We start from the raw sequence: 144179 nt of genomic DNA, 5'->3' as shown, positions 1-144179 counted from the left end.
CTTAACATATTCAATAACAAAACATGACCTTTACTCATTTTATTGGTTATATTAATACGTCTGCTTGATTTCATTAATTTTTTGGACATGCAGTGGTAATTTTCAGTCCTCTTTTAGTTCTACTCCTATATTTAGTTGTCATTCTTACTCTATCCTGGAGCAACAGAGCTCAGCACAAAATCTTTTGTTGACTTTAAAGAATGTTGAACTGGGTATTATAAATGAAACAGCCTAGCTAGATATTTATTTTGTTTTCCAGGCCATAAGTATTCCTTGCAACATACAGATATATTTTTAAGGATGAATCAAAGATCATAATTCTTGCTCAGCAGCTGTTATCATAAGAATTTTTCACTCAAAAGAGATAAAGAAAACATGATAACACTTTGAAGAACCAAGAAATTGAGAAATTGCCTTTCTGAATTGCACTTAGAGGCAACTTGGGCAAAATTATGAACATTAACCCACACAGAGGAGACTATGCAATGAAAATCTAAAGGCAGAAATTGCTTCTGACCTGGCACTAACTACAAAGATGAGATCTACAAAATGAAGTAACATATTATCATCACCTGTCTTCATTTTCTGTTCCTTTGTTTCTCCTTAAAAATATCCTAGCAGTATTTAGGCATGCAACCAGATAGCCTCAGGTAGCCCTGCGCCTCTGACCCTGTAAGACAGCATTGGTGCTCTGTTCCATCCTCTAAATAACATGAGTAGCCACTCCAGGTCTCAGAGCTCTGTTGACATTGTTGCCAGATGAAGAATTGCTTGTACAATGCAAGTTTGTTAATGCAATTATCATTTTGTAAAACCATTAGGCTAGAAATATTACCCAAGGAATAGAATAAGAAACAACTCTTCATTGATTTAAAGACTCACAAATTAGGTCAATTGCTCCAACTTTACTCCTTCTTTGGAAAGTAGCACCAGATCCTTGGGCAGTCACTCATGACTGTGGGGTTGACAACCACCGGAGACCACCAAAGAGACCCCCAGGACAGAAGAATGCTCACACAATGAGAGGGAATATATCTGTAAAAGACTTGGGGGGAAATGATTATCATATTTATGTTTCTCCTGGGGAAACCACCAATGTGTGTGTAAAATATAGCATATAAACAGGAGCTTCTTCTGTACTCATCATGTTCAATAGGTGAAGCTATTCCCCATATATCCAGCGCCATAATAAGAATGCCCATTCCCTAATACTAAAACTGTCGTGTGAGTGTGTCTACTTTCTTGCTGGTTTTGGTAAAAACATCACTTTATTAACGACTACATCCAATATCAGGAATGGTGTGCCTTTGGGTAGCTTTTAGACAACAATGGAACATAGAAGGGTCTGGGTTGAAAGAGACCTTACAGATCATCCAGTTCCAGCCCCTCTGCCATGGGCTGGGACACCTTTCGCTAGACCAGTTTGTTCCAAGCCCCATCCAGCCTGGCTTTGAGGACTTCCTGGGAGAGGCTATGCATGTCTCTGGGCAACTTGTTCCAGTTCCTCACCAGCTTCACAGTATAGAATTTTTTTCCTAATAACCAGACCAAATGTACTCTGTTTCAGTTTAAAACCATTCCTCTTTTTGCTATCTCTACATGCCCTTATAAAAAGACTCTCTTTCCTGATTTCATAATAGTTATATCATAAGAGAACATTCTCTACTGAAAAGAAATTATTTTAATGATGGACAAAGCATTACTAGTATAGAAATATCTCTGACATGAATACTATAATGCCAGTCATAATGGATCAGAAGTACCTCCAAGAAAAAATTACATCCGTAAGATTATGAGTTTGGGGTTGGTGGATTATGAGTTAATTTGAGAGTTTATTTTCTGAAACGCTTTTTGACCTAGAACATGCAACCATAAATATCTAACTACTTGTCATGATAGTAGCTTCCAATCCACCAAAATGCTCTGAGATTAAGAACAGCCTGTTGTTTTAAAGGACATTGTACAGTTCAAGAAAAATTAAGTGTACTTCACAAATGTAAATTATTCTGAAAAATTGTTATCTTTCCTACTTGGAAAAATTTGCTATATTCCATTCAACAGAATATGGATGCTATTAATTTTTGCTTAATTGCAGGAGGGAATAGAACACATCAAACTCCTCATCAAACACATTTGAGGAATTCTGATTTAGTCACAGTATTATACAACCATTAGTTCAACTTGAGGAATTATGAACTAGCTGAGCAGAAAACAGAGCCTTTTCTGGGCTGAGCCAGAGTACAGGAAACATTTTGAGCAGAAGAGTCTCTAGTACTTCAGTTAGCCCTTCCTCTGATACCACAGTTTCATACCTAATGCCACAGAAGATCAAACATTTACTAAATAATTAAATGACTGGCTTATAATATATCAAAAATATCTGAAAAGAAGGTGTTGATAGTGAAGCCAGTCATGTGCAGTGAAGTGTTTTGAGAGTTATACATTTAACAAGGACATCTGAAAGAATGTGCCTTGAATTTGCCATATATATAAATTTAAGAGGGGAAGAAAGAGCCATGCAGTGCAATGATTCAAGACCCATCCAAAACAAACCTGAGGAAGAAGGTGGAGAACTAAGCACAGAACTCTACTGTGTGGGTAATCTCTGTGCCTTTAAAAGGAGTTGAATGTGTTGATTCATATGAATTGCATCAGAACATCAATTAAAGTTTGGAAGCAGGTTTGGTGGGGGGTTTCTTGACATTTTCATGGTGTTATACTTCATGAATAATCTGAAAGGTCAGAAAAGTCGCTGCAGTGTGTTAAATGTGTCTAAACTGGAAAAGAACTGCAAATGTAAAGTGAAAGCTTTAGACAAAAATTCACTGTGATTCAAAAGCCAATATAATATCAGGTAATTATATTAATTTGACTAGGCTATGTTCTGGACTCTGAATTCCGGAGTTTTCAGGTCTTGTAACAGGGTATTTAGCTTAAAAGAGTGTTTAGTTATTACAATCTGTTTCATTAAATCAATTCTTGTGAATTCATACTCAGCTTTTGGCTGCAAATTACCACAATTTTTAAAACACTCTTTTTCATGTGGCCAAAATTCAAGTTTTTCAGTCTAAGAGAGTAAATTAAAGTTTTTCTTTCTTCTTTACATTTGGGTAATGTTTAATTATAAATATGGTAATAAAAAGCAGGGCAGAAAGAACTGAGTGTAATAAGATTAATCACTAAAGCATTCTGACCTTAAAGAGACTTTGCTTTTTGGAAAATATCTTCTGGGAAAACCAGATGCCTCTACTTAAAAATGTAGCATTTATGAATCCTAAGTTCAGAAAAAAAGACCACTTTTTATCAGGGAAGAAAATGGGGAACTTATGAAGCTGATTGCATCTAGATATCACAAAAATTCTCCAAACTGTCCATTATTTCCCCTTCATCCTTTCACCAAATCTATTCTGTTTCTAGCTAATAAGTTTAGTAATGACTAAGAATACTGTTACTTAAGCTATTTCAGTGATTAAAAAAAAGCAGAGTATTTTTCTGAATTAATATTGAGTATAAAGGTTAAATTTACAACTGTACTTTAATTACTTTAAAATTATATCTCTGCATTAAAAAGAACTTATTGTCCTTCCAGTAAAAATATTTAATAAAGTCTTCAGTGCTACTACAATGGAACAGATTTCTCTGAAATCCCATGCCAAAATTACAGAGTGGAAAAAGCTCAGGAAGGTTTCATAAATGGGAGTTTTAGCTACTTTCTCCTGGATGGTGTGGAAGACCAGTCCTGTTAATAGATTGTTTGATCTCTGGCAATTGAAATATTCATTTTAAAATTTGGGAATCCATATGCCTCAGCTTGTAAAATTAGAAATGCAGAGTTAAAATTTTCATCAAACTTGGAACAAACAGAAGGGTTCAGTCTTCTTTAGCAGAGTATAGCTCATTTTAAGAAAAGCAAGCAAAGCAAAATAGTTTATTATTCTGTGAGGTAATTCTCCAACTGTTTACAGTACTACAGAAGTGTATTCAGCACATCTGCTCCCCTCATCACAACCATTCCATAATTATTTTTACATTTATGTCAAAAATTCTGTACTTTTCACAAATGTTTTTCCTTACCATCATATTTGACTTGTTTAATAGTTGATCTCATGCTTGCACACACACAAGCACAAAATCTGGAACATCACAGAAATAATACTCTTCTTGACAAGGGTCTTATATGATATAACTAAACTGATTCAAAGTAAATTTGACTGGTACTGGGAAGCACACCTATAGTACTGAGTGGCTTTTTGTGCAACCTCAACATTTGTAAGATAAAGTGTGGCTTGAGTGCCTGCTTAATAAATGCTAAATAATTTACTTATTGCAATATTGAGTGTGGTTTTCCTATAGTGTACCCAAAAAGTTACTTATGAAATGTGTGAGTGCTTCATTTTTCTTTCAGTCTCTGGATCACAATAACCATATTGTTACATTGTTTCTAAGAGCCTAACTATTCCAATATTTTCAAAAATTTATATAATTCTTCTGTACTTGAATTGTTTCCTCACTAAACCTATCTCAGCTTTCAGTGGGATTTTTCTCCTTAAATTTTAAAATAACTTTCAGACTGATGTGCTGCTGACCCTAACAGAACTCCATAAAGCTGAGAAAACAATGCTGAATCAAAGAAGAGAAGAGCTAATAGATCTTTTCAAATATTTCCTTAAAGATAGAAAGGCGTGTAGCTAAATGGGCAGAAAGAGCACTCTACCAAAATTTATTTACTGTTTCTTGTCAGTTTACTCCTCATTCTGTCAAAATGCTCAGTTTCTTATATTAGAATATATACTGAATGTAAGTCATGACCCTTTGGTGATCACTAAACATTCTTCTAGTACTTGCTTGTGAATCTGAGCGTTTCAGCCCAGTGTATATGTCTTACTTCCAGTCTATGATTTGGCTCATTTTTATAATTCCATCTCTTCATTCATTGTCTACACTTGCACTTTTCAAGTGTCAGGAAGGTATAAGTGAGCAAATGCAACTGAAGATGTATTGTTCAAGATGTTCTTGCTTAAATGTTTATATGTGTGTTTATAAAACATAGTTATAAGGTAACTGACATCTGGTGTCCATGTGGGATGAAGTCTAGTTCTCCATTCCCTTGGCAATCTTAGGAGACAGACTTTTTGTGCAGACATGATTCATTTTGACTCTTCCAGGCAGGTTCCTTCACCAGGAACTGCTGAATTTTTTTTTAACTTTGCCAAGAGGTCTTTTTGTGTGACTTCTCTTTATATATGTCCCCATTGAAATGTTCTATCTGAAATGTTTTCATTCCCCAAAAGCCTTCCTAAGATCCAGATGGGAAATAAAAGTCTTGTCTATTTCTTTAAGTTAATGCCTTGTTTATAAACAAGAGACAGTTTGGTTTTTTCAAGTGTGTTAGGACTAAAACAAACCCTATCTGTTCTTACACAATATTATTGTAAAATTTGTGCAGTGAATAGATCAAACTATCAAGTTCTGTTATCGCTATTAGATGTTTGTGAAAGACAACTTCTCTATAGGAACTTTGATAACACCTACAAAAGAACTCATTGCACTGATATTTGCATTAATTTTTTTTTTAACTTTGCAATATCTGTAAAATCATCAACAAATTGCCTTAATTGTTCAAATAATGCTGTAATGTTTGGCCAGACATTCAAGGTCTTGCAGATTCCAATTTTATTACATTACACACCAGAAAGAATGTTTACACAAAATTTCATACAGCAGTTTTGAGGAAGGACAAGTTTAGAGGAAGGACAAGTTCTCTGATCAGAGAACTTTTGTTTTTTGTTTTCAAGATAAATCAGTTAATTTACAGCTTGGTTTGTTTGCTTGCATTTAGCTCAAGCACCCATTGTTTGAATGGTGTATTGCAGTACTTTTCCTCTAACAATTAATCTTTTTCAGCAAATAAGTGTAATTTAACATGATATGCTTCATTTTGATTTTAAATGTAACTGCAGAGAGAGAGATTGACTGAGGTTCACCTCAGTTCTTTTGATCTAAACCCAGGTTTGTAAATATCTTCATGAATCCAGGTCCTAACTGATATAATAGAGCACTGATATAATAAGAAACTGATATAAGAAACTTCTTCTCAATTCAAGTCTGAGGATATCTTCCATTCACACCATGTTCTTACTACCAGATCCACAGAAATACTGCTTTTTCATCTCCACTCTGGGATTAATGGGTGATGAAGCAATTATAAAACATCTTTCCAGCTTTTAAAGGTTGCAGGAAATAAAACATCATGGATGCAGACTTAGACCTATAAAGTATCACAGCTCACACAGCCTAGGCAAGCCAGCTTTTTGGTTCTGTAGTAAAAAAAAAAAAGAGATACTAGCTTTTTTCAATCTCCTAGAGTTGTCAGGTATGCATATGTACCTCCTGTTTTTAACCAGCAAACAGCAATTGTGTTCTTTTGCTGACAAGACTAATTTAAGGAAAATATATGGGCAGAGCAATAGAGAGAGCATTGTACTGTCCAGCACTGATAATCCAAAGGTTTTAGTGGACTGCTAAATCACTAGAGGTGGGAGTCTACATCAGGGTCATAGGTCATCAAAAAGAGAATCACTAAACATGGAAAGCTTACATCACTTGTGATTCTGAATTTGCATTTGTTTCCACGCCTCCCTTAAAGAGAGGTTGGACAGCTTTATAAGACCAGGAAGTTGCATCATCTCTTAAAACTTTGTGCTGCCCCTGGAGCTAAATGAGGCTATACTCATTTCATTTTTCTGTCTCCTCTGCTCTGTTAATACTGAATGGAAGCAGAGTATGATACATACTCCAGATTCATCTATTTTATTTCAAGTATAAATTTTATTTTCCAACTATGCTTGGATTTTGTTTATAATACCCAAGTTTTGAAGCATAAAAATCGATTTATACTTCCTCTGTGCTGCTTGATTTGGTAGTGAAGTATAGTTGTTGCATACTTGAATTAGCTAATAGAAAAAAATGGGTTTGTGCAGTTAGTCTCACCAGTACCACCTGCCAATGCATCTCCTGCAGTGTAAATCAGATATGCTAAGTGCTCATGCAAGTGATTTCTCCCTGCATGTATAAACTTACAACATTGCATTCCTAATAAAACTGCTGGCCAGTGCCATGTGGCATGAATGGCAGATAAATTGATGGTGGTTTACAAGACTATAGAGTGCTGTTTTCTAAAAACTGTCTGTAAAGCAGCAAGGCTTTGCTTTTGCAATTCTTTATTACAGACTCTGTACATCTGCAGGGGTTTCTTTTCTGTGCAGCGAGCAGAAAGGAAGGCAAACAGTCTCTGGATCACCAGCACTGGGTCATCAGCTGCTCATCTGACTGAGGAAATAAAAAGGCAGGGTGCTCTAAAGTGAAAAGAAATAGCTTTTGACAATCCACTGTTGTGGAACACCAAAAATCTGTCATTCATATGACTCCTATAAGCTGACTCAAAAAGCTAATTAAATGCTCAAATGAGCCTTGGGTATTATATGGCTGATCTTGAAACACATTTATACTTCTGCTACATACTCCTGAAGTGCAAGACAAATAGATGGAAGTAGTGCCTACCCTTGCTGAAAACAGATTTTCACCTTCTATTGTAGGTCCTCCAGTCATACAATTTTGTCCCATTGCTTTGCAGCATTATGAATTGCTCATCATTTTTAAAAGATCAGTTGATGCAGCCATTGTGCTCTTTGCACTCAGAAATGGCAATCATTTTCTGTTGCTTCCCTGAGAGAGTCAATACTGACTTAGTTGGCGGTATCTTTTAATTCTATTCTATTTTAAAATCGTGTAATTTAAACTTTTAACTAGCAGAAACAAAAGGTTTTTTCATGTTTTTAAACCCACTAGCTAACACCAGAAAGGTAAGATTGTTTACAGTGCATTTATTGATATAGCCATTAGATGACTATAGTACTGTGAAGAAGAGAATTCACCTGCATTAATTGTAGCTCAATTTTCCTTTATTTCATGTTATTCAACAATGATAAAGGTTAGAAATACATTTTAGTAATACATTTAACTAAAATTTAATATTTTTGACAGTAAAAAAAAGAAGAGAGAACATGAACTTAATTTGGAAATGGACCATGAGAGAACTCACAGTTTCCCTATTGCTATGTATAATTTTGTAATGTATTGCTTAAATTTTCCTATTTTATACTTGCCTCTTCTTTTTATCATTCACATACAGTAAATTAAAACTGCAAAATTTGGAGTATTAAAACCCAATTATAAAACTTCCCTATACTGTAAAACAGTTTGCAGAAACAGAATTCCATGGTGGAAGAATGAGTAGGCAGCAGCCAATACCTGTGCTGTTCTTAAAAAGACTTGGGTACACTCAGAGAAGAAAATTATCTGCCAAATGATTTTGCATATTCCTTTTCCTGTTTCTTTAACAGTTCACTGCTTCACATCTAGCCAGAGTCTCTGCAGAAAGCTTTTGAAAGCATTTTGAATTGTGAAGTGCTTTCAGTAATATTGAAACCTTGGAACGTCCTGGACAGTAGCTTTGTCAGATTGGAAACTGAAAATGCCATCATGCTGCTAAAACATTTCATTATATTTGAATTGTTATGGCTTTTGAATGAAAGTCACAATGCTACCTATAAAGGTCTGATCTTGTGAGAGATGGCAGCTCTTATTTTCATTGTCTGATTCTGCTGATTTTAACTCACTTGTGTTAGCTGCAAATTATAAGTTGAAAACAAAACAAAAAACATCCAAACAACGAACAACAAAACCAAAATAGAAAAAAACAAGTGCATTTCAGATATTCACCTTGTCACATTTGGTAATCTTGTGAGTTAGTGAATTCATGCCATTGTTGAAGTGATTTTTGTTTTTAGTTTAACAGGGTACTGCTGTTAAATTCTTATGTTAGAGAACTGGGTCTGGTCATCTGCCCGGAATAAAAAAAATAAAATTTTTGTCATTAGAACAGTCTATGTTGGACTCTGCTTAATGATTATGCTTTAAAATCCCCAATGAGTTTATTTTCAGTAAATAAATTCAGATACTGATTCTTGTATATACTTTTGATCTGATTTCTTAATTTATATTTTTTTTCATGTAGGTCATGCAAAGTAAGGTGACCAACAATCCAATTTATTTTTTAGTATTTTTATATTTATGTCAACACAAGGATCCACAATTGTATCCTGACAGAGTTTCTGAAACTTTTATGTCTATCTAATGGGTACAGCAGAGAACTGCATCTAAAATGATAAAGAATCTTTGAAAATGGCCCCAGGCAGAGTTTACTGCAGTCACCGAATTCTGGAGGATCATGTACATGGTAGGATACAAAGTTCTATTGACTGCTATTTTTTGACATGTTTGAACAGAAACATTGCAGAACATGACATATACCAGAAAAATAAGTAGTATGCCTACATGGATTCAGACTAACAATGAAAGCAAATGAGACATAAATGTAGCGATCATTCCCTTTTTATGATCTCCCAGCTCCCAGCAAGTTGTAAACCAAGTGTTTCATGAATTGGATGTCATCTCTTTGTATTGAATAGCTCACAATAGTTACTTTTTAACAATTGGTTTTCTTATTTTCTGAATTCATGCACATTTTTGTCACCATATACCTCTCTGGTACCACCTAGTTATATGTTAAAGGAAATACACCTTTTTATTTTTAATGTGAGTCCTGTTACCTTGTTTTGATGCCCACTTTCCTTGTACTCTGGGGGGCAATCTGTTATCAACTCTTCTTCAGCTTATTGTCCTGTCTATAATGACTTTAAAATCAATTATTGCATTTCTTTTATCACCTTTTTAGTTGGTAAACATCCCTTCAGGAGCTGTTTGGAGAAAGAGCTTTAATAGGAACCTTAGTTTTTCCTTGTTGTCCTTTTGTGCAGTTTTTCTTTTTCTTCTCTTGAGGATGGGAAGTTTTAAAGTGTGACTGAAAAATTTTGTTTTGGTTTACCAAGAGTTGTTAATATTCTACATTTTCTTACTCTTTTTCATTATAAGAGGAAGATAGAAAGGTGATAATTTAAACTTCACAGGGCAGATAAACAAGAAGACAATTTATCATCCTGAGCATCCTATTTGATGCGTGTTAGTCACAGTGGTGAGAGATTATTCAGGTTTTATATCACACTTGGTGGGAATTAATACAAACAATTTACTAGATGCATGTTAAAGGAGCTTTTGAGTTAGTGCAATCAGTACATGCAAATATTTATGTTGCATGCTAGTGTTTCCTCATTGTGATCCAGCAGTTTGCTAAATGCTTGTGGCTGGTCGATGCTCAGTATTTGCCATTAATTTTTCAGGCAGGGTTAGCACACAGATAGACTGAAATTTATATTCACATTAGTGAGTAACTGCAGATGCTAAGGTACATGCAAAACCCAAGACTGTTTGGAGAATTGTAGATAAAACAGGCCAATTTACACTGATTGAGACAGCAGCATTTCTGATGCTAAGTCTGAGGCCTAGGATGATGGTCAGAGATAAAAGCTTTAATATAATTTTGAATACAAACCCTATTAAATTTGATAAGTACACTGTTCAAATCCCAAATTTCTTATGGGTTTGGAATTTTTGATTGTTTGGCCCCACTGGAAGATTTACATTTTGCCTGAAGTATGAGTCAGATCATCTGACCTCCCTTGGAAATTCATATAACTCTGGAGAAGACTGATGTTCAAAGAGAAGAATTTATCTTGATGTTTTTCTTTCCTTTTCTCTGATTGATGGTGCTTTTTTAAATATTCAAAAATTGGGTGCAGAAAGGAAAAAAAATATATATTTTCTCTCCAATGGGTTCAAAATGGCCTTACTGTTGATGCTACTACCCAGTCCAAACAAACTGAAAATTAAAGGAAAGCTTCATTTTTGGGAGGCAGCACAAAGCCTGTTACAGAGCTATAGACAATTCAGGAAAAAAAGTCAAATATAAAGTTTTCTGTTATGTCTTCTTCTTAGCATGCTAAACAAAAGAATATTTGTCTAAGCTTTTAAGATTAGAAATCCTAACCTAAAAAATGTATTAACTTCCTAGAGAAGATTTACAATCATGTTCATGTCACTCCTTCGTTAAAAGTAATCACAGTAAAGTAACAAGCTTTGAATATTTCAAAACCAGGACAATTCATTCTAGATTAACTTGTCCTTCAATTGGTCTTAATGTCACCTGTATTTATTTTTTTTTAACCTGAGCTCAAGTATTTGAAGTACTAAAAGACATACAAGCAGATTAGAAGAATTTGCCTTCATATTAATCATTATTTCTAAGATAGACATGTATTCACTCATGTACAGCAACTATTTCTAACTATCATGAAGTAAATGCTACAATTTTTTAAATTGTATTATGCCCTTGAAAACTTTCTGTAGGTAAATAGTTTTCTACAATTAACAACATATATTTTAGACACAGAATGTTTCTTGTTTTTTTAATTACCTGTATCTAGTTTGTTTAAGAAAAAAAAAAAACCCTTAAAACTACAAAGGAACTGTTGTGACATCATCCTGTGGTATCCTAAGTTTTGGAATCTCTATTTTCTCAGAGTTTTGGAAGACAGTGGTGGAGATTGTTTGGAGCCATTTCAGAATAAAAATCAGATGCAAAAATCTGCAGCTTTCATCTTTCTCTTATCTTGAGTAGTTTGTAAACTCAGTTTTTAATCCTCTCTTTAGCATTAGCTATCTTTGAAAAAAAAGGTCTCTTTTTGTATTTGAGCACATATCTTCTCCCTTAATTCTACACCAACTTGTGGAGAAGTAAAGGCTGCTTCAAACTGCCTATCTCCAACCACTCGTGAATGTGGCAAACCAATGAAATAATGAAGAATGCACTGCTAGGCTGAGAGCATGTATCATTTTCTCACATATATATATCTTAAATTCAGGATCTCTTTTAAAAAGAGGGTGAAAATGTACTAAAATCAGTCAGTGCTGGATTGACAATACAGATGATACCAAACCACCTAAAAAGGCAAGTGAATAAGGAATTCTGCCCTCTGTGAAGTAAAAACTCTCTGGTGTGGGAGAAAGCCCTGAAACATTCAGCCTGCAGACTAAGATACTTCAGCTGATAGAGCATGAAATTATCTCAGTGTGGAGGAAAAAAACATTGTTACATTGTTCTTGTATTGTGAGGTTTAATTAACATTTGATTAATTTGTTTGACCATTAAATTGATCTACCTTAAATAATAACAACTTCAACTTAAATTTATGTGTTTACTTCACATGAATATATTCCAGCTGCAAAATTTCTAAAGGAAACATTAGAGATTTTAATGTTTAAAAATTTCTGCCATAATTAAGTTGCATGCACACACACACATACAAATTTTTAAATAATTCCCCTTTATCATAGCTTAAACATTTTCTTTAAGAAAGAAATAAAGTTTATAGCATATTTAATCAGAGGAAAGAGTATTATTTGAAGTCTGATGGATATCAGCCTGTAAAGATTTTGAATGTATTAAATTCTATATTTGTGTTGGAGTGTTGCAAAACACTTAGTGGGAAAATTAACTACTGAAATAAATTAAGAATTCTGCATGATACAAAAAACATTCAGTTTGCTAATGTTTTCCACAGAGTTATACTTTCAGCAATTTTTAGGACTAAAAATGAACAGATGTTGTCTTTCCAATCTCTTATTTTCAATAACGAAGAATTAAATAATAATCAAAAAAAGAAAGATTGCAGTGAAGCAGGAAGGAGGATAAGTTAAAGCTATTTTTGGATACTTTTTATTGCACAAATTAAAAGTACTTGCACAAATTAAAAGAATTTATAGGATTTCTTTCCTCCCCTGTAAGGGATAAGTTACTGAGATAAGGGAAATAATGTGTGTGTGTTAAAGCTATTTTTGGATACTTTTTATTGATTAATTTTGCTGAGATGTGAAGTACTTGCACAAATTAAAAGAATTTGTAGGATTTCTTTCCTCCCTTGTAAGGGATAAGTTACTGAGACAAGGGAAATAATGTGTGTGTGTAGAAGAGAAGCATTTATTGGTGAGTGCCTCACAAATCTGAGTGACCTCACAGGTTTGAGAAATTTACTTGCACTTGGTAAAAAAAATAAAGAAGTGTGTTGATACTCTCTTCTTCTGTAGGAGGATAGGTAAAGACTGATAGCAGAAGGTTTTTCACTAACTCACCATTTCACTTACAAGCAAAGAAATTAATCAAAAATTGTAGGAGAAAAGGAAAGTTTTAAACCAAAGGAGTCTTCTTCGCTGTCCTATTTTTATCTAGACATGAAGAGTTTTTCTGGAGATAGTATTTCTGAGGAAAAAGACTATTGCATGAAATTACTTGGCTATCTATTATTCCATCATCTAAATGGAACAAGACTTTTTATCATCTTTATAAAAATGGTCTCTTAGGTTTAGCTGTGACAAATTGAGCACCACAGCCAGATTCCAGAGACAGTTTTCTTAAAGAAAACTGCACACTGCTCTCCTGGGGACAGAATGTGTTCTTCCCCTAGCTGATGCAAGGGCTGTGCCTTGGTGGTTTCTCTTTTCCTCTCAGAAGGTATGGAAAATGTCTGAGAGGTTCTTCTTTGCTCTCTCATTTAACAAGTTTATACAATATCTAATCAAAATCAACCTATGTAGTTTTACCAGGGTAATGATATTTTGTTTCATGCAAAATGCATACAAGATACAAGAAAAATCTGAGAAAATATCAGTAAGTGTTCAGTATTTGCTTCCCCTATGCTAAATGCAGTCTTTTTGGATTTTAACAAGAGGATTTAATCTTCCCCCACCATCAAATTTCATTTGTCTATTTTTTTTCTTAATATGGTATCATGTTTCCTTCATTTATGTAGTCCCATTAGTATTACTAATTTCTCAAATTTACTGTGCTCTTTATCTTTGCATATTTTTTATGCAAGATATTCAGAAGTTTTGCCTTATTAACTATTGCTGCTAGCTGTGCCTTGTTCATGAGAATTAAACTACTTTCTTCTACATTTTGTCATTTTGCTTCTCTTTTCTGTCTTGACAGAGAACTTTTCATATTTACTCTTTCAACTGTCATTGCTGAAGACTTTTATACTCTTTATTTTTCTCTTCTACTGAAGACGAAAAGCTGGCATGTAATTTGCATGAACTGCTTTCAAAATCTGCTTCTGAACATGACAGTCTGCTGAGCTGCTGTCACAGGTAGAGTGTTAATACCCCTTCCCATTACAGGCATAAACTGTGGAGGAAGCAGAAGAGGAGTGATGGCTCAGACTGGTGGTAAAGCTGTTCCCCCTATACTCCAAAAAACAGGAGAATACTTTGTCACAGCTGTTGCCATGACTGGGTTTCTGGAAAATAAACGTTCAAAACAGGAAAATAATATTTTCTTCCAAAATTTGACGTCATCTGAGAGAATAAAAAATTAGAAAACAGATTTTCTAGATAAGTGATTAGCTTCTGGATATCAGGTTGCCCCTGCACTCAAGCAGTGCTTGTGACATGGGGTCTTCAGAGTCAGTTATTGTGTCTGAGGTAATTGTGACTCATGAAAAGCTATTTTGGCTACCAGTTCTACAAAGGAATAAGCTGTCATCATGTAGCAGTAGACAATTCAGCTAACCACATTATTTTGCGGTTTTTTGTAATAGTAAAATCTGCAGTTGAACTAAGTATGTTGCGTGGAGAATGTTGAATAGAGATTTTTCTTTCACCTAATTATGAGCCAGTCTAAAGCTTTTGTTGCATTTTATCCCTTCAGTGAAGAAGACAACCCCAAGAGCTTTTGTGGGAAGAAGATGGAATAATATGTTTGGACTCAGAAACTACCTTCTCTGATTTTTGCTTCTCTTATGGTTGTGATGACCAAGGCAAGCCTACATTTTGTTTCATTTTGGTCCTTTAAACACAGATACACACATAATATCATGTCTGGGTTAAGCAGGTAACACCCATGCTCATCACAATGTGCTGTTCTCTGCTGGTTTAACCAGTCGGTTACTGTGATCTTACCATGTCCTTAATCCCAGTTCAGAAGGAATATACAAAATATATTTCCTTTTTTCACCTAGTACTCTTTCTATTGTGTGGTAATCTTTTCCTGTGCAGATTCTACAATGTGTTTACATTCCCCAAGGTGTTTTACTTAAGTCTCTTTTAAAATTAAAGATGTCTTTTTGTCTGTTACTTTGAAATGCACTGTTATCTCCATTTTTGTTGAGTAAAAAACTGTTAGAAGACACTGAAAGCAGTGGGGTGGGAAAAGAATAAGGAAAAACCCCCTACAACTCATGAGTTGAGACAGAAGCAGTTTAATAATTGAAAACTTGTAATTGAAACTAATAATTGAAAAATTGTAAAAGTACAAATTATAGAAATAAATACAAATACAAATTATAGTAATAAAAAAGTGAGGTGAAGACTGATTTCTTCTGCCATGCCCACAGCGACAAGAGCAAAATGGCCTTAAACAGTGCACGGGAGATTAGATATTAGGAAGAAAATCACATTAGATATTAGGATTTTTTTTTTCACTGTTAGGGTGGTCAGGGACTAAAATAATTTGTCTGAGGAAGTAGTGGAGTCACCATCCCTTGACGAGTTCAAGAGGCATCTGAACCTGGCACTGGGTCATGTGGTTTAGTGGTTTATGGTATACAGTACTGGTGAACTGTTGGACTGGATCATCTTGAGGACTTCTTCCAACCCTGATTCTAGGAATCAGTTCTGTGGTTCTACGACAAGAAGTAGGCCAATAGGAATCATACTAAATCCAAACCAGCACTCTACAATGTACTATGGGGAAAACTTACTCTATTCCAGCCATAACCAGCTGGGATAGCACGCACAAATCTGTATAAGGAGAGATGAGGTGGTTAGGAACAATTTCAATTACTAAAATGTTGTAGAATTCTTCTGAAATTTCACCATGCCTGACTCAATGTAAAGATAAAAATTATAATCTGTATAAATAATTCTCTTGCTATGTAGTTTACATTAATGAGAGTCATAATTTTGATCACTCAAGGAACTTACTCTTTATTGCACAATACCTGGCATGTAAGACAGAAAATACTCCAAAGCTTCTTTCTCTCTGTAAGTGAGCATAACATTTATAGAAAGATTGTGGGTTGAGAATTTTGAGGAGCAGTTGTCTTGGATTCAAAGTGATAGCACTGTGTGTAAGAGCAAAATTAATTCCATTATAGAGCAGAGCCTCAGTAAAAAACACAAAGCAGGATTTCATAAGGAAAGGACTGCAGACTAAGATAAAAGCATATAAATGCCAAATTATTCCTACAAACAATGCACTGCTGGCAGTCTATTGAACAGAGAAAGCAGTAAACCTGATGGTAATTTCTGTTGCAGATGAATAGAGCTAGAAATTCCTACCTATTCTCTATAGTAAACAATGTGATTTGAAAAACATACTTTTCTATAGTAAGATCCTAATACTGTTTTTTCAACTTTTTATAGGTCAGAATAGCCAGATGACAGATAGATACAGAAGTGAGTACTAACATGGAAAGCAAAAAAATTGTCCTTTCTTTCCTACTCTGGATTCTTTTTTTCTATACACAGTGAGTTTTGCTGACAATGACTGTCTCTAGATTTGTGTCTACAGTTCAGTTTGTACCTCATATTCCTCTGTGGACAAGTTCTGAAATGGGTATTTAATGTTTCTCTTTACTATAGTTGCCACCAAGATACCTGCTAGAAGACTGTTCTCACTTTTTTGAGAGCCAGCCATGTTCTGGGGTATATCAGGAGCAGGATCACCAGCTGGTCAATGGAGGGGTTTGTCCTGCTCTATTCTGGGCTGGCATGGCCTCACCTGAAGTCCTGTGTACAGTTTTGTGTACACAAAACTTTAGGATATAAATGACATTAAGCTCTTGGACTGCATCAAATAAGAGCCGTGGGGATGGTGAAGGGCCTTGAGGGGGAGCTGCACAAGGACTGTATGAGGTTACTTGGTCTGTTCAGCCTGGAGAAGGCTGATGGGATGCCTCATTTGCAGTCACTATTTCTGTGTGAGGGGAAGTGGAGACACAGACACTGATATCTTCTCTGTGGAGACCAGTGACAAGACCCAAAGGAATGGCATAAAGAAAAGTCAGGGGAGATTTAGGTTAGATACTGGGAAAATGTTCTTCTCCTAGAGGGTGTCTGGGCATCGGAACAGGCTCCCCAGGGCAGTGGACTCAAGAAGCATTTAGACAACACTTTTAGTCACATGGTGTGACTCTTGGGATTGTGCTGTGCAGGGCCAGGGTCCTTTGCTGCTCAGGATATTCTGATTGTATGACTCATTACTTACAGGTATTATATTTGGAAAACAGAAAGGTGTTGTTTTAAAGTAAATTTTTGCATTTCTTTTCTGATTTTTGTTTGAAATACTTATTTCCCTTCACTGGACTCGTGAATCTCTGCTTCTAAAATCTATTGTAATTCAGGTTCTTTTTATTATTTCTAAAGTATGGTATTTTATGAACATACAGTGTTTCAGGATCTTAGTTGGTATGGTTATGTGGATCATTGATGCCAGTTTGGAAAATGATGAAAAAGGTGTCACTTCACTAAATTGAATTACAGATCAAAGCTAAAAGTTTGATTTAAATGTATCAGAGTACATGACATAAATCCAACATCAGGGGTTTCTGTGTTAGCATTACTGATCATATTTAAGTGCAGGGGATAACACTTTTCTTTTTTGGGAAATGCTTAAGGGAAAGAGGGTCATTCACCTAGTTACCTAGCAGGCTTTATTTCTGTTGCTTTTCCCAAATTCCCAGTCAAAACTGGAACTCAAATTTTCATATATTTTTGCCGTGCTGATGTTTGCAGTTATAGATCTATTATGGTAACTCCTATGCAATTAGTTTTCATAGGGCTTTCTGCAGCCATTAAGCATCTTGACATCCACTGCCTGGAGACATCATCACCCTTAAAAAGATTTGCACTTATATAAAGGAATCAGAGCATACAGGATGAAATAATACAATGCACTAGATCAACTATTCCATTGTAAAAGATGTTTTAGCTTTAGGTTCAGTCATGTGTCACGAGGGTTCTCAGACAATCTCAACATTGTGTAAGACTGCATAAAAATACCACCCCATGCACACACAAACTAATGCATATATAATTCAAATATCATTTCAGCCTTATGGAGAGAAAGGCATGTAGCACATGACACATGAGATTAATCTACACTTCTACCAATTTAATCAGATAATTTGTCTACTTTAAATGGGAATTGATGCAAAATGGGCAGAAGATTTGCTTGGATTAGATTTTATACGGCATAACTATGTGACTTGTGATTTCCCTACCTGCTATCTTTGTGTGTCTCTGTAATAAAAAAGCATGAAAGTCCTAAATTTGCTTAGAATCAAACCAAGGGAAGATCTGATTTCTCACTCAGACCATCCAGAGCTGATATAGTTCTTTCTCTTACGAAAAGGATTTCTATGGTTTTGAGAGCAGGGAGAGATCAGCCTGCTTTTGAGTGACTGGTTTGTGAGACAGTAAAAGAAAGAAGAAAAAAAATCTGTAAAGGAAAAGATGTTCTCAGATCAATCCACTAGTGGAGCAGATATAAGGACAGGCCAACATTCAGTAAAAGCGTTTTGAGAATAATCAGCCACAGGAATATTCAGAATACCTGAAACTCCAGTGAATTCCATTTTCAAGGTCAGAACATTGTGTTTTAATTTTATAAAACCACATATCTTAGCAATAAAACACCATTACAATTTTCATCTTGAGATGGTAGAAGTTATAAAAAAAGAAGTTAATTTCATCAAGTCTGACATGTAAAGCATGATAAGAAGCTATTTAAATGCAAATTCCAGGGACACACGTACAAATTTCTTAGAGGTGAAAACACGCTATGTTATTATGTTGAAATTTGAAACAAATATATATATATACATATATATATATATATATATATATCCACTTATCAATGGAGTGATATTTCTTTATACTACAAAACATTAACTGCATAACAATTGCAAACATCTTAAACCACAAGCAAACAATATATAAAGTAGTGTGTTCTTTTCCTGTGAGTAGAGAGCTGTAATTCAGTTGACAAATTGACAAACTTTAGAAAGGGATATTTAAAACCAGTTTTAATTGTTTTCAAATTATCAGAATGTGTTAAAATGGAAACTATCAAAACAACCTTGTAAAAATTCAGTGATTATTAGAATGTTTATTGTGCTTGCTTTTGTTCACCTGCTAAATGATAACACCATCATATTTCAGCACAGATAGGACAAACATTTTTTTTGGAAGTCCAGAGCTTAATTTATATTCATTTTTATTTAAATAATTACAATCACTTAGATCTGCAGTATTTACGGTAACTGTCAAAGACAAGGCAAAATAAAAGCATCAATGTTCAGGAATAAGATAGCTAGATTTTGAACCGGAGATGACAGTTGGGTCATAAATTATTCAAAAAGATAACTTCACTTTCTATTTTAAATATAATTATTGGAAAAAAACCATAAGAATGGATATTTATTTGTATTTTTAATTCAACTCCTGCTTGCACTGCACAGATATCCTAAAGATACAAAAAAATGTCATAAGCTAATGTTCTCCATCTTGCATGCTTTTAATACCCAACTTTGTGCAGTGCTATTTAGGAGTTCTTAGGTAGACTGCAGTATTAGTGTAGGGTCTTTCATATATGATGCATGACATGGAGAAACTGACTGTTCTGCTACTGCTGTGCAAGTTCTCCTGCTTGCAAGTTAGGACAGGTTCTGTCCCCTAATACTGAAGGCCTATGGGTAGCACTCCTGGGCTTCTTTTGTAATGTTATGATTTCTTCACACCATGGTCCCAAGGCTGATGCTAGCATCTCAGACTGCCCCCTTTAGATACGCTGCAAAAGAAAAAGAATCAAGGCAGCCTATGCAGTGTAGTGTCTGGTGAACACGTAATGCAGTGCACTTCTCCCACACACATCTTTTTCACAGGCATCACAAGATGACAGCTTTCAGAGCAGGTGGGATGGCAACTCATTCTTTTGAGGGCCATATCCCTGGAGGACTGAGAAGATAGCATGACTTCCAAAATGCTGGCAGGTGTCCCTTATGTTGGTGTGCATGACAATGACCTGGGACAACCGGCAAAAGTTGCACACCCACAGCAATCTCCTGCCAAGTCTATGTATGGCATCAGTTTTGAAAGTAGTTCATGTCCTTTTTTCATGTAGAAAAGCAAATTTACATGCATAAATGTACTTAGTTGTCATAAACATTCTTTACTGAGACCAGCACCTCTCTTCTTTGTGGCGATTTGCTGCTATTTACTGACAACAATTGCCATGCAATCGTATTTCAGCCCCATTGTCAGACTGTGCTATAAAACAGGAATAAGAGCATATTTGGTGAAGGGCTTATTTTTCGCTGCAATGCCTGTTTCCTCCACAGCAACAGATATCTAATCTCATGCAACATACTTTCTGAGGTAATATTCTTTCCATCTCTTTCTTAGGTCTCTCTTCCTTAAAAAAAAAGCATAAAAATTTCCTTATTGTCGCCAGAGCTGTATTTCTCTTCTATTGATGATTGTGAAGTGAGGAGAGGCACTGAAGAGAATAGTTGCTCTCTATAATTACTCATTATCAGAAGAGTCATATAGTCACCCTCCATAGCTTCTGTGCATCTACTTCTCTGGTTTCACAGAAGTCCCAGTTTCAAACCAGCATTTCAACAACTAGAATGTACTTCCCAAATCTATTTTTATTTGTAATAAGTTAAATTATTTTTCCCCAAATCTAGAAAGGGTGTTTTTCCAAAGATAGGGAATTGGTAAGTGATTTCCCTGTCTTTATCTCAACCCAGGAGGTTTTTCATCCTACTTTCTCCTTCTGTCTTGTTAAGGAAGGGGAATGAGAGAGTATCTGAATGGGAATTCAAACCTTAGCCAAGGTCAACAATACTAATTCGAGTTTATTAAAAATCTAGCTGCATATTCTTCCGGCAGCATATGCATAGATTAACCTGAGACATCTGGTCTCAGGGCATTCGTAAGTATAAAATAAACCACTGAATCACTCCTATAGCAGCAAAATCTTCCCTTGGCTTCTGCATTTTACTGACACATTTCAAGTTATTTAAATAATGGGTGTCTTTGGGAATGACAACTGCTCAAGACAAAATTCCTTGTCAACAAAGCAATTCATCCAACACAAGGTAAGGAAATAGTTCAGAAAGATGGAAGTCAGCTGTACTGTTTGTTCCAATGGTAGGTAGCTCTTGACTTTTCCCAGCAGGAGGTAGCTTGTTGGAAAAATGCCCAAGTGTGACCAGTATTCCAAGAATGTACATGCAGAGATCACACGGTACATATTCTTCAAGATGCATGCTTGTAAATGTTCATTTGTTTTTCTGAACCCTGGCACTTACTTCAGAGGTGCAATGCATTCAAATATGTTGCCAGAAAGAGTTGTTTTAGAGAGTTGGAGATTTTTTCATTTGCTCAGGGAAATTAAGTGCTTTTATTGGTTGAACAGAGGCAGCTTAAGCAGTAGTAGACCCTATTATTTGAGCTCTACTTGATCTGATCACAGTTGAGCAACTAAAGAAATTTTCCAGCTCATAATGGGCTGTACTTAAAAATCACCTTAATATGTGTAGAATAATCAACTAGAAAAAACCCTATGACTTGTTCCAGAAAGCCATATTAGGATATTTGGGGAAACCACATTCTGAAAAAAAATACCCAAAAACCACACAACAAATTAGACCAAATTTCTTACTTTCCCATTCTTTTGAAAAGACAATGAAATTTCTCTTTAAAAAGTGTGGGTTTTGACTCTGATGTTCTATCAGACAACTGTTTTGAAACTTCCCTCTTTGTTGTATCTAATAAAAATTAAACTCTTCCTGAGGCTTTTGTTTTGTTTTTTTTTTGCTATGAGAAAACTATTTTAAAAATTCCAAGATTCCCTAGAATGCATTTTTTAAAGTTTTATAGGGTCATGAGTGTTTTCTCTGCCTTTTCTCGGTATGAACAATCTAGGGTATAGACAGTTTTATTTACATAGCATCACAATGTCACCATGATATTTTATGAAAAATCCTTTGCTAGGATTTTCCCCTCCTGAGGAGCTGAAGGCCTCAGGAAAGAAATGTAAACAATAACTATCTGCTGCTGTGGAATGCAACAGGTGCATCTTCCATTGGTCCATGTGGATTGTTTTCACTTGATGACCAGTCACAGCCACCTGTGTTGAGGCTGTGAGCAGTCACAGGATTTTGTTATGCATGCTATTCTATTTCTGTACTTTCAAGACTTCTGATGATCTTTTCTCTTTATTCTTTTAGTGTAGTTTTAATGTAGTATTTTAATATAATATATGATAAGATAATAAATCAGCCTTCTGAAAATGGAGTCAAGCCTCGTGTCTCCACACATGAAGTGTTCACTGCAACTTCACAACATAGTTTCTATTCCCAATCTGGAAAGAGAGCTTGCTTATAAATGCCTATGAAATACCAGATAAGTACTTGTTCCCGTAATAACCAACTCTTTCTTCCTATCATTCTGATAGGTCTCTTCTACATCTGTTGCACATAAAATTCCTTTTTTCCCAGACTGTGCAATTACAGAGTTCTTGTTCTAACAATTTCTCTGAACATCAAGACTACTGAAGTGTTTTGCATATCAGTTTAGTTACAAAGAAGGCATACCTCAGAGAATGAAATTGTAAAGCCTGAACCTCAACAGTCTAATTGAATATATGTCTTAAAAAATCTGACTTCAGAGAATCATATTAAATCACAGAAAGGGGGTAGCCGATAAAATAATCTTACCATACCATCACACCTTTCTTCACCTTCCTCCTGCTTTTGCCCTAGTGAAATACTGGCATTCTGTTTCTGGTTTGTTGTTGGATTTTTTTTTTTTTTTTTTTTTTTTTTTACCTGGTAAACTAAAGTTAATATCTAAGTAAACTGTGCTTCATAATTTTAATATCCACTTTTCTTCTTTAGCTGGTAGTTCCAAACTTTTAAAACTCTCTGTTGCAATTTCTTTTCTTATAATTAGATTATTTTAATAGATGGTGACTTGGGTTGCATAATCAACTTTATTCCATTTTTTACCACACAATTGTTAAGAAAAAAAGGAGGGGGAAAGCTCTAAGTCACTACAGCATTCATTATTTGTTTTCCACATACAGCCTGGGAATGTCAGTACTACTGGGAGTGAACTGAAAGGTTATTCAAGATGCCTTACCATGCTAACCTTTATTTATGACTGGAGCAGACAAGCCAGTGAGACAATACACAGTTTGGGGTTTCTGACTCTGTATTTGTGACCTGTCCATAGGAAATTTCCTAGGGAGAGTTATTGTCTTGTAAAAAGCACTAATTAGCTGTTGAACTGATTCTAACATATGGTGCAGCAGAACCTTCACAAAGCTGGCTTGAATAGAATGGTGCCATCTGTCTGGGTTGAGTTCAGCTAACAGTCTGTCAGATTTGTTGTTTTAACCTCTTCAGTAATTAAAGAGAAGCTAGCATGGACTGCTAAGAAAATGGAACTCCCAAAAAACTACCAAACCTTCAGTTCTGTGTAATCAAGGCTCCTTGTGAATCATAAGCAACCATTAGGGTTAATATCAGTCAAAATAAGCTAATGCCATTTTCTCTCACATCCTGGAACCTGGAATTCTGATTAAAGCACACTGGGGCGATAGAAGATCGCTTGGTTTCTGTGTTCTGGAACAATGACTAAAGTTATAAATACCATTTTATTTAATCTCCTTTATTATGATACCTTATAATTTCCATTAGTGGTAGCTATGTGCTGATGAGAAATATGACAAGTGAAACTGAAATTTAAAATTTAAAAGTATCCTGAATATTTGTCTGTCAGTAAACAAAACATACAGAAGATATTTAATTTTTTACATTGGTAATATCTATCATAGACATAATATAAATTCTTTCTTTCTTTAGGCCTAAACCTGAGTTTGATTCAGCCGAATTACATTATTTCAGAATGAATATAACAAGCTTGAATTTCCATGAATAGTTTTAGACCATTGTCGTTAACTGAAGCAGAGTACTATTATTACTGAGCCTTTTAAAAACATGAAATTTATTTTATAAAGCAGCTACTACAGCAAAGAAAGAGTTCTTTACTTTAGCAGGGTAAGGTAGAATTCTTCTCAAAAATGAGAACAAGAAACTAGAAATGACAATTCATTGATATTTTTTCCTTCAAAAATCAGCTTCAGTAATACCTGTTTACATTTCTAGAGCAGCCAATGAATTTTCTAAAATAGCTTACTAAGAGGAATAATTTTTAAAATTATGTCTTTAGATAAGAAGCTCACACTCAGAAAATATGTCTTTCAACCTCCTTGAAGCATAGTCCTTTCCTAATGATTTCATAATCCTACATAGCCCTTCTTCTTGATGCAGAACTAGCAGTCTTGATCTGTCACTTTCTTTTGCATCAGAGCATGATGCTCATTCTGTATGATGAGATTTTACAAATGCAGCCATTCTAAAATTTGTGACATTATACACCCATTCATCTTAAATGTCCAGCAAATCCTGCACACAGCAAACTGAATAAAAATCGTGCAGAGACCAGAGAGGAGAATGTTTTGCTCCAGATCTCCTTCTCGAGTGTATCTGATAAGGCAGAAAGGCAGGGGCCTGGCCACACTGCTGGCCAGGTAGGCAGGTGCACACTGAGGCTTCTGCTCTCTTGCAGAAACATCCATTTTCAAGCTTCAGAGAAGCTGGATTTTTATGTAAACTAATAAAGTGTGAATAGACACGCCTCTCTGCACCCCATTTATTTAATCTCTGGTCACAGAATCATAGAATTAATAATAGAATTATAGAATGGTTTGGGTTGGAAGGGGACCTTGAAGATCATCTGCTTCCTACACTGTGCAACAAGAAGGTCTTCACCCTAATATTTCAACAGTTTTAATTCAGCTGCATCTGCCTATGTTGTCTCTAGGCTGAAGTAAACTGATTTTAACTATCAATCTACTAAGACCAGTTTTATACTACTCTTTTTAGAGTTCTTTCAAATATATTTTTTCAACTGAATTAATGTGCTCCCATTCTGGAATTATAAGTAGCCATAATGGATTTATTGTTTATGCTTTCCAGTAGTGGTCAGTTTTCTTTTTCAGAAATAATAACAATAAAGATTAACAAGCCCTAGCACTGTAGACATTCAGCCTTTCATAAAATTCCATTAAATAGAGTGTACTAATAGTGTACTTTTTCTAAAGCACACACATTTTTAAACTGAAAATTTTAGGAATTTTTTTTGAGCTAACAAATGGTCATTTTAATTTCTTGTTAATACAGTAAAATACTTGAAACAATGGGATATCTTTTGTAGTTACAGCTAGTGAAATATTCAAATCCATATAGGTAGCAAACTGTTTTCAGAACCTGATTTATTTAAAATAAAATCTACTAAATACTAGTTTCTGAGAAATATATCAAAGAGTTGTCTAAAATTTGCATTGGCAGTTTAAAAATTATATATAACACTTCTCTCAGAGAAACATACTATATGAAGAAATGATACAGAGTAAGATAATCAGAGGAAAGTACCAACAGCAAAACAGTGCTATCCACTTTGAATTAATGAAAATAATGTTGCTGAGCTAGTTAAATCAATAAATTGAATTAGAGGATAGAAGGGTTCATTATTATTTTGTTAAAAATTTCAAAAATAAGAGTTACAGAAAGGCAATGGAAATTTTCAAAGTGAAATGTGAATATTTCCTCCCTCCCAAAAATTGAAGGCTAAGACTAAATGGGCTTTTGCTACTTCATTGTATACCTTGGAGCTGTTATGTGAATACCCATATTTGATTTCAATTTTCTCCCACAGCATTTTCTTACAGCAGTGAAAATGAAATTGAAAAGAAGATGAAGTTTCTTACAAAACTCAGTTAAAAACTGTGACAGATCTTAAATGGGATACTACCAAACTATTTAAATCTACATAAAACAGGCTTTAATCTTCACTACTGGAAAACTCTCTAATCTCAATCACTGTCTCGAATGCTGAATCATTTTATGCAATACAGAACAAGAGCTATGATACTTGAATGCTTCTTAGAATCCCTCTACCTTAACAAAGAGCCTAAAAACTGATAGGCTATCTCCATCTTTACTTGAGAACTTTCAATATTGCCTTATGGCAAGTTTTGAGATATGGGTTTACTGCCTCTATTCAGCTGCTGCTTGAATTCTTATAACTGAAATAGTGCCAGACCCAGCTGTCTCAAGAGCATTTTCTGACTACACTTCATTTCTTGGCGTGTGTTGCACTGTTACTTGTGTAGCTCCACCTGTGTAGTAACCCCTGTAGTGCTGGATATTGCCCACTACTGAAAAGAGCTGGCAAGACACATAATAAGTTGGAACCCCTGCCAAAAAAACCCTGATTTTAGCCAGATAAAATGCAGATAATTCAAGAAAACATTGATAAGAAACTTGTGTGTTGGATGTTGTTGCACTAGCATCAATGCTAAAAACAGGAAAAGGAAAGTTTGGGACTTGGAGAAAAGTTGCTATTTGAATCGGTCTGTAGAATTCCTTAATTAAAACTTATATGTAATATATCCTTAGATGGCAGATAAGCTAAACCTTATTCACACTCCAGCTATTTTGGAACCACAAATTCCTCCTCAGAATTATGAACCTGAAGAATGAATGCTCAACTATTGATCAGTGCAGGACCACTGAGAAATGGAAGCTGCTTCATTGGTGTTTTTATGTTGTCTACATAGTGACAAGCAAGAACTTCCAATTTAGATAATTAATTAAATGATAATGAACAAGAAGTTGTTTATGTAAGTTGATAGACTTTGCATCCACATGAAGAAAAATCCATTTTTGAACTTTTGAAGGTTACTAAAATTCCGGGATGCAAAAAACAGTCTTCCCTTTATTTTTCTTTTGAGAAAACTGCCTCTGGGAATGGATGTTAAAATTTTTAAAAGTGGCTATCTACTTTGAAATGCTGGTGATAACTTACAGGACATTTACTACTTTATTTTCAACTGTATATTTCCAAATATAAGTATACTAATTTAAAATACACAATTCAAAATCTTTTGAATTGTTTTTACTTTTGTAGCTTACAGCTTGACTCATAGTAATTTTTTTTTTGTAAAATCACTTATTTATATGCAAATTTAAAACACTTACGGAAGAGGAGAGACGTCAGACTCATAAGATTCAAACTCTATAAAAATAATATGGAGATAACCTTGCTGATTCTGTGGTGACTTAGAACTAACGAATTTTTCCCAGATCCTAAAAAAGGATGAAAATTCTGTTGTTTGTGTGTGGTGGAAATATAATATTCCAGGAGAAATTGAGAAAGAGTGTTAGCTTCTCAGCATTGTCTGTTTGCTTGCACAAGGGAGCTTCTGCATATATCATCAATTATTAGAAACCACTACACTTCTTTGAACCTGATAGAAAACTGTGCAAGAGTCCTATGCAAACCACTCAGGCTTCTTTTATATTAATGGGACCAAAAAGAATAAGTCTCTTATAACACCTAAGCTCAATATTCCCTTTGAGATCTGCCATGATTTTTTACATCTTTTAAAGCGAGTAAGTTTTTTTAGATGCACCCCACCCCCCACTTTTTTCTCCTTTTTTTTTAATTGCAGAGAAATCCCTTTATAGACCACAATTAAATTAACTATGAGATGTTGAAGAAATATAATGCACACAGTTAAGTATTTATTATGTGCACTTATGGTGCCTGTAAAATCAATATTCCTGTACAAGTGAATTTGGTTTTCTTTGATTTCATGCTGCAGTTCTGCTTCACATTAAAGTTTTCAAATAGTCCCTCCCACCTCAAAGCAAACACAGTCTGGTTCAGTGAAAGCAGTAAAATTAGGCATGCAATAATCAAATCTAATGGATTTTTGGTCACTAATGAACCTTCACATAAAACAATTTCCTCCTTTTTTCCATAAGCACAATTCCTACATAAGGATAGGCTTTTTCTGGTTTTGCACAATATAGCAAAAATAATGAAAATAACTTCATTTACATTTCCCTACATGCATTTTGATTGAATCCATACCACAGTTCAAGAAATGGGGAAAAAGTTTAAAAATTGGAATTTTTTCACTATGAACTCTCAGCATAATATCTAAGGAAAAGAGGTTCAATTATTCTGACTTAGTAGACACTAAAACTAATTCTATATTGAAATAAACCATGAAAAGTTAAGACAAATATAGAAGTTGCATGGGCTTTTAAATACTTCCAAAATATTTTCCATTTTTTACCAAGCACTTAATATGTGAAATTATGAAAGACTATTTTTAATTTTGTTCATAAATCTGATACTATGTTTACTTCATTTCAAATATCTAATATTTAAATAAATGTTACATGAACTTCATAAAATATAGTACCTTGGAGAAAGAATATGAGTTATAGCAACTTATATGTTAGACTGACTAAACCTCTTTGTAAAACACTACAGATCATACTCAGTAAAGAAATATAATCCTCAAAGATCAGCCATACTTTCTTGAAAGTTTCACTAAACTCTTACTGGAAATCTCATTATATTCATTGGTTAGTAACACCAATTAAAAAAAAACTGTTTTAAATCTTCTTGCTGGGCTATAGTGACACTGGGTTTATTTGCAGTGAACACAGATCGAACCAGACATAAAGACAAATTTTGGTACTCTGTGTCTTTTGGAGCTATATTCTTTGATTGTCACCAGTGGCTTCTAAATGTTTTATCTGAAGATTACTTATGGATAAATTCCTTAGGGATTTTGGTTTCCTACCGTGATCCCACAAACCAAAAAGTTATAGAAACGAAACTAGAAAAATATATAATCTACAGTTTACATGTGAGAAAATGTTTACTAATGTGTTTTAATTGTTTATTACCACCTAGGCAACAGGTTACTGTTTCTGCTGGTGTTTTTTCATGACCTAATACTATTACTATTAACCCAGAGTTGAGGTTTATCTGACTACTTTCCTCACCTTAAGCATCACAGAAGAAGCCAAAAACTTTTTTCCAAGTAAAACAGCATGACTTGGAATCCAAACTAGGATATTTTGGGATTCTAAATAGGGAAATCTTGAATAAACTGTGCCAGATGAATACCAGTAAGATAAAGCTTATAAACATTTCTTCAAGTGTGCCCTTGCATTCAGACTGTCAGAGATCTCAGTGGTTTACTGAGTTGCAGCAAACTCTATAAGAGCTTCCCAAAGTGCAGGGGTGACTCCTCTGTACTGGTTCTCAATTGTTTTTTCTTTGACTTCCTGACCCCTTTTTTTCTGTTTGACCCCTCCTGACATATCTCTGAACTTTCTTCTCTTAAGCTGTCTCAGGAAAAGAGCAATTACGAGCTTCTAGAGGAACACTCTCAAATATTTACTACAGCCCATGAATATAGAAAAAATAAAGGAAATGTTGTCCACAATTATTTTCATAATCCATTCCTCAATGATTTAAATGAGTCTTCAGAATTTCTCTACTAGGTTCACCCATCTTGGACTACACTTATCTGTTATGACTAAAATCAAATATCCAGCTCACATATACTACCTTTCTATGCAAAAGCTCAAGTTTAATTATTACTATGGCAAATTTATTCCCTTTTTTTGGGTTTTCAGTAGCAGGACATTAATGGGAGTGATCATCTTCATGACAAGATTTTTCTTTAGGGTGATGATTGCAAATAATTTTTTTTCCCATTTCTTTGGCAAATTAGTAAATGAGAAGGTTGTCCAGAGTGTCAGGCTAATCAAGACAATAATGAGAGACATCTCCCTTTTTACTCCAAATGCAAAGGTTGAGCAAAGCTTAAAAAATGTAGAAAAAAGTAGGTCTCTCTAGTAAGAGTATACCAGATTAACTACAAGTTAATTGGACATGGGGCAAAAAATAAGGTTTTGACACTTCCATTGTCATTCTTTTCATTAAGCTGCAACTACTTACCATAAAGAAAATTTCTTATAATTGAACTTTATATTGATATTTTTTTAATTTTTTTTTTCCATTGTGGCACTATGCCATTCTCTGACACACTAAAAAGTTCTCATTTACATGTTAAGTGCTGAAAGCTCTGCACAGGACACAGAAATATTTGAATGCCAGGTTATCAGTTAGAGCTCTGAGCTTTTTAGTGGACCAATGATATTACAGGTGGTCATGTAAGAGCTGAGGGGGGCTTTCTTGTGTAGTAGTTTCTGCTGTGCTGGGAGAGTTTTGTCTTTGCTGTAGTGTTTTTGTAAGAGTGTGACTGATTGTTAGTAAAGTTTTCCTTCACTATAACTGAGACTGAAAAAGAAACAAAAGGATAATTTATATCACCGGGAAAACGCAGGGGAGCTGAGTGGAACTCAGCAGTTATAAAAGAGAAGAATGTGCATTAAACCCCCTGTGCACATAGATAAAATGTCAGGTCTTTGGTGCAGAAAGAAAAAATCTCATTTCATTCTAATCGGTTACATTGGAGATAAACTTCAACCAAGACTCGTCTGCAAAATATATTGAAGAATACTTTCTTAACCTTTTCTTAGTAATAAAAAGGGGAAATAACAATTCCCTAGAGTTTCTCTTATAAGTGAAGGGGGAAAAAAGTTCAAAGCAAACAAAACCACAAGATGAATAAGGAAAATCAATTCTACATACAGTGGGGTAATCTTTGACTTGCCATTAAATGGTGTTTGTAAGCGCTTAAAGAGTCAAATGAGATGATCAAAAAGAGCTATTTTTTTTCCAAAAGCAGTAGAAAAGAAAAATGAAAGGAATAGATATAGATTACATATTTTTCAAAGCAACATCCCTTTTTAGCTGGCACATTTTTCAATGGGAGAAAAAAAATAAGCAGAAGAATCTTTGAAGGGTTTTTGTATTTTCTTTTCATCATTTTTTTTCTATTCTGAATGGCTTCTCATTTTTGTAGTCTAAGACCTGTTTGTACATCATGTAAGTACTTTCTTCTTAAAAAGGAAATTGGTAGAAATAAGAACTGATGTCACTAAGAGGAAGACCTTTGAATTCCATTTAATAGCAAACTACTTATGTTCACTTTCCTAACTGTATAGCTGGAGAACAAGTGCTCACAATTCTTTGTACTTTCCAGCTGTGGAGTAAGACTCCAGATATAAACCATTGTCAGACAACTTCATTTCCAATTAATATTGGATGTGTTTTGGAAACAAGCACAAATTTCGTCACACAGTCAGGGCTGACAGCAGGAATGGGAAAGACAAAAATCTAGGCCTCTTACCCCTTTTTCTTTTAAATTAAAATTATTTTTTGCCTTAAAATATTCCTGTGTGTGAAAGCACACCAAATTAAATATTCAAGTGAGTCTGCCATACTTTCACAAGTAAAAAAGTTGATTTTTAAGCTTCATTCGAGAGAGGAGATGTGATCAGAAATTAAAAATGTTATCATGGTAGTCATGATCATCTTTCAATTTTTATCATTATGATATAGCCATTTGTTAACTCACATTTTGTTCTTTGACTCTAAGAAAGTAATGTTTTATGTGTGATGATACCGTATAGGTGGTATGAAAATATTTCCCTGTCATTCTTCTTGAATTGCCTCTAAAACAGTGTGTGCATGATTTTTAGTATTTTTTAATAGCACATTGATTAAGGCAAACAAGTTCCAGTTCTTCTTCCTGTTGAAATGGACAGATGGTTTTTTATCTGTTTCAGGTTATGTTGGAATTATCATGAAAAAAAATAAATTTTATTTTTAATCAAATGTATAATATCTGCATTTATATTTATCTGCATCTGCATATAAGCATTAAACCTAATTTTGAAAACAAACAAATGAAGTTCAAAGTTGGCTTTTAGCTATTAGAATAATTAATTGTGTTTAAAATGTACTATATATGTACTAGTATGCTACACCCAAACTTTGAGTCACTGGTTCTTGCTAACTTTTCTCCATGCTGTAGTGCATTAGTCTAGCACTATTTTGAGGGCAGTGGAGAAGAGTTAAGTGGAAAGCTGTTAATCCTAATTCAAAACATATCTGTATGTATGCACATGTATTATATAACGGACATACAGTCTGGAAGCTACACAATGATTATGTTCATAGTTAATTAAGTGGGACTCAGTTGAAAATATGTCATACAATATTTATTTTCTCAGCAAAATAAGTCCAAAGTCCATTAGTCTACAGTCACAGTAGGGATTTTTACACCTTCGGCACTTAGGTTGTTCTTTTAGAGCACATTTTATGAAATGTCTTAACCTTGTGCATTGCCAAGATTCTGCTTGAATCTTTTCTCTTGAGCAGTTCTTTGTCAGTCTAATTTCTCATTTTTGAGTCTTACGCCATTTTTAAAGATCTTTTGCTAGGTTTAAAAAATGCCGTTTTTCATTATGGTTTTTTTCCCATGTAATTATTTATGGAACAGCTTACATCTTTCCTACACATCCTAGTTCCATTCTTTAGCTTTTTCCCACTTTTTTACATTCTTGACATCACTACTTCTGCTACCTTCCCTTCAGAGAATAATTCCCCAAGGATTTATTGAGCCTACCTGATACTTTGAAAGACAATGCTGTGTTTTGAAAACAAAACACGGTTTGTGTTCATGGTTGCTTGTAGGAGACTATAATTTGGAGCATATGAAATGTATCAAATTAACACAATGATGCTAAAAGATATGTTTAGTACAAATGATCATTAAAAAGAGTTAAAGTTTGTCTCAAAACCATGTAGTTTTCTTTCTTTACTTATATTATGGAAGTTGAAATGTTTTAGACAGATTAAAAAAATATCTTTGTAGAATTTAATGTATTTTTAGAGAAAAGAGGCTTATGAAGGAGAAAGAAATAAAGTATATTGTAAAACAGTCTCAATACTGTCTAAAACTGCAAAAACTTAGAGTGTCTACAAGAATAGAGGCATGGTGTCCTTACAATGACATCACAGGGGTGGAAAGGCTGGTTTCGTGTCTATCTTGGCAAATGTGTAATTGAATTCAGGGCAGTTCTTCCTATGAATTAGAAAACTCTTTAGGCCACAACTTCCAACCTTCATTTTGTCTTAAGTTTACATTTCTTTTAAGCCTCATGATGTTTAATACAAATTTGGAGACCAAAGAGATTTTTCTTCATGTATTAATTTTATTTCTAAATTTGAGAGGTCATTACTTTGCCTTTTTTTGATTTAGTGCAACAGCACTTCCATTTTTCATTAATGCTTTTGTTTCCTGCAGTACAGAAAATAGGAAAGGCTTTAGGGTTTCTAACTTTAGATTGCATATGATAGATTCATGTATTTGTCAAAAGAACAGCATATATAATTCTGAAAGGCATGAACCACATGGTCAGTGAGCATAGGCTAATCAACCCCCCTTCAGGAAAAGTACCTAGAAAGTATCTGAGTAAGATTGCTGAAACAGAAAATCAAGCTTCCAAGTAGAAGTTAATCTCTAAAATGCTAAATTGTACTTAAGGCATCCATGGAGAAGAATTTGTAACAGGTCCAACTGAGTTCTAAGACTCCTGGGAAACAGTCTATTTCAACCTCTCAATAAAGCACGGCAATAACACATCCTTTTCTTTTGATAGATGTTCTCCTCTTCTCTTTGTACTCGGTGGGACAGATAATATGATCTCATGATTCCATCCCACTCCTGCCTCTATAGAGGGGAGTTTTTGGGAGTTTTCTGTTAAATCCACCAGTAAAAACTCCATCCCTATGGAATCCATGTGTACAGCATTTCTTCCCAATTCAGGATATGCTTTGTCTTTTCATGTTCACAACAAATTCCTCTTATGTGATAATGCAAAGTGATATTTTATATTCTTCATTTTCCATTTAGTTTTAGTGCAGTTAAAGACCTCATCTTTTATTACAATTTTCCATTTCTCCTTTTGTTGGAAGAGCTTTTGTCTTTGCCCTTTAATAAAACATTTTTTAAGGAAAGATTGACACTTGAATCCGACCTGTAAAATAATCTCAGACACTGGGCAGACCTAAGTACAATAGAACAACAAATCAAGTTTGGTAGTGGCAGCAAACAAATAGGAATTTTCTGGTGATGCAGAAGGAATAATAGGGGGGGAAAAAAAAAAAAAGAAAAAGAAAACAAACCCCAAACCTAAGGTGTGGAGGGCAAAGAAGTTGCCACTATCTTGAATTCCTGAAATAGCAGGAAGTGAATCATGAGGTGCACTTACATGATTTGTGTTGGCCTTTCTGATGTCAGTGAAAACATCTTGAAAGTCTTGGTCTAATTCTGAAACCTAAGAGGCAAAACTTACTACTACCATGAGTTATATAGACTAAATGGTCCCATGCCATTCATCACATCTTTTCTGATGCCATGCTTCTAACTGGGATCAACATTTATCACTTCTGCAAAAGTGAAAGAAACAAACACTGTTTATTTGACTAGTTATGAATGGAAACAAGGGGGAACTTTTGCTCTTTCCTGGCAAACACTGAATCCATTAATCTTTCATAGTTTGATTCCTCTATCTTGTCATTAACAAACACCATTAACAAAACATGAGCAAATCTATTGTTTTCAATGATATAGAGGTTTCGGGCTACCTCTTGCTATTTGTGTTTTATTAGTTCACTAAACAGTGTACATCTGTAAATCTTCTGAAAGGCTTTCAAATTCCGATACTGGCCACGTTTAATAAAATCTCTTAATCCAGCATATGGCAGCCTAATCTGATACGCTTGAATAGAAATTAATTAATAATTTGGTTTCCAGCAGAAAGCACCATGTCATAAATTACTGTTACTCCAAGGTACTGATTTGGTACTTGTACTAACTTCTAAGGTATTCACTACTATGGTAAGCCTGGCTCAGTGGTGACAGGGTACCTGGAAACAACTGCACTTTCAGGAAGGAATGTAAGTAACTGATTCACAACAACCTTGATGTTGTAATGCTTTTCAATAATGTTCTAATTGAATGAGAAATTAAATGTGTGGTGAAAGTAATGGGTTCCAGGGTTGGACCAAAACATGAAAATCTGTGCATGTTTCCGAAGCCCACCTTTCCCAGAACAGTAGATCCTGAACTATTTCATTAGTACATACCTGTCTTTCCAGTAATCTTGTATTTATGTACTTTCCCCAGTCCAGCTACCAATTATTAGGTTGTATGTTGTTTAAGAAGATGGTCTCCATTATATTTTAGACCTTCAGATATGCAAAAAAAAAATCTGTAAAAAAAAATTTGAGAATCTTGTCTAAAGTAAGAAAATTATATTAAGTATAAAGCTTCTGGTTTTACTCATGATGCTACAGTAAGCTACTGTCAGTAGAAAAGAGTATTAGTGTTGTTGCTAGTTTTATTTTTGGTTTAGTATGCCACAAGAAAATTTAAATCAAAATAATAGATACAATAATAGTAATAAGAATAAGGGATAATATTTTTGTACCACTGAAAATCTTAGTTTAGAGCCAACACAATTCAATATTCTAATATGCATTAGCCATGTAGGAATTAAGAAGTGACAGGAAAAAAATAACGTGAGGTTCATATTGCATAAAAAACTTCTTTGAGGAAGTGATTTGATATTCTGCTCTTTGATACCTGCACACTCTGGAATTTCAATGCTAAATTTAGGGTTATAAACTCATATTGTAAATATGAAATAGCACAAGATAATTTTATTTCTTTGAAAAAAATTGCCTTGATTTCAATATCTATAACTTGTGTCTTCATTTTTACTATAGTGCTTTTGTGATTTCATCTGATATATCGTATATGTAATATTTCCCATAAAACCATTTGGTTTAATAATTTTTTCTCTTCCCCATTAAGGAACCAGCTACAGGTAAAATAGCAAATGACAGAGGGGTGGTAAATGTCGTCAGATGTATGGAATGTCTGGGAATAATGACTAAAAAGGCTTTGAGCCAAAAATTTGAAACAAAAATAAAGATTATTGAATAGGCTTTTGAACTCACTAGTGACATTGAAAAACACAGAATAATAGAATATTCTATTTTGGAAGGGTCCCAAAAAGACCATTGACTTCAGCTCCTGGTCTTGGACATGACAATGCCAAGAATCATAAACATGTGCCTGACTTAGATGGTTTCAGAAATGATTGAGCAGCCTTTCTTTCTGTGAAGGATATGGAGAAAATTATAAAATATGGGATAACTAGACCTGTGAGTTAAAAACTATTACAAAACTGAGCTATTCTTCCAAGGAAGCACTGTAAAATTGTACCTACTACCTTTCACTATTCCATTGCTAACCTACTGGCACATTTTTCTTACTGTCCAGGAGATGACCAAGATTATATAAAGATATTGCTTTCCGTTTTAGACAAACAATAAACTCGCCTTACCCTTTGTAATTTACCTAATTTAATCTCAAATACTTTTTCCTTGACCTCACATAAGTTCCTCTGAGGTAAAGGAATTCACAAATCCAGGGAGACACATTTAGAAGTCACAGAGAAGATGAAACTGTCTGCCACTTGAAAAACTGTTCTCCACAAATTTTTGAGACAGAGCCTTTCAGGAGAAAATTTTATGATGGAAAAATATCTTTGGCAGCGTGTTGACTTGGAGCATGTCTAGAGTAAAAAGGAGTTCTATTTCTTCCAACTCATTCAGCTGCATTCATGCAGCTCTGATTTTCCCAAGAGAATTTTACTATTTGCTTTATTACAGTCAAGGGGGGTTTTAAAGAAGAGAGAATTTAATAGGAAATATTTCCTAAATATGGAAAAATTACCAGCAGGATGTCTAGAAATTTTTCTTCACCCAACTTTTGTTGATACCTGGATTAATTAAAAATAGAATACAGAGAGATGATTAAGCCATTTGTTGATATATGTTTTCAAGCCTTAATAAAAACCCAGTTCCCAACAGACTAAATAGGAACAGTCCTGAGTGCGTATCTTCCACTGAAAACCATTTTTACATGCCAGGGATTTTGTCTATTTCTTCCTCAGGAGTCACAAATCATAAATATTTATGACCTCCTGAAGAGAGTGGAAAGGATGATAAAATATCAGTATATTGAAAAGGTAGTCTGACTTTAAAAAGAAGCCTTGAAGCAGCAAACTGGCAAACCACAAAGAACAATAGTAATTTCATCCCGAACTCAGTTAGAAGACACCACCTCTATCTCAGGAGGTTCTTTTTAAAGGGAACATGTAAGGATATTAAAAATTACTTTTTTTTCCCCCGATCCAATATAGTAAAACTAAATATAGTTTTACTATATATAAATATAGTTACTAAACATGAATGTTAGTCAAACATGACACTGTTAAGCTGAACTTCTTAAGTGGTCCAAGTGACCACGTGTATCAGGAAAAATGTTTGCACTCCCCCCGCACAAATGCATTGCAGTAACTGAGAACTGCTCTCTACACCTTTCCAATGGCTTGGCATTGTTGAATCTGGGGAAACTGCAACACTTGCTGCAGCCATTCTCAGTGTCAGGCTCTAGACAGTGGCTTGGCACAAGGGTGAAGTTGCTTCACCCAGGCAATTTGCTTCTACATGGTGCTGGATGGCCAAGCAACGATATTCCACCAATTTTTACTACTGAGGGCTTTTAGGTAGATGTCAACACAAGCTGCCAATCAAAATTAGTCCATGATGATATCCCAGTATATGTTTCCAAAATTCTAAGGCATCATTCTCTAGCCACTTGTTGATCTGTGGCCAGCATCTAGGCTCCACATCATCTGTTCTTTCTTTCTTGCCCCGTTGGACCTGGTTTATTATACCCAGGGCTTGTGTCTATTGTTCTCTCAGCCACAGAGAGAACATGATATCTCTCATTATATTCTATTATTAAACACATGAGGAAGACAAGTACCCATGGCAGGAGCTCTTACCTATTCAGACTTGCCTTCGAATACCATCCTGAGGAAAAGGCAGTGACGTTTTTAGAGGTGCTCTGTTAGAGTATTCCAGCGCAAGAATTTGGACTTCCCTTGGTTATGTGACAAAAAAGCTTACTTTCTGTCACTGGTTGGGTGACAGCAAAAACTTACTTCTCTGCCTTCCATAATTAATAGGAATATTTTGTTCCGCAGACAGTGCCCTGAGGAAAAAAAACAAACAAAAAAACCCCCCAAAAGTCAAAAAAACCACCCCACAAACAGAAATCAAACACCAAGATCCAAACCAGCATGTCCCACTAATATAACCACCAAAACACCTGGATAAAATAATCTTCATCAAAAAAAAATCTATTTCAGTTGCTTTCTAAAATCTTAACAAAACAAGATGTAGGAGCACACTTAATAAAAGGAAATCCTACCTCTTCCAGTTGAAATTTATAGGGAGGCAATGAGTTGGGGGCTGAACTTATTGAAAAAGGCTTATGCTCCCAAGACTGGGGGCTGCAGCTTCTCAGGATCTCTGGTAGCTCTGCTGGATCCACCTCAGCCTGGCCTTGGACACCATCCGCTGAAGTACAACAGCCTTGTCAAGACATTTGATCAATTAGATTTTGCTTCAGTTTCGTTGTTCATTAGGTTTTAGTAGGAAGAGTAATTTGTCTTGGGCAGCAACTCAAAACCAGTTAAAACATCCAGTGCTATAAACCATTGGGGAAAGCTAACTGCAAAGCTTTGCTTTTCCTGACTCTAGCAAAAAAGGCATTAACTGTCTCAATCGGATAACCAAGGGGTGGACCAGGAGATATCAGAAGAAAAATGTCTTTTGTTTGGGATTCTTAAATTGAAGTCTGTAGGCGAGGATACTGGGAACTGGATAGTTTTACGTTATCATGTTTAAATGTTTATTATCTGTTTATATAAAATTAGAAGATAAAACTTTCTCTGAAGAAAGTGTTTTGCACTGTGTTTTGCACTGAGTCACCTTCAGTTTTTTAGTCTGTGACATGAGCACAAACACTTTGCATGGTGTTGCTGCAGGGTGAAGGCTGTCTTTCTGTGTCCTTCTGGCTGATTGCTGACAATTGGGCTGTACCTCTGCTATTCCAGGATGTAAGATTTTGCAACTAATATCCAGGCAAAACTCATTAGAATCAGGTAGTAAATTCTGAATTAAGCAAACAAAAGGACTGTAGGGACATTGCACTTCCACAGGCAGACCATAGTTGAAGATAGTTCAGAAAATTACAGGTGCTATCCAGGAATGAGGAGCAATCACAGCACTGGAGTTGTAGAGAAGCATTTGGGCAATGGTCTTAGGCACAGGGTGGGTTTCTTGGGACTGACCTGCACAGAACCAGGAGTTAGCCTTGATGATACTTGTGGGTCCCTTCCAACTAGAATATTCTATGATTTTCTATTTCCTGTAATTCTTTAAAAATGAAGATATCCTAAAAGTCTGCTATAGTTCCAAAATTTAGAAAATGAAAGAATTATCTGTATATCAGTTAGCCTTAGTTGGTTCTTAGAGAAAATGAGACTTAATGTAACTGATTCTCTGGCATCAATCCTCAGTTCAGCCTATCCAATATTTTGAATTCTATAGGTCAAAGTTCTTTGACATCAACAGATTTCTCTGAATTTCTCTTGTTCTTTACCAATGAAAATAGAAACTCATGTCAAAATGTGTATACAGAGGAGAGGTAATAGGGATGCTGGATTTTTCAAAGAGAAACAAATTTCTTGCTGCCACTTGTTGAACAAAGAAGTTTAACTAAACAAGTGACTCTTCATCTACATTTTTAAGGAAAAATAAAATTTCAAATTAATGCTGAAATAGAAGAAAGGGTCACCCTAACCAAGCTACAGCCTGGAATGCCTTGCCTGAAATCTAAGTAGGCTGTGTTCCCCACTAGAGATTGTTCCCTAATGACATATTCTGTGTAAGGGATATGGATATGGATATTGCTAACACCCAATTCTAAAGCAGCTTGAAGAGAGATTCAGCTTTGTGAAGGACAAGAATTTGCAAATGTCTTTGGTGAATGTGGTGAAGAGATACAAAGTAGACAAAGAGTAGAATCTTTCCTGTTAAGCATAAACCAAAAAAGTGTTTATGAGGTTGCTAAGACCCTATTATTTATGGATGCCTCTGCCCAAATTAAGGTTCAAATGAGTACATATGCTGCAGCCAATAATATGGATTTTATTTAACAATAAATGTGAGGTAGAGAAATTAAAAAGAGGGGAGACAGAGAGAGGTCTTTTATTTCTTGACAGGAACATGCAAAAGAGTAGAAATTACTGTCAGTCATCTAACTAATTATATAAATTAATTGCTGCTGTGAATTGATTGTTGATGATTGGTGAGACAATAATTTATGAATAAAACAAAATACTCTTGCAGAATTTCCTATAATTAAGAGATAGCAAGACAACACATTTCCAACAGTCACATGCAGTGTAGTACAATGTGAACCAAGAATGCAAGCAGTCTTTCATCATTCATGCCTAAATATCTAAAAAAATGGTGAGGATGCCAGAGATAGCTTTCTCATAATGAACTCTGAACATAATTATGAAAACAAAAAGGAAAAATTATTTCCTTGATTCATTCAAAGGACAGACATAAAGCTGATCTTATTTCTCTAAATGACATTGTCAAAACCATAAAGAAATTGTCTCTCTGATACTTCTTTCTGCTTTTAAAGAATACTCAGAATTGTCAAGGTTGAAAAGAAAGCACACCCCAGTGACACAGAAGCTGTAAAACAAGTCTGAAAAAAAGAGTAGAACGATATGTTCTCTAAATAAACATATGGGAAAGACACCCATCAAAAGAATGATCATTTTTTCAAGAGTGTGAAGTTATAATCTAGACCACTACAGCCTTAAAATAAAACCCTTTTTTTTTGTATTTTGGTTGCTCTTCTCTTAATCTCTTTTCCTGCTAGTGTTTGGTTTTGACGACTCATGTGCTGTTGTATCTCCACAGATTCCTGGTTCACTATTGGCAAACAGGATTCAGACGCTTTCACTGTTTGCTCCTATTCCTGAATTTTTGAAGAACTAAAGCAACTTATGTTTCTGCCAGCATGAAAGTTGGCTTGGTGCTGAGTTTGATCTTCAAGCTTTAGCAGTTGTTTTTTTGTGTTGTAAAGCAGTAGGAAACATGACTTGTTTAACACTCATCAGAAAATTACACAGTCAAGTCAACAGTCTAGAAACGTCAATCCAGGAATTCAAACTGTAATTCTGCTCTTTACCCTCTATGCTATTGCCTCATGCACTCTGCTGTGCCATTCCATACTGCGTATAATCTTCTGACAAAAAATATAAATAATTACATATAATCATTGTCTAAGCACAGAACTCAGCTCCTGTTAGTAGTTGTGGTAAATATTCAGTTCTAACTAGCTCATATTCTGTATCCTTTGAAAGATGGTTTGGGACTTTTTGATACCAGAGTAACTAGATGTTGTCATTCATCCTTTGAAGTACAAACATCTTTCTCACTAGCTGTTTGTCTTGCTACCTAGCAAACATATACTTGTGTTGATTTGGCATGGCCTGGTTTTCGGTAGCAGGATAGGACCACAGAAGTGGCTTCTGTGAGAAGCTGCTGGAAACTTCCTCCATGACCAACAGAGCCAATCTCTGATGGCTCTGAAAATCAACACACTGCTGGCACAATTAGAGAGGTTGGCAACACCTCTGTGATGGCATATTTAAGAAGAAAATCAAAACAGCCAACAGGCAGGGTTTTTTTCCATGGCTGATGAGGCGCTGCCACCAGGGGCCATCCCAGTGCAGTGAGCAGCGATGCACCACCATGGCTGCCATCATCTCAGGGTGGCCCACAGCAAACCTTGCCTGCCTGGCCACCCCTAGCCAGTCATGCTACAGGCAGGAGGGAAGGGGTGGCCATGGTGGCTTCTTTCTGGTGCCCTGCATGAAGACAGGCATTGAATAGTGCCAGCGCCACAGCAGCCGCCACTGCATGCGCGATAACAGAGGGGCTGCCTGGCTGGCAATGGAAATGTGGTGACCAATTCCCTGATGTGGGACCTGGACATTATCAACATCTCAGTGCTATGGGATCCTACAGGAATCTTTGAATTAATGAAACTTTTTGACCATGGTGCCTATGAGCTGCAGATTTCTGCTAGTCAGAGAAGAGGAGGAAGTGAGGACATGTTAGGGAAAACAACATGACAGCACCACGGTCAATAGAGGGGCTGCCTGGCTGGCAATGGAAATGTGGTGACCAATTCCCTGATGTGGGACCTGGACATTATCAACCTCTCAGTGCTATGGGATCCTACAGGAATCTTTGAATTAATGAAACTTTTTGACCATGGTGCCTATGAGCTGCAGATTTCTTCTAGTCAGAGAAGAGGAGGAAGTGAGGACATATTAGGGAAAACAACATGGCAGCACCAAGGTCAATGGGAAAAAAAGAGGGGGAGGAGGTTCTACAAGTGTCAGAGCCAATATTCCTCTGTAAGCCCTAGTGAGGACTATGGTGAAACAAACTGTCCCCCTGTAATGTATGAAATCCACAGGGGATGCAGAGATCAACTCAGCCTGTGGAAAAAGTGCTCGTGCCAGAGTGGGTGGATGCCAGGGAAAGCTGTAATCTAGTGGGACACCCAAACAGAGAGACAGGGCCCCTACCTCCAGAGACAGGGAGAGAGGGCCCTTTCTTACAAACTAGAGCAGCCACCCTTCAAGGACTGCACCCCATGGAAGAGTGACCCACTTTTGGGAAGACTGATTGCCTGTGGGAGGGACTCACTGCATAGCAGAGGAAAGATTCCTCTCTATGAGTACACAGCAATAGGTCTCTGGTGATGAACTGACCAAAACCCCCACACTCTGTCTCCCTGCACTGTCAGCGGGAATGAGAGAGGCCCTGGGGCTGGGGGAGAAAAGGTGTTTTAAAGGGTTATTTTACTTCCCATTATCCTTCTCTGAATCTGTTAATAAAAAATTTACCTTGTACCTTTAAATTTGAACAATTTGAAATTTGTATTGCCCTTTAAATTTGAACATGTTTTTTCTCCTACACCTTATTTGAATTCCTGAGCTCTTCATTAATTTGTTTTCCCTCTACTCTGCCCAGCTGAGAGCAAGAGAAGGTGGACAAATGACTTTCATGGGTGCCTGGCATTTGGCCAGTACCAAACCACAACAATACTCAAGTTCTTATTTCTTCTTTTGCCCATCTGTAACAATCAGACATCATACCTTTAGTCCTTTTTAACTTTGTCTTTGCCTACAGCTAGAAAGATTGTTTAATATTTAAACAAATTTTTAACACTAGCATGCTTCTGTTAGGAGATTTCTATGTTCACTAGATAGAGCTTGACTTTCCCCTTGTAAATTTGGCTTCATCTCAAAACTGAGTCTTTATTTACATACATAAAATTTAAATTGTTCCAATAAAAGCAAAAGAATTGCACTGTGAGAGGTAGGAAGCCCCTACTAAAAATATCCTAAAACTCAGTGCTTTGCTGAATCTTCTGGAAACTAGGGACTCAGGATTTCAAATTACCTTTGGGAGAGGAAGAATTTGAACCTAGGCCCTCTATGTGCTAGCTTGTTATTTTAATTACTTCACTAGTGGCATGTGGAAGATGGCCCAAAATGTCTTCTAATGGGCTTGACCTGAATCACTTCAAGGCTGCTGCTGCCTGTGGGTGAATTCTGAGGAGGTACTTATCACATTTTATTTGATTTTTCTACTTATCAAATTAGACTGTTCTCTGCTTACTATATTATTTTTATGCATGCTTAAATGCATTTTGCTCTTCTGTGAACTACTGTGATACCTGATGAAAATGACAACACACTCCCTGTAATGAGCATTTAAAATTCCAGCTTTTGAACACTGTCACTCTCTCTCTCTCTCTCTGTCTCTCTCTGGTATAAGTCATAGACTGGGTTTCCTGCCAAAAACACAGGACAATTTGATTTCCTGGAAATTATAACAATAAAAGTTTGGAGTCCTGGTAGAAACTAACTGGGTGAAACTCAAGGTCTTTTGAAGGCAGGTGAACAGACTAAACTTCCAATGTCTGGAGCAAATGAAAGGTCACATGCAATGTGTCACACAGAATATTCTGAAAGGTTTTGTTATCTCTCTTGGAGCAGAGCAACAGGATATTCAATGGCACTAAAAATTAACAAGCACAGTAATACTTTTCAAAACAGCAATTTTAAAGAAAGTAGAAAAAATAGAAAGCCCAATAGATTTGATTTAAAATTGGATAGATGATAAAATATTTGTGGGATATTGTGCACCAAAGTGAATCTCCATTAGACCTGCAAGGGTCTTGAGTGCTTGAACAGGCCTTAATGGCCCTGACCTACCTCACCTGGGGTCTTCACCCTCTGGAGACCCCACCTCTGGGGTCTCATATCCATGGGTTGAGAAGTCCCTTTTCAGTTCAGCATTTTGCCCTGAATCCCTGCTGGGATACCTTATCAGAATGCAAGTTTTCAGTCCAGTCACAGCCTGTGCTTGCCCCTTTTTATGGTCCCTTTTGATGCAGACTCTGACATGTCTGGATTTCTTCTCTTATGGAAGCACGTATAACTGAATTGATTGCAACAGCAAAACCATTTCACTTAAAGCTAGCACCCTGGAAAGATCAGAAAGAGCTCACTGTTCATGAGTTTTCAAAGATAACATGGATTTCCTTAAAAATTGATATTTCATTTCATTTCAGCTAATGTGGTTTAGATTGAAATGTGAAAAGATCCTCTGCTTTGCTTTCTATAAAAATATTCTCGCTTTTATGGAAATAATAAACACTGTCAGTTCTCACCCTTTTTAAATTATTTTTTCAATAATGGGTTTAATCAAGAGCTCCTAATGGCTTGCTTGCAAAGAATATTGACAGATTTATAACTTCACTGTACATGTAAGAAGACCTTAAAGGTTATGGTAAAAGGGTAGAATGGGACAAAGAAGAAAAATACGGCATGGTCCTTACTTAAAGGAAGAAAGACAAGCAAAAGCACAGGAGACTAACTTCTCTGAGGCATGAGACTTAATTTAGACAGATCTGCATTCATGAAAGCAAAACTAACTTCTAGGAAAACCCTGCCATGGGCCAGTATTTTCAATCACTGTATCTCCTACCGAGTCATAATTTACTCTAGTCTTGCCTGTTATAATGTCACAGAAAAATAACGAAAACCCCCCTGCAGACTGATTGTTGCAACACCTCATGCCTCAGGTAATTTACATTCTTTAATCCAATTAGTTTAGTGGGTTTTTAAAAAATTTCTATTATTTTTTTGGTGAATATGAAGGTGCTTAAATCAAAGAAAAATTATGTGTTCTCATCCTCTTTCAGGAAATTTCTCATTTGTAGCTTCTGGTGAAGCTGTAATTCCTAGATTTATTACTGCACAATTGAAATCCATTTATAAATTGCCATTACAGACTACTTTATGAAATTTTCTCTACAAGGCACTATTCCCAGTATCCCTTGAATACCTTCTAAATGTACAATAAAATGTCAAAATTTTAATGTGCATTTTTACTCCAAATTTTCAGAAAGAACACTGGAGAGTAAGAAATTTGATTATGTCTTCTTTGATATATTTAGTAGCTATTATATGAGTTTCATAAAGCTTCTATATCTGCCCAGAACTATCATTGCATTAAATAAGCACCCAAAAATTGAGAAACAGACATCTCATGTTTTCCAAGTAGATGTCTCTAATTATTTAACATAAAATATTTCTGAAAATAAAATAAAACTAAGCTTTTAATAAATCTTTTGGGTATAAAATAATCAAATTAACATATTGATTTTAACAGCATCAAATTTTCACTTTCCGTTAAAAATCAATGGTGTCTTTCATTCTGTTACAGAATGGATTCTTTGGTAACTAATATTCTTAAGTTCTTTGGGGTTTTTTTGTTGAATGCTATTTTTAAAACACAAACAAAAGAGGAGTTGAGGTGATAGTTTTATTTTTCTTGAAGCACTAACACCTCAAAATACAATTTCAGATAACAGCTGAAACGGAATATAAACTGAAGTAATTGTCTACATATCCACAATTTCAATTCTTTATCTTGTTTTCAAATGTATTGCATATATTAAAAATACCTGTGGAGAGGGTTACAGATTCACAAAACCACCTTTACCCTTCACTTCCTAAAGCAGAGATTATAAATGGTGATTCAAAATTATAACTATACTGACAATTATAAGAATGGTTCTCTCTCATCTTAAACTTGTCTGGCAAAGAATTTAAAATTATTAAATGCTAATTATTTATACTTTATTTACAGCATCTCCAAATTCAAAAATATTTCTACTGTTTTATTCCACTTGAGGTGAGGAATTTGAAGGGGAAGATAATGTTTCCTTAGGAGTCACCAAGTATGTGAATAATGGAGCAGCTTCATTGTAGACTGAGGCAGGCTGGGATGTAAAATCCCAAAGGCCTTTGGGAGCCTGAAGCAAGATGTGAGGTGAGGAATTTGAAGGGGAAGATAATGTTTCCTTAGGAGTCACCAAGCATGTGAATAATGGAGCAGCTTCATTTTAGACTGAGGCAGGCTGGGGTGTAAAATCCCAAAGTCCCAAAGTCTTTTGGGAGCCTGAAGCAAGATCCAGACCTGAGTTCAAAGTATATTGGCCCATCTGATGCAGAGGGGACGTTCAAAGTCAAGCCTTTGAGTTGTTGAAGGGGAGTAAAGTTTGTTATAGGCACCTCAAGGGCTCCTGGTAGCTATTTCCACCCAAGAGCCTGGGCCACACTTGTATGAATGTAGGAGGTAATGTTTCTGTTTCTTCCCTATGTAAAAGCAGCCCAGCATTTAATTTATCTTACACCACAGTGCAGTGTTTCCTATTGACAGGTCTGTCTTCCAATTTTGACTGGCTTGGGATGCCCCAGATTCAATGCAGTGAAAGGCAAGGTACCAAGTGTTTCTAACTGAGCACAGAGAATTTATAAACATTTAGGATAATAATCCTCTAAACAGCATATTGTAACAGAAGAGACACCATGGTTATATATCTCAGGTATGTGGCAGGGTCAGAGAGAAATGGCAATGTTTCCATAAGCAAAATTAAACTGGGACAAAGACATTTTAGTATCTAGGTTTGCAAATTATCAGTAATAATAGTGTATGTGAGGAAGTTAGATGACTAGTTTTATAATATGCTTTGAGAATATCTGGCTTTTTAGTGTCTAACATATGCACACATTAAAAATGAGAGAGTGCAGTAAGAACACAGATAAAAATTTGGTATTTAGAAATTATATGAAAGGTCTTTTAAGAGGTTTAGGAGTTTTGTGCATTTTTTGTTATTTGTGGGTTTTTTATTTAGTAGGATAAGCAGCAGTTTTGACACTACCTCTAGTGACATCTTTTAGTTATTACAGTCCTATAATAGCAGTTCCTTTTGATTTGTGAACAAATTCCATGTGAAATACAGCCCCACAATATTTCAGAGACACATAGGACCAATAGAATGTTGAACACTAAGTCTCTTATACACATTTGAAATTTTTATTCCCCAATCTCTTTCCCCTAAAAACTGGATAGGACACGTGGAAATTGAATTTAACTGTAAACTCAAAGTACTCAATTGGGGTACTCTCCTACTCAGAATGATAAAACCAAATATTGTTCTACTGACTTCACTGACTCCCTTTTGTAGTTTGAGCTTTACTTTCACTGGATTTCACTAAAAATAGTCTACAGAATAAAAATCTAAATACTTTGGTAGTGCCAAGTAATTAGATCCCTTTTGTAGTTTGAGCTTTACTTTCACTGGATTTCACTAAAAAAAAGTCCACAAAATAAAAATCTAAATACTTTGGTAGTGACAAGTAATTAGGTATAAATAATTATTTTCATTTTTTAATATTGATTCATTCATTTCTCTTTTCACATTGAATTGATTCATATATATTTTCATAGGTTCACACAAATTATGTATATTTTGTAGTGTTACTTATTTAATCACTATGGTCAAGATTATATGATTTTGGGGAGGGGTAGTTTGTGTTGTTTGGGTTTTTTCCCTTTACATCTTCAGTAGCATAGAAGAGGAAATATGGGAAAATTAAAACAAAACAAAAACAAACAAAAAATCCAAAAAATACAAGTAAAGAAACATTTTTCACTGAAGTGATTAGCCGGGCACTAGAAAATGTAATAATGTAAAAATCTTACTTTTGGTCTTTCTCTTTTTATTTAAATCCTCTCTCTCTTCAGGTTTTACTATTATTCTTTTTTCCTGTATAATTTATTTATTTATAAATATAAGCAATTCTTTGTTCATAAATGTACAAGAAAAATTTTACTCACTGTATTTACATTTAAGATGTTAATGAGTGGCACAAAATCTTCCATTCGTTTCTTGTTAGGGCTCATTTCTATATGATCAGAGTCTCAAGAATGAGAGAAAATTCATGTACCATTTTCTTTTCATTGGAAACATTCAAAACTTTTCAAGCTCATTTCTTGTAAACTCTAATTTGCATGATTATGTTTAAACCCTACTGTCCTAGATCAATGAAAAAACTGTTCAAAAATTTTTGTATTTCTTGCCTTGTAAGGAAACACTGCCCACTTTCTCAAAGAACTGGCTGTTTCCTTGCTGTTTACTGTGGTGTTGCCCCTATGATGGCCAGAAGCTGTGACTAGGAACTATCAGAGACAGCATGAATTAACACTTAGAGGATACTGTACTAAGAATGACATAAAAGTCAGGGTAAGAATGCAATGATAGTCAAAGGAAGTTGTATTTCTGCTAAAGGTTTCTGTCAAAGAAATCTGTCTGTGAAACAACCATAATATAGGATTATATTTTATTTTAAAGTAAAAATTGGACAGGTATCTCTTCCTTTGCACTGAATTTGTGAATTTAAACTATTTAAATTTGTAAGTAGATAGGAAAAAAATCCAGATTTTTTTTCATGAACAGAATACCCATACATGTACTTGTTACCTGTTCAGATAAAACATAAAAAACTCACTGAGCTTCACCATGGTTTATCAACCTACCTATGAAAATTTCAAGGTGAACAGAAAAAGATGCTAGTGGTTGAAATATTTTCAAATTGAACTTCTCCAAATCAGATCAAATGTCTAAAACTGAGGTTAAAAAAATAATCACTATTTTGATAAGGAAAATAAAGTCATATCTAGACAGTAATGGATTGGCAAATTGCCCAGGATTTCGGAAAAGGAGCTAGAAGGACAATTCGTGTGACTTCAGAAGCCATTTGCTTCTTTTTGAATTTGGTAGAAATTAATTTACAAGGTATTTGAATGGATGCAAAAAAAAGTATTGAACTTTTATTGGACTTTCTTTCTCAGATCAAGACATAATTCCAATGTCTACATGAAGCAAACATCTAGCTAATTTATAAGAAAACCCCTAAAATTACAGTAATTAACATGCAGAATTATACAATTATAGAATGCACAAATATTAAACCTTCCATATATTTCCATATACATTCTATTTCCTTTCTTGTATGTAGTTTCATATATGTATCTTCCTTTCATTAAAGTTTCATGTAAATTTATAATTTTATATGTTAAGCCAAAAAACAGGTGACAGAAAATAAAAACAGAAAATGAAAAACATTAAAAACCCAAAGAATTTGAAAAGCACATGGAAGAAAACAGAATATAATAGTCCACACAGATCTGTCAGGAACAGTTTTTGACAAATAAGTTTAATTCATTTTTGACATTTTAACTGGCCCTGTGTGTCAAGGAAAAGTAAGAGATGCCTAGTCTTGTTTTGAATACAACTTTTAATATTCAGGTAATAAATTTGAGAGCTATTTAAGGGAAACTATAGTGTAGCTCTTTGGAAGATTTACTGGAGGTTCACAAAAAACTGGAGGATCTATGGGTTGGTTCTTAGTCTGGTAATAGATGATTTTTTTAAATAATCAGGCCAATAAAATAGAGAGTTCTGGACTAAATTTGGATGATATCATACTTCAGGACAGTTTGTACAGGCTGAAATAGAAGTTTATAAATCCACAATATTAATAAAGATATCAGAGATAAGATTCAAAACAACAAATTCCTTTATTTCACTTAGGACAGCTACCCCATATGAATGAAGGAATATTAAACTGTGCTCAGACTATAAAGTAAATTAACAACTGTGTAGGCATTCTGCATAAAGGTTTCTGAGAGCTAAGCATACAAAACCACCATAATCCTTAAAGCAGTAGTATGCCTCATAATTTGTTTCATTAATAGAAGTATAGGCAGTAATATTCACTAACATTATCTTTCTGATGTAGTCAACATCACTAAAATTTCTCCAGGAGCACTGGTTAGTGACAAAGTTCAGAAAGATTGGGATGGATATGGAGAAACTCTTGAGTAGGAGAAAGGGAAGACTGAATTAATCATGTTTTTAGCAAAGTTTTGCCAAGCAAAATGGAGTAGTTTTTTGAGGGTTTTTTTTTTTCATTTTCTGTGATGTATAGAACAAGAAAAAAACTGGACATAAATTGCAGCCGGGATGTCAGGTTAGACACTAGAGAAATTTTTCTATCATTAAGGATAGCAAGAAATGTAATAAATTGCCTGGGGAGGCTGTGGATTTCTCTGTCATTAAAGCCCTTTAGAACAGATGGTGAGTATCTGACAGAAGTGATGTAGCAATGCCTGATTCTCTCTTGGGACAGAAGGATAGATTAAATGACCCCTTAAGGTTCTCTCAGCTTCTTCTGCCCTTTTTTCTTTTTAGGTCTAAAATATTTTACAGTACATTAAATTTTCCTATGCACTTTGATTACTGAAACTGTTCTGTATAATCTGCCAGTATCACCTTGCCATAGAGTGTTCTCCTCTCTCTGAAGACAAAGAATTAGATATTTATTTTCCCCAAAGGTATTGGATAGACTAAGGGATATGTGTGACTATGTCAGGTCAACTAACACATCTCTTTTAAACAACTTTTGGCACACTGAGCCCTAGGAAAGGAAGAATGCACACTTGATTTTAAAAAGCATGCTGTAAGCAAGCTTTCAAAATTTATGGTGTTTCAGAAAGTGCATCAGTGTTATAACCCAGCAAAAATGTTTGTAGGAATTATTTCAGTTGACATTTAAAGGTGAGAAGTATTTGTGTACCTTTTCTTCCCAGGATTTTTTTATGTTGTATTCATATTAGCTCACAGGAGAAAAGAATGAGTATTCAAATACCAGAATAATACCCACTTAAATACAAATTCAGCAAATTTATTCCAATTGATATATGGATTTGGAAGTAAATGTACGCCTTGGAAACAGAATAGTATATTTTGCATTAATGGACATTGACTGAACGTTTAAGCAATTTATATTTCATCTTCTATATTTGATGAACTCTGTTCAGATCTTTCATGTTAATATACTTCTTACCTGGTGCTTAACTCAAAATCTACAAATGAAATTTTGGGTTGATATGTCACTTTTCAAGGGAAACTTTGTGAAACATGAGGTTTTTTATTGACATGGGGTAGAAAGATTTTGAATTGCAATGTATAAATATTGCAGTATTTTACTGTTCACTGTTTCAGTAGGCAGAGGGAAAAAAAATAATTTTCTAGGTAAAATATATTTTAGCTTTTGGTAAGCAAACACAGTAATTGGACTAAGCTTTCCTACAATTAGAAAGTCTCAGAGACTAAGTGTGTTTCTGAGTACTACAGCCATTTTCCTTTTGAAGTCTTACTTTTCATAAATAATTAATATGTCACTCAAAACTATTCAAATCAGACATATAGCAGCTTTTCTCTTATTTTTTCTCTATATAGCTTATAGTTTTTCCTTTTTTCAACTAATAAAGTATTTCATTAACATTTTAATATTTCTGAGTTCTAAATTTTCTTAAAGTTTCTTAAACACAAAATATGCTACTTAGTTTCCAAGATAAAGATAATTAAGCATATTTTGACTGTACATAATCAAAAGCCCAGTGTGTAGTTCCACTGGAAAAAAAAATGCTGCCTCATTTGAATAGCAAGGAAAAGGCTTCTTCCAGAGCTTGCTTAATTGTGTAAGAGCAAATATATCTATTCTGTTACTATACAAACTATTTAATACTGTTTTATTTGTACATTACAATTTTATATTCTACATACAACCATAGATGCAATAGTGTTATATGGATCATGATTAACAAGTCATGTAAAAAAAATGAGACCTCTTCTGGGCTGCTCTGCATTCCCCTTTATTGGCATTTTCTCTCTGTCCCAAAATTCAGTGAGTGCATAGAGGTTTTGTAGAACACAGTAAATAATGTGTTTCCAAAACACTATTGCTTGTTTAAAGGGAAAGCATAACCAGTGTGGGAGCAACTGAGGTTAAAACGATAATGGCATGGAAGTTCTAGAGAAACGTGCAATTGCTGCTCCCTGTATGGAATGTGGTCAGCATGTCCGACCTCCCCCACACAACACAATCCATAGGGGACTAAACAGATGATGGAGCAGAGTGGAGCTACCATGACCAGGCTCTGCCAAAACCCTTGCAGAGGAGAGAACTCAGTGGTGCTTTCCAGCTGATAAACCACACAGCAGCTGAAAACCAAGGGAGATAAAGGAAGATGTCCTGCTGTTGCATCAGCAATAGTGGCAAAATCTTGGGCTGACCCACGCCCTCCTCCCAAGGTTGTCTCAGGTACTATCCTGAGATATCCAGCCCCAAGATATGAACACCACTCACTAGTAAGATGTATGACTAAAGTCACCCAAGCTCCACCTAAATGGAAAGAAATCGTGTAAAAGTAAGATAAGAATGGAAAGAAGTGGGGGAAGACTCCAGCATAATTTCTGGGATCAGTTGAGGGGCTGAACCTGTCCTCTCCCCCACAGAGACGCTTTTGGGTAAAGAACGGTGTTCTCTGCATGTTGAATGATTTTCTCAAGCCAGCTTTTACTGGGGAGTAGTTGTTAATATATGCTTTTAATTATTATTACTTTGAATATATATTTGCAGTCAGATACTATCACTGGCAATTCTTGAACCATAAATTCTCACAATTTCACTGAAAAACAATCTTATTCTGTAAACTGTTAATGTGAGTCCTTCAGGGGCACTGGCAGTCACTGGCAGTGGGTAAAGGAGTGGAGACCCAGGAGGGGTTTTTCCATTTGGTGTGTGACCCTGAACAAGACATTTGAACTGTCCTCCAATCCAGTGGGACTGTTCATTGGAGGGTTCCCATAATGGGATACTGTCAGACTGATTGGGCACAAGGGTCTTGACTTTCCTAGGACGCTAACAGACCAATCAAACACAAAGTGTTTGAGAAAATTTCTCCTTTTCACAACACAGAGCCTAACAGAATAAAATATCAGGTAATTAAGAAGCAAGAAATGCAAATGACAGAGGATTTGTATAAATAAATAATATACATTTTTGTGCTAGAAAAAGGAAGTGTGATCTTTCTACATAACAATAAAAAATTTGTTTTCAAATGCCTGCCTCTAAATGCTACTGTCAAAGGCATCAGTCTGAAGTATATCATACTTATCCTATATAGCTGCATTTGCATAAAAAATGTGCTTCTAAAAAATTCCATTACATGGGTAAAAAAATATGATCCACATCTGTTAACAAATAATGAGTAAGAATACCTATTTATAGACAGTGCCTTAATCAAGTGACTTATGTTCCAAGTGAAATACATCAGTAGCTATAAGTACTGAGGGGAGAACACAGGGTGAAAGAGATTAGTAATTGAGGAATGGCAAATTGTACAGGACTTGCCAACCCATAGACAATTGAAGATGGAAAATTATTCAGTGTTTCAGGAGCTAGATCCAGGTTTCTGCCATGGGATTCTCCCCATCCCATCCTGAAATACATGCATGCAGGAGTGGGAAGAGTGGTTTTTCCTGTATCTTCTCTTGTAACTTATCTATTGGCCCAGTGGGGTTTCTGCAAGGAATATTTGATCCTCAGACTTTTCAAATTTTTATCACAATATTATTTAAAATTCTGATCAGCCCAGTTTTAACATTTCAGCTACCATGAAATATAGCTGCTTTCCTAGAATTTATGGTGACACTTGTAAAAGTATTTATGTCTCTGTCTACCTTAAGCATGTTTGCATTTCCATTATAGCTGTAGTACAGTGCAGCTACAATTCCATAGGAGCTACTCTGTAATTATCCATCCAAATACTCTTGAAAATACACAGAGGACTCCGTATTTCCAAGGTTCCTATTACAGCAGGAAAACTTCAGTGATCAAGCTTTCTTCAGTTCATGCAAGCACTTTCTATTGGTCTTGACAGGCCTGGGTGAAATGTACCCTGAGAAATCTCAGACTGCTGAATTTGCCAGGTTTGATCTTCTGTTATAGCTGTTATAGCCACAAACACAGCACAGAGACAAATCTGTCTAACTCTTCACCACAATGTACCTCATCTACGATGTTAGATTGAATTAACCTGTGACTAAATAATTTTCCAAAAATCTTAGTACTACAATGAGGCCATTGAACTATTGTTATGCTTGTCTCCAGTCCTTCCTATAATAATCTGGACAAGTCCCTATATAGCCTAGAGGAAATTTCATGTTAAAGAACCTAGCAGGAACAAGATGTGTACGTCATAATCTGTGAAATCTGATACCCTGAGCAGGGGAATTTTTTGAGTGACAAATATCACTCAAGGAATTTTCAGCAGTTTACAGGACTTTTTGAGGGTGTCTACTTTCAAAGACTTAGAGGATGATAGAATGGTTTCGGCTGGAAGGGACCTTAAAGATCATTTATTGGCAACCCCTCTGTCATGGGCCAGATTGTTTACTTCAACTAGACCAGATTGCTCCAAGTCCCATCCAACCTGGCCTCAAACTTCCATGGATGGGGTGTCCACAACTTCTCTGGGCAGCCTGTTCCAATTTCTCAGTAAAGAATTTCTTCTTAAGAAAGAAGTCTTTTAAAGACTCTTTTCTTTTAAAGTTGTTACCCCCTGTTCTATCACTAAATTATTCAATTTAACATGTAACAAATAAATAAATATTTTAGCTACTTGCTTTGGGTCAGACCCTCAACTGGTTTAGACTCATTAAGCTATCAAAATAAATAGGACTATGACAATTTGCATAAGTTAAAAAGTTTTCACTCTGATGAAAAAAACCTATGTATGTCTGGTAAACAAAAGCTCACAGGCAGATGATTTTGGACACTTGTGTATTGTAAACAAGCTTAGCTGCAATATATTAAGAGACGTGACAAACACTGGTATTTGGGAAACCAGTCCTAAAAAAGAAAAGGATCTTTGAACAAAAGGGTCATCAGCTTTCGCTCTGGGTTACTAAATTACACTTTTTTGGGTTACCTGATTTCAGTGGAGACCCATGACAGCACAGCCCCCTTAGTCATATACTGGTTTCATATACCTCTGTATATTTTATTTAACTAATGTACTCTATTTAATATACTAAGAAGGATGGGGGAAAGAGATAACTGAAGAAAGAAAGAACATCCCTGGGTTTGCCTTATTTTTCCAAGAAAACTAAAGGAGTAGAGGAATGAGTTGGAGAGCTGTTTTAAGAGAGCAAAAGAAATACCTTCAGCTGGGAGATGAGAAAACAAGTCTAGGAGTGTGTTTCTTTTGGGTATAGAAAGAGTATACACATTGAGAGGAAACAAAACTGAAACTGGACTATTTTACAATTTTTTCCTGGAATAATCTGAGCATCAGTGTATGCTACTTCATGCTTAGTCATCAATAGTATGGGGCATTCTGAAAAACTTAATAAGTACAGGAAGCTGAAAACATTCTGTAAATACCTTTCCTCATAGATATGACCAAGCAACCTCTTACATATGGTGATACATATGTATATTCATCAATGCACATATTTGGCATTTTGGAGTAGTTTTCATTGAATATTTACAAACATCCAGATTCAACACATTCAATGGCTACTAAATTGCTGGCAGAATAGACATGGTTACCCGCTATTTAAAATATATGAGATCAGAATTTTTTCCATACAAAAGAGTGTTGTGATTATTTATTAAGACTTTTTCAGTACAAAATGCCTACGTTCTTTGAACCTGAGTTTACTAATTATGGATGTAGAAGACTAACCTTTTAGTGATTTAACGCCATTCAGCAGCTAACTCCAGGCAGCTACTCATTCTCCCTCTCCTGGTGGGCTGGGGGAGAGAACCAGAAGGCTAAAGGTGAGAAAGCTCATGGGTTGCAATAACATCAGTTCAATATAAAAAGCAAAAGCAACTCATGCAAGCAAAGCAAATGAAGAAATTCTTTCAACAGTTCTCATCAGCAGCCAGGTGTTCATTTTTCCTCAAGAAAAGAGGGCTTCAACACAGGTAACTGTGACTTGGAAAGACATATTGTGATCACTCTGAACATCCTTCCGTATTTCCTTCTTCCCCCAGCTTTATATGCTGAGTGTGATGCTAGAGGCTATGTAAGGTTGTTTTGGTCAGTTGAGGTTAATTTTCCTGGCTGTGTGCCCTCAGAACTCCCTCTCCTCACTGATGGGGTGGGGTGAGCAAAAGAAAAGTCCTTGATGATGTATAAACGCTGCTCTGCAACAACAAAAACATCCTTGCGTTACCAACACTGGTTTCATCACAAATTTAAAATGTAACCTCATACCAGCAACTGAGAATAAAAATCATTCTATCCAAGTCAAAACATAAGCTCTGTGAATAAATACCTTGTTTGGAAACTATCAGTAGTGTAGAAGTTCTTCTCATATGTGGAATACAACTTAGACAGAATTCATTCTGTTGGATAATATTCTTACAATGCTTTTAAATGAAATTCCTTGATTTCATATGATAAAGTTCAACATAAATTTAAGAAATGATAGCATATATCTTTCCTGTTTCATTTCTCTGAATGTCTAAATTAAACTATTGGACTGTCATGATATTCCTCCTGAATTTAAAACTGAAATATTTCAACAGAGATAGACACTATGAAAATTATCCACATTACTCCCTGGCTGATAGCTCTGCCACTGTTTGAAACAGCTGAATTCCCAGTGTGCCAGTTGTCACTTCTGTTATCAGCAGAGGCATTTATTTCCACACTCAGAGTGTAGCACATTTTAATGACTCTGAAATACAAGAAGACATGCAAAACTGATTTTGCATTCCATGCCCTTAAGGAAGCCTATTATCCATGTTGTGAAAACAGCAAGTTAGCATTTTTGTTGTAATTATTTGGGCTGATTATGTATTATGTTCCTACTCAGAGGCATTTTCTTCCAAAGCACTTTATGCAACTACTAGCTGAGAAAAGGCAAAACAGCACTCCAGAGGCATCTGCCTTAAGATAGCCTCATGCAAGTTTCCCTTGACAAAGCTGGCATGATTTATGATTGAAAAAAGTGCACAATGTATGTATTGTATGTCTCAGATAAGAGTGATTCAGAACTGTCTGTGAAAGAACACTTTTTCAATGCTTATACTAATGATTATAATAATTCTCAAACTGTGTATGCTTATGCTGAGCAGGACTATGATACTGGTGTCATCCAGAGATTTAAAAGGGAATGTTTTAATTAACCAGTAGATTCCCTACTGTAAGAGACTACTGCTTCTCTAATGCAGGTTTCAAAAAAAATGTACTTTGATGAAATAAATAAGAATTCCATGAGTGTCATTTTCATGAAGAAATGCTTCTGCTACTGTTAGGAAGAGGTGAAGTCTACTGCAAAGCTCATATTTACTTTTTGATTTATTAAGTTGTAAGACTTTTATTGTACATTTCTTTCATACTGGTCTAAGTGCAGAAAAGTACAGAGAGATCAGCAGTGAAGTTAGCTTGCTGGAAAAAATGAAATATCTGCACTGCTGACTGAAAAGTGTTGCCATTCTGATATTTGAGGTCATTGTAGCAGATGTCCTAACCTGGACCTGTAGCAGAGGGATGGGGACATCTGGTTTCCTTTCTCTTCCAAGGATAAGGAAGAGTCACTCACACTGCAGAAAGAAAAAGCCCTGATTATTGTCAGGGAAGGGTAAGAGGACAGTTTGGCTAGATGAGTCCACACAAGGAACTACCCCAGGTGTGTAGCTGGGAGAGCAGGACAGGACACTCAGGGGTTTGTTGCAAAGCCCTTTAATGACAACAAAGACTCTCAACCAGAGCCAGTGTCAAATGAGCTAGGGCCCTGGAATTCCCATCTGAATGGAGAAGTGTTGTCTTAAGGAGTAAGGGGTCAGTAGCCCTTGTGTTGTGGGAGTAGAAAAAAGAGTGGAAAAAACCACAGGTGGAAACATTGAGATAGACCCATCTGTGCACAAGATGTGCAGCCACCCACCAAACACAGCCAAGTCTTGTTATTAGTGTGGTGAACAAACAATTTACAAACAACCAGGTGTCAGAAGGTATATACAGGGGTGTAATCATAATAAATACACCATTATCTTCAGCAACCTGGCTCTCCAAAGGGGTATATTTTCTATTTATAATATTAACACTATAGTCTGGACCTCAAGGAGGAAGTATAGAATAATGAATGTAAAGATTTGGTAAGGAATTCATAGAACTAATCAGGAACCCTGATTAGAACCCAGTTACCCTCCACTCATCAGTTCATTCTCAAACCACAAAAAGTAAATTAGGAAAACTATAAACAAAAATTGCTCAAAATTTATACCAAAAGTGTAATTACTAATTAGAGAATGTGCAATGAAACAGTCTTCAAAATCTGTAAGGATAAGTCTTGACTATTACAGCATGAAATCAGAAAAGAGGTCAAAACATTCACAGGCTATTCCTTCTTCATTAGCCATGCATATTCATATGTATAACAGGTGGCCTTGAAAATAATTGCAAAATAATTTTTTCTGCTCTGAAATCTATATGATAGCCTCCCCTGATAGTCTATTTTAAAATTAATTGTTGTCTATGCTCTAATTACATAGCATAGAGAAGAAAATGTAAAGCAGTTCAATTAATAATGAAATGTCCTATTTGATTCTAAAACGTGATGAGAAAATAACATGTTCTGGGCTGTTATCAATGTGTGAAATGTGTTGTTATTTTTACATAATAGCTTAAATTATTTATTTGGGAAAAAATTGTACATAAAACTGTTTTTTATGACATTATTTTGTTATTTTATTGCTATAGACAACTGTCATTGTTTAAGATGACAAAAAGTGAAAACTTCAAAAAGGAGTTGTATATCGAATGTTCAGCAATGATTTTAGGAAGTTTAACTTTTGTTTGGAATTGGATTTGATTAATTGATTTAATCGATAATTTTAAAAAAATTTCATTGTTCTCCGAAATACCTTTTTTATTATTAGAAGTACCAAGTACAGTTTTGAAAATACAGCTTACACATCAACATATATAAATTAAAATACTGTTAGCATACAATTGCAGTACTTAATATATGATGTATAATAAATACATCATATAAAATAGTTAAGTTTTTTAACATAACTAGTGACCGACATTTTTTTATTATTTAGGCTGTATTATTTAAGAGGACTTCAAAGTGTATTTGAATGTTACTCTCTGAAAATGGACCTGTTTCAACTGTTTCCTCTTAATTTGGTCCTGACTTGGGACATATAAAAGCTGCACATTTTCTTTGAGTTCTTGAACTTTGACATAGGTTAATGTTACCAAATGATGAATGGAAGAAGGGAGAGAAATAGCGACAACACAGGAAAAAAATAATTATTAGTCTTTAAAATAATTTTTATAAGACAAAGAAGATTTATTCAGATCTACTGTTAAAAAAGATACAGTGATATGACTGAACAAAATTTAAATAAATTTTTAAAAAATTATTCTTTGACCAAGAATGCTGAGACAGTGAGGAAGCAAAGAACATATAGGTAATAGTGTGCGCTATGATTAACATCAGCAGATAATGTAACCCATGCCTGGATAGCTCATAGGAAGAGGCAGTCTGTGTTGTTAAGGACTGAGGAGAATAAGCATTCCACAACAAAACTGAAACCTTTGGAAACATGTGAGAGACTTAATTGAATGCTGCACATAGGTTCATAACCGTAAACACAACATGAAAATGAGAACAAGTGGATAAATTGAGAAATTTGAGAACCAGAAACTCATGGACTATTTTACAGTAGTGAAAATTGACATCCAATTTCCTCTAAAAGCAACAAGAGAAAACACTAATATACTGCTCATGTTCTCAGGCCATCTCTATAGGTAAGGCTGTATCTTTATGTTGAAGTTTGTGTCTTAAAGCAAAGTTCTATAAGCCAATTAGCAGTTGTTTTCAAAAATGGGAAAGAGTACAAATAAATTGAGAACATTTCTCTAATGCAATATCTTCAGCTTTTTAGATGGCTAGCTGTTCTGCTGGTTTTCTATATTTGTGCATCATAATTCAAGAGAAGAATGTGGCTTGTTAGAAGCAACATTTTTGCATAAAAGTACAGATTCTATATTTCTAAAATGTTATTCTATATTTGAATACTAGCAAAAAATATAACTTGTTAACATTATGACACTTTCTCCAAAACTAAAAAAGGCTGGTGTGGGGGGAAGGAAAGTTATTTATAAGAAGTAGAAACTGAAATATTCTATCCCAGTATCTGGGTTTCTGATTGAATGGGCAGTTTTAAAAATTTTATAACTTCAATATCTGACAATATAAAACAAGTTGAGATATCTCTGTGTTCAACTAAAAACCTTATGTTAGTTCAAACTCCAAATTATCTTGTGCTAGCATAATGAAGAAATGAATATCATAAGGCCAGCTGACTTAAGAACTTTCTACACAATGAAAGATTTCAAAACACAGAGTAATCTGTCTTTCTGTTCCCTCTGTCTTCGGCAATGGGTCAGGAGACAGCATGCTTTTATTCATGCTTCATCATTGTTTTAATTTGAATGGACAAAACCTCCCAAATTATTAGCTACTTTCTTAATTTTTTAGGAAACCATATTCTGGCTACAGAGGATCTGATGCTGATTTGGAGCATTTCATCTCTTATGTAATCACATTTAGCTCTTTTTTCTCCGTCATTGTAAAAAATATTCAGATCCAAAAATCATCTTTTCTATAAGTGCAAAATTTTCCCTAATTTATTTCTGCCTGGGTTTTTTGCCTTTTTTCTTGATTATTTTCCTGTAGTATTTATAGTGCATCTTTCCTGCATCTTTTTTTTTTTCATAAATAAAGCAAAAGGACCTTTCAAAAACCTCCTCACACCAGAAGTACAAGCACTTATTTTCAGATATAAAGTAATTCCAATAAGAATAGAATATTTAATGACATAAGGTTTAACTATAAAATAATAAAATTTTAGAAACCCAATCAGTTCTATTGCCATTGCATTGTAGTCAATCTGGGCAATACTAAATTCTGTTGCAATTTACTTGGAATCTTAAGAAATGTCTGCATTGGAGAGAGGACTGAGGTCACGTCTTCAAAACCACTTGGGGATTTTGTTTTGTTCGTTTTTTCTTGCTTGTGTACTTGCTTGCTTTTAACACAGCTCATTGTCTTTAATTAATTACTTGTTAAACACCTAGTTCAGGGTACAAACTATCTGTCCATGTTTTAGGTAGTCTTCTGAGATCACATCTTCAAAACCACTTGGGGATTTTGTTTTGTTCGTTTTTTCTTGCTTGTGTACTTGCTTGCTTTTAACACAGCTCAATGTCATTAATTAATTACTTGTTAAACACCCAGTTCAGGGTACAAACTATCTTCCATGTTTTAGGTAGTCTTGATTTATCTCCTAGTGAACAGGCAGCTCTAATATAAGAAATAACCTAAATAAAATCTCCGGAGTAAAATATTCAGAATCTGTATCTGGCAGCACACAATTTGCCAGTTACTGTATACTCTTCTCTAGAGCAACCTCAATATTATTTGTAAGGCTTATGAAAATATATAAATAATCAAATAAACTTTCATTAGTGGGGAAAATATTCATCAAACCAGAACAAAAAACTTATAATACCCAGTTAGCTGTAAAATTATGTTTGGTGGTTTTTTGTTGGTTTTTGTCTTTAATTTCATATATTATACTTTCTGGAATTAGCAAGTTAACAGATCAAAGGAAAGCCTCTCTCAGCAGATGAAAAAATGAGTGAAACATGAACAGAGAAATTGCTATTTTGTGGATACATACCTGAGTGGAAGCAAAAAGGATAGAGACACTAAAGAGCTCAAATAAATGAAAGGAAGAATTAGATATGGCAATATGTTCATGCAAGTTCATTTGCCTTAGCTAAAAGAAAATAAAGAAACAAATAAATGCTTTTCTTAACTATTTTGAGCAGTTAGACCCCTAAAAGAAGAACAGAAAGCCTGGCAACTTGGACTCTCCTATGTAATTTTATGTTATTTGTGTGATTTTTTTTTTATGTTGACATATGAACTTCTCAAGCTGGATTTTTTTTTAATGTGTAAAATAACTTTAAAATGAAAGGCTGTGCTTACTGAAAGCTTCCATTTTTAGAAGTTACTTCATTCTTTCACAAAAAAGTGGCTGATACTTTGCTTGTTTCATTACTTTTGGTAATGTGAAAATTTTAATTAAGTATAGTATTGGAGCAATCAAAGGGAGCACTAAAAAAACACAGACAGATAGAAGCTAGTAAGGTTTTATGTCACTTAATTTGTAGCAAAGTCCAACAACTCACTTTACCAAGCAGTGAAAATATGGCTTTCTTTTACTTGAAAACACTACTAACTGCAAGTAAAAATAATTATCAATAGCAAATACTGTTGATTTCTGTGCACCACAGTATCTACATACAGAGTACTTTAAAATTCAGCTCAGTTTTTAGCAAGCTTTTTGTACTAATAGAAAAGTATAGTATGTGAAAATATTAATAGACTTGGATTGGCTGATGAAGGAGGAATTTCTGAGCTCAGAGTTCAGTTTTTGTTATATGACCCCTTTTTAGCCTTAGTTTAAATAGTGGGTAAATAACACAATGTAATCAGATAGCAGGAACAATAGTGAGTGTTGAGATGCTAATACTAGAGGAGAAAAACTGAAGTAGAACTAAAGAGATGACACAAACTTTGCTTTTTTTGGACAAACCTTAGTCATTCTGCCATTCGTGAAGGTAATATCAGATATAAAAGGCCATTTTAAATTTTCTCTGTTTGAAGATGTATTCATTTATGAAGAAAGAAAGGAAAGAAAGGTACTTGATAGCACTGTGCAGGCTCTTTCCTATACATTGGACTTTCACTCAGTGCACTTGCCCATTCTGGATAATTTGGGATTTAGTATTTTCAGCTTCATCACAGCACATAGTTCTTGAGACAACGGCAACACTTCCTTTTTCCCATCATCTATTTTTACATAATTGTGATGAAATTATTTTTCATCACTGGAGCAAGAATAGTTGTTTTGTGGTCATTCAAGCCTATGCATCTTTGAAGAACATAACCATAGCTGAGAAATTTTCTTTGGTGATATTCCTTTGGTATTTAGGTTAGCGTGCATATGTTTATATCATTGAAATAAGTCAGGAATACTCATCAAATCATTAATCTGAACAGGTTAGCTATACTTTTTAAAATTATGGATATTTCTGACTAACAGGTAAATAAGGCATGATTAGCAGTCCAAATAATTACGGAAGAAGAATCTTTTTTAGTCAAAAACAAACAGACAAAAGGCAGATACATTGACATAATTACTAATTTCTTGTATTTCTTCTGAAAAGTGGAAGTTTTGAAGGCTACATGACTATATTTTCATTATTTGGACAGCAAACATAATAATGGAAGAACTTTTAATATTGTTGGGTCCTATTTAAACCCGGTTTTTAGGGACCTGAGAAGGCTTTTTTGATACTGGAAACAATAAATAATTAGAGTAAAGGGGGAGGGGTATGAGAAAGACTAAAAATATGTGAAAACAATGCATCAAATAAGGACTTTTTGTAAGTTACAGAAAATTCTGTAAAATTAAGGAAGAGACAAATACATTAAAGGAAGTGGATTGGTCAAAAAAATGAATTACCAGAAAAAAATTGTAAATAAGTAACATAGATTAACACATATCCGTAGGTAGTTTTCACTGACAAAAAATATAAATGTAAAAAATGTAATAAACAAAAATGGAAGTAATTTTATTTTGGTTAAATTTTCTGATGTGGTTAGCATACTTAAAGATTTGTACTTTAGAGCAGAAGTTTTACAGTGATAGTAATATGAAACTTTTAATTTCTTTTTAAGAAAATACATCTGTTCATAAGTTTTCAAGACTTATAAGGGCTTACTTCAAGGAAAAATGAAACTTCCTGAGATTTATTAACCCAGAAACATTTCATCCGTCTCTTTCTTGAAAATCAAAGAAATCAAGTGCACTGTGAACATGAAATAACAGATTTCAGTAGCACGATATGTTGTATGGCCACAAATCAAATCTCTGATAGACACAATTACAAAAGACCCAAAGTGAAAAAATAATCTGGAAGGTTATTATCTTCAGCCAAATTCCCAACATTAAGAAACTGGAGAATAGTGCCTTATAGGTCAAACATTGTCCCCATTCAGAGGCTTAAATATTTTAGGGAAGTTAGGAATCATTTAAAGGGAAGATAAAGTCTTCATTTGAAAAACTCATACATGACTCATCTGGTATTATTCCAAAGAGAGAGTCTTTGGAAACCAGAGAGAACAGATTCTTAGAACTAGAAATAACAGCTGGAAAAATTACAAAATCGTGCACAGAAAAATTGGTGAATAATAATAAATTAATCATTGACATGTTTGCATAAATATTTCCCGGGGGTTTAGGAATTAAGCACATTCAGAAATCAGCAACAGTTTAATTAAGAGCTTGTTTGGTTACCCTTCCAGTATCTGTATAAATATAATATATGTCTATTTCAGAATCAACATATTAAATTCTCTTACAGGCTGTCCCACAAAGTATATTTTCAAATGTTCATATCTGTTTCCTTTGTTCTAGGTTCATTTCAAGACAATATCTTTTGTCTTTCCCTCATTATACTTTCCTTATCCAAGTTTCTTAGTCCACTTCTGAAAGAAATATGCCTGGTGAATTTTGTTTCAAAAGTATACAGAAATTGAACTAAGATGAAGATATCGCTGGTAATGGCATAAAAATGTATAGCACATCTCATAAATGTACTTTTATTCAGATATATATTCACATGTAGTTTTCAACAAAAGTATTTTCTTTGTTATCCTGTTTTGTTTTATCCTATGGATTCAATGACACCTTGTGAACTTTTTCTGCATATAAGGACAGCTATCTGATCTCATAACAACACTCAGTGTTTGGGAGGGCATTACTGTTTTCCACTGCTGCATTTTTTCGGATTCCTGGCACAATGACAATCTGTCATATGGAGACAGCCCCTGTAGGGCACAGCCAACACTGTTCCCAGCCAGGGATGGTGTTGCCTTTCATCCCAGCCAGGCTTCTTGCTGCCCCTAGGACAATGCAGCTACATAACTGCTATTATACATGTCACTTCTTCTAGAACACATTACTGAATGTTTTTTGACTAATGTTGTGGATAACACCTGTGTAAAGAACATATTAGAATTACACTGTGTCTTCTTTTGTGATTTGATGCTCACTGGAATGCTTGATGATCAGTATCTGTAGATACTGCCACACATATTGACATGAGAAACTTGTGCAAACATAGATGGAATCACTTTTTCTTGCCATTTCACTCAGCATCTGAATACCCAGGGGTTGTTTTATTAGCTTATGTATACATTGCTTTTCTAAAAGAAAACAATCCTTCAGATGCTCAGAGTAAATGGATTTAAAAATTAAAGTTATGCATACAGAAACCAGGATTTAATGCAGTTGTGAATCAAATCAGATTGGTACCTCTGAGTACCTGTGCAAGCTTAAAAAACCCTTTCAAATGTATTGGATAATTAATTTCAAAGGAAAGAAGTATCGTTTTTTTTCATATTGTACTCAAGACCATTAGAAGCACAAAAGTCTGCCACCTTTAACGTTGGAAACAATAATCTTAATCATTTCATCACCTTCAGATTTCAAGACAGGATCTGACTGTGTTGTAAATTACTTACAAATACTAACTCAAGAAAAAAGAGTGCTAGGAAGAATCGTATACTGACACTTTCCACTTGTTATCAACAAGTAACCCATGACAAGGGGTCTGTGCAAGCCAGTAAAGAAATAAATACAAATTCTAAGGCTGTGCACTTGAGACATAAAATAATAGAACCATATATTATGCAATAGGCGGCAAATACCTAGGCCATGAATTAAAAATAATGATAATGTAGAAGTCTAATCACAGGGTATAGCAAGCTTTGTGGATAATATGAGGTAATTTCAAGTAATAGTATTGAAAAGTTATTACCCACAGAATTTTTTTTTTGTGTTGAAAAGTTTTCATATGTTCTCCCCATAAATCTGGGATGTTAATGTCCATTCACTAAAATATTTCCTGTTATGACTTATCTCAAATCCCAAGTCAGATCCAAAATATTTGGCAAATGTTTTATTAATAGGGGTTTTTTTGTCCTGTTCAAAGTAACTGTTTCAATGTCAATAGCCTACAATGTCAAAATGTCTTCCTATAATTATGAAGAACTAAACGAAGAAGAAAACTCTGTAAGGGAAGGCTTTAGCTAGAAATTCCCCATGTCATCACAGGCATTGGTGTTAGGTTTTCTCAGTGTATGTTCTTCATTGTGCCTACTTTCATGTTTAGTTTACTTGTATAAATACTTGTGTCAATGTAGTTTTCACAGACTTGACCAGGCTACTGAAGCATGGTTATTTGCTAATACAATAAGGTACCTCTTTTTCCAGTGGTTGCTGTGAAGTTCTAAAATTCATGATGCATCATGTATTTCCTTCCGAAATAAAGGGTAAAATCAAGATTGATTTATTAGATCCAGGATCACTTGTCAGCAAGGAATATGGGTTAATTGACTATGGTACATTGGCAAGTAGGACAGCATAGCAAAAACAGATCTGTGTAGTAAAACAATTGATAGAGGGCTCAGTGTATGAACTGTGCATGTTTTTTAAGAATAGGAGAAAGGTGTGGACTTTGCATCCAGGACTGAATGTTCATAGCTGATTGAAGAACACCAAGTGGACTCCTAGGGCACTTTTTTTCAGTTTATTTTTGTCTGGAATTAATCCAGTTTGTGTAATCTGTAACCACTCTGTGGTAAATTAAGGCATGAGAAACAGGAATTTTTAGGAGTTTTACTTGAAAAGCACATTCCTGGTGTAAATTTACAGCACTAATGTACACCTAATCTGTTTCAGCTTTAGAGTTTGACTAAGTCCACCAAACAAAATGGAACTGGGGAGGGGATAGCATGAGGGGAAGCATTAAAAGGCATATCTATCATGAGCATATGAAGTATCCCTATTAATTTCTGTGCAAGAAATGCCCGGAAATATGAGGAGCTAGATGTTAGATGCAGAACTGTGAATAAATAGTCTGCCTTCACAAAGTATCTTCATTTCTTCTAAATGGGTAATGAAAGCCATAGATAGCCAAGACTAGAAACACTTTGCTCTAGTGTTTGTAAGTTACACCCAACTTCCAAGCATTCATCCAATGAGAACAGAAATGTTTCAAAAATTTTGCATAAGTTATTGCCTTCACATCATGAAGAAAAATAGAATGTTTTCAGACAACATGGTTAGTTATTGCTGAATCTTATTCTTTGTGGTAATTGTTTCTGAAATACTCTTTCTTTGCTTGCTGCAACACTGCATGTCTTCCAATACTTGATAAAAATAGAGTCTTATTACATAAGTTTGGGGTTTTTTTTCGCTTTGGGAAATTATTAACTGTGTTCTTAAAGAGAATCTGGGCTCTACTGGAGGTTCTCTTGACTATTGCATGAACAGTGATTTTTCACTTTCATTGTGCTTTAGTATGTTGAACTACTCCACGTATATTATTCAATCAGCTTCAAAAATTCAATCAGATTTTGTATCATTAGACTTAATATGATTAGAGAATACAGCAAGAAAATAAATTTACAAAGCACAAAAAACATAGCCACATTCCTTGAATATCCTGTAATACCAGATTGAACGATCAGGTTACATGCTGCTTTTTACTACTTTTGCTTTATAGTACAATGGTATCAAGTGGCTGTTTTGTGCCACTTTCATGTGCCCATGATTACACTTTTGAATGCAACTATCCTCATAATACATGCTAAAGTTCCCAAGTAAATTGATATTTGATTTCTTGGTGGGCACATAAAACTGATCTTCTTTTTCAAGTAAATGTACAAAAAGTTTTAAAATCAATTTTCATTCTAAATATTTCTGTCCAAAAAAAACCCCTTCCTAATAAATTAAAATTTAAAGGATCAGTCATGCAAGTTTCATTTCAATACATGTTATTTTTTTCTAGGCTGAAATGATTAATTCACTTCCAGTTATATTCTGCCTAGTGAAGATATATTTGAAAAACAACCTGTGTTCAAAGAACTGTTGGCATGGTAATTAATTCTCATTTAAAATCCAAATTATAGCTCATTAGGGATCCCATATTCTGGGGGGAATGCCCATCATTGGTTTTGTTAATGATTCTCTAACACTATAATTCTGTATGAGTACATGCATTAATTTACATGTAAAACTACCAGTATGATTAAACTGGATTTGCTGTAATGTCACAACCTCTAGAACTAAATTTAGGTGAAGATAGAAAGAATTCTGTCTCCAATATGTAAAAAGATTACAATCTTAAGTTTGAACTGAGCTGTTTTTACTAAAAATCTGGAGGACAAAACCAAATTAATCTATTACTTTGAAAACTTTCTCTGGTAATACAATAGATAATATATAAATTACTGTAAAACATATTATTCAATTATTAATTCTAATTATTTTACTTAGGTGAGTGGATTATTTTTAAATTTTTTTAAACACCTTTTTTTTAGCAATTACCGAGAACAGCTATGACTGATTGTATTTTTAAGATCATTTTGTGACTTGGAATTTAAGCTGGTAACTAAAAAATGTAACCCATTTCATCTTAAGACATTTTAGATGTAAAAGCCAGGGTAGTTTTTACAAAAGTGACAATCCTTCACAAGTGTTGGTGTTGTATCAAAGGGCTAATGAAAAAAAAAATTACTTAGACATTTATAAAAAATCAGGAGATGTGATTCTTGTGACATTTCGTTAAAAGAACAGGCATCCAGAGTTAAATATTGCACCATTACCCCCTTCCTTTACCACTTTCTCACTCTTTTACAGGGAGGTTGTAAAATCCTAGTAATTCTGATTTGTTTTATTTGATGCCCAGTTTGAAAATTTCCACGTAGAGCTTTAACTTAGAATCAAGTAATGAAGCAGCTAGGGGTTTGGGCAACTACTATTTTATGAAAGAATTTAGTTTATTTTGCTTTTACGTTACTCAAAGGTGAAAGATGCACCATTTTGTCCTAAGGTCTGTCTGATACACCATCTGATTTACAAATGAAGGCATAGTGGTTGTCATGAGATTTCATAATAGAAAACTTATATTATTGTTAAATTAAGATAAGTCTTATGGGCAGTTCCCAAAACAACTTGTCACCCTGACAAAATGTAGTATTAGTTTACAAGTTTTGTGTGCATCTGTCAATAATGTAATTTTTAAAAATGCTGTTCTTGTGAAACCTTCTGTGGGTGGCTGCCCCCTTCAGACATGCTACAAGTGTTTCTTTTGTCATACAGCTAAATGGCAGTGGAAAATTAACTGTATTCTAACATGACTTAGCTAATTTGGTTGGGAATCTCCATACAAAGCTCAAATGTCCAAAGAGCACATTTTAAAGTTGTGAGCTATGCAGTGATCCCCAAGCTGAGAACTTATTCCTTCCTGTTCTCCAGTAACACTTTGACTTGATCCTATAATTACTGCCATAGATAAGCAATAGGTAGAAGCCAGCAACAACCAGAGGTAATACTTCAAACAAGAAAGATGGAGCAGTGTCCAATAGCTGTGAAGTGATTTGAGGGAAATTAAAACAAAGAGCAGCTTTATAATTGTGAGGGCAAGTTATCATTAGAACTTTACACACACAAATCCTCTGAAACAGATGAGAAATGTTTCTAAAACTTTACATTTTTAACTAAATATTGCTATGGTAGTCTAAGGAATATACTACATTAAATCTCTGGCTTCAGGAAGAATTTTTAATTCTTAATTCTCAAGTTTGATTTCTACATCTTAACTTTGTGTGGCTATTGAGTTTGTCTAATATTTTATCAACAAGTTATAGATATTCCAAAAGGGCAACACTTTAAATTCTACATTACTTATTCAGACAGTCTTTTTGGAAGAAAGATTACTGTGAGCATACTTAATGACAAAAAGTATTTGGTGATACAATGCATGCAGGTCTCTTTACATATGTAATCAAAGGACAGCTTTAAGTTTTTGCACAGTGTAAAGTTCTTTCAGTCAAAATTGTACAGAAAATCTAATGTTTCATGGTACCATGAGGATTTCCAGGGATCATGGAGTGTGATCCTTAGGTCACTCGAATTCATGGTTAAAATTAAAATGACCCTTACTGTATCATAAGATGTGACCTGCAAAAGATCATTGCCAACTCCTTTTCTTTTGCAACTGTATCATTTGAATTTGTCTTACATGATACAAGAATAATAACAACTGGATATACTGAAGTGTAGTCTTATCCAAAACTCCTCAACTTTAGGTTTTATTTTATTTAAATGGCTTAAACACAGTAAAGTCTGCCTGTCTTCAGAGAATGGGATATAGGAAAATTGTTCAGACATTTTCAAAGTTGCACATCTCTGTCTACTTATTTTTAGTCCTCTTAGAAGACTACTTTTTTAACTTATTCTTTTTCCCCTGAATGATACTCATGTACCTGGCATGCACAGCCTCTGACATACACACTCACAGCTGTTTTAACACACTAAATTGTTTAGCCATGTTTCCTTTTATATATAAAGAGGTATAATTTGTGCAAATGCAATTTAATAAGCAGACTAATTATAATTTGCACATTTAGAAATGCATTAAATTTTGTTTCTGTTTCAATTAAGTAATTGCCTAATTATTCTATAAACAGAATTAGCTAACAGAGAAAGAACCAAAAATGCAAACAAGAATTAAATCATTCACTAAACAGTTCAGCAAAATGAAAGGCACTGCATGGGCTCTTTTACTATTTCCAGCAACATGTTCTTGTTAATGCCCTGATTCAGCAATGCATTTATGTGTCTGAGCAATTTTCAATGCCCTAAGGGTACTGCCAGCTCTGCCCAGCCATGTCCAGCCCCTGGGCTTCCTCACCATGCCAACAGCCCAGGTCCCTATGTCAGAGCCCTGGGGCCAGCAGCCCCTGTCCCAGTGACCCCACAGCAGCAGGGCTGGTCCCAGCTCGCCGCAGCCCTGCCCTGCCCTGCCCCAGGCCCAGATCTGAGCCCAGCCTCTGCCTGTCCAGGGCTGGTGCTGCCCCCATCCCTCCCAGCTGCCCTGCTCCTGGCTGGGGCAGCAGGACAGTCCCTGGATACCACACCCTGCCTGGATCTGCTCAAGGGAGCCCTGCTTGGGCCAGCACCAGGTCACTGCCAACCACTGAGCTGCCCTGCAGCATTCTCCATGGCTTGGTGGCTATCATCCAGCACTCCACAGGCAAAGTCACCAGGCATGTCCCTAATGGAGTTCAAGAGAGGTCCCAGATGTAGAAATATAACTCAACACAAAGCAATCTGCAGCATGATGGCAAAGGGGGCCAAGCAAATGAAGGCAGACCAGCAAGAGTCATGGTTTGAGTGTCTGGAGTCTTGTACGAGTCCAAACAGTACTACAATCTCTCATAAAATTAGAGCTGTATTGCAGTGTTGAAATCTGGGAAAGACAACTCCTGTGAGGATGTATGTGGACCTTCCCTTCCATGGTTTCTGAACTGGCACCAGCCTGCCTCCCACCAGCTCAGAGGAAGGCAGAGAGACCATGTGTCTGACTGCATAATGTGCTCACATGCCTCACCTGAGCATTCAGCATGATTTTCCCCTCTTAGGCTCTGAAAAATGTTGACTCTGCCAGAACTTTGAGGTCAATGAAGTTGGATTTCTGCCTTTACATGAGTTCCCAAGAAAGACTAAGATGATTTTAAAGTTAAAAAAAAAAGGAAGGAAAAATTCCTGATAAAAATATACACATCTTTGTTCAAGACTTAAAATGTGTTTTCATTTTCCTAATTACATGAAGACCTACATCTCCACAGACTGCTCCTGTACACCTCTTTGTATATTTTTCTATTTGCTCAAATAAATATGGAATGCTTTGTTATGCTGAATAAATCAGGAGATGCAGACTAGAAATGGTATCTTTGGATGCTTTTGTTGAAACCAGTGGTAAAAAAAAATGATCTATTTAATTCAGGAGACTAAATAATTTGATATAATATATTTTCTGAACACTTTTTGAGTGTTTTGCTTCTGAAACAGAATTTTGTCCTTTTTTTTAAAACAAAATTGTTGATAAAAAGCACTGGACAGATACAAGATGAATATAGAAAATGGAAGCCCTTTTGGTTAAATTTTATACAATTAAAGTGTTTCTAAAAGAAAACTTGGCAGTGGAGATATCCTCATCTTGGATTCCAGTTCATATTTTCAAGCTTAAAAACTGACATAATTTAGATAGTAATCTAGATAACAAAATTGAATTTTTTATTAAGACATTATTCAGGGAAAATGTACAGTCCTGGAACAAAATTTACTGCAGTAATTCTGTTAAACCTTGTTTCCTTAGAATAGCATGGCCAAATTATTTCAAGACAGAAATGAAACATAGAAGTTGTATACAAATAATATGAACTCCTGTTGTCATGGGCAAATTTGAATATTCCTTCAAGGTGCCAGGTTAGGGTGGGGAGAGGTTTAATTCTGTGCAATGGTTTTGTATGGAGATTTTGGTTTTCTTTTGTTTCATGATTAATGGTCATACTTTGCAGTAATGTAAATCTTCTGCATCTGCAAATCACTTATTAACTAAAGCCTGAGAGTTATAACCCCAGCAGAAAATAAAATTGCACGTTCACCATTTATAAAATTGTTTAAGCTATGCAAGCTTTTAATAAAGTGAACCTTCACAGTTTTCACATTCTTCTAGAAACACAGAATCAAGCTGCTACTGAAAAAAAACCCAATTAGTATACTGGTCCCTCAAGTGTGTCCTATCTTCCATATGTCTTTCCTTTGAAATATTCCTTCAAAATACTAGAAACTAATAATATTTAACAGCTTTGTTTCAATATTTCTGTTGCCTTTGTATGTTTTAATGTGTGTGTTTTAACAGTGCTTCTCAGATGCTTCACTTCCAGGACTTTTTCTTGTAAGTGACACACAGATATTGCTTTTTAAACCAGCAGTTTAAATGGTTTTCACATATTATTTGTGGTATTGTCTTATTGAAGGTGGGTGTGGAAAAAAACCCTCAAACAACAACAAAAAAACCAAACCAAAACAAAACAAACAAAAAAAAAAAAAACACACAAAAAAAGCCCTCAATCAGGAAACAAACGAACGAACAAACATGCAAAAAAAAAAAAAAAAAAAAAAAAACACACAAAAAAAGCCCTCAATCAGGAAACAAATGAATGAACAAACATGCAAAAAAAATCCCAAACAAACAAAAACAAAAACACCCCAAAAACAAACAAACAAACAAAAAACAAACTAAAAAAACCCCCAAAAACAAACAAACAAACAAACAAAAAAGAAAAAAAACCAATAAAAACCACAAAAAAACCAAACCAAAGAATGGATAGACTCAAACAGGAAACCCAGCAGTTAAATAATTTAAGTATAGAATGAGCATTATGTTATGTTTAAGTAGCCCTGTTGAAGTAAATTGGATTATTTGCCTCAGTAAAGTAAACACGACTTGGTTCTTTTATGTATAAAGTGCTTTGGTCTAATTTGGAATGAAACTCTGACATAGATGGAACAGGAGGAGCTGAATACTGTTTACTTTTTTGCATACCTGTTCTGTATTTTATAAGGATGAAATACAAAATACATAATAAGCCTTTAATTACAAGGGAATGGACTGTTAAAGAAGCATCTTTAAAGCTGTCACATTTTGTAAAAATTAATCAAATTTTTAGTTTCTTCATATTCCTGATTATTAGGTAATAAATATGAGTAGTAAAAGTAAATATTTTTTATTTTTCAAAGATTTCTTTGAAAAATACAAGTTTCACTAACTTAAGAGCTGATTGAACAACACACTTGTATACATTTAATTGCTTTGACAAATTGAAAACTTTGCTACAAACAAGAAAATTAAGTCACCAGATCAAGGTCCTGATTGTTTACAAATTCAGATTAAAGGCAAAATGAAATATAGAGGAATAAGAATTTCTACCCAACAAGAGGGATGTTTGGGTGTTTTTTTTTCAGTTTGGTGAGACACTGTGCACTTCCAAAAGAAAGTGATACTGGATAGCATGGTCATTTTACAGCTTTTATCTTGAATCCCTAAGTTTTTCAGATGCAATCTCTGCACTTTTTACCCTGTATTACACAGCTACAGATATTGCAAGAAATTGCACTTTCAAGCAGGAGCTAGATTCTTCTCCTGAATGGGCATTTTCTGGAAGCTCTCAAATTCAAGAATTCATATATTTTAAAGTAGTTTCAAATTTCTGGTTTTCAGGTCATAGGAAAAAAAGGTTTTCCCCTTCTTTGATGAGAAAACAAGGATTGAGACAAAACAAGCAATTGTTTAGATTGCATTTTTTTTCTCTCCCCAACGTTTCTAAACTGGAAAAAAAATGTTTTGTGCTTAGTTTCTCTTCAGTGACAGAATTATCGTTTTTGGAATCTTGATAGATTTCTTAATAATTTTTGCATTAACTAAAATAAAATATAAATATAGGAAAATAATGAATATAGGAGTTTGCCTTTCAATTCTAGCATTATTTTATAGAAGTTTTCCATTGTTCTGCTGTTGGATCTTTGTGTCAACTTTCTGTCCAATTTAAAATATTCTGTGCCAATAAAATCTATCTGTCTCAGATTAAAGTTCATTTGATATTTTCAGTCCTCCTAAATTCAATTAATCTGTTCAGGGGACACAAGAGTGATAGCATGCTTCTTCATTCAAATTAAATACCAATTGTAATTTTAGTATATCACACTATCAAAAAATTACATAATACAATTAGTTAGCATCTGTAAGAATGAAAATTCTTTGGTAATATGTGGGATAATTTCTGGTATTCCTTTTACTATCCTATGCTGTTGAACTTATGTAGCTATCATAAGGAACTTCTATGTGTTGTAATCCTTCCTCTGAAATATAACTGCATTGGTGTTTTTTAGCTGTTTCAAAGAAATTGATTTTTAAAAAAATCTAAATCACCTAAGACCAAATTTCAAGAATACAGTGCAAGGCTGATCTGTATGATTTCTCTTACTTCTCTCTAATTTTGAATAATTAACAGTGGTTAAACTTGTTGTGTTCAAACTGCGATTTAGCTTTACATAACAGATGACTGCATAATTTTGTCTCAACTCTGTTAGATCAGCTTATACCTATATTTTGCTATGATAATATCAAGGGTTCTATTGAATAATAGAAAGCTTGTCTACAGGGGTGGGGAAAAAATAAAAATCAAGCTTCTTTTTCATGCATATTATTATTGTAGAATATTACAATAGGCTACTAAAGTGAGGTCATACTAATGTCAGTTCAGAATCTAATGTGCAGAAAATCATATATAAATCTGATAGTCTGCTTCCCACTAACCAATAATGGAAGGAACAAAAAAACCTAAAAAAAAAAAAATTTGTCTATATGGAATTAAAGTAAGATATCTGGATTTAAAAAGCAAACAAAAGAAGATCACAGGTATGGAAGCAATCCCTTGAGGTGCCAAAATTCTGTTTTAAAGAAAATTTTAGTAACACAATTTTGGACTATTTAATTTCACACCTATGGAGAATGTAACTGATCTACTATGTTTGGTATCTATTCTGTAGAAAGATTATCCTGCATTTGTATCTTACCACATCATTAATAGTACTTATGCTTGTTTATGATGGATCATACAAAATGTAAAATCATTTTCTCAGACAAACATCTGTATCATAATCACTTTCTAAACTTTTCACAGCTTTTAGAGGTAGACTGCTGTTAGGACTATTTCAGTAACAATGAAGAGGCTCTTGAGAGATCAAAAAAACAAAACTTGCAGCAAGAGCAAAAGATTTTGACCACCAAATTAAAACAAATAGGTCTATGGGAAGAGGTCTAATGCTTTATGTGTTGAACTGAACCTCAAGAGACCTGTTGTCAGGAATTTGTATAAACAATGGATTCTTGCTGTATTAGTTTATACTTTCTCTCCCCAAATGAGAATGATTTTGTTTGTTTCAGATCAGTACATATATTTTCTTATGCATCACAGGTGCTCTGCTTGTGCTCTGGGGAACAGGAACAAAAACCTATAAATAAGCAGTTAAATTTAATTTTTTTAGACTATACAAGCTGTTCATAAGAAATTGGGATTTAAAAAACACTAATTCCTTTTATGCTTTAAATATTTTGTTGTTATCTGAGACAGAAGAGTAATTGAGTGACATAAATTTTAGTTTGCCCAACTGCTAGTACAAACTAAACTCACCATTGTGTATAATCCATGGAACAGGTAGATTTGCTCTTTGTGTCATGCACTGATATTTCTTTGAGTCTTATAGATTGCCAGTGGTCTTTCCCTTTTATCTTTCCTGGCATTCTGTAGCTCAAGAGACAATTTTATGTCTATGCCTTAGTGCTCTGGTGATTTCTTCAATGGCTGTTTCTTGGCGTGCTTTCTGAAGGCAGACAGCACCTTTAAGCCATGGTTTCATTTGAATATTGGAATGCTACTACAGAAAGTTTTGTGTATTTTTTGGCTTGACAGTATCATCAATACAGTTGATAGTACTGCCTGTTGCTGCCTGTTAAACCCATAGAAATATAAAAAGTACTGCAGCAACCATGGTTCAGGAAAAGACACACAAATTAAATATATGTCAAGAAACCCACTAAGAGAAAAAACAATGCTTTAAAGTGATGGAAAAGTCACTATTATGGCTTTCCTCCAGGGCATAAATCAGGCCAACATGTGGTTTGGAGTAAAAAAGCTTTCAAGTTATACAGTGGAACATATTTTTGATAAGATAAAATATAGAAACAACATAGGGAAACATTTTGGTTAGGCACTAATAGATATGGAACATTCACAGACAACACTGAGGAAATGTTTTTTATTTGTTATGAATACATAATTCATAATGAAACCAATGTTTGACTCACTCATATCTATGGTAACAACTGAGATATAAATATAGCAGTGAACATATATTGTCTGGCACAGTATAATGAATTTACTATATATACTGTAGAAATTAATGTCATGGGTATGAAAAATCCTGTAGTATTTTGTGTGGTTGTTTGGCTATAAATCCAGCCATAGCATGTGTTTTGAAGAAACGCCTTCTTTAGAGCAAGTAACATATTGTATAGATTTCAACCATCATGAGCCTGGTGTTCAAAAATAGCTGCACCAGTTGCCAGAAAACATTGATTTGAATTGTAAATCCTATTTGCTAAAGAATATATAGGCAGGCTGTATGTTGCACGATTATTGCCCAGCATTTTGCTTTCCAATGATGTCACATGATCTGAACTGATTAGTTTGTAGGCTGATCCATTATTGGGGAAAAGAAAAAAGGGTTATTCAATGCTCTGGGGAAATAAGGCTTCAGCTATGAAGGAAAATTAGTTCTTCACTCATGGCCTACTGGTACTGACTGGTTTTTTAACATAAAAACAAGAACATAGAATTTGTCTTCTTTCTTGGATGATTAGGACATTAATAGTAACAGACACAGATGATGTTTGTTCTTCTAAAGACCATGTAGAAAAGTGGAGTAGCCTGGTGCTTTTTTTTTAAATGTCAACCCTACTATAATTGACTTTCTCCATAAAGAGAGGAAGTTTGGGACTGGATGCATAACTGCTATGATGGAAGAAGAGGAGTTGATAGAACATTTCTTTCTTAAAAAGCTTTATGTGGCAGGTAGAAGACAGACATTTGAGTATTTGGAGTTATGGTTTCAGGTATAAATTTTTATCCACTATTGGAAAAGCACATTAGAACTTTTTGTCATTTCTACTAGATAAAAAACAAATATAAATTAGAACCTTCCACCCCCCACCTTTTCTCTTTAGTATTTTTCCATCTCTGTTGCTGATAATCTGACCACATTGGAAAGGGAGTCCCGACTCCCAACTTAGATTTTTATGATATGTAAAAAGTATCTTCCTCAGTGTTGCAGGAGGCAGTACTGTCCAGAAAATAACTCTCCCAGTGTGGTAGAAGAAAGTAATCAGTGCTTGATTAAGATTTTATTACAAATCAGCTCAGTTTGCTGGCCTTGTTAAGAAAATAAGTTTTCCCCAGGAGAACTTAATTATTTTGGGTGTTATTTTGAACTACGCTGGCTTTTTGAAGATCTTTTTATGCCATTGAATTTAAAAGTATGACATAGTATTTGATCCTTCTTGTATTCATATATACAAGTGATTTTCCCAAATGATTTAATGAAAGGATAGTACAGATGTAAACAGACACTCTTTGAATTATTCCACAGGGGAATATTTTAATATGCACATAGTATATTTTCACTGTAATTCAGATTGAAAAGAACATATATCTTGTATATCTACATACCTTCCTATATCTACCTGCTTCTATTTCTGTCATAATACAGGAGGAATCAGAGGAAGAAAAAGATAAAAAAACAAAGGGCTTTTAGCTTTCACCAATCAAGAAATATTCTTTTCAAGAACTCAACTTTTGTACAAGTTGCATAGCAATATTTAGTGGGAATAATCTGTGAATAATGAATTGTAGGTGTTGTTTTTGGGGAAAATGCATCAAAAGACAGTCACATTTCTTTCCTCCCTTTTTCCCAAAGGGAAAACCTCTGGGACCACATACTGCAAAAAGAAGGTCTAAAATGGAACAAACATTAATTAACAAATGTAAAAGATGTTTAAATTTGCCTCCTGTTTCACAGATAAATTGATTTTGTAAACAGATCTCTTTTTCTTCTGACATTACTGAAGAATAACAGGTCACTTATAGCTTAACCTTTCAGTTCTTAAAATTTGTTAAATATTTTTAGAATTTAGACTGATATCTTGCATATTGTTCTGCCAAAGTATTATATGGGCGCATGAGAATACATGCACTAATACATGCGCTAATTTGTGTTGGATCATTTGACAAACTTCTCAGATGGGATGGACTGTCTACTATAAGTATAGAAATCAGAGAAGTCTACTTTGACTTCAGAAAGGCTTTTGACATTGTCTCTCATAACATCTTCAGAGGTAATCTTTGGAGATGTGTTTTAGATGAATGAAGTGAGGTGGATAAAGAACTGGCTCAATGGCAGAACTCAGAGGGTCATGATCACTCGAGAAGAATCCAGTAGGAGGCCTGAACTCAGTGGCATTCCCCAAGGGTCAACACTTATTGGGTCCATTCTTATTCAACTTGTTTACCAACAACCTGTCCAAAGGAATAGAATGCCCCCTGAGCAGGTTTGCTGATGATAATGAAACTGAGGAGGATGGCTGATACACCTGAAGCCTGTGCTGACATTCATCGTGACTTCGATAGGCAGGAGAGCTGGGCAGAGAGAAACCTAATGAGGTCCTGCACCTGGGGAGGAATAACCTCAAGAACAAATACAAGCTGGGGCTGACCTGCTGGAGAGCAGCTCTGTGGAGAAGGAGCTGGGAGTCTTGGTGGATGAGCATGAGCCAGCAGGGCCCTTGTGGCCAGGAGGTCCAACGGTATCCTGGGGTGCGTCAGGAGAAGTGTGGCCAGCAGGTCAAGGGAGGTGATCCTGACCCTTTGGGTGTCCTGTCTGGAATACTGTGTCCAGTTCTGGTCTCCACATTCAAGAAAAACAGGAGCTACTGGAGAGGATCCAGTAGGGGCCACAAAGATGGTTTGGGGTCTGGAGTCTATGAGGGGAGACTGTGGGAGCTGGGCCTGTTTAGTCCAGAGAAGAGAAGACTGAGAGGGGATCACTTCAATACATATAAATATCTCAAAGGCAGCTCACCACCCTCAGTGGAGGGTGGTGCCAGGCTTTTTTCAGTGATGCCCAGTGGCAGGATGAGGAGCAAAGGCCATAGATTAAAATAGAATAAATCGAATAAATCATCATGAGGGAAACCTTCTTTATACTGAGGGTGGCAGATCACTGGAGCAGGCTGGCCAGGGAGGTTATGGATTCTCCCTCTTTGGAGACATTTAAAACCCAACATGGTCCTGTGTGAACCACTCCAAGTGTACCCTGTCTTGGCAGAGGGGTTGGACTAGATGACCTCCAAGGTCCTTTCCAAGCCTTAGAGTTCAGTGAGTCTGTGAAGTATGGTTAAGTAGTAAGCATAAGCATATTTGGAGGAATGAAGTTTCAAACTTCTTTTTAGCTTCTTTGTGATTGCCAATTACAGTTTTGTAGCAGAAGGGATATGCATGTATAAAATAATTGTAACATTTCTCTGAAGCACACCCTTTGACATTATTAGCAACAAAAGAAAAATAGTGGGTTTTCAGATTAGTCACCTCCAGACTGCTAAGAACTATTGCTTGTGGCACATACATGTCTTCAAATTCATTTTCTCATCGTATCTGGATTATGTGATAGAAGTGAATTCCTTAATTATTATTGAACTGCCCTGGTAGGAACCTTCAGCTTGTCCTGGTATATAAATTGGTTTACTGCATCTTCAGGAGTTTAGTTCTTATTCTTTATAGTTATTGCAGTGATAAAATGTCATTCAATTACAATGCAAATGATATAATTTAAAAATATATGCCTATGATATGTATTTTTAAATAATTAAGTAGTTGTGTTTTTAAGAGAATATTTGATGATTAATCATTATGTCCTCTTTAAAAGAACTAAAATTATAATTCTGGCTGTTAGGAATTACAGTTCACGGCAGATGTATAGAAGCTTTTTAGATCAGAACAAAAAAATATAGCAGTACTTGTAGGAAGATACCATTTCAAACCTGAGGCTTTTTCCAATGAACTAATAAGCAAAGCAAATAGAATATGGAATTTCCAGGTGCGTTTAGACTTCAAAGAAATGCTTGAGCTCAGCAAGATATCATCACATTCCCTCCTCAGTTTGACTCATTGTTGCTGGAAGCTGTTGTCATTGGTAGGGGTTCTCTGACTGTTTGAATGTATGTGTGAGGTTTAGGGCCTTTGTGCTGATTTTTGAAGACACTTGTGTAGTCTGCAGTGAGTCAGGATAGGCAAAACAATTATATTAAAACTCTGTGTATTGATTTCATCTCAAAAAATGCAAAATTTCTTCTTAGTACCTAATACAGTACTGCAAATTGGATTTATTATGAGAACAATGTTGATAGCACACTGATGTTCAGGTTGTTGCTGAGCAGTGACTACCTTGAGTCAAGGATGTTTCAGTTTGATATGCTCTGCCAGTGAGCAGGTGCACAAGAAGCTTGGAGGGATCATGGCCAGGACAGCTGACCCAAACTGGCCAAAGGGATATTCCACACCACAGGGTGTCATGCCACGGCCTATAAACTGGGCTGTTGGCTTCAGCTATTGGTTGCTGCCTGGAAACAGGCAGGGCATCAGTCAGCATATGGTTAGCAATGGTATTGTACATTGCATGTTTGTCTCAGGTGTTATTTTCTATCTCTTACGTTCATAAAAATTATTATTGTTCTAATTATTATCTTTAGCAATTACTATTATTATTGCTGTCATATTATCATTGGTGGTGGTGGTGTGTTGTTTTTTGGGTTTTTTCCATTATTAATCTGTTCTGATCTCAAGGTTTACATATTTTTTTACTTTGATTCTCATCCCCACTGAGGTCAGGAGGAAGATGTAAAAGAGTAGCTGAGTGGTGTTTATTTATTGGCTGAGTTAAACTGCAACAACCTTGTAGGACCAGATGTGAAAAGTAGGGAGGAGTTCTCTAGCTCTAACCAGACCTAGGAAAAGAAAATGAATCTTATCAAAAGTGTAATCAGTGCTGCACTTCTAGAGTTTTTTTTAAACACATGGGAAATAAATTTAAAAGAAGAGAAAAACCCCAAACCCCACTTATAATAAAACCAGCTGTTGATAGATTTAGCTCCTTTGGGTGAACAGATGAGTCTGCGTGATGTCAGTGAATCATTATCGAATTATATACCCAAAACAATGACAAATAAATTTTCCCATTTCCCCACTAAGATCTTAAAAAATGTATGAAATCCTTTACAGGCAACACAGTAAGTGACACGCCTAAATGAAACTTGTATTTGGCCCTGAAATGACAACATGCTTCGGAGTAAGTCATTCACAGTTATTTAAAACAACACAAGTAATTTTGCCTTTTTTGACTTATTGCGACACTTATAAAGTCCTGCTTTGCAACTTATTCTAAAGTGCATAACTTTTTAAGCTCTCAACTTCAGGAAGAATTTTGCAATTTAATAGAAAATTTGTAGCTTAGCTCTTCCCTGGCATGACACAACAGGTTTGCGGACAGAAGTGTGTTTTTTATGCAGTGGAACAGTTTATTTTAATGCTTAAGTCATTCTTGAAGCACCCATAAGGTATTCTTTTCTCAAGATTTCTTTAGAGTATACATAAGCAGAAAGTTTTTCTCAGCTTTTTAGGTAAAAAAAAAATTAGAGCCTACAACTTTTGCCATTTCCATGATATTCTACTGACCCACTTAAGCAAGTCTGAACTTTGAGGGTGATGTGCATTAACTAAAAGCCCTTGATGACATTAAAATACTTTCCTTGTACACAAAGCAAGATATTTTAACATTATAAATAGTCTCCAGCTTTTTATTTCTAATACACAAAGGCAACCACTTTAAAATTTATAGACAAATGTGTAATGCATATATTTAATTTCTATTTTCCATGACTGTGATCCCCCATGTTGGGGGTCAGTGAATATTGCATAATAAAATACTGGTTTCTATGTCTTCTTGCTATTTTTTTTTCATTAAGTGACTTGCTATTCAGTGCCAATGCTGGGAATGCTCAACACTGGCTTGTAGGAAGAGTCTGATGCTAAAAATAGCATAAGAGCCTGTCTTGTCATTTGCAGCTAAAATGTCATCTTGGAAAAGAAACACCTCCAATGATTAGATGGGTCTAGATGGCCTTTTTTGGACCTTTTATATGACTTTACACTTCTAGAATTACCCAGTGTTCTTCAGTGGTTCCATTTCTCATAAGACACTAAGTGTAAGTACTTCCTGGGTTTGAATTTTTTTTCTGGGTTTTTTTTTTCCTTTGAAAGTCTTTATTGTGCAGTCAGTCCTGATCCTTGAAAATATATTTCTCTTTAAACTCATATCCCATTCTTAATTCCGTTTAAAACAGTTTTTTTTCTTTTACCATCTAGGAATGTTTGATTTTGTTATTTTTTTCCTTTCTAATATATGACATAAAAGTCTATTTCTCTTATGCCAAGTTACTCAACTGAAGGGGCTTTATTTACTCTGTTTGTAATTCTATATTTAGGATTGTATTCAACTCTTCTATATGGTGTCCTATGGTTGTGTTCGAGGGTGCCAGGATGAGGGAACAGACAAGAATCTTGACTCCAAGTTTCAGAAGGCTGATGTATTATATTATGATATATATTATATGAAAATGCTATACTATAACTATACTAAAAGAATAGAAAGAAAAGGATCCATCAACAGTCTAGGAAGGACAGGAGAGGAATGATAACAAAGGCTTGTGAGTCTCCTAGAGTCCAAGCCAGCTGAGTGTGATTGGCCATTAATTAGAAACAACCAACATGCACCAATCATGGATGCACCTGTTGCATTCCACATCATCAGATAGTTATTGTTTACATTTCTTTCCTGAGGCTCCTCAGACTTTGAGGAGAAAAAATCCTAGCAAATTAATATCATGGCTACAGTGTCCTGATTGTGGAATGTCAGGACACTTTAGAACCCTAAAGAAGAAACCTTTGTAGTACTCAAAAAGAGATGGTTAAATTCTATTCATTGTGCTGTCAGGGAATTAAGATGCCACCACTTTCATATGTAGCAATGGACATTAGGGTCTGTCCTGAATGGTGCTCTAAAGCCATCCCAATTAATTTAATACAGGGTAATTCTGTAAGCAAAAGAGGAGGAAAAGTGTACAGAAAAAATGTGGGCGAAATCAAAGAAATTATTTTAGGGTCAATTTTAGTCTGTCCAGGCAATTATCCAATGAAAAAAACTCCCATAAACTGCATAAAATTTCAAAGTCTTAAACAAGACTTAAATGATTTTTAACTTTTTTTGTCTGGCTCATTGCCTAAGGTTGAATTTCATCTTTGCACATACATTGTATATCTAGATGTTCTCTTTTGTCTGTAAAAAGCATTTTGAGACTATATATTCATTGTTTAGTACAGTAAGATACAAACGATCCATAACTGAAAGTTCTCATTCCTGAAATATTTTTTAAAATAATCAAAGCATAGGTTCAAATTCCCTAATCACTATGTGAATCACTATATGATTTCATCAGGATATACAAATCAGATGGACACACTGCTGGAGGCATGTTTTGTTGGTATTTCTGGAATTTTATCAGTATGATGTTTATGCTTTATGTCATGTTTCTAGGTGAATTCTTTGTAGTGTATGCACCTTGAATGTAATTGCTCCAGTTTGCTTCTCTGGAGAATCTTTTCTTTTTCCCTTGTCTGTTTACATCAATTCAGATGTTGAATACCCACAGGCAAGGAACCAGACTTCCTACATGAGTCTTATTTCGTGTTATATGGAACAGTTCTTTCACAAGTATTGTGCATTTTCTATGTGTGTTACTGGGAAGGTTTCCAAACATCTGATAGACTGTGTTTGGGGAGTTACTTGGAAGATGTATACTTATTTTCAAAGGTAATGAAGACATTAGATTATCATTGAAACAAATTTATCTCAGTAGAAGTTGAATACAGCTGATAGGGTTTTACCAAAGTGCCTCATCTTTATGTCTAACATTGTAGATGTGTAGCAAAAGTCTGCTCTGTCCTCTCTGGCTCCAGCAGTTTGCAAGATCCAATCTTTCATTAGATATAACAATAAAATATTTTTGAAATTGAATAGCCTATATGCTTGGGCCCTACTGTATGAGGCAGTAAGTTTTCCCTTTATATTATAATCCCTGCCTACTGCTGCTCAGTGTTTGTGCTATAAAGAAGCAGCACAGCCATTTCCATTTCAGTACTGCCCTAGCAGCCTGCTGAGTCAGAGCACACTGCTGATTATTCTCACTGCATAGAGATTTTTGTTCTGTGCCTCTTTGGATTTCAGTGCCTTCTCTGAATGCTCACTTCAATCTTATGTCACCACCAAGGTCACTTTTCATTTTCCAATTCCTGTTCCTGTGGTTCATAGTTGCTTGGAGAGGGTCACGTGCCTGCAAATTTTAACAGCTGTGTCTGCCTCATATCCTCTCAAATGAAAGCAAAAGTGAAAACTTAGCTTCTCAAGACCCATGCTGGAGCAACAGAGAAAGCCCTTTACTGAATTTGACTCTTCCAAAGAACTCTAAAATCCTTGGGAACATCAGCTTCAGGGTCCTTGGCAAAAGACATTTTCCTCCTGCCTTTTTCAGATATCACCAGTAACAATGAGACCTCCTATCTCTCCGCAGCTGTCTTTAGGTCTTCTTAGCTGTTCTAGCTCAGCCTGAAATCCTTTCTGTTGATACTATACCTTGCTAAATTTTAGATGATGGTCTGCAAAATCAGGGCCTTGCAGCTCTCCACCAGCACCAGTTCATCAAGCAGCAGTTTTGGCTTTTTTTGGCATAATTTTTGAGAAGAATGCTCACTTTGTGCATATGCGTGTTGATTACCCGCACAGGAGAGCACAGATAGAAGAAACTTGGTCATCAAACTAAGAGTAGCTACTGAGGCCACCAGAGTGCTGTGGTTTACATTGTAGTTAACTAAAGTGATCTGCTTTGTCCTCTTACCATAGGGACAATTTGCAATGGACAAGCACGAGCACATAAACGTTTATATGTATTACATGAAAAAAAAAAGTTAACGGCTTAGCAAGTGTGAATAACCAATAGTTTCTTGTAGCGAACAATGGTGTATTTTAGCATTAACATCTGCAGTGATATTGTTGAATGCACGTACCTACTCTTTAAAAATTAATGAACTTGACTCCTGTGTACCTAACATAAAGTCATGTTTTACTTCATCGCCATGGAAAACTGGAAACCATTTTCTTTGTTCTAGACTGACAATTATTATTTTGAGTGGTGCAAAGCTTTCCAGGAAATATTTATTTCACTTTCTCTGGGAGGGCAGGATAAGGTCTGAATTTTGGTTTCCAGCACTCTTCTGAAGTTTCCAAAACACTTGTATTTTTCAAATTGTCAATTTTACTACTCCTTTTTTATTAAACAGCACTGTTTCTTGAAGATAATGGGAAGAACTGGTTTTGTAGTGACAAACACATAGACTCAAATGTATCACTAATACTTTAACTTACAAGCAATAATGTAAGCAATTATATGTGCAGAGGTTTTATAACTAAAAATTAACAAAATATAAATTCCTAACTGTTGCTGGCCACTTTAAAAGCAGAAGATCAGTATATGTTTATAAAAAAAAAAAGCAGTCACAGAATGAAAGAATGAAAAGTTCTTTGATAAGAAAAATATTAGGATGACAAATTTGGTTTCATGCACACAATTTTTAAAATTGTTCTCATGTACATTTTGCTTATATTCACAGGAGGTGAGCAACTGCTGAAAAAAAAGCAGTCACAGAATGAAAGAATGAAAAGTTCTTTGATAAGCAAAATATTAGGATGACAAAGAAATTTGGTTTCATGCATACAATTTTTAAAATTGTTCTCATGTACATTTTGGCTATATTCACAGGAGGTGAGCAACTGCTTTACGGTTTAGCATAAGGAGCTATCAGTCTTGCAAAATAAAGATATGTCTGTTTTATACATGCAGGAAAGACTCATAACATGGAAGGAGTGCTTATCTGAGGTTTGATATCTTGACATCATCTCAAGAATTATCTCAGAAGTTTAAAATAATTTAATCATAAAATTATACTTTTCAGGGGAGATTGGGAGAAAAAATCTTAACTGAGTAAATGATCCTCTATTGTTAAAACAATTTATGGTAAAACTGCATTTGAGAAGTTAATCAATTTAAGTCTTAGGGGAAAAAACCCCAAATTTTGGCATATCTGATGGAAACCTAGTGATAATGTTGATGAAGGAGTAAGTAAACAAGAACTTGAAAACTTGGTAAAAAAAGAAGGTTTAAACAAGGAGGTATGTAAACAGGATAGCCCAATAAACAGAAACAGTGTTTTACAAAAAAATAAATCTAAGATGAGGATTATGAACCCTTCATCAAGTCTTTGTAAATCAAGGATTAATAGACTGTTCATCTGCTCCAGGTGAAGATTCTTCCACCAAGAGAAGTCTTGACAGGAACTCACACATCTGTTACCATTCTGTGGTGAACCTGTTCCCAGTATAACACATGAACCTGTAACATGTGAATAAAGGTCCTCAAAGTTATGTCTAAAGCACTTTTTTTTTTTTGTTAGACAAATTATGAACAAAGCAATTAAACTTTCTTAATTAATCTTTATTCGGGAGTGACTGCAGGTCTTACGAAGATGGAATAAAACGCAAACAATTTTCAAAAGAAGTATTAATCTATTATGCCATGTACATTCCTATATATATTTATTAAATAAGCCATACTCCTCTTGTGCTTTCTTTTGTTTGTGATTTGGAAAATTAAGTTAGGCAATAAATTGTAATGTTTCCAAAGTTAGGAGTGAATGAACTGGAGTATCTTCTTAAACAGTTAACATTTAGATGATCTGACATGGAATATGACCCAGTACAATTCATATTAATGGACAGCAGAGGGCTTGCAGACTCAAGAAAATTGCTTGAATGGAAACAAATATGACAATGGCATCTTATAGGTCCCCAAACCTGTTTATAGATTTATAGGATTGTCACATGTGTGGTCTGCATGCACAAAGAGAACATTTTCACTGAAGAAGTGAAACTAACTCCAGATTTGTAATACTGAAAAATTGACAACTGACATACTGTGAAAAGTATCCAATCAGTCTTTGGAAATATTTGATGTTCAACAGGTGAAGGTTAACTCAAGAAACCAGTTCAACCTGTGTATGTCTTCCTACTGAGTCATAGTAATAAATGGCTTTGTCAGCAGATTAGGTCAAAAGATAGATTCTGACTCAGCAATCTTTCATCAGTGGCTTCTACTTCAAGCAGAGAATCTCTGGGACTAGGAACTTAAGAGGAGGCTTCAACTCATGTCATAAAAACTCAGCACCCTTGAATTGTACTAAATTGTGCAGTGATGAGATATTACTACATTTCCTCATTGACATAACACTTAAGAGCATATTCATTGCCATTACTGTCTTTTACTCTGTTACCCAGTGTTACCTGGACAGCTTTCCCCTAATGTCCTGCCTACTCCTTTTGGTATCTGACATAAAATGGACATAATCTTTTGCAAATAAGGAGCATCAAAAGTATTTACACATGGACCAGAGTTTCTTTTCAGTATTCATCCTGAGGTAAAACTTTACTTCCAATTTGAGGTACTTTTAAGTAATAGAGGAAGAAAATTTCACAGAACTCTGGAAATAAGTAAGGATAGATAGTTGATTTCACTGCTATTTTACTCTGGTAGGTAAGGCTGCTACTGAAGAACTACAGGAAATCCAAACTTTATTTTTATTTCCTTATATGAGCATACTTCAGTATATGTCGTTTAAATTCCTGGGGATAGTCTTGAAGGAAGTGCTTGGGTTTTTTTGGTTTTGTTTGTTTGTTTGTTTGTTTGTTTGTTTGTTGGGGTTTTTTTAATGGTAAATCTGCTGCAAATGGTTTTTTTTGGTATTTTGTTTTTGTTTGTTTGGTTGGTTGGTTGGTTTTTGGGGTTTTTTTTAATGGTAAATCTGCTGTAACTTTCATGAGTATTTGCATTTTAAGTCAAAAGAAGAAAAAGAAAGTCACCTTTAATATGGTGATTAGGCACTCGCTTACTTCCTCCAGGTTTTCAAACTTATCTCAGTGTAATTCTGCACTCTTAAAAGACCAGAGAATGGGAATTAAATTAGATGCATCAAACTCCAATTATAAGGTTTTGCTTTCAACAGAGGTAGACTCTTTTTTGATAGTTAATCTCCTTCATTGTCAGATAGTAAGAATTAACTTAAATTGCACAAGTGACTTTTGGTACACTGTAGCATAATTTTCTCTCCAGCAATGATTCAAAAACTGGTTGCTAAAAAGCCATTGATTAGTCATAAGAAAGTTGAAATATTTATAAACAGGTCATTTTATTTCCCAAATTCTTAATTTGTGGTAGGAGGGAAGAATCTGGATGTAACTTCTAACTTTCCTCTTGGTAGAGAGAATTACATACCTTAAAAATAAATATACACACATAGATGTATATATATTATATATATTATATACATACATATGTGTGTGTGTATGATAGCATTGGTAAATCTTCCTGGTAAGGCAGTGCCTGATCATTAGCACATGTGGTATTGGTGTTTCATTCAGAGCTTTATTCATTGCTCATTTCTGAGCAGACATGTAATTAACTGCCTGCTAATTGTCTGTTAACTCATTGGTACAAAAACCCCTGTCTGCAAAAGTATTTTTATTTTTCTGTATTAGGAAACAAATTTTCAGAAGAACTAACAATTATCACAGAAGTTACTGGTTTCCAGTTCATTTCTTACCTTCCAGAATAAAAATTTGAATTAAGAAAAAGAAAAAATGAAAGTAGTGAAATGAAGTAGCAAAACAAATTCCAGCTTTCCAAGCAGTTCAGATTACATCTCATATTAAGCAATATACTCTTCAATGCAGTGTTTGAAGATTACAGAATGTTTGTACATTACAGAAATCAGTGAAATAACAAAGATTTTAGAAAAACTCTGCAATTTTACTTTAACCGAGATGCAGATTTGTTATGCTTCATATGACTTCACCTGTTGGGATTTTTTTGTTAAAAGTGTACTTAAGAGAAATAAAAACATTTAACTTAGCAAAACAAAAGCAAAAAAGTATGCAGTCCAAGCAATATCACAAAGCTTATTTTTGCATAAACTTTTTCTCCATTCTCTTCAGAGATATTGCACATATAATCTAACACATTTTTCTAGTTGCTTCACTTCTGAAATTATATATCTGTTTTATTCTCTGATGTTGCATTCCTTCTCCTTAACGGTATTTAAGTAAGAACATCTCCCTTTTTTGCACCAGAGCTTAAAAAAAAAAAAAAAAAAAAAAAAAAAAAAAAAGGGGGTCAAATTGCTAGATGTCTTGTTCTCAAGGATGCCTGAGCTGGCTTGGGTGTCAAGAAGGCTGCTCTTTGGTGACCTTTTAGCAGTGGTTGAAGAACCGCTGCTTTTTCCTCATCTCTGCCAGCTGATTCCCATTGCTTTCTAGTAATAACTTTTCGCTCTACCAGTGGTTTTCGTCATGACTTTTGGTCATTTACAGTTACTGGTCTATTGGTTTTTTGAGGTTGGGATTGAAGGCACCTGAGACAGTATTTCATGTTCAGACTCAAGTGTTTATTATTTCTTATCAGTGAAACACTCTCTGAGTTCTGCAGCTTTTCATTATCAAGGCACAAAATGGATAACAATCTCTTGTTACAAGGTCTTTTAAGACTAAACTATCCAATTAAGAAATGACACCTAGATTATTTTCACTTTTAACCCAATAATTGATCCCTCAAATCCTGCAATGTGGACTTTTCTGCCCAATTACAAAACATCACCCAAACCCATGAAGAAGAAGGAAGAAGCAGGTAAAAAAGAACAACCTGCCTCCGCCCTAAAGCCCCCATCTTGCTTCATATTTATTTCTGTATTCTAAAACCTGAAACTCTTAGTTTTCCACCCCGTGATACTACACACTTCTAACCATAATCCCACACACTCATAATCCCAGTGCTGTTAATCAATTTTGGAAGCCTTCTCCACAGCCTCAGGTCAATTGCAGTTCTCTCTTGTGGGTCTGTGCCTTTCAGAACAGAATGTATAAAATTTTTGGCATCCAGGGTACCAACACTGGTCTTTGCATTATGTCAATGATTATCCTTTTTTCAAGGATAGATTTTCATGACTTGTTCAAATCGCTTTAAAACCTTGATGCTTTCATGAGACACAGTCCCTGTATTGCAGCAGCTCTGGTGCTGTTACTGCAAAAGTGAATCCTACAGTCTTGTTGGTCTAAGAAGTATCTCTACCAGAAAAGAAAGAAACCAGGGACAGTTTTCAGGTGGATCACTAAAACAATCCCAACCTTCATGCAACTTACACTTGTCTGTAAGTGATAAAATAAAAGACACATGCTAAAAATCTCTTCTATGATTCAAAGTACTCTTGGGACTTAGATGTCTGAAAGATGTCTTAGATGTCACTGAAATTACACTTTAAAAACTAAATATAAACAGGAAATAATACATCTCTTAAGTAAAAGTTCATTTTAGAATTCATCTCTTCTGTACATTCAGTTATATTTAGGATACCTGAAATAATAATTAATAGCTTAAAAAGTGCTCCTCTAAAAATGAAAGTACTTAATTTAAAACTAAATTATCTTATGGATCTTTTACATCTGCTCAGTAGTGTTAAGTTTTTAGTAATATAGAATAATACTTAGAATTGCTCTTCAGGTTTTTACCTTAACTTACAGCTCAGGAACATATTTCAAAATCCATCTGGGAGTTTTTGAGGAAACATTTTGTTTTCTGGAAAAAAAATATTAGCCTCACATCACCAACTGCCTTCAAACAAGGCTGAATTTGACATACTGAAATAAATGTGGACAAAGAGTAATCTGTAAATAAACAACTTTTCTCTATTCTTATGTTTGAAAAAAACATTTTTCCATAAAACTGTTGAGAACGAGTGCAATTTTAAATTGCATTTTTCTTGAAGCATCATTTTAATTTATTTTCTTGTTTACCAAAATGAAATGGTATTTGTATTAGGTGAATTGTACTTTAATTCACCTAATCATAGCTTTCAAGTCTGATCTCATCTGGCAAGGAATTTCACATGCTCTCAAAGGGAACATTTTCCAAATGCAGACATATTAGGAAGGCATTTTAATTATGTGTCTGAGATCACTCATCCTCCCAGTATGGTATAATAAATCTGATTTACTCAAGTCTGCAGTTAGCAAATGCCACTGTTACATGAGAAATATGTAGAAATATGGTGACTACATTTCTGTTCCAGGCCTAGACAGTGTTTAAAAAACTCAGTATCTAATTTTCCTTCTCCTTAATATCCCTTCCTAAGTATGTCTCTGATAAGTCAAAATAAAAATCTTGTTCCATACACTCGTAGAATGTTATGGGCTGGGAGGTATTTTAGGCCTCATTTGGTTCCAGCTGCCCCTAGGGACACCTTCCACTAGATCAGATTGCCCAAAGCACTGTCCAACCTGGCCCTGAGCACTTCCAGGGGTGATGTGTCAACAACTTCCCTAAGCAACCTCTTCCAGTATCTCACCACAGTGAAGAATTTCTTTCTAATATCTAATCTAAGCCTTCCTTCAGGTTAAAGCCATTAAATCCTGTCACTACATGCCCTTGTGAAAAATCCCTCTTCAGCTCTCCTGTAGGCCCCCTTTAGGTGCTGGAAGGCTGCTATGAGGTCTGCTGAAACCTTCTCTTCTCCATACTGAGCAGCCTTTCCTCACAGGACAGGTACTTCAGCTCCCTGACCATTTCTGTAGCCCTCCTCTGGACTCACTCCAACACATCCACATTCTTGGTTCTTGGGCTGGTGACCCCAGAGGTGGATGCCGCACTTCAGGTAGGGTCTCACAAGAACAGTGTGGAAAGAAAGAATCCTCTTCCTCAACCTGCTGGCCAGCCTGGCTTTGATGCAGTGCAGGAAACATATGGCTGCAAGGACCATCACATTGCCAAGTGATGTCCAGATTTTATCCACCAGAACCCTGAAGGCCTTCTCCTCAGGGCTGCTCTCAATCCATTCTCTGCCCAGTCTGTACTCCTGCTTCACCTGGCCCAGGTGAAGAACCTTGCATTTGGCCTTGTTGAACCTCATGAGGATCATCCAGGCCCACCTCTCAAGTTTGTCAAGATCCTTCTGGATAGCATTGCCTTCCCTCCAGCATATTGACTGCATTACACAGCTTGGTGTCCATGTCAAATTGATGGATATTAAGAATAATATGGGAGTTAGAGAAGGCTTTGTGCTCATAAGCTCATTAATGCCTGCTCAAAACTGTGCATCTGCCTTGTGAGCTTTGCATAGGTGTGCATTTTACTATTAGTCATTTTGCTGTTAGTCATAGATAATGCACTTCTTGGCTCTATTCTATGGGTTTGTCTGCAGGGATAGTTTCTGTCCATGCATGTTTGTGAGATAAGATTTTATTTGCCTGGTTTTGGTGTTTGGGGTTTTTTTTAATGGAATGTATTTAAGATCCTACTATGAGATTCCACCCAATCAAAGAGTTTCAATTGTTACTGGGGGCTAATTTGGATCTAGCTTAAAATTTCAATGACTATGATTTACAGGTCCTGAAGAGTTAATGAGAGAATACCAGAATGATTCCCCTCTCTTGTTTGTATAACAACTTGACACCTTTACAAATTCATGAGCTAAAATTGCTCTGCACATATGCACAATATCTTATTTTTCATTCAGCACTGTTTCCATTTCCTAGTGCCCTGTGTGACTTTGCTCACAGGTTGGAAAGTAGGGTAATGCATCATTTATACTGGCTTCCACCTTTATTGACTGATGGCCTCCTTTGCTGTCAATCATTCCATTGAATTTTGTCAAAAATAATATGAAAAATTTTGTTGCTGATATGACTGAACTGCATTCACCTGTAAACAAATGCCTGAGACAGAAATCAGAATGAATGGTTACCTAAGGTCATTTCAGATATTGCAAAGACCTAATGGAAGTCAGATGATGGTATCCAACTGACAAAGTGGCAAATATAGTTTCCTTATTTGATTGGAAAAGAAAAACACATTATAAATATAATTCTATGAAAGTGTTTTTTTCTTTTGAAAATGGTTCAGTTTGACAGTATGTGATCCACAGCCCTGTGCAAAAGATGCTCATGTAAGGTTGCTACATGTCCTGACCAGAGAACTACCTGACTGTCCATCTCTTGCTCAAATCCAAAAGTGCTATATTCAAACACCAACTAGCCCATAATGGATACATGTCAGAGAGCAACAGGATTCACCAGGGAGGCAGGGCCAGACACAGGACTGGAGATGGCACAATCACAGCAGAAGTCAGGCCAAAAGTGGGAGCCCAGACCCAACTTTAAATGGAGTTCCTGAGCCCAAGTTTGAATGAAGGTTCCTGTGCAAGGCTGGTCAGGGCTTTTGAGACAGACAGTATTTATATTGAGAACTAATATTATCTGAACAGTATTGAGAGTTTTGTATGTTTTATAGCATTCAAATTATCAAGGGTGAAAGTCAAATTTTAAAATAACTAAGTTTAGTATCAAGTTTAGTATCACTGCATGCTAAGAACCACAAAATGCTAGAATTAGACATATCAGTATTTGGTATTGCTTGTAGAAGCTGATTATAGGCAATACCAAAATATTAAAGCAAACTGAATGAAGTATTTAACATAACCTAAAATATTTTATCCTAAATTTTTAATAAAAATTAAGAACTTTCATGTGAACTGGCCCAACCCTGTGCCCTCCCCCTCTACAGCCTCTTACAGTGAAGTTGATCTTTGTTGAACTCATAAAATTTTGAAGAGCATATGTATAGTGTCCAAATTCTTCAAAGTTTCCTGATGAAAAGGATCCATCTGTAAGTTTTGAAAGAACATAAAATCTCTTGCATGGCATGTGAAAGTAACTCACAAAATATTCCAGCTCTACATATTGCATTAAAGTGTGAATCATTTCAGTTATATGAGAAAAAATGAAACTTTGTTCATAACCCAACGTCACACCATATTAAAAAAAAAATATATATATAAAAAAAGAAAAAGAAGGGGAAAGAATGGGGGAGAAAAAGGGTCAGACTCTCTTACCTCCAATGTTCTCTAAGAAATTCCATCTGAATTTATCACATTTAAATACATGAAACCAGAGATACTTGGAAGCAGATTGAGAGGTTATTAAGCAAGAGGAAGAAAAGGCCACTCAAAGAAAAAACTTCAGAAAAAGTGGTCAGATATTCAGGAGAAAAAGGAAGCCTACATTTTTTGAAGAATTCAGTATTGGATGTGTCTTTATTTCAAATTATCATAGAAATTCTGTCTTAATATTTCCTCATTCTTTACTGCTATTTCTTCATTTCTCCTCAAAGAATCTGTGATTTGACAGATTATTTAATGAAACTTAAATTTCTACCAATTTGTATCCCAATGTGTATTTGTATACAATGTTTCAGAAAAGCTTAATAATTAGCTGACTCCAGATATGGTCTATTTGTCAGATATCTGTATATGTCAAGCATTATGTAGTCGTGCATGGGATGGGTCAGATACAACCTGAACATCTTTTAACTCAGCTAAACCAAAGGCTCTCTTGAGTATGAGTGAGTTGGGAGAAACCAGCAGCACACTAAATTTCCTTTTTCATCCTTCCCTGAAAAGCAGGTACAGAAACATTGTCAAGATGTTGATATGATTTTTAATGAGTTGTAGAAGAATATATTATAGACAATCCCCTATTTCAGCTTAATGTAAGGTTTATTGGGGAAAAGTGGCAGACTGGCATAAAACAACCATATAAACTCTTTCAGTGCAAAACTGCCTAGGCTTATGACTCCTCAGCAAAGGTGCATGAGGATATTGGTGATTTTCTCATGTTCCACAGGCCTCCTTTTCTCCTTTGTCCCTGATGAGAGGACTGGTTTTGTAGCATATTAATCTGTATTTTCATAATCAATCACCATCTTTCTCTGCTTTTCAAGAGAAATCACACTAGCATAGATGGTGCTCCATTAGGCAGTCCTTCCCATTACATTTCCCTTTAGACATGCAGGGATCTCATCTTGAAATGGCATTTGCCATCAGCTATGCCCTGATGCCAACAAAAAGGGTGAGATCACAAGGAAATCAAACTTTAAAAAGACACAAAATATAAACATTAAATAATTCCTAATACTTGAGACTGACTTTAGATCTCCTGTCTTCAAGTAGATGATCATACAGAAGAAAAACTATCATTTTGCAGCTGAAAGGCTCACAGATGTACTGCTTAAGGGCTATTTCAGAAAACAAAGGAACAACACAAACAACTGAGTGATTTCTGCATGTCAGACAAAGAAATGTGAAGAAGAAGAGGTGACCACAGCAAGACATCAGAACCATCTGTTCCTTTTGTTCTGAGTAAAGGCTTCTGGATGTGCAAGCACACCTGAGATCCTTAACAGAAACAAAGGCTGTGTGTTATCAAATGGCAAAGGTGGACTTTGTTTACAGCTTACTGGTGACAAAGACATGCTACCTCAATATTCAGGATGCATCCAGACAAATAAACTGTGTATTATTAGGTGAGAACTGAAACTGCCCAAGCTTAAAGGCTTATCACTGTTGCTGTCTATAGTATTTTTCCTTTTATTGGTTGATAATTATTGTGTCTATTTCTCTTCTACAGACTACTTTTCACTTGTATTCACTGTAATGCTGAAGTTCTTTTACCAAGCAAGAATAGTAATGAGAAGGGAGTAACAACTATTCCAGCTTTTATGTTCTCATGTAAGTACTGGTCCTTGAACTACTGAAGAGGGATTTATAGAATTGTTTTAAAAATATATTCATATCAATTATGGAAAATCATTTCCACACAAGTCTACAAGATAACAAAGGAACAAGGTTTCAGTACTTCACATGTAAAGTTGTGCTGCTTTAGTTTGACAGAAACTGGATATTCTCTTTATTTTTTTATTATACCTACCCATAGAAAGTAGATAAACTTCCCGTAGGAGACAGCCATGATTATATCACTATACTTAAATTTGCCTTCAAATCACTTACTTTTCATTGATCTAAAAACTGCTTTTTTTCTTAATGCCTCATTCCCCACCTGTAAAATGGGAAGAGTACTATTTTACAATGCAGGTCTTCATGTAAAATGCTCAACTAAAAAGGCAATATAGCTGTACAATCATCTTTTAGGGAAAACCATCTTGTGATGGGGAGCAAAGACATAAATATGTGAAGTTTGAAGATATAGTTCCCTGTGCACAGCATCTGGCAAAAAAAGTCTTCTCCCTAGAAATTTTCAGCATTCTAATCAGTATTTAAACCCTGATAATATGCGATGTATTTTTTTCTCTTTGTTTGATGTAGCTTTACAGCAAATAATGTGAACCTTTGCTTTAATTAATATTCCTTGAAACTATTTATGATTTACAAAAAGAATGGAAAAATGTTGATAATAAACTAAAGTCTTAATAGCTACAATCCTAATTTATATAGTAAGCTTTATATGAGTTTCCCACTGTTCTTCACAAACAAATCATACAGAACTACAGAAAGGAAAAGTAATCCATCTCAAAAAAAAGCCATTTTGAAAAGACTTGTCACTGCGCTTCATATTCCAGAAATGAAAAAAAACAAATATTTACAGGAAGCAAGTGATACATCTGGGGTGCCAGCACAGAAATGCTGTTTCAAATATTTTCTTTATTCAGTAGCTGAAGTAAAAAATGGCACAGTACATGAATTGAGTTAAAAATAAATAATAGGCATTACTGAAAACAAAATAGTAAAGAAATAAAATATGAAAGCAGCATATTGCAAGCAGCATTTGGCATTGTGTGAAAATAACAGGGTCTTTTTTGTTTTCTTATCAGCTCTGAAAAGTGCATTGTCTGGCTTCATGTAACTGCAGCTTCATTTTTTTTGGCAGTAGATGAATGTGCTTTTGTTTTAAACCTCAATATCTTTAACATTGAACAGACGCATGGGTATGTGAGATGGAGAAGATACAGTTTATATACTGTGTGTTTCATCAAACATGGTAAACTGACTGCTTTATCTATATTCAATTTAAAATTTAAATTTTCCATTGTATTGGAGTTTTTGAATTTGAATTTGACTAAAATATGTCTATAAGAATTAAAGTTAAAAAGTTTATTATAAATTACAAAATTTATCAAGATTTCTGGGAAAATACTTGGGTGAACTCTGCAATATCTGTGCTGGTATAGAGGTCAATAACTTTTATTTTTTGCTTAGGCTGTTATGTGAAAATTTAGCATTGAAAAATAGTTATAGTTAGGATACGACTGTCAAAAACATCTATAAACATACGGGGAAATTAAAAGTTAGTTGGGTTTTTTTAAGCTAATTGTTAAATCAGACTTGAATATTTACATTAGAAATTAATTTCTAAATTTTTTGAGGCTAGAGCAAGTGATGTCAATTATCTCAGGGTCTGGAGAGATTCTTCAAGAGCTTTTACAGGTACTTAATCATCTCTTCTTCAAGGCAGCAAAGCCAGTACTGTTGAGAAACAGCACAGATGCACAGAGAGGATCATATTTGCAATTTGGATTGGCATCTCAGAGGGACTGAGACCAAAGAAGAGGCCCCAGCTGGGGGTTGGTGGCAGGGTGGGAGGCATCAGGTGGGTGAAGGGTAAAGGATCCCAGTCTGCCTTGCTCATCTGCCATCCTGTGCCAAGGAAATGACTCTTTACGCAGAGGCTCGGCTGGAAGCAAGAGGCAGATTGCAGTGGTGGGCAATTGCTACCAGAAAAATAGCAAGCTGGGCTTGTGACTGCAGAGAGAATTTCATGGTGACTTGCTTGCCAAGTGCACAAATGTGTCAGACCTTATGAAATGTCTCCACCAACTGCTAGGAACCAGCAGAGGTGGTGTGTAGCTGGTGTGCATGGGAATAAAAATAGCAGAGTAAAAGAGAGAGATGGAGTCGATTTTAGGGTTTGAAGAATGTTTTAAGTGTACTAAAACCATCAAAGTGGTTTTCTTTGTAATGCTCTCTGCCATTTCAGTGGTGCTGGAGATGAAGAAAGAGAGGCAAACTTTTAATGCTGGGCTGAGAAGCCAGCAGTAAGGAGTAAGAGGCAGCAGAAGCTTCTAACACAGTGGATGGTCATAGAAGAGAGGTACTTCCTCTGAATGACAAGTGGGTCAAGCTGCTACCATTCAATATCAAGGAAGTTGAGAGTGAACTTTTAAATGAAGAAATTAGAGTAAGCAGACATATCCAGAACAGCAGAGAGGTGGAGATGACATATTTATTACGGATGATGGTATGGAAATTTTTTTAGTCTCTGTAAGGCTAGAACACAGAATGGAATTAGTCAAACAGAGAGTATGATTTAAACTGGTCCTGGGAAGAGAATCAAACCTGTACGGTAACAATATAAAGTATAAGCTGTCAAATGAAGGAACATGAATAAAGCAACAGCAGACGTACCAGAAACTTGATGGAAAGAGAACAATCTGCTAAACCTCATTCAGTGGAATAAAATTAGCAACAATGATCAAAAGAACACTGACTATTTGGCAAGATCAAATTATATGCACCCAAGATTTACTTAAAATCCTCCTGGTACTTGAAGTACTTGGGAGATATGAAGGTACCTTTTAAATTGATCCCAGGTGAGATTCCAAGAAATCCAGGGTACATAAACCTGATATGCCAACAAGGCAGATTAGTATAGCCTATAATAATGCACAAATTAATAGTCATAAACATAAATCTGACCATACACTGGGGAAGAGACAATGCAGATTCTTGAAGGGAAATCCTGTACCATAAACATACTACAGATATTTGAAAGTTCAGCATGTGGGTAAGGGTATTCTGACTGATATATCCCACCTGGATTCCCACTAAGTTTCTGGTTTAATTTGTCATGCGAAGCTTTAAAGAGCTTAATTAGTTGCAGCATGAGATAAAGTTCTTCACTTTACTCCATCATTTGGTTAATGATGAAACAGAGGGTAGGAATTAATATTTTTTGCAGTAATCAACAGTGAATTCCACACAGGTATGTGCTGGGACTTGTGCAGTTTGATATGTTAATAGATGACCTGGAACTGGAAGCCATTAGTGAAGTGGCAAAGTTTACTGCTGATAACAAGTTATTCAAGACAGTAAAAATGAAGGTAGACCATGAAGAATTACATGAGAACCTGAGGAAGATGAATGAGTAGCCAGTAAAATGGCAGATGAAATTCGGTATAGATAAATGTCAAGCCATGTATAGGGGAATGAGCAGGCCTACACACACAGCACAATGGGCCCTGAATTGATCATTATCACTCTGGAACAAAACCTTGGGTCATCATAAAAGGCTCTATGAAAATGTCAGCCCAATATTGGTAAGACAGGCAAATCAGAGGTAATAATAATTTTAAAAAGTAGTGAAGAATAAAAAAAGAGAACATCATATCTCATTGTGTAATTCTCTGGAATCACCCCTTTCTCTTCCCTTTTAAACAGAATCGATGAAAACAGGAAAAGATTCAGGAAAGGAGAACAAGGATTAACAGATGTATCAAACTGCACTGCTTCTTTTTATCAAATAACGAACTAAGAGAAGACTGTAAAACGGAGGGAAAATGACAAAAACAAAAAGATATTACAATAGATCTCTTTTAAAAAGAGTGTCTGGGAGAGGTTGGGTAAGGACTGATAGACCATTGGGAATATAAATTGTCCAAAATAAAAGGAGGGATAGATGAATTTTGTAGGAGTCAGCTTCAAAACAATTTTAGGGAATTTGTTCTCCAGTCAGTAGCTGTAGCCTAGTGAAACTGCTCCAAAGAATGCTGGAAATTCTAAAAATAACATGGACTGAAGGATACATGGGGAAAACTCATGGAAAAGGAGACCAAAGATGCCTATTTAATGTATATGTACAACTTCTGACTCCAGAACTGAAAAACACTGGGAAGCACATGAGGTAAAAGTGTCACAGATACTTCTCAAATTTTCATTCTTTCCTCGATTTCCATTTATGATGTATTTTATTTTGGAAAAAATAGAAACAAGCATTTGATGTGACTCAGAAGGCCTTTACCATACAAATCTCTTGTTATTGATTCTCCCAATGACAGTCACTGCCTACTTCATTAGCGACAAACAAAACAGCATAGAGAATTAGGCACACCCTCACTGTTAATACATGCATTGCAACTTCACTCTCATCCTTATGTGACCCCAAAACCATAGCAATTTTTTATGAATTTTCTTTTTATATTCAAAGTTAATGGCAGTTGTTTCATAGCCTGTCCAAGTCTGGTTTTCACAGGGTGATCTGTACACCCTTACTTATGACGCAAGCGTGTTGAGGGGTGCTTTAAGGTGTGAAGCCTGGTGAGGATAGTGCTGGAAGAGTGTGGGAGGTGGGGACTGCCACTCCTGGTGCAATGTGGACTGTTCTGCCTGTTGGAGCCAGCTCCAAGGATGCAGAGTACAGCACCACTCTTACAAGACATTTCAGACACTCACAGGCGAGGAGTGCAGCAAGCACACGATGCAGAGAGCAACAGCCTGGCGCTTGAGCACCAGCCCTCTCTCAGCACAGAGACAGATGATGTGTGGTCTAATAGAAACAGACTGTGGTAGGCACACTGCCTTTTCCTGAAACTGAGCCTATAATTGAATGATAAAGAATTTGGGGCTGTCCCAATAAGGAATGTGATCACTCAGATAATTTTGTTGCATATTATTTTTTTTGTAAATGGAGTCTGTGTTATGTCTATGATAAGAAACACAGGTTTCTCCTATACCTATTGTTCCTGGAGAGCTACTTAATACAAGATTTATACTCCCATCTTAGCAATGGCAACATTAATCTTCATAGGTAACGAGTGCATACATAGCAAGAATAATAATAATGAAATATCTTTTCTTCTCATACCTACTATCCATCTTATCTTTTAGTTCATAAGTTACCACTCACTATTTGAAACTGCTAAAACAAAATTTTGCGAAAATCAAAATGCCTCTAGTACGTCTACTTTGTTTTGGGGACAAATGACAACTTTTACCAATATCTTTCTTGCCTGTAATATTACATTGTTATTGATCTTTATAATTTCAGATTGCTGTTCACATCAGGTGTGTTCGAACAGAACGTCATAAAGGTTTTTTAACACTAAGAAACCAAAGTGCCTTTAGTTCCAGACTATCAGGTGTTTTATTCTTGCATGGATTGAAAGGATCCAGATACATGCAACTTAGATTATTTGTTTTTATTAATGTTTAGACAGCACTGTGTTTTTGAAAAGAAGAGAACAGACCCTTACAAATTTTTTTGTGAGGACACAAGATTTCCTTCTCCTACTACCTATTGATACACTGGCAGTTGAGTAAGTGTATCAAGCCAATGGCTTCTGCTTCCCACAGTAGTTGCACTTTTTGGAATGGGAGGTTTCTTCTTAGGTATGAAACTGTTGGAATCATGGATGCTGAGAATTTTAGATTTTCTGTGCTGTCAGGCACTGACCCCCAAGAAAAAACTACATTTGACCTGAGGCCGTGGAGAAGGCTTCCAAAACTGAATGATAGAACTAAGATTATGGGTGTGTAGTTTGAATACAAGAGTGTAATACCACATGGTGCAAAACTTAGAGTTTAAGGCTTTAGAATATAGTAATATATATAAAGCAAGATGTAGGTTTTAGGGTGGGAGCTGGTCATTCTTATTTACCTTCTTCTTCATCTTCTTCATGGGTTTGGATGGTATTGTGTAATTGGATAAAAAATCCGCATTGTGGGCATACGTGATTGGTTATTGGGTTAAAAGCAAAAATAATGTAGGTGCCATTTCTTAATTGGACAGTTTATCCTTAAAAGACCTTGTAGAGAGAGATATGTTGCCATTTTTTACCTTGTTAAAGTACTGTAGAACTTACAGCTTGTGAGACTGTAACAGAGATAAGAACTAATAAACATCTGAGTCTGAACAAGAAATACTGTCTTGGAACTTTGTCCAGATCTTGGCAGAAAAGAAACAAAGAATTCATTAAGAGTTCTTGTAAAACTTGGCAAAAAAAATGTCCTTCAACAGAAAGAAGAATCTTTTCCCTAGATTATCACCAACCAATATTACAGGCATTTATAAAGACAGTCTTTCTTCTGAAAAAAACCTAGTTTATAATCTGTTGTTAGCTACAGATTGTTTCATAGGAGAAAAACATGGGAGTGGTAGGGATTTTTACTTTCTTTTTTATGTTTCCTTAAGGTTGAAAATTTTCTGAAGGACAGTCACTGTTCTGCTCCACAGCTAGGAATGTTGATCTAAATTTACCTCTTAATGTTTTTGTGTTTAGGACTCAGTGAAGATTCATATAACAATACAGCTGAATTTGTCTATTTCTCCGATTAAAGAATTTTGTCTAGAAAATAATTGTCATCTAAATTCATCACATTTATGTGAATAGCAAAATAGCTTGATTAACACTGTAATAATGTGTACCAAAAAAATATATTATTCACTACTTTTGGCAAGCTAAGAGAATAATTCCTTAACATTATGTGCTGAAAAATATTATTTATTAAGTTTTCTAAAAATTGTTGATATATTTGGCTTTTTGATCTTAGTCATTAACTAAACTATGGGGGGAAAAAAGAAAGTACAGCATTTTCATATATCTCTGCATTTTCATATATCTCTGATTCAGTTGATACTGTTTTTATACTAATCATCATGAAAATATTTTACATGCATCTAGACATATAATAACATAATGTCTTGCATTTCATGTAAATCCCTCAGTATTGTATGATGAATCATTGTCCCATTGAAATACAGTAATTTTTTTTAAAAGAGTAAACTATAAGGTTTAAGTCATCAAAGGAACCCAGAGAACGTCTAGTTTGAGCCTAAAAAGGGCTGATCCACTTAGGATTTAGTCAGCCTGAACCTACAGTATTAGGCTCCAAAGAAAGCATTTCACTTGCTGTTCTTGGTTTTTCTCATAAGTATGGATTTAGGGATAAGAAGAGACACATGGTTATCTGCTGCAATTTCCCCCCACCCCCCTCCCCCCAAAATCCAGAATCTGTGAAAATGCTTTTGCACACATCCAGTTCCCAGGTCTTTGCCAAATATCATGGCAGCCTCCTTTCCCTTCCTCTGAGAAGGTCATTCCTTTCCAGAATGACCTGAGCGTGCCTACCTCCACTCTGTTGCTGCACAACAGCACACTATAATGAAGAAAGATCATTCTCTTTCTTCTCTAGGGTAGTGACTTTTCTTCTGCCAAGAAAATTGGTGAAAGATCATACAGCAGCAGTCTGTGGAAGTTAGTTTAGGAAACATTTTAGTGTCTCAAGTTTCACTGCAATACTTTACACACAAGTTCAAAGCACAAGATTAAACTTGTGCTTTCACATTTCCATCATATCCAAGTCCTCCACAGATTTCAGTGTCCTATTACTTGAAACCAGAAGTAATATTGCAGGATTTTTTAAGGTATCAATTTTATAGAAGACCTAAGCATTTATTATTATGCCTTTCAGATCCTCTGAATAGTTGGAACATGGTTAATTGAAAGTTTCAAGGTAAGTCTGAAAATACTTCTTCAGATAATGTATAAACAAAATTTATGGCGGATCAAAACCCAATATACTTGTGAATAATGATAGATCCGATGCACTTCTGCTAGTGTGTTGTCTTTAACTGCCTGAGTTAGGGTGCAGAAAACTTAACTGAGGTAAAATGATGAAGTATACTGCAGAATCTTATTTCTGTTATTGCTGTTTCTATTTTGGCAGAAATTCTAAAAGAAAGAGTTATGTCCTCTGAGTCATATAGAAACATGCTGTAATTTAATATATACCTCTAGCTCATACTGAAATATCAAAAAAAAACCCCAGAAAACCCAAAATGAACCATGTCAGATTTACAGCAGAACTTAGACAAAACCCGTGGAGCTTTAAAGATATCTGCTGAAGCAGCTCAAGAATTAACCTAGCAATATATAAAAGAAAGGAGTATTTTTCTTCAGCTAACAAAAAACCTATGAAGAGTCTTGCTACAATGCTCTCAAGACAGCACTTTTTTAAACTAGTTCAAAAATAAATTATGATAATTAGTTTTCTGTTTAAAAGACTGCTTGTGTGAATGTCAAAACATACACTGCTAATAAACTGAGTTGTGGTAAAGTATGAAAACCGTGTTATGTGAACTGCTCTCCCAGTTTAAAGATGTTCTAAATGGCTCCACAAAATGCATGTAAAATGACAATGAAACCTCGATATGAAATTATGGCCTTTACTAAACTTTTTTTGCTGCAATTCTACTCGGGATTCATTTGATTTACACAGAGCAAACATCCAAATATGTTAAGTTCGTTTTGATTTTGAAGGTTTATTGCTGCCTGAAATTAATTTCTGTAATCAGATACTTCCCACTTCTCTCATTACTGCAGTTGAAGTGTCTAGCAACCAGAAGACAAAATCCAAAATTAGCAATTCACATGAAAGCTGGGGACTTTATCTTTGATTTTGCTTTGATTTAAAACAAAACAAAACCAGATTTTTTTTAACCTTTTCAGTAAATTAGAAGGAATATTTCAACTAGTCATGGAAATTAAAACAGATTTAGCAAATAAATACATCAAGTAATTTTCTTTTGCAATCAAAATTTAAAAATAGTAGTAAATGTGAATTTCCCTGAGAGTAGATATGAGGTTATGTGGGATATAGAGCTATGGAGTAACCTTCTGGGATAACAGTCCAGAGCAATAGACCTGGGAAAAAAGATTATTCAAGGTTTGTAGCAGCTGCTATATAATTTTGTTAATACACTCAAATTATTCCCAGCTTCATCAATCCTACAACAAGAGAGTTTCCAACAGCTGTAGTACATTAATGAAGCCTGTCTTCCATTTTGCTAATCCTGATGATTGCCTAGTGAGTGTAAATAAAATTTGGCCTTGACCTGCATCTCACAGCAACTGAGACACAAACACCAAAGAATACATACACTGAATCAGTACTGAGTCTTGTGACCTAAAACCCTTTTTTTATGTCAAGAAACTTCAAATCTACCTTACCACAACATGACCTAACACATGCTTTCCAATCAGCTCATGAATCTGCTATTCATGTGCTTCATTCTGAACATTGTGTGAAATAAACAGGAAAATGAATGGATAAAATTATTTTTCTCAGTGTGAAGTTCTTCAATTACTTTGTGAGTTCATTACAGTTGTACACAAGCACCTTACTTAATTGTATAATTACTTCTATAGTATCATTCTAGGACAAGTTAACGTAGATAATATTGCTCAATATGAATTTTTTATTTTTCATGTCTCTGTTTATTGTAAAGAACTATCCATAACTTTTCTCATGTTTATAAATTTCAGAGAAATGGTGTTAGATTTGTATTTGGATTCTTAGGTAGTTTCTCAGATAACATTTTTTTTCTTTATTTCTGTTTCAGGGGTATAAAGTGAAAAAGAAATTTAATGAATTTTTATATGATGACAGATGACCTGTCACTCATCTTTAATCATTACTATAGCTGTTAACAGCATAAAGTGACAATTCTGGTTCAGGTTATTATTTCGATTGTATACAATAACTTTTTTTTTAATATCAGACATGATCTGAGAGCTAATAACTGCAAGAACAGTGGCTCTGGAACCTCTTAGTCTTCAACACTGGCACAATATCATAAATCTTTTTTTTTTATTCTCTTTAAAAAGAAATCTATTGAGTGATGTGAGTTGAATGAGATTTCAAGAGGAAAGGTTACAAAAGGTGTCTTGCATGCAGAGGAAGAGTTAGAGTTTGCTGTGATCCTTTACAGTAAACAGTAGGAATGCCCTGTCATTCCCACTTCATGTCATACTATATAGAGTAGATAAGGAATGAGGAAACAAGAAACGGCAAGTCAAGGAACTGATTGAAGCAGAAGTTTAGATTTCTTTGGATTTTGGAAAATCTGTTCTTTTCCAACATGGCATGAATTAAAGCATTTTATTGCTGCTATTTAGTCCTCTTCTTTACCTCTTTTTGTTGATGTCAATGGTCATTGACTTCTTCAGGTCTTAAAACTAATAGAGTATCTCACATTTTCTTTCATACAAACCTCTAGACCTTTTAAGTACTTTTCTGTCCTTTGGGTCCTTCAAATGGTCTAGGTATACATTTATTTGTCCAGGTTTCTGAGCCTAAAAGCTGGATTGACAGAAACACTGTTCAGCTGATGCCTGGCCTGAGTTAAAATTACCTCAACATTTAAACACAAATTCCCAACTATGACTAGAAATTCTTCTCACCTGAGAGGTCTGACACATTTCTAGAACCATAAATGCTGTGTTTTGCATTATCTGCTTTCTTTGAGTAGCCTGCTGGTTAGAATATTTGTGCAAAATAAAAATATTTGGTGGTATAGAGGAACACGGGTTTCCTTAGCTGCTAAAGCATTGCTTTCACTATCAGACTTTGTGGCCATTTTAATTTTTCCCTATTTTTGTTTCCCAGTCACTAGTTAAGCCACCTTCAACACAACTATTGAGACTTGAGCATGTATTTAGGGTAGTAGTAAGGCTGACACTTAAATCACTGTCTCAGAAGGTGGGAAGATGATGGGAGGACACATAGATACTTACATCAAGCTGTAAAATGTAAAGAAAACTCATTATGTTTCAGCGGAAAGGAAAGAATCTCCTGAGTTATTAAAGTAGATTTATTTTTACCTAAATAGAGTGATCCAGGCCACAGAAATGATGATGGATTGTTCCTGCAACTAGAGGCCCAGTTTCTCTGATTTGTGGCTGATTTGTGTCAAGGCCCTGAGTCCAAATAGGCAACAGTTGCGCTGTGTGTCAGAGAGTGCTGGTCTCTGGTCATTGTGTCCCAACAAGAAATCAGTGTCTTATTAACAGAGTTTAAATGTTCATATCCTACTAATCATGTAGAAAGGTTCATTTCAAATATGCAGGGGTTTAACTCCCGATTATTTCTACCAGTCAGGAGTTCAATGCTAGAGGTATGTACCTCCACCTGAAGATGCAGGTGGACTCCTTTTACCATGTGCACATTTGGGAATCTCACTGCCCTCACAAGCCCTCTTTAAAGTCATGTTGCATCTCTCTGCCACAGATGGGACATGTCACTGTTTTTTCTTCACCCAATAGATGCCAAATTGACAATTGCCAGCAATTCCTATTAACTGGTGGGTATTCTGGGGAGTGGCCTGTATTTTGCGGGAAAGCAGCTGTTTCATGTCAAGTGAAGTAGTTTATGTCAGTCATTTATGTCAGACACTGTGGTCTAGAAGTGGTACAGTGACAAAGTTCATTGATTTGTCTCAACTCTTTAAGGCAGAAACTAGCGCTTGTGTGACAATGCCTGTGACAGCACACTTGTATTCCAAAGAAGCTGATAAATGAGGCAGGACAGATGGCTGATGACATGGACCAAGCACTAATAGCAATAACTTCTGATAGACTGTTCTCCTCTTCAGTGTTGTCATTCCTCCTTCATTTGTCTGCCTCTATTTGTCTGTCTGACACCAGTAGTAAAAGACAGAAGTTCATTGGAAGAAATCGTTTGCATTTTGTACTTTCAGTGCTGAGAAAGAATTCCCTTGCTCAACCAATTGCATTGATCCTGCTCACTTGAACAGAAAACCATCATGTCAAACAACTATGTTGGCTTTTATTTCCATTGTGATGAGACTCAGTGATGGAGTAATATATTCACATGGGCTACACATCTTTTTCTGGGTCTTCTGGTTCTTCTAGATTTTTCATAGAAACATAGAATCATTTATGTTGGAAAAGACCTATAAGATTGTGAAGTCCAACCTTTAACCCAGCACTGCCCAGTCCGTCATTAACCATGTCCCCAAGTGTTGCATCTACATGTCTTTTAAATACGTGCAGGAATGGTGATTCCACAACTTCCCTTGGTAGCCTTTCCAATGTTTGACAACCCTTTCCATGATGAAATTGTTCCTAATATCCAAACTAAATTTCTCCTGGTTAGACCTGAGACAATTTAATCTTGTTCTTTCCTTTGATACCTAGCAAAAGAGACCAACCTGCGCCATCTGGTTACAACCTTGTTACAGGTAGCTGTAAGGAGCAAAAAGGTCCCCCGAGCCTCCTTTTTTTCCACGCTAATCAACCCCTCAGGTTCCTTCAGGTGCTCCTCACCACACTTGTTCTCTAGACCCTTCACCATCTTTGTTGCCCCTCTCACTTCAACACCTCCATGTCTTTCTTGTAGTGAGGGACCCAAAACTGAATCACAGAATCCTCAAGGTTGGAAGAGACCTTCAGAGTCATTCAGTCCAACCATTCAACACTACCACTGCTACCCCTACTAAACCACATCGCCCAGCACCAGAAACAGATGCCTTTAAAATATCTTCAGCAATGGTGATCTCATCACAGACTTGGAGAACGTTTATCAATGCATGACCACCATAATGGTGAAATTTTTTTCTTAATATCTTTTATGGATCTCCTCTTCCTCAGCTTAAGGCCATTTTCTCTTGTTACAAACATGGCAGAAGACACTGCCCCACCTCACTACAGGTCCTTAGGTGCAGTCTCACCAGTGCTCTGGTCCTGCTGGCCAAATCATTGCTGATACAGGCCAAGGTTGTCATTGGCCTTCTTGGCCACCTGGGTGTATGCTGGCTCATGTTCAGCTACTGTTGAGCAGCACCACAAGCCTTGCAGCTGCTCTTCCTTCAGCCTGTAGCATTGCATGGGGTTAGTGTGACAAAAGTGAAGGACCTGGCAATTGTCTAGTTGGACTTCATGCAACTAGACTCAGCTCATCCAGCCAGCCTATCCAAACCAGTCTGTAGAGCCTGCCTGCCATCCAGCAGATGGGAGGTACTCATGCTCAACCTGGTGCCATTTGCAAACTGAAAAAGGGTGCACTCAATCCCTTGCTCAGAAGCACGTCCTTGTAATTGTACTCATATCACATATCTCAGTACACCAAAAGGGAAGGAGTAATTATGCTCTACATGCACAGAACACTTCAAGGGCAGAATTGGTTTTGTCCCTTTCTACAAATGGACCACCAATTTGTAGATTAATCAGTCTGTAAATCTCCCTTCTGTCCAATGTTAAACCTGGGTGGTGCATGAGACATGGTAGGATGTTGACTGAGATAGAAGAATATTATTGTACTGGTTTGGGCTTAGACATAGTTAATTTTCTTCACAGAAGCTAGTATGAGAAATGGTTTAGATTTGTGCTGGAAACAGTGTCAATAAGTCAGGGCTGTTTAAGTCACAGCTGAGCAGTGGTTGCACAACACCAAGGCCTTTTTATCTTCTCTCATCACCCCACCAGAGAAGAGGCTAAGGATGCACAAAGGGTTGGGAGGGGATACAGCCAGAACAGATGACCCTGCTGAACAAAGGAACATTCCATACCACATGGCATGAATGTAAATGTAAATTTTGCAGGTCTGTTTGTATATATCAGTGCAGAAGGCTGCCTGGAGGGCATTTACCCCAAATAGATCATGTTAAAGTCAATGAAATCATCATCCATCATGCTCAGCATATAAATCTGGGAGAAGAAAAAGGAAGGGGGGATGTTCAGGGTGATGGTGTTTGTCATCCAAGACATCATTATGTGCAACGAAGCCTTGGTTTCCTGTGGATGGCTGAACAACTGTCTGCCCATGGGAAGGTGTGAATGAATTCTTTGTTCTGCTTTGCACCTGTGCATAGCTTTTACTTTCCATATTAAACTGTCCTTATCTAAATACCTAGCATAATTTTTTTTTCTCAGCCAATGAGAAGGAATATTCAGAAGTTCTGAAAACAATGCCAGAACTGAATTTTAACTGTATTAATGTTAACAAAATACACACTCCATCAGGAAGTATCTAACACAAAATAAAACCAGCTTTATTACAAAAATAACAATTTTACTTTTCAACCTACTCTATTTAGCTACAAAACGTTTGTGAAATGTATGGATTTCTGAGAAAAGCAATGGATTTCCTCACTGGTGCATATTCAAAGTGAATTAAAGTGCAAGTTCTATAGCAGCCAATGTTTCAATTAGCACTTTATATTTTAACTGGTTTGTCAATTTACCTTATTGTATTTTTCATTTGTAGCCACTGTTCAATTGATTTCCATCTTCATTTATTTTACTTTAAAAAATCAACATTCATACAGTATGTTGATGTGGTTTCTTCTTGCATCCAGCCCAAAGGCATTGAGAGCAAGGTAACCTTTTGAATTTTTCTTACATCAGAAACTTAAGGATTGTTTCAGCAACTGATTATATGGGAAATTCTGTTCATTGCAAAAGTCTGTTTTAAGGGAAACATCTTGTGGCTTTATATAAAACATATATATAAGCATAAATTCCAGATTAACCCACACTAATTCATAGTCTACAATTATGATACGTAGTAGTGGGTTTGTAATTATTAAATATAATGTAAGTTACTAGTAAAGCCAAGTGTTTTACTTTGTATCCACAATTATTGCAATAATTGGATATTAGAATCTAAAACTATTAATCTATATGCTTGCTATATCCAGAAAAAAATTGTTAAGACAGCACATTTAACAGATGCTTTGTTAGAAATCTGTGTATTTTTCTGATTCCTCTGTGTAATAGGGGATATGCATATCCACAAATTTTTAAAAGTTTACAAAAAAGTTAATAAAATGAAATATGTCATTACAAAGTTCAGTTCCATTCATGTGATGTCCTAGAAGAGCTCTTACGAGGAAGACAGGGGAAAGGGAAAGCACTGAGAATTAAAGAAAAGGGTCAGCATGTTGTCAGGTTTTAAAGATTTCTTTTCCTCCTGCCTGAGTTGCTTTAACCAGCAAAATATATGCCACTATCATTATTGGGCAACATCAGCAGGGCTCACAGAAGCTGGAGTAAATAAATCTACTAGCTAAGGATGGGTTATGACATTATGCAAGAATATCTGATTTTGTCTTTTTGCTGGATCGTGTAGCTAAATCTGTGACAACCCTAGAGGTCATCTTGTTTTCTAGCTTCTTATAATGATGTGTAGTCACACATCAGCATCACCATTCCGAGGCCAAGAGACCATCTGCTTTTTCTTAAAGGTCCTGTGGTGAATTAATCTGGTCACCCTCTTTCTCTCTTTGGTTCTCTTAGGTACAGGTATCAGGATCCTGCAGCCAAGTTAAAGGGCTTTTGGCCATGTGATCAGCAATCAGCCCAGTTCTTTTAGCTTGAGTTTTTTGGGTCATCCTAAAGGACTTTAAGGACAGGTTTTCCGTGGATGATGTATCTTCTTTCTGGACTCAAAAAGAAGCTGAATGCAATTGCTTATTAATAGGATATTAATATCCTATATTAATAGGATATTTCAAAACCCTGCCAGGATCTCTAATCTGCCTCCTGTATGAAAAAGCTGAATGCTGTCATAGCTTAATAGATACAGATTAGCTGGTCCCATCCAGCACTCTCTTGTCTACCAGTGGAACCTATGTGGAGCCAAGAAATTTGATAATGCCTGGCATAGATGTGTGGGTGCAGATCAGCATCCACCGGTTATACTGATTACTTTATGCCTGGCCTTTCCCTCTGTTGCTGCTTCGGATGATGATGACAGCTACAGGAATAGATACAATGGAACAGATATGTATTCTTTTCCTTGGGCAACTATCCTGTGAGAGCAGTTTTTGGCATTCAACAAACTTTCCCTGGATACCTTGTGTCCTTGTTTCTTTCTGGTTTTTGAAGGGGGAATTTCTTCTAGTCAGTACCCTCACTTGGACAATTAGGGGACAGTTAGGTCCTTAGGTTTTTCACTCAACACACTGCTTCAACAGTCACTTCCCATTTATTCCTAAAGCAGTATCAGACTTTCATCCTGGCCTGTTGCTAGATTAAGAGATTAATTAAGCTTTCTGTTTATTTCTCTAGGTCTCATTCTTTTAGGTGTGATGCAGCACTTTTCACTCAAAGTCAAAAAGATAATTCTGGTTTATTTCTACAGGTGTAGACATTTTAAGATAGCTCTTTGGCCAAGTGTTTCCCGCTTAAGGAAGAGTGGAAGCTCAGTTCTCTGCCTTTGGTGATCTCCAAGACAATACTCAGCTGTATCCACATTATCTGTGAAATTGTAAAAGCCCCACAGAATTCCAATGGAAAGTCAAGGAGCATCCTGCTGGAGCTTTTTTTTTTTTTACCATGCCCAGCATCTGGGCCCTGAAAATGCTTGTGGACTGTTTACCTGTTTTCCCACCAGCATTTCAGTAGGCTCAATTCCACTTAAAAACTATATGGCTATAATCATGGTCCATGAAAACAAGAATTCAAGATCCTCAGATAGACCTTTTCTGGTAATGTAACTGCAAATACAGGAATTCAGAGAATAAATAAATGCTTTCTCAGAGATAGTGAATCCACCCCAAATTAGTCTTCCAGCCCAGTCTTTCTTATCTTCTGTGGTTCTTTACACACTTGATTTTTGTTTTAGAAGACAGAAAGGACAGTCTGTGTAAGCCATGTACGCACACACCAAGCAGTAGAACACAGTACACTTTGCTCTTTTATCTACAGCAAAATTTTCCTTCTCTCAATCATCAAATCACAGCTAGAACTACTGTAGAAATGTGTAATCTGTCTGTAGAATCTAACACTACCTATTTGTAAGTAATTTTCATTCTAGATTTATTGCATCTTGGAAATTATACTCTGCTATTAATCTTGGATTTCTCAAAGGCTCGGGCTTGCTTGCTATGCATGGTTTGGATACACTCCCAGGGGTCTGCTTCTCCTGAGCTTGTATATGTACATGCTCTGCTAAGGAGCGTGATAAAGAAACTAAATTCTTTTTGACTTGAATCTGTGCTAGTGCTCCACAGGAGCTACAAAATATAATGAAAACATGTATTATACCATTATATTTAAACATTAACACAACAGTCCAGCACTGGGGTGCAATCAACAAGACAGATGTATAGCTTAAAGGATTTCATAGACATCACTATTAAAATACTCTATTTGACATTACTCATTAAACTGTGTTTGAGTAAGGTGCTTTTTAGCAATATAGCTGCACTCAAGATAAATTAATAATCCTGTCTCTAATTCTGCTGAAACTTTTTGTTTCTAAGCATCTATATTGCTGCCTTGCCTAGTCATACTCCTTATAATGTTATAGTAATGTTATAGTCTGAAAATTAAAAGCTTGGTCCTAAGACCATTCTCAACCAATGGACCCCCTAGATTTCCCTTTTGATTTAATAGCAAACCAGGGAAACATATTTCTTTGGGTGTCTTTCTTTTTATTAATCTGAATTACTAGTATTAGTCTGGTAGAATTTAATAAACTGATATAGCAGTCCCATAATTACCAGCTACTCTTATAAAGTAATGAATTTTGTCACCCTAGCAAATAATTTACTGGTATGACATGGGAAGTCTGCATGTAGTGGGTTAAGATACTACTGCTGTTAGCTGGTTGACTTGACTCTCTGTCAGAGTTGCCAAGACATAACTGAGACTTGAGCCATGGCCTCTGCAACTCCCAGCCTCTCTTGATGTAGCAGAACCAGCGGCACTGATGGCATGGGACTCCCTGGGGCCAGCACATGAGTTCCTGTCTGTTGGCTGTGGGAAATTGCAATTGCTATGACAGCAGCCAAAAGAAAAGTTGGTGCTTGCAGTTCCTGAAACCATTTCTGCTAGTCTTGCCATTGAATATTAATCATATGTAAAATGCTAAAAGGAAGCTTTTTTTTACTGCAGTCTGCACTATATCAGGTGTTGTACAGAAAATCCTGCTACAATTAATTAAGGCTTTCATCTCTTTCTTTTAGAAAATAATAAAAAAAACCCCAAACCCAAGCAACTATATCATGAATTGCTTTCATAACATATTACATCAAAAAAGGAATTAATCACAGTAATGCTGATTTCTGCCATCCCACCACCCACAGGTTTCCATTACATGTGTTTGTACTATAAAGCTGCCATTCACTTCTCTAAAATAGAGATGTCTCAATTTTACCCTCCATCGGGACCTAAGTATTCCACCTCCAGGGTTCCAAGGTATGGAATCTCCCACTCTTTTGAAACTGGTGTCTTATCTGTCAAGAGAAGATCTTGAGAGGTGTCACCTCTTATTTAGCCAACAGATGATCAGCTAAATATGCCTGTTCATGTATGCCTTCGGTGTCCAAAGCACAGTGAACCCACAACATTTCTAACTCAAGGCACTACAGTACTACAAATAAATTCCAAAATTCAAATTGTAACTTTTCTTCAAGCTAGCCCACTTTGAATATTTTAATATTAGGCTATACAGAAAATAGATTTGAGGTTTCAGTTGTAAAATAGGTGATTTTTTAGATCTTTAAAGACAAAAGAGGTGCTGGAAGTGCGGACTTTGAAAAGAGAATACATACTGAGGCTCTAGTGCCTTATAAACATAGTTTGAAGTACCAGACTCTGAAAGCATAAAAAAACCCGAATGAATATGTGTGTTGAAACAAGCAAAATCTAGGATACCTTCTCTTAAAATTTGCTACTTCTTGTAGCTGTGAATATGTGACATTTTCCAAGGAGTCATTATTCTTTGTATTTCTACATTTGGTTTTCATGGGTAAGAGAGAAATGTGCATAGTTGATCTCTTCTTTCTATATATACCACACCATTTCTCTCATTTTCAATTCATGTCACCAAAATTTTCTTCTTGTTAACACCTTTTTCCATTCGAAATTTATGCACAGCTTGGTAGAACTTTTTGCTACATAAATTTACTTTGTACCAAGGTATACAGATCATTTATGATCTACACTGAACAATATTTCAAATGGATTTTATATCCATCCATTTTCTGATTTTTTACTTTTCCACAGGTCCTATGTCTCTGTTCTATTAAATACTGTGAAATACTCTGCTGCATTTGACCCCGTTGCTAAGCTTTTCTGTTTCCTTGTGACATCAGCCAGGATCTCAGCCTTTGCTGTATATGAACTATATCACCCAACCTGAGAACCATGCTGAGAATTTGATGGAGTGGAAAAAGTAAAGGTATGAGCTATACATCTGAAGCATATTTGACCCAGTGGAAACACCAGCAATAATCACTTTTAGGTGCACTGTCCTCATGCCTCTGGCAGCTGGGGATGTTCTCTTCTGTTGCTGGAACTCCTTCTGGAGTTATTCATAGCCAAGTCCTTCACCTTCCATCACCTTCAACTTTATCATCTCCATTGTCCTCAGCCTCACTTCCCATTAAAAAAAAAAAAAAGAAAAGAGTATATGAAAACTATGTCTCAAATTTAACTGGAATAAGGCATGCAGATGGCGCTGGTGGTGGAGGGAGGTGATTCTGTGACTTTTTTCTTGTTACATTTACTTGTTATTAGGAAGATCTTGAAACTAATTTCAGAAATATTGCATGGGCATGTATGCTAAACAAAAACAGGTTAGATAATTAAAATGTGCTGTTAGCTAGATCTGGATAGGATAAATACTTGATTGAACTTTCATAACATAAGGGTAGTCATGCTGGCTGACAGAGAATTTCTCCTGAGGTGATAGACATTGTTTAAGTTAGATGGAGCTGTTGCAATGTCTGAAAATGTCGAGTTCTTAAATTTCCATTAATATTTATGTGTCTAATAGGAAGAAAGATCAATAGCTTTTTCTCAGAAGGCAACCACTATAGAACTAAAATTAATTACTGAAAATAAAATAATTACAGACAACCTTATTTGTGTTCTGGACAGCTAATTAGGAAGATCAAGATATAAGTCAACAATGTTTTCTTGTTTCTGCATTGACTTTAAAGTATCTGACTGCAGCTCTCAGATACATGGGATATATTTTAACTACTACTACCTATATCCTATTCTACCTTATATCATTACTTTTTATAACTTTATCTATTTCACTTCCCTTCCTCTCTCTCTCTGTCTCTTCTTTCTCCTCTCTTTTCTTCTTCAGTTCATCACTTTTCTCCACTCTCTCTCCCTCTTTGCCTGCCCTCATTCATTCCTTCCCTTCTAATTTTTAATAAATGTTCCCCTAGATAATTATTTTATACCCATTCAATGTACTCTATTTTCTTGGCCAATAAATGGTGTTTCTTTACTTCTGTTTGTGGAAATGGGGGAAAACAAGAAATTAATGCTGTTCCCTGCACCTTCTTTGTTTGTGAATATTGAACTTGCAAGGGCTTTTGATTGCTTTTGCCATTGGCAGTAATCACATTTGCAAATAAAAGCTCCCTAAAAAACAACTTACTAGTGTTAAGTAGGCTGTACATTGACCTCCTCTGTCTTTAGATCCACATACATCAATAACTAATCACAAAGAAACCCAGATGGAAGCATTTTCCTTTCAGAAAAGAGAGGATATAACGATTTGCCTCTAAAATTTATATATCAGACCTAACCATCTCAGTAAATTTATCTTTCCTTCAGTGGAATTTTCAATTTTAGTCAAATAATTTGAGACATCTCTGATAGATATTCTACCTCTTTTTTTTAGCTACAATGCAAATTAAGTGCTTCTAGTAACACAGGTGAAGGAAAGAAAAAGGTGAAATGGACAGAGATTTCTGTCATGATATTTAAATCTGAAAATCATGATAGCTTGGGGCTTTCTTTTTAACATAAATCAGGAGTTCTTGCAGAAGATTGTTTGACGAAAAGCCTTGATGTAGTACTAGGAGGAAATTTAAAATCTAGTTTATAGTAGGAGGCACTTATTTCTGTTGGTCCTGATAGCCTCAAAAATTTCAGCCTGGTCGTTGATATTGATGGAAACTTACATAATATTGTAAACTATACATGAACAATCATTGTGACAAGGAACAGGAAATTAGACTAGTATATTTAGGACTTACATAGATTTTAACACCTTAGCCTCAATTGATTTGATGGACACTGAAGGGAACAGTGTCCACTTCAGCTGTGTCTGTTCTGAAAGAGAAATGGCAACATGTCTAGTGTACTAATTGTGTGATTCCTGCTGTTTCTTAGCCTTTGCCAACACACACCTGAATGTATAAGGTAAAAAGACATGAATTACTGAAGAGCAGGAAGGAATAAATAGAACAATGACAGCAGAATTGCTGGGTTATAAATATAGCTTTGCTGTTTATTTTTTATTGACTTGTTTTAGAAGACACTAGAAAGCTACTGTCCCAAGTTTATTTGTCTACAAAATAAGACCAATGATTCTTTAAATCATTCCCATATGCTTCCATGTTATTTTCAAATTTCCCTATTGATTATCTTACATAAATAACCACAGTGGCAATTTGTTTTTAAGAACCTGTCGAATATGTAGTTGGTTTTCACCCTGTTGTATGTGTATTTTTAGTCAAACTTAATTTCTTTGTGAGATGTGATGTTAAAATAATAACTGCTAAAGTCTATATAGGGGAAAACAGTACGAGTTTACAAGCTGGCAAATGATTTCTAGAAATTTGAGCACTTGTTCTAATTGGCTACTAAATGTTCTTCTGGTTACTTAATGTATTTTATCTCATTAAAAATTGGCATCATGGTATTCTGTGATTTATTGTAACATAAAATTATTTAATACAAACTTTTTCCTATTACACAGACAGGCAACATTTCATACAATAGCAAATAAAATGTCATTTAAAAAGCAAATAATAAGAATCAAAGAAACTAAGGAAGAAAAATAAAATCAGTATTTTCTAAAATTGTGATAGCAGATTTTAATATTTTTTAAGCTACTATTCCAAATACAAAAGATGGCTCCCCATGAGCTTGTACAGTGAAAATTTTAAGATTGGCAGTTTGGAAGGACTTTGGTTTTAAAAGGTCTTAACTTAAACGCAAGCTTTTTCTGGATTACTGAAGCTCAAACATTGTTTCTAAAATTTGAAAGGCTTGAAGGAATTGAAAAATCAAAGTATTTCTTAATATTTGAAAGTTTATATAAATTTTTCACAAGTATTTTCCTTAGTGTCAAGTCAATTTCAGTGTAATATTATCATACAGATAAAAGCTTTATGTGACAGAATACATTGAATGCTCATTAAAAGTTCTCCAAACCCTTTTTGCCCACCCTGGTCATGCTGCTTCTGGTCATTCTCACTGCTCCAGGGCTGTTCCTATTGGGTGGAGGGGTTGGCCACCATTATTCCTTACCCAGCCCATGCATCATCAGCTTCGTGTTGCCAGTTCCTGGCAGATCTCAGGGCTTCCCCCACCCTGTACACTGCAATCCTCTGCAGGTGGAATGCACCTGCACCAACTTACCCCTTGGCAAGGGATGTATATTCAGCTGGGTCCATTTCAGATTGGACATTAGGACCAATTTCTTCACAGAAAAGATGACTGGGCTTTGGGAGGGGCTGCCCAGGGAGGTGATAGAGCCACTGTCACTGAGAGTTTTTAAGAAAAAGCTAGATGTGGCACACAGTGCCATGGTCTAATTGACACGGGCAGTGTTTGGTCATAGGTTGTACTCAACCACATTAAAGACCTTTTCCAATCTAGTTGATTCTGTGATTCTGTGATTCTTTACTTCACATTTCCTATGATTCTTGTCCTGTTTCAGTTGTGCTGTTATGAATCATAAATAATGCCTTTTAGCTTCATACTAGTGCTTGCAGTCTGTATTTAATAAAGATAAAACATTTTCAAGAAGTTAGACATCTGATGCTAGGTTTTGTGCAGCCACATCTCCTGCTGATTTAAACTACAAGTAAAAAAATGCCTATTGTATAAATGCTGAACTAAATAACTTCTACATTTACATTATAATAATTTTTGAAGTTGAGTTTGTGCTTGCTGATTTGTTTCTAATCAATTGTTTTTAAAGAAAAAGAGGAATATTTCTTGAATCATGAATAAAAGTCAGCAAGTATCCCAGTCTGTGCACAAAAATATATTTAAAATACAGAAAATTATCTTCTAAAAATAAGAGAAACTGTTTAAATATTGCAAAGCCAAAGAAAAAACCCACATTTTAAAAATCTTTTTCTAAGAAAATTCTTACGAGAAAACCCTGACATTATAAAAGCACTGATTTCAGTTTGAGGAACTCCACTTTTGCTTCCCCTTTTTTGAGAGATATGGAAGAAATAAATCTTCATTCATATTCATCAGGAAACATTATTATATAATTTTTCCTCTCACTATTGTTTAAAATGGCAGTGCAACTGCACTTAAAGCAAATTCAGATTTACACCTTAAGAATTCTGTATTAAAAAAATTCTTTTTAAGGTCCCAGTACTGCAAAATTGCTACTTGGATAGTTTTATATAGATGTAGTTATAAGTAGTATTATCATAGGAAGTATGACAAAGGTTTATGTCAGAAATAATTAGTTTTATTGTGATGATATATAGCATAGAAAATGTATTTCGAAAATAGCTTTGGCTTTAAAAGATTAAATACTCTTAACAATAGAAGGTTTAAAATTAATATTTTCCTGCATGTACATTAGGTTTGCAATGAAGACTTGCATGGGATTTGAAGCAGGTAACTTAGTTTCCTTGACATATTTATACTCAAAGACTAACAATCATTATTGCATGAATTTTTTATCCCCAGGAGCAACTTAGAGACAGTTTAGATCTATTATAGTTCTTATAACTAAGAGATTTGCTTCTAAGCACACATCAGAGAGTATCCCACCTCTACAGGCTGTTGGTAGTGTTTCTGCTTTCCTGGCACTTTTTTTCAGTCCCAAAACATCATGACCAAATCAACTGCCACTGACAAGATACTTTTGTGTATTTTCATAGCATTAAACTGACTCTGTGGTGATCTATTTGTGATAGTACCAGTGGGCCTGAGATTGCAAAAAGTATCTTTTTAAGTTTTGGTATGAAAAAATCTCTCATTTTAATCGCTGGTATGCTACAGGCAGATAAATATCACCCTATAATGTCTATGAAAGTTGGAAATGCATTTTTATATCCAGAATATAGATTCTGAGTATCAAAACCAGAGTGAAAAAAATATTGTTTTTTAAAATCTTCTTGAAGTTATTAATTATCTTTATGGGTTTTTCTCTTGGTAAAATAGATTCTAGCTTGATTATCTGAGAATATGTACAGATATATCCTTATCAGCATTACTGACATTTTTAAGCATAAGCATCTTCTTCAAAAGGTTAATTATATTCTGAGAGCTTTTTAATATTTCTACCGCTTTTGTTGTTTTTGAACAGAATGATACTTGAAATAGTCTCCCTAAAACTGTGGAATTGTCACATAAAAAAACAACTTCATTATCTTGAATGAAATCTGAGTTATGATGCATCCCATCATGTAAACATTATTTACACACTTCCAAATTTGGAGAAGAAATGCATACCTTTTTTTGATGGAGCACAAATCTACTTTTATTTACATTTATTAAGCACAGCTTTTTTCTGCAGCAATATACATGTAAAGTTTGTCTTAAACTTGATAATTGCAAATCTTACCAATTTTCTGTCAGCACAACAGTATGTTTTCTTCACTATCAGGATATGTATTTGAAACATACTCAGATAAAAGAAATATTTTCTTTCTTGTAAAAGAGGAAGCTGAAACACAAAGTTTAAGTGACAAGGATGAGAGTAGGAAGAAGAACAAGGAAAACCTATGTGCTCTAGGGAAGAAGTAGAAAGTACAGGTTCAAACCACTTTTTTTCTTTTCTGATTTGGTCCCTGATGTGACTCAGAAGAAACCGGAGTTCTTACTTTAGAAGTTGAACCAGAGTTCAACTTTTAGAATTCTTTAAATTTTGGTGTCCATATTGAGACAGTAAGGTCGCCCATAGGTTTTGAAAATAAGACCTTATGTCTTCAAGAAGCAGTGCTGACCTGAATCGTCCTTTGAATATATTCTGGTTATTTTGATGCATTAGGCTTAGTAAAATTTGCTTTACTAAAAAATAACTTGAAATTATGCTTCCCCTTATTGATAAATAATCACTGAAATTCAAACAAAAATTTGTGGTAACGCTTCAAATAAAGTCAATAAAAAGACAAGGAAGACATGTTTCTGTATGATGAGAAATGTATATCAGATCAGAAGTAAAGAATGTGAGTGTAAATTTTGCAGGTCAGTTTGTATGTATCAGTGTACAAGACTGCCTGGAGGGTATTTACCCCAAATAGATCATGTTAAAGTCAATGAAATCATCATCCAACTTGGAAATTACAAAGAAACTTTTTAATGAAAAAAAACCCCAAACCTTGGATGGAAAAGTATAAAAATTTGTAACAGGAAACAGAGTCTTCTAAGTGGAAACAGTACTGATCAATACTTGGTATGACATTGTCAGAAGACTCCACATTACTCTGCCTTATCCAGAGAGAGACAAGTTACCATTGGGTGCTGTAAGCTCCCGCAATGACTGCACTCTGCTACTTACTTTTTTCATTCCCTTCTTTATCTCTGCTCTTTCCTGGCCACTACCACGAAGGATGTCATCAACCATCACATCCCCAAGGTATGTAGTTATTCCTGGCATTCTCAGTATTCTTGATTGTTGGCATTCCAACATGTATTCCCTTTAGAAGATATTGGAAGGATTAAAACACATGATAAGAGTTATAGGTGATTCTTGAAACACCAATGAAGAGAAGGAAAAACAAGCAAATAAATAGCTGGCTTCTCTTAAAGATGTAATGACTAAAATTCCTTTGAATCAATTTCCTGATCTGAACAGTTACCTATTTTCTGCTCCATCAGTACTTAGAACAGAGATTTGGACATTGGCTTCCAAGAATATTGTGGCAAAATGTCTTAATCTTCCCTTCTTTTTTAACCAGCTTTCTTCTGAGATTTTATAGCAAAAGTCAAGGCACTCTCATAGACAGCTCAACTAAGATATGTTACACTTTCATCCAAGGCTATGATGGGTCCCAAGAGGTCATAGAGGCAGAGCATGCTGGCAGGATAAAACTGTCAACAGGTTATCTGGGCATCTCCAGGTATAGAAAACTGTCCTGCTGAAATAACAGCCAGTTCTGTGACTATGAGAGTAATATGAGAAAAGAATAAACTGAAGCTTAGCAGAAAAACTTTAGTACAGTGTGAGTGATGGCTCTAAAGACAGAATCGGAACAGAAGGAACAAGAATGAATAAGTCTGAGAAGAAGTATAGGTTTTTGCTATTATAGTTTACTTGTATCATATCTCTTGTCTCATGCCCTTTTGTTACCATTCTGTTTCCCATATCCAGTGCTTGGAAACCGTTCTCAACCATCACCCTGAGTGACTGATCTTTATGGAAGTGTTGTTGGCTGAGTTTTCACATGGAGTGACTCCTTCCTGTGCTGTATAGTGCAGTGTGATGAATCTTGAAACATCTAATGATTCTACTTGGAAGTAGTGAAAAGCTCAGTTCCTAGAGAAAATGAAACTATGGCAGGTAGAGACTGACTAAAAATGAAAAACAAGATTGTGAGAGGACTTGAACTGTAGTGGGACCAGAATGTGAGCATTTGTGGACAAAAGAATTACTAAACTTTTCCAAATGTTCTTCTAATGTTCTCACAGTCCACTCTTGCCAACTATCTTCCTTCTCAGTATCACAGCAATAAGACAACTGAAAGTGTAAAAGTTCAATTCAGGCAGCCTTACTTTCAAGACCTTTTATATTTTCTTCTATTCTTGACAGAAAGGGATTCTCTTGCTCCTGCTGGTTCAGATTCTCTGGAGTAATAGTTGCCTTTTAATATAAAGTACTAAACCAGAAAAACAGGCGTCTCCAAGCACTGTAGCATGCATTCACTTTAGTAAAAAGAAATTTCCAGCTTCTATCATGCCTTTTCTGTCTTCCAAACTACATTAATTTCTCACTTTCTAGAAACTACATTGTTTTGACCTGCCACAGCTGCAGAAGACAGCTCAGTCAGTTGATGTCCCCTGAAGGAAAAAGGTCTCACTGTAGAGATTTGCCCTTTCTAAATCTATATTGAAGATGGACTGTACCTGCCAAGCTCATTGTTAATACTTTTAGAGTAGGAATTGGGACATTCTGAGAATGAAGCATATATTATTTAACCAGTTAGGTGGCTTTTTGCAAAACTGGCTTGCACTGGCTAGTACTTTGGACACAAAGACTCTTCTTGTGATTCTACCTAGTGAGAGAAAAACTAAACTTTTCAGAAAGGAAAAGAAAATTGTACAGAGGATGTAAAATGCAGAAAACCAGAATGTCAAGTAATTGAGAAATAAATGAGTAAAGAAGGACAGTGGCTGCCCTTTCAAGGAATGCCTGTGACCAAATGAAGTAGACACCACAATTTCTCTTTAGACTGTTGTTTGCACTGTGGGGAAAATGACCCTTCAGTTTATTGTAGGACTGAACCCCTGAGGCACTTCTACAGTCAGACTTCAGAATGAATCAGCTGATATCCACATGTAGGGGAAGGGGGAAAGGCACCTTCAGTTACTCACCTCTGTCACTTCTGACTTTGTCTACAAAGGCAGTACCTCTGAAGTATTTCTGAATCATTTTTGTTTTCCACAGTACACCACCTTTGAGCATAGCCTTGAGGCATCTGTGAAGGTGTTGCTCTGGTTTATCAGCAGAGGGAGGAATCCAGGGCTAGAAAATAAATGGTTTGCCACATCTATTTATGTGTATACAGTTAGCAAAAAGAGAGATGCTTAACTAGTATTTCAAAAAGAGCTTGTAATAGATCAACTCAGATGGCTAGAAATATTTCTTAGAAAAAACAAATTATTTTTATTATCCATAGAAAGATTAAGAAAAAGGACATTGAGCAATATGCCTCAAATGCATCTTTGTTAGTGACTCCTTGACTCAGTCTAACCAATTGAGAGCTGGAATAACTGCTAGCACAGTTATTATCTAAGGCTTTAGATATTGTCATGGTATTACGAAATGTTGAATTTTTTTAATTTCAAGCTTTAAAAATTGCATGTTTTAAAGAGCTTTTTAAGAAGGAAAATATAAATATAGAGAACTAATGGAAAATTTTATACAGATATTTGTGTTTTAATGCCATATCCCACAATGACTATAAAGCATTCTTTTTCATCTTCATCTCAAAACTGCAATGAAAGACATATTGCTTAAACCAACATGAAAACTTTTTGCCCTTGGAGATGCATATTGATGAATATAACAGCTCTATTTCTTCAAAAGATAAGAAACATGGTATTGTGCTGCATTTTAATGGTCTGAAGTATGAGGTGTTCACCCTGGAATTGATTATTGTGGATTGGATTTAGATATCCTGGAGAGAAGGTGATTTGAAAGTTTGATTGATTAAATGAACCCACAGTTTGCCACCAAAGAGTGGGGATTTTATTAAATTGGTTTTCTCCTGCCTTCTTTAGAATTTTATTTCCACACTGTTCCTGCTCATTAGAGAAATGATGATATAAAAAAGAACGAGATCCATCCAGTTCCAAAGCAAGGGCAACCGCCGCAAAATTCCCCTCCCATATTTATTGCCAAGCATGATATAATATGATATGATATGATATGATATGATATGATATGATATGATATGATATGATGATATGATATGATATGATATGATGATATGATGAGATGATATGGTGTGGAATATGGTGGGTTGGTGGCAGCTGTCCCAGCTGTGTCCTCTCCCAGTTCCTTGTGCAGCCCCAGACCCCTCGTTGGTGAATGGAGTGAGGAGCAGAAAAGGCCTTTTCTCTGCATAAGTGCTTCTCAGCTGTGACTAAAACATCCCTGTGATTTTGATGCTGTTTTCATCACAAATCCAAAATATTTCCCCATATGAGCTACTATGAAGAAAACTACCTCTAACACAGCTAAACCAGTACAAAAATATTTATTTCCTAGGTTCCTGCCTTATAGGAAAGAAACAAATATTTTCTTTCAAAAGACAGAAAAGAAAGAAACAGGAAAGAAATAACAGAGTAAAAAAAATGCAAGGAATTTATATTCTATCTTCCCCTTTAATTATTGCTATCACACACATTTGCACAGGAACTCAAGCACTCTCTCTCTCTTTGCTGATAATACAGGCCATAAAAAGATTATCTTTATATGTCTCCAACTAAATTTCCAGCACAAGGATGTAAGGATGTAGCAATAACTATGAGCAAAGTAGTTGACATGGCAACAGCAAATAGCCAGAAGATCTGGTGCAGTCTCTCAAGATGGAAAAGCTTGATTTTCCTCACTAAGGGAAGAAGGAAAAAATATCTCTAATTTTAGATATTTTGTTGCATTGCAGTACAAAAAATTAAATTGCCTCATGGCCTGTTTTAGAATTAGCAGGGAATTATAATAAAGAGTAGTGCTCACATTATAAATGAAAAATTATTTATTATTATTTATTGTATTCATTACCATGGTTTGCTGTTGACTTAGATATTTCAGATATTGTATTTGCCTTAATCTCTAAGGATATATGGATAGGCAATGACAGATGAAGTTATTAGTCTGCCATGCAGCCTCCAAACAGCACTTACTGGACAATTCTGTGTTGTGCACATTTCTCATGGCAATGCATTTAAAAATACCATGAAAATATGAAAAAATGCTGTTTAATTCCTTTCCTGTCTGTGTGTAACATTTGAAAGTCTACTCCTGAATAATATGTATCAATTTTACTGTAATAAAACAAACTTCCTTTGACATAAATAAAACAGTAATCTTAGAATACCCTTAGAATGATCTCAATTATCATCTTTTGTCATGATTGAAAAGGTTTACTCATAAAATGTCCCCCTTTTTATTTAATTAATCTGCAAGTTAAGATACAATAAAAATAATATTTTAATATCCTAATGAAAATCATTACCTACTCCAGGTTCTGATGCTCACATTGTGTAGTACTTTGCTTTCAGCTTGATCCAAGTCCCACTGAAAGTAGTGGGATAGAGTGGATTAAGTATTTGCTAAATTGTTCTATTGATTTCTGAAATGTTGAAGTTCATCATTAATGAAAATAGTATCTTGGACAGACTTCCGAATTTATATAACATCGTGGTGGGTAAAAAGCCTGCAAGCAACCTACAAATGTATTTATCTTCCTGTTTTTGCAGTACCGTTGTATTTTAGTTATATTTTTTAATTGTAGAAAAAAACTACGTCCTTGCCTGTTGTTGTTCTAACTGTTTCTACTCAGAGAAATAATTGTTAGTTATTCTAGCCCAGTTTCCTCTTTCTTTTAACCAGGTGCTGTTGGGGTTTACTCCCCCCATTTTTTATTAAATAAGTTTGTCATTATTGCTAATTGCATTTTGAAATTTGCTTTGAGAAAACTAACACACATTCCAGAACAGACAGGAATATTGTGTGTTATGCAAAACTGTGGCAGATAACAGTTTTGCATTTTTGCAATGCAGTGAATAAATACTAAAAAATTGAAACCCTTTGAGTGAAACAATTTCAGGATGACTAGCAACTCACGAAGTTCCTGCTGCTGTCACTACTCTATGTTTTGTCCATTTCTTTTGCTTCTGACAAGGATGATTTCTGGACAGGTATTGGGAGACCCAATATGTCCTGAACAGAATATCTGCTCCCAACTATGTAAAGTAAACTTATTTTTCAGTAAAAAATACCACAAATTAGGAGAGATTGTCTTCACTGAGCAATGGTCTGCCACATTTTAGCAGAGAGATTTGTCCATTTCCATGTATGGATGAACTCTGTTTTGCCCATATTTGAATGTTCATAGGAGTGGGAGCTTCTGAATGTGTAGGACCCATGCCTTCACAAAAATTATGGGTTTTGGAGTACGTGGCAATGGACCTTCAGAAAATCAAACTCAGGTTGTCCATGTAGTTGCATTTTTAAGCTTACTGGACAATTTTTTACCTGGAATCAAATAGTACTTTAGTATTTCTTACATTATACTGTCTATATAAATAAATCTACTATATCTGTATATAATTATGTAGCTATATGAATTACATATAACATTTGGCATTTATATTCACTAGTCTACTATTTGTTGCGCAAGACTAAGTTGACTTTGGAAAGGGAACAGCTACTGACTGCCAATTTTTCTTCCAAATTCTTCCAAGTGCTTGTCTAGAACTGAAAATTCTTACCTATATCTTTCTCTCCTTTCCTCCCCTCTCCTCCTTTCCTATCTCCTCTCCTTTTCTTCTTGTTAATAAATTAATTCTTCCATGAGAAGCTAATTTTATTAAAACAGATATTTTGAAATTCAAGATAAAATAAATCTGTGTAATTTATTAGGTCTGATAGCTAAATAGAAAAATTATTTTAAAAATGCTTTTAGAAATGCCCTAAGTAATTCTCAGTAATATCCAATGCTAGTATTGAAATTTATACAAAATAGGGCAAAAATTACTAACAGTAAGACTTAAAAAGAAACACCTGCCCATGGTGGTCCTTTTTGGTCCTCCAATGACATGCTGTGATGTAACAAATTTTTGTTCATCATGAAGAGATCAGTGATTCATCTCTTGTGCAGCAACTTCTTGAAAGAAATTACTGTCTTATGAATTTGGCAAGCTTCAACTCTTATCTGAAAGAGGATATCTAACATCAGAGCTCAATGCTGCTACTTAATACTTCTTACTAAGGATTAAAGGGTCAGCCCCACTCAGCTGCAGTTATTGCAGTCACTCCCACCTGAAGTCTACTGGCATTAAAAAGACATCATGGTAAGTCACTATTTTTAAAATTAAACAGAAGAGATAATAATTTTTTATTTCCATAACAGTTCACTATCTAGGATTCACAGAAAGTTCATACAAAAATGAAGTTCTTAATATATATTACATGGTCTTTGGAAGACAAGTTGATTCTTACCAGCATTTTAGTTGTACATCCAGGGAAAATTGCACTTTTGTGCAACATCTTCATTCCTATGCAGCATGCTTCAAATCAAAATCCTCCCTGTCAGGAGACACACATGGATCCATCATAACTCCATGAGTGCACAATATCTATAAAGGCCACCCTGAGTACTGTGAAATTTTATTTGCTTTTATAGCAAAAGGAAACAAATTGAAGCAGTCTTTATATACTCCCAGCTGCAACTGCTTGAAAATGGGAATGCAAAGTATTCCTACAGAATAAGAACTCTTACAAGATCTTGAAGGGCCACCACCATGATAAGAAATCACCTTCCCATTTGATAAAATTATTTTAAGCCACATTTTCTGGCTGGTCCCTCAGAAATCATGACTCTGACATCACCTGTGAGACCTTTTTCTTTCCTGTCTCTTCAAGACAACCTCAGAAGAAGATTCAGTCAGAGCGAGGTTGTTTATGACTCTAATAAATAGCTTCCATAGACCATCATTAACTAAGTTAAAGAAGGAGCATATGACAGCTGCAGACAAGTCTGTGGTTTTCAATGGAACTGGCCAGTAAGTGGTGTAGAGATTGAAGAGCTCAAAAATTGTCCTTCTGTAGACTGTTCTTCATCACCATGACTAAGCTCAAGACAAATCACTTCCTAACACACAGGCATACCCACCATCTCTCCATCCTTGCCATGATCCATGCAGGAAGAAAACAGGTTGTATATAAACTTCTTCTCTGTACTCCCCTTATTTAAAAATACAAGCAAGCAATTGACTTTCACCTCTAACATGCTGCTTTGCATTTGATGGAAGTGAGTTCCTCTGAACACCATAACTGAATCCCTCTGGTGTATTTGTGTCCGTTTGTCTATGCAACAGCCTTTGGCAGACTAAAAATGTTTAGTTCAGTCGTTTTCCTGCTGGGCTGCATGACATATTTCCAGATGATTTACCACACAGCTTCCTGTACTGTGATGAGACATCATCTGTTACTCTTCAAGCAATTGTACTTCATGCTGGTTGCAACTTCCTGCTGGGTTTTTTGACCAACAAAATTGTGAAGATTCTGGAAAAAAAATCCATAAGTGTTGTCTGAGTATTATTGCTTTATATCAAATTAAATTGACTATGATTTATGGGTTGTCTAGGTAGACTCATAATGGTAGATAAGCTACAAGAGAAAAAAAAAAAAAAGCAGCAACATACAAAATATTCTAGTAATATTACAACAGAGAGAAGTAGACCAAGAAGAGTTTTGTGGTCTTTTTTATTTTTGTCATAATGAATTCAGAGTTGTTCACAGTGACTGAATAAACAAAAAAACAAGATTTGAAATCTACAATTCAGAATGCAGTAATGCCTCCAAGGAGCAATTGCAAATACAGCATTAAAATGACTCATTGACTCCTGTGTATTGACCTAATATTGACTTTACTAGAGATTAAGCTTCCATAAATTGGCTGGGGAAAGAAATAGCAGCATAAAGATTTCTAACTGGAATACTTCTGCATATGCACCAATTCAGCAAAACACTGAATGTTGTTTACCTTTATGCAAAGTTTCTCTGTATCAGTGTCTCAGCCTCTGATGAACTAAAAGTGATTGTTTCTGAGCAGATGAGTTCATTTTGGTCTGTTGGTGTATATTCAGAGGGGAAATCACTGGAAAGAGATTCCTTATTTTGAGAGATTATCTACACTAACATCCTCATTTGAATGACATGCTGGGGATTTTCAACAGTTCCTTAAATTATTTGAATGAGAATCACATAGCATACATTTGAATCCTTAAATAATTTACAACATCATGAATACTTAAATGGATTAAAATTTAGGTTGGTTTTTATTATTTTATTTATTTAAGGATGAGGAAGACAAATTCCTTTATAAGAGTCTTGTTGCATGAGGGGTATACACACAGAGAATGAGAGACACAGCAATCCTGTTTTCAACAAAAGAGTTATTTAAATAAATGCATTGGAAAACCACTTAGAAATCATTATTTAAATGTGGTAGGCAAACTGTTAACTCAGTCTGAAATTATTTTATATTTTCTATGGGTATGACACTGATGCAAACTAGATACTCAAAACCTGTAGTAACTGCAGCAGTGTCCTGGTTCTGGCCCATAACAGCAGGAGGAAGTCTGGGATGATATCTTATTATTTGATACTGCTGTATGTCACTGCCAGAGGCAGGGAACAGGGACTCTGTCTCTCTTTTCTGGGAAGGAGGCATGTCCCTTTGTGGTGGAACAAAAGCATGGGTGAGAAACCTGTTGATGTTGCTCATTGTTTTGGGCTCAGTGGTGAGCATTTCTGCATGTGAAACGTTCTCTTTTCGTATATTCTTGTTAATATTGTTGTTGCTACCATTAATTTTCTAATCTCGTTGATGTTTCCAGTAAATTGTTCTTATCTCAATCCCTGATCTTTGTCTTTTGTGACAACAATTCTCTCTGGTCACCCTCATGGTGGGGGAAAGGAGGCAGAAGAGGCAGAAAAGGGAGCGAGCAAGTGGAAGTGTGGTTTGGAAAGTCTGAGTGGGAGAACTAAATAGGAGAGTAGCATTCCTAAATCACGACATACAGTAATTGTTACTTTGACTGGATTTTACCATTTAATTTATGTTAAGCTTTATTTATTTTATGCTTTTCCACACAAGTTTTCATTTTGCTCAGGATGGCACTTTTCATATTTTGAAAACCAAACAATATAAGAAACACTGAATCAACTGAAAAACTGTAGTCACTTCTTCACTGTGGGAAGGAGCTGCAGCGATCAGTGAGTTTGCATTCTGTCATTCAGTTTGTTTTAGGTAGGAATTATTAACAAATGAGGGATTTGGATGAAAGCAAATGGAGAATAAAGAGAACTTTATTCCAAAGGTCAATATGAGAGCAACCCTAAAACACAGAAGTGTTTAGAAAGAAAGTGAAAAGCTAAGTCAGCACAAGGGATTTGAAGCAGATCAGAGAAGGAGAAATAAAAGTGTTTGAATGGAAATTTGCTTCATTCATAGCAGAGAAATCAGGTTTATTTTTAGGCAAAACATAACAGGCACCAGAAAAATATAATGTGGACAAGGGTGCAAAGAGGTGCTTGCATCAGAGCTACTGTTTTCAATAGAAATTGTAGTAGGCCATGAACACCTTAGCAAATTACCATCACACAAGAAAAAGTTAAAACTATAGAACAGGTTGCACATTACTATAATTATCTGCAGACTTTTCCACTTCATAAAGCTGCTGTTATAACGTGCTGTTCAATAATATCTCTACCATAAACTTCTTAACTGAGGTTACAAAGACAGTTTTTTTCTCTAAATTTGTGACAATTACTGTTTACTTCTCTGCTCCTCTACTAGGATTTTGGTAATGGTTTGTACTTTACACCTTTTTTTTCCACTCATATATGATGAAGGTCACCACAAATTATGGCTTTTTTTAGCATGCATCCTTTTCACAAGACATTTCTCTCAAGGCTGGTAAATTGCCATTTCTCATTACTTCTGGAAAAGTGTTTGACTACCCTAAGTTGCATACAAATATTATTAAATAATTAGCATGATGTTTGTACCTTTCCTGGGATCTGCTTTTCAAAGACTTCCATATTTATTTATAAGCTGATAAAAAAGAAAATTATTTATTCAGCTTTCTTTTTTGTTTTTTTTTTTTAATGCCTAATAAAGCCATGAAGTTATGATTGTGACTTTACAACAAGAATAACATCAAACACCCAAAATTTTACCAGCTGCTTCCACCAATTTAAATTCAACTATTGTCTGTCCAGAAGAATGTGGTTTACTACCCCAGTAGAGAGAAAACAGATGCAACAGCATAATGCATGCTTGTTCAATGCCATTGCTGTCCGGCAATTTTGTCTCTTAACTGAGGATATGATGCACAGGAGCTGTTGAATTGTACATTACCAGCAAATATTAACAAGAGCACAGTTGGTTTATTCTAGACCCATAAAGCTGAATTACTAGTAAAAATATCTCATCTATATTTCATCAGTATCAAATGCAATCAAAGACTAACCATATCTAAGGGTGCAGAATGACATTTTATTCACTGTCTTCAGACCATTAATTCACCCAATCCTTTCCATTTAAAAAATCCTGAAATATTTTTATGTGGGTTCTTAGCTACTTAGCAATATGATATTCAGTAGGAGGAAATTGAAAATATCAGTGTGTGTCTCAGTACCTATCATTAAGAATTAAGGAATTTTTAACAATTTATGATATTTTATGCTATGTTAAAATTATTGGAATGACTAAATATTATTTATATCTGACTCTAACTATGTAAAAATAGGAACCTATAGCAGGCAACAACCAAAATGACAGACAGTTCTCTCTATCTTGTACTTGTAACCAGGCTGAATTTGCAAAGAAATACTGTGTCCACTTATAATGAGAAAAACCCAAACTGATAAAATGGTGAGAGGTTAAAGGAAAAATTGTGCTTAAGCATTAGTTCACATTAACTTGTAAGAACAGGATTTCTGTTGAGGAGTGATGGAATACGTGGTAATTTGGAATGCAGTATCAATTTGATCTTCAGATTTGGACACACAGATTACTGAAATAGAAAAAGAAATTCCTTCAACAAATCTTTTGACATACCATTGGGCTAACATAATTCAATGTATTTCCTGACTTTTTACATCAGGTATTACACACTTTAAGAAACAATGTCAGTCACAGAGATGATACTGAAGTGTTTTACCTTTAAAGGAGTTAAGTTCTTCTCACACTACTGCAAACATCTTGTTTCCAAGACAATTCTTTGATTCTTAATTGACCTTTCCTATTGTGTCTGTATTCTTGTGAGCTTTGTGCAGCTTCAAAGTACCAACATGCAATATTAAATTAGGATGTCAACTTGTTCATTTCTTTCCTTTTCTGATGTATGCCAGTGAGCTGTTCACAGAATAACAATTCCCCTGTGAAACACCCTACAAAAACCCTAGAGATGATTTTAAGGCAGAAATTAATCATTTTTATTATGTAATCTGTGTCATTCTCAACAAAACCATGACCACAATTATAAAAGGACCTTGCTTTTCAGTTGTGCTTTTTTTCTTTATAAACGACATACTGCCTTTTGGTTGAAATGAAGCATGCTGTAAATGATATATGAACTAAAACATGGAATTCTGCTAGAAAATGGGTTTGGAGGAAAAAAATCCCTGATTACTAGCATTCTTTAAAATGAAAAGAATTGAACTTATTTCTAGGATTTATAATGCTGTGAATAAAATAATGGTACTGGGAATATAAATGAGAATTGATAAAATAAATGACAAAGAGACTTAAAGCAACTTCTGATGAAAAAATTTTGGAGCGGATGACATTTTAATAGAGACATCTATAATAGGTATCAAAATATAAATTACTCTACTAAGTTCATCATTATTTATTATTTAGTTACATTGTAGAAATAATCATAGTGTGATGTAGATATTAAAAATTCTACCTTCTATTGTTATACAGAGTATTGTTTTTTCCTTTCTATAATTCTTTTGATATGCAGTTTCAAAGGAATTGTAAAATTATTATAAATTATTATCAAATTATATTAATTGCTATAATTATTATTAATATACACATTATTATTCATGCTATATTACTACTATAAGTAAAATTATAAGAAACTTCAAAATCATTTCTATTTTTATAAAAACACTGAGAATTTTTTTCATTTGCCTTTATAGGTAAATATTTGATTTGATGGTAGAAAACTATTGATTAGTTCTTAATGAATACCTGAAGGAGTAAAATTTATCTTTCCTAAATATGATTACTAGTCTATAAAATGTGTTTGGATAAACTGAACATGATGAGCTTAGGCTTTCATGAAAGCTAAAGTGACTGGTAGTTGAAATGTTGATTGCTAGATGAAAATTTTCCAGCTAAATGTTTATTTTTTATACCATCTACCATATGACGTATGTACATATCAAACTCACAGCTCATTACTTTGGCAGGAATAAGGTGGCATGTCAGATTCTTTTTCAAAGAAGTGGATACACAGACTGAATTTTAGTTTTATTCCCATATTTTAAATTAATGGTATAATATTTCACGAGATATACTTTCCATCAAGTTAATCATTTACAAACATAAGAGCTAGTGACGTGAAGGTGGCATTAATTCCCCTTTCCAAATATCACAAAATGTATATTGACACATCTCAAGCTCAAAAATATCTTAAAAAGATACAGTCAATTAAGTTAATTTACCTTCTCGGCACACTAATTGAACAAGTTACCATTATAAGATTTATCACTTAGTTATACCATTAACTGAGAACTTGTTTTATTCTATATTTAAAGTAGTATCTTAAATTTATTCTGGTACTTAAATGGCAAAATATTTAATTATATAAATTTTTCAATACTTTTATAATTTTCTGTATGAATAACTAAAAGATTAATACTGGCAGGTAGAAGTATATATATGTATATAATTTATATAATATTATAAAATATTATTTGAAGTACAATATGCATAGGGTTCTTCTTGAAATGCCCAGTAACATTATCTGAGGTCTATTTGTATCATATGGCATCATCTACCCCTTAAAAATTTAAAAATTAAAATAGATATTCTAACTTTAATTCAAGTATTGATGTGATAAATTGTTGAATGTTATAATTTGGACTGAAACAATTCACATTGTCTGTATTCAAATTTCTTGATTTGATTAAGATACAATGAGTTAGCAAATTTCAGTTTAATGCTGTTTAGACACATGATGTTGACTCATAGTTAAGCAAAGTGGCTTGAGACAAGTTCACATACATGAAGATTTATTAACAGAAAAGTTGCGTTGAAGGAAAATTAAAAACAAGAACTGGGTGAGAAGATAAGGGGAAGAGAGGAAGGAGATGCTATTACTGCTGACTGGAGCATGATCAAATCAAAGGCAGGTTCTGCATGCTAGAGCCACTGACTAGGAGATCTATTTACAGCAGCACTCTTGGAGTTGGCAGGTGCAAGATTAGAGGAGTAACAGCACAACAGCAATTGCATGAGAAAGCAGGGGAAAAACCCCTCCTGGTCAAGAGGAAGCTTGGCTGAAGGGTTATGGATCTGCACCTGGGAAGCAGCCCATGGATGGGCAAATAGAAGAAAGACCCTTACAAAACAAAAGGCAAAGTCTAAGGCAATTTTCTACAGCACATCTCAAGCCAGTGGGGACTACTTGTTAATGAGGCTAAAGCTGTTCCTGAAATAATTCAGACTATCTTGGTCTGCATGTGATTCCTGGCCAGTTTATGAACATATATACAGGGTATAGTCATTTTAGTCAGTGAGCTTGGCCTGGATGCTGTGGATGATGATAGATGGGGGCAGCAGGTCTCACCCCTTCCCTACAGACCCATCTCCTCAGCTGTGCCAGAGCTCTGGCTCCTGTCTTCTGAGAAAGCAATCCTCATGTCTGTTATATAGAAGAAGCCTTCACATGTGTTTGAAGGAGAGGTGACTGATTCTGACATTTCATTCACTGTCAAGAGATACTGTACAGACTATCTGACTTCACAAAAAATCATGTCTAGAAAAAACGATGTATACAAAAAAAACCACATTAGGAGTAAGTGACTCAGCTACATAATCATATCCTAGTTATAAAACTGACTGTTTAGCCATGGATTTTAACAAGATTTATTTGTTTTCTGTTTTCAAGCAAAATTTTAGGGCAACTCTCTGTAAGGAGCTGTGGAAAACAAATTCATCTAATGGTCTTCTGGGAAAAATGTAGAAAAACTGTTCAAGCACGACATTATTCTGTTATTTTGGGCGATGATGCATCCATAAAAGAAAAACAATCAAAATGCTTATGAGTCTATTTTCTTTAAAACACTCAAATACTAGTTTCCAAGAAAAACAAATATATCTTTACAGCTACAGAGATACCTGAAAATAACAAGTCCTGTTGTCTCATTTAAGTTGCAAAAGAGATGTTCATGTGCATTTTCTAAGTCACGGACATGAGTGATTTGCTATTTAGTAAATGAGAATGTGTGAAATAGATTTTGAATGTTCAATTCATAGGAATCAAGACATATGTTAGAATGAAACCTCCTGCATGCCTAGAAAGATAATTTTGCTAGTCGGAATAGTCTTAACTCATCATTTCAAGTGGAAGGGGACAGGTGAAACCGGAAATTTCTCCCCATCCAAACCATGGGTTTCTGAAGCTGTTCTTCTGGCTGCCAGGGACCCAAAGCACTGCTCATAATTCCTGTCTTCCTCAAACAAACAAAATCAAAATGAAATTAAAAACCTCCGCCAAGCCTAGCGCTGTGCCCTGAGAGGGCCTCCTCCAAGGAACTTATGAGACCTATGGGGAAAGGAGGAAAAGGACTAACCTCAGGGTCCTGAGATCTAAAGAAGGTTTTGGATTGTTAGGGATTTTGTGGAGGCTGTTTCTGACCCAGGACTGCAGAAGCCTTTTACTCTCATCATATCACATTGAAAGTTTTATAGAGCAGGTCAGGCTGACAGGGATGCTTGTGTCCATCTGCAGCAGAACACCTTCTTGAGCTGTGGGTTTATGCACTGGAGCCACCCTAATATTTTCAATTTCATATGTCATTGCTCAGTGCTGATCCACTGGAAAACAGCTGCTCAGATGTCCCCTGGGCAATAAATTTACACATAAAGAAACCTGAGGACCCATGTTCTTATATTAGTGATGGATGAAAATGTTTGGTATATGATAAGGACTGTTCCCAGGAATGATTAATTCTCCTTTTCTACCCTGTGAATGGGCAGTGTGTGAGAGAGCAGATTTTGCTGCCATGTTGTTTGTACTTCTAAGGTTCCAGCAGCCACCCTTTTGCCTCATCTGAACTTCCCCACTCCAGGAACTCCTTGGTTGTTTTGCCTTAGACAGTGAAATAAGCTGTACACATTGGGGAATTGTGATATCAGAGAAGAGCAGCAGAAAATTTCCTAAACACAAGAATTCAAATAGACCTTATTCCTATTCAATGAAGCATCTTCTGAAAAGCAGTTGTAAAACCAATACAGTGTCTTCCAGTGCCAACCAATACATTGTTACATGCTGCTTTTAAATAGTTGATATTTGTTATTTAAGGAGTAAGAAGGAAGGCAATTAATTTATTAACAACTTTTAAACATTTAACACATATAATATATCATTATACTCATATTGAAATGTGATATGCAAATGATACTAACAGATACTTAGGACACATACATGGGACTTTTAATCCACTCTACAGGTCACTTGGATTTAAAATTATAACTTGGATTAGATAATTATATTTCAATATCTGTTTTTGGAGAAGAGCAATTTTCTTTTTGGCAATGACAAGCAAGCTGCCTTTTTTAAAGAAACTTGCTTTGTTCTAACATGGGGAATTGGAAGTTGAATCTTAACAAATTCTGTTTCACAGAAACTGTCCCCTCTTTGTGTACACATCTTAATTCATATCCTAATGTTTTTCTTGCACTTCTATGTATAGTTAGAAAACAACAGAGAAAACTGATTTCTCACAGCTCCCTGAATTAGTATCAGATAACAACTTTTAGCTCTTTTCAATTCTTGAGAATAAGCTAGTTTTCATTTTAAATTTAGGGATTATTGTGCTTATGATGCTCTTTAGTTTGACTTCTGTAAGATCAGAATATTAATTTGTGCAGTAAGTGTCACAAACCTTCTGTCATAAGTATCTTCTGACTATCATAAATTTACAAGGTCAATTTCTTTCATTTAATGGATCTGACTTAATTTGAGTGTGAAATGTTTTGGCCTAGCTGTAACCCACTATTATAGCTAAGAATAAAAAAATCACTATACTGCTTGGTACTTTTTAATAGAATCTTTCACACTGTGAAGAGCACAACAATCTTTAATTCTCTCATCCTTCTGACCTATTCTGAACAACCTCACTCCATATTTGCTCCTTTAGTCCTGTATTTCTTATGTGCAATTTTATCATTTACCAAGGATTTACATATCCGTACTTAAACTTCTCAGAAAGAAAAATGAAGGTCAGGCCTCACAAAGAAGAAAGGTTTAGATCAGCTATTCAGAGTAAATTCTTCACTGTGAGGATGATAAGGCACTGGAACAACTTGCCCAGAGAGGCGAACAACCTCACTCCATATTTGCTCCTTTAGTCCTGTATTTCTTATGTGCAATTTTATCATTTACCAAGGATTTACATATCCGTACTTAAACTTCTCAGAAAGAAAAATGAAGGTCAGGCCTCACAAAGAAGAAAGGTTTAGATCAGCTATTCAGAGTAAATTCTTCACTGTGAGGATGATGAGGCACTGGAACAACTTGCCCAGAGAGGTTGTGGATATCCCATCTCTGGAAGAATTCAAGGCCAGGTTGGACAGGCCTCTGAGCAACCTGATCTAGCAGAAGGCCCAGAGAGGCTGTGGATATCCCATCTCTGGAAGAATTCAAGGCCAGACTGGACAGGCCTCTGAGTAACCTGATCTAGCAGAACGTATCCCTGCACATGGCAGGGGTGCAATTAGATACTTTTTAAGATCTCTCCCAACCCAAACCATTCTATAGCTCAACTATTATCAAGGATTATCTTCAAAGTGGACATAACTCTGAAGTGGACCTGCATTTTTCAATTCTAATGCTTTTTTGAAAATCAGTAGGTGTTGCAATGGCAAAAAGTATTTTCCATTGTGCCATCTTGCTTGCCACACAACATTCCATTTGGTCTGTAAACCAACGCTTAATTTTTCAATTCTTACTGTCTGAAAAAACTGTTATTATTTTTGCCAATTAGTTTAGTAGCAAGAGGCATTTAAATAATATTCAGTGAAAATATTTGTGATCGAGAATCAATATCACAAACAGAATCCAGAACACAGTAGTTGGAAAGACTACCTCATTTCCCTCCTCTTCATCTTCATTTTTCAATTATGAATTGTGGCAACTTGTTAACACTTTGTGTAATGGCATTTTATCTTTACTTTCAGAGTTTAAAAGGACTGGAAATTATTTTTTGTTCTGTTTGTTCTTTGACTTTAAATATAAAAGATGCTATATTTCATTTATAGAACCTCACAAAAGGAATGTAGATAGTTATACCAAATGATTATGTAAGTACCATTAGAAAGAGTAAATCTTGTTATGAAAGGATTCAGTGAGTTTTGAAATCATGGGAGATAACAGCTTTTTAAGTCCTTACCAGCTAAAGTTATTGAAATGTCGGATTAGTATTATGAAATACTATTTTTCTTTTACTTAAAAGAACAGTTTTAAGATTTTCTTGTCTGACAACAATGAGATATTCATATAGAAACAATATGGTGAAACAAATCATGTGATGCATGTTAAAATCTGTGAAAAGAAAATTATCTTAAAAGATGTGGAAGAGAATTTTATAGCAATGTCCTTCACAATGTAAATACTCAAAACTATGCAGAAGGTAAATGATCCTTCATTTTGGGAAATTTTTAGAGGCATTATTTTTCCACTTGCTGTGACTATATGCTGAACCTATTACTCTGTGTTTGCACTAAATGAGACTTGGAGGAATCTGAGTTTTATGCCCCATGAAGCTTCCTTTAGAGCTGTTGTCACATCACTTCATCTTTTTATGAACCAGTTTTCTGCCTCCACAGAGCCATGAAAGAGCTCACACAGACAAAAGAAGATGTCTCTTAGGACTCGAGTTATTTTCAAGACTCAAAGCTCTTCAGTAAATATAATGTGCTTTAGCGACACCTCTGCTAAGCCATTTTTCCACTTACATACTATAGAATGGGGAGGAAGATTCTTATGGAGAAAAAAAAACATTTAGTACAACTAACAGGAACTCAGATGGAAAATATCTTCCTAAGGAATCTTTACAGAAATGTGGACTTGCTTTGTGAATCTGTAGTGACATGTTTGCAGTATGTTTATGTTTTAATTAGTTGCTTTCTGTAATTTGTGACAAGCAATTGTTGATCAAGTTCATGCATTCATCTGAGCCTTACAACACACCTTTGAGAGCTCAATGTCAATGATCACTTTACAGATTTCAAATTTTCATAGTAGGGATAGAGACAGGAGAATCATATCCTGCCTTCAGAAATCCATCTCTACATTAGCATTGAATGTACATTTTGGTTAATTAATAAAAATAAATCTATACTTTCAAAGTAAAAGGAAGAACTGAAGTTTCACATGTAATCTGTTATTTTCTGAAAAAGGAGGGGGCATCAATTTTATTGTCCAAATTTCATTCTTTAAACTGAAATTTAGCTATTTCAGAGGTATAATAGCATGATTTGAACGCTAATTTGGTTCTTCAGCTCTTTTCCTGACTATAAAATGGGAGTATCAATGTGTAGTGATATGACATGGAATAGGAGAAAGATGAAGTAGAGAAAAATAAATATTAATACTAGAAATATTTTATTTTTTTACCATTACATAAAATACCTGTCAGCAAGTAAAATGAATACTTTTAATCAGAATCATGACAAAATTTGATTAATTATTCTGTTCTTGCTGTCAAATTGTGAGAATAATATTTCTGTGGTATAAGTGATGTCTGTATAGGTATCTCACATAATCTGTTTACTTAAATGTTCTTGAATAAAGAGAAATAGAATCAAAGTTATTAAAGTTGTATAATATTTTCTTCATGCAATAATGACCACATAATTACAAGAGTCAGTTATGTAATTATATTTGTACTTGAGCTTAGATTTCATGTAAGTGTATGCAGTAATTCAATTTCTTCTGCATGATTATGCAGTGTCATGAAAATTTAAATAAATATGGAACAAAGCAAAATGTGAATAATGTAAGTTATTAGAAAGAGAACTTGTTCAGTCCAAAGTTGCTTAATCATCATATGCTCAGTTTATTACTACACTTTTCCCTTTTATTACTCCCAAGAAATTAGAACAAACTTTATGGGCTCTCAAACCTGTGATTTAGATTATTATGTAAACTATGCTACATATTCATGTTCTGTAGACTTTCATTATTAAACAACTGATTCTTGGACTTAATAAGAATAATTTCTCAGAAACATCTTCATGAGCTCTGCTGTTGAGGATACAATCATGTTCATCAGCATATGCTAAGAAGGTGTGGAGTAAAGAGAGATGATGAGGGAGTCACACTTTTATTAGACAAGTGTAAGAACCTGTGGGGTATTTATTCCCATATAAACCACCAAAGTTAAAAAAAAAAAAAGGAAAAATAGAAATAGCTAAATTCTGTAGACAGCATAGGCAAATATATCTCTGTTTCAAATTATTTTCGTTTGGAAGCAGGTTCAGAGATCGCCTTCTGAAGAGGAATGTTATGTTGGAGGCTCCATGATTGAAGTAAATTAAGAGGTGAGTAGGGTTCAAAGCATGCTAAAAAAGTTAACAGGATTTTAGGAGATCATGCTTTTGGACATGACAACTAAAGTTTGAAGAAGTCCAGTGAGTGTGGTTCAGGTGTATAAGTTGAGGTACATCTGAATGTTGAGGAAATACTTTTTCTTATTCCCATTGTTCTTGTTCAACAAGGACATAGTTGAAAGCACATTACAATTTTAAATAAAACCCCAAACAAAACAAAAAACCTTTAAAAAACAAAAGTAAAAGAAACAAAGTGTGAGGATTCTATGAAAAGATCAGAAAAATAATGCAAAAATCTTTTGTCCCTGAAACGCATTATCTAGAAACTGATATAAGTGAAGGATTTCAACATGTTTCACTCTTCTACCAAATCTCTACAGATTCCTTAGGAGATATTCTGCAACTATAACAGAAACATTACTGGAAAAAAAATCTGAAGAGTAATGATTCTCCTTTATATTATTTTTTCTCAGCCAGGATTTTGGAAAATATTTCTTTGACTTTGCCATAATTTAGCTCACTGCATAGACTGATCACATTCAAGGGTAGATTCAAGGCACTGAGCTGACTAGACTTTCATAAATGTTCTTCTGTCTGTGTTTAACTCTTATTTAGAGGGAATTTTCATTTCTTGTTATGATGGATTTTTTAAAATGGTAGTTAATAGCTATAAAAAAATAGAATTCCTTCCATAAGAAGAATCGTGAAGTGGATCAAGTTTAGGTCATTACATTAGAAAATGCTGAAAGTACTTTATGCTATTTTACTTAAGTGTTTATCATCACTTTAATATTTAGAATGTATGATCTAATACTTTTTTGTCATATGGTAATTTTTGTGTTTGACTTTGTAATTTGGATGAATATTCTTTGAAGATTCTGATTTGTGTATTATTTCCCATATTTTAGGAAAAGCTGCCTGACAATAAGTAGTTCCACGGTCTGACATCAAAATATCTTCCATCAAAACCATGTCATTTTCATCCACCCTTGCTACTGTCCAAACTAATCTGTTACCTGACTATTGGGCCACTGCTGAAGACACAAGAGATTCTAATTATGGGAAAAGTGTTTGGTTTATGCAGCTTAAACAAAATTAGAAGTGAAGTATTTTATTGATTTCTTAAAGATACATAATTAACCCACAGACAGTGGATGAGGATCAACATCAACTTACCAACATGGTCCTAGGGACTTGCAAAGGATTAATAAATACTTACAAATTTGCTGTTTGCTTCTGTAATTATTCTCAAAAAATTCTAATCTCAGCCACATGCAGAATGATGGTAAATCACTTCTCCTTCACAGGCAAGGTTTAGTTTCTCACTTCTGGGACTGTGGTTTTGCTACTTGCAGATGCCTCCTGTGGGAGACATCAATAGTCTCATTTGTGTCAACATGTGCAACCTAAGCACCACATCTACATGTTTTTTGAACATCTCTGCTCCTCTCTGTGTGTGTGGGTGAATTAATAATGATATGAGTTTTGTAATCATGAATCTGAAATTAAGTCACTGTTATAGCAAATATTATTGAATCACATTATAAATAGTAAATTATTAAATGATTGAGTGCTACTGAACCCTTTTGAACCCTCAACATTTTTGTATCTGTATTCTCTTACCCTTGCCCTTTGGCATCTCTGGTGTCTGTGTAAATCATTCTAAATTGATTCTAATCTGATTTTCCTAAATAATTAATCCAAGTAGTAATTAATAGAGTGAACCTCAGCATCTAGTTCTGTCACAAAGTTACACTTTTGCAAATTCATACTAAAACCTAATTGTTTTGTCAATACCTGTGATGATGATTCTTTAGGTAGCCTAACCCTTCCATCATGAATACCCATGGTGGACACTGCAGCACCTCTCAACCCACTCCTTTCATTCCTGGGTCCTTTCCTGACCACACCCAGCTTTAAGATTTAGACTTGGTGCAATCTTTGAGTTAGGCTGAGCCAGTTGCTAAAATATCATGAAGGATTGCCTTATGAAGTGTTTCTTTTTTTTATTTTCTTTCCATTTTTGAGGTCCTTAGCTGTGAGCACAGCAATGTCTTTTTTGTTTATTTTTTTATTTGTGCCAGAATA

General features: G+C 35.2%; 1 long non-coding RNA gene across 2 annotated transcripts; it reads left to right on the top strand.

Annotated features, from left to right (window-relative positions):
• The first annotated feature begins 83053 nt into the window (after positions 1-83053).
• Positions 83054-143402, top strand: LOC120504896. Of its 2 annotated transcripts, XR_005628141.1 has the most exons (6): positions 83054-83178; positions 96645-96745; positions 104498-104539; positions 115840-116014; positions 142017-142082; positions 143000-143402. It is a non-coding gene; the product is annotated as an uncharacterized LOC120504896 (long non-coding RNA). The 2 variants fall into 2 exon arrangements; XR_005628142.1 differs by lacking the exon at positions 115840-116014.
• The last annotated feature ends 777 nt before the right edge of the window (positions 143403-144179 follow it).

The sequence above is a fragment of the Passer montanus genome, unplaced genomic scaffold (assembly GCF_014805655.1).
Source record: "Passer montanus isolate IOZ18808 unplaced genomic scaffold, ASM1480565v1 scaffold31, whole genome shotgun sequence".
In the NCBI taxonomy this organism is placed as follows: Eukaryota; Metazoa; Chordata; class Aves; order Passeriformes; family Passeridae; genus Passer; species Passer montanus.
Note: the sequence above shows the minus strand (reverse complement) of the source record. Positions and strands in the feature narration are given on the sequence as shown.